The sequence below is a fragment of the Trichomycterus rosablanca genome, chromosome 5, assembly GCF_030014385.1.
Source record: "Trichomycterus rosablanca isolate fTriRos1 chromosome 5, fTriRos1.hap1, whole genome shotgun sequence".
In the NCBI taxonomy this organism is placed as follows: domain Eukaryota; kingdom Metazoa; phylum Chordata; class Actinopteri; order Siluriformes; family Trichomycteridae; genus Trichomycterus; species Trichomycterus rosablanca.
In genome coordinates this window covers 10,157,179-10,289,773 of record NC_085992.1, presented here as the reverse complement: position 1 = coordinate 10,289,773, position 132,595 = coordinate 10,157,179, and the positions used below count along the sequence as shown (strand labels likewise).

At 37.1% G+C, this 132,595-nt stretch overlaps 6 protein-coding genes and 1 long non-coding RNA gene across 9 annotated transcripts; 6 read left to right on the top strand and 1 right to left on the bottom strand.

The window, feature by feature from the left end:
- Positions 1 to 17,435: 17,435 nt before the first annotated feature.
- Positions 17,436 to 18,398, top strand: LOC134314290 (transmembrane protein 121). The gene has a single exon (XM_062994860.1). The coding sequence runs from the start codon at positions 17,436 to 17,438 to the stop codon at positions 18,396 to 18,398; it is 963 nt and encodes a 320-aa protein (XP_062850930.1).
- Positions 18,399 to 38,048: 19,650 nt separating this feature from the next.
- klhdc3 (kelch domain containing 3) lies at positions 38,049 to 63,122 on the top strand. Of its 3 annotated transcripts, none has more exons than XM_062995652.1 (11): positions 38,049 to 38,140; positions 38,830 to 39,089; positions 39,217 to 39,393; positions 40,400 to 40,515; positions 40,887 to 40,958; positions 41,056 to 41,269; positions 41,966 to 42,052; positions 45,400 to 45,508; positions 60,198 to 60,271; positions 60,813 to 60,891; positions 62,200 to 63,122. In XM_062995652.1, the coding sequence occupies exons 2-11, from the start codon at positions 38,936 to 38,938 to the stop codon at positions 62,264 to 62,266; spliced, it is 1,149 nt and encodes a 382-aa protein (XP_062851722.1). In that variant the 5' UTR covers positions 38,049 to 38,140; positions 38,830 to 38,935; the 3' UTR covers positions 62,267 to 63,122. The 3 variants fall into 3 exon arrangements, with proteins under 3 accessions (XP_062851722.1, XP_062851724.1, XP_062851723.1); XM_062995654.1 differs by lacking the exon at positions 62,200 to 63,122 and adding an exon at positions 61,497 to 62,190; XM_062995653.1 differs by lacking the exon at positions 38,049 to 38,140 and adding an exon at positions 38,459 to 38,518.
- Positions 63,123 to 63,409: 287 nt separating this feature from the next.
- npas4l (neuronal PAS domain protein 4 like) lies at positions 63,410 to 72,816 on the top strand. Its single transcript, XM_062995409.1, has 9 exons — positions 63,410 to 64,071; positions 69,708 to 69,871; positions 70,061 to 70,221; positions 70,347 to 70,472; positions 70,673 to 70,815; positions 70,912 to 71,021; positions 71,142 to 71,262; positions 71,622 to 72,625; positions 72,788 to 72,816. The coding sequence occupies exons 1-9, from the start codon at positions 64,055 to 64,057 to the stop codon at positions 72,814 to 72,816; spliced, it is 1,875 nt and encodes a 624-aa protein (XP_062851479.1). The 5' UTR covers positions 63,410 to 64,054.
- Positions 72,817 to 75,510: 2,694 nt separating this feature from the next.
- On the top strand, positions 75,511 to 81,903 carry tspan14 (tetraspanin 14). The gene is made up of 9 exons (XM_062994858.1): positions 75,511 to 75,564; positions 76,312 to 76,400; positions 76,902 to 76,952; positions 77,370 to 77,516; positions 77,657 to 77,827; positions 78,185 to 78,310; positions 78,406 to 78,459; positions 79,258 to 79,371; positions 80,493 to 81,903. The coding sequence occupies exons 2-9, from the start codon at positions 76,320 to 76,322 to the stop codon at positions 80,559 to 80,561; spliced, it is 813 nt and encodes a 270-aa protein (XP_062850928.1). The 5' UTR covers positions 75,511 to 75,564; positions 76,312 to 76,319; the 3' UTR covers positions 80,562 to 81,903.
- Positions 81,904 to 88,799: 6,896 nt separating this feature from the next.
- LOC134314864 (uncharacterized) lies at positions 88,800 to 94,230 on the top strand. The gene is made up of 3 exons (XR_010012429.1): positions 88,800 to 89,012; positions 89,489 to 89,683; positions 93,848 to 94,230. It is a non-coding gene; the product is annotated as an uncharacterized LOC134314864 (long non-coding RNA).
- Positions 89,882 to 113,557, bottom strand: cfap43 (cilia and flagella associated protein 43). Its single transcript, XM_062995650.1, has 38 exons — positions 113,498 to 113,557; positions 112,649 to 112,902; positions 112,150 to 112,246; positions 111,354 to 111,521; positions 111,099 to 111,249; positions 110,214 to 110,376; positions 110,023 to 110,105; positions 109,244 to 109,375; positions 108,723 to 108,839; positions 106,234 to 106,314; positions 105,975 to 106,123; positions 102,771 to 102,874; positions 102,524 to 102,688; positions 102,270 to 102,433; positions 102,018 to 102,185; positions 101,778 to 101,908; positions 101,407 to 101,578; positions 100,975 to 101,076; positions 100,539 to 100,616; positions 99,536 to 99,661; positions 98,623 to 98,727; positions 98,383 to 98,499; positions 98,095 to 98,295; positions 96,991 to 97,197; positions 96,701 to 96,790; positions 95,906 to 95,986; positions 95,682 to 95,807; positions 94,938 to 95,057; positions 94,689 to 94,796; positions 94,370 to 94,456; positions 94,191 to 94,279; positions 93,812 to 94,016; positions 93,440 to 93,552; positions 92,950 to 93,109; positions 92,151 to 92,315; positions 91,751 to 91,831; positions 91,472 to 91,625; positions 89,882 to 90,743 (listed from the first exon to the last, which is right to left on the bottom strand). Exons 1-38 carry the CDS (start codon positions 113,524 to 113,526, stop codon positions 90,586 to 90,588), a joined length of 5,001 nt encoding a protein of 1,666 aa, XP_062851720.1. The 5' UTR covers positions 113,527 to 113,557; the 3' UTR covers positions 89,882 to 90,585.
- An 815-nt stretch (positions 113,558 to 114,372) lies between these two features.
- erlin1 (ER lipid raft associated 1) lies at positions 114,373 to 127,120 on the top strand. Its single transcript, XM_062995649.1, has 12 exons — positions 114,373 to 114,484; positions 116,948 to 117,082; positions 117,198 to 117,279; positions 118,624 to 118,670; positions 118,816 to 118,877; positions 118,972 to 119,097; positions 119,297 to 119,370; positions 120,270 to 120,328; positions 120,447 to 120,538; positions 122,287 to 122,376; positions 122,465 to 122,544; positions 123,394 to 127,120. Exons 2-12 carry the CDS (start codon positions 116,970 to 116,972, stop codon positions 123,538 to 123,540), a joined length of 972 nt encoding a protein of 323 aa, XP_062851719.1. The 5' UTR covers positions 114,373 to 114,484; positions 116,948 to 116,969; the 3' UTR covers positions 123,541 to 127,120.
- The last annotated feature ends 5,475 nt before the right edge of the window (positions 127,121 to 132,595 follow it).

Sequence of the window (132,595 nt, the reverse complement as noted above, 5' to 3'; positions counted from 1 at the left end):
ATAGACTACTACAGCAGTATACAGTATGTGCTGAATGCAGTATGTAGCACTGGATCTGGATACGAGTAGCAGTGCAGCTCAACAGTAAAATCATTGTTAGCCGCAGTTTGTCATTCAGCCACCAGGAGGCGCTTTTTTTACACTACAGACTCATTCAAATCCTCCGTAACATTTGAACGCCATAACCAGTTACCAAAACTTCTTTTTTTTAATGTCCTGACGATAAAGTCAAATGTACAATTTAATGTTACAGAAAATTCCCAAACAACCATCTGATGTACCATAAATTACATGTATTTTATTTGATCTGCTATTATATAATACAGTTCAGTTTCTGAATCGGCTCAGTTTCACAGCACTATGCGTCCCATGTTTATCAAATATTTCACTTCACATTAAATATGATTGTGCTCGTTTGTTTGATGCGATGAATGAAAGAGCTTAGATTACTTAGCTTGCTAAAAACAAGTCATTCAGAGCAGTGGCGTAACTATGAGCCCATGGGCCCCAGTGCAAAAAAGAATTTAGGACCCCCTCAACAAATTTCATATGTACAAATTATATATATATATATATATATAGTTTCAGGACTGATATTCCATTTTCATATTCAGTTTTATTCCATATATATATATCAGAGTTTGCTATATACACTGATAGCCATGGGCCCCAGTGCACCTGCCCCCCCTGCCCCTCCTGTAGTTAACGCCACTGATTCAGAGCTTTAAAATGGAATCTTACTGACCAACACTATAGATTAGTTTGACGTTATGAAGAATTTGGACTCTTTGTGGGCTCTACTAATTCCATCAAACACTTTTTGATTAATCGTATCACATTACACGGTTTTACTCTTCGTCCATGTATGTATAAAACCCCGTAAGTCGTTATTTACAGTCTAAAACAGTAATAAATATGTAAACCCTTCTCACTGTTTCCTGTAGCTGCTGATCAGACATACACAACAGTGAGGAGGATTTACTGAATTGTTGATCACAGGCATGCAGTGTAGTAGATGATTTTAACATGATCTTGTTTAATATGTTGTCTTTTTTGTTATTTGTTCATTTGGTTCAAATGGTTGTGTGGAGACACAATATATATTTATAAATGTAAATCAAAGTTGAGAGGTTGATTTCTGAACGTAAAGTGTTTATTTAGTTCAGGTTCTCTGTTAAAATGCAGGTACTGTATTTAGTTGTGGGTAAAGGTTGGCCTGCTGTCTTCACCCTCCTGCTAAGCGCAAGCACAATATCTTTCTTTTTTTCTTATGTTCCAACATCTAAACTCTCGAGCAGCAGGAGAACAGCATGATCTGTGGCTGGAGGTGGTACAGAAGATGGGTTTGGGGTTATTCAGGTTATTTAGGTAGCTGTTGTGGTAGAAAGAGTGGGAGGTTTGATTCAGATTATCAGTTACTTTAGCCAAATGACTCAAACAAAAAATAAAAGGAAATAAAATAAATAACCAATTACCTGTAGAATCTGTCAGCTCTTGTACTTCCATATCACCTCCATAACAGCTACATCTCACCTTCATAGTACAGTACATTCACCTCACCTTTATTTAACAGTGTATCCATTCCACATCCATCTTACCTACATCTCATCTTATATTCACATACACTTTAACACAAATTTGTAAATGCTGCATCTAAAAGAATAAACTTTGTTTATTATTTACAATTTTATTTTTGTATTTAATAACCTTTATTTAACTTTACATTTAGTGAATCTGGGGACTTGTCAAGGGCCACAATGTGAGTTGTTATAGAAAATATCTGATCTAATCAAATGCAGTGACTAATAATAGAAGAACATGAATGTTTTTTCTAGTTTATTCAGAATTGACGTAAAAAGTGCTGCAGCATTGCTCACTAAGATCAAAGAGCTAAAACTTCCTCTGATTCTGGGTCTCAAATGAACAGAAGATAAAGAAGCTAAAAGAGGAAGCGTCTGACTACACATGGATTGAGGACAGAGGTGAGGGAGAGGGGGGCGAACCCAAAATGGAGACACATTTAGATCAAGACAAAAAAAACAAAAAAACAGGAAGAGGGAAAGTGGGTTTCAGTTCAAATGTTTTGTAAACAGATTTATCAGTTTAGTGCAGAAAATGTAAATGAATGAATCTGCCGGCAGGTTTATAATTAATTGTAGAGCAGATACAAACATGTAGAGATCACAAAGAAACACCATTTAACACCTACAGAATCCAACAGTTCTGCAATTTCTCTGTTGTACATTTAAATTATTTATATTTTAGTGTCTTTTTTTGACAGAAAATCTTGTGATCTAAGTTTTTCAACAATGTGTCAATCACCTCAATTCAAAAGGGTGTATTTCAACAAGAGGGAGAGATGAATGTAAACAGCTGATCTAGCAGTTAAAGGCATAAATTACCCCAACGTGGAGGTAAGTAATAAAATAAGGAAATATATTATGTCCTGAGATGGATTGGCACCTCATCCAACATGTAATTTCTACCCAGTGTTTCCTTGTAAGATCTGGACGCACTGTATTACTGACCATGCTGAATTGCTTACTAGAATTGTATTAATTATTGCAGTGTATATTATTGTGATACATAATGCAAATTATGACCCATAGTAAGGTGGTTTATTCTCAAACTGTTCTGTAAGGTGTATGATGGTTAAGAACTGAGCTAAAGATAGTGATCAGTTGTCATGGTAACCAGAAAAACTTTGTTATAATGGTTACTCTGTGTTCTTTTGCTATGTTCTCTATGTCCATGTGTTTTTTAATGATTTTCACCACCACTCCATCAAGTATGGTTTTTCTACCCTAGCTGTGCGAGCTGCGCACTGATTGGTCAGATAATGGAAAGGTATTTTTCCCTTTCTGCATTTTGCCAGTTTGGATACATTTAATTGCTCTATGGCACTCTTGCACCCCAGCTGGTCACAGAACACCCAGTCTGACAAAGGAGGACACTAGCCTAGGACACATTTCATCAAATTTAAAGTGTCTGGTTACTTAACCTATGGCGGTGTTCACGTTTATGCAAGATAAAAGGTTTCAGAGAGCATTTTCATAGATTGTCCTGACTACAATCTATTTAGTTACTGTAAAATTATTTTTATTTATTTACTTTTATTTAGTTTTTTTATTAAGCTTTCTACTATTTTTGCAGTAGCCCATTACTCTCATTGTGACGAGTAATGAAAGTTACATCAATTAAGAACAAATAATCATAATGTTGTTTTAATAATATAGTTTATAACCTAGTGGTTAAGGTACTGGACTAGTAATCAGAAAGTCGCTGGTTCAAGCCTCACAACTGCCAGGTTGCTGCTGTTGGGCCCTTGAGCAAGGCCCTTAACCCTCAATTGCTCAGACTGTATACTGTAACTGTAATGTAAGTCGCTTTGGATAAAAGCGTCTGCTAAATGCGGAAAATGTAACTGTATAACTAAACTATTGTGCTGATGTGATGGTATAGTATCATCACATTTTACTGGTATTCATACTGACTAGCAGATTGATGTTGTTGTAATACAGTGATTGTGGTGTCATATCAGATATAGTAGAGCAGATTCCTATTATATATTCAGGTAGAGCCTTGCAGCAGGTGGTTCCAACCATCAAGAACTATAATAAATAACAAACAAGCTAATTAGACCCCCCAATTACCCTTAACCCCCTCTTCCATATGGGAACACCATGTGTACTATTTACTACTTTATTTACTGTCGGCGAAAAAGAGAACAGATCATTAACAGGGGAATCGGCATCTGTTAGAGGAACAGAGGAACAACTTCAATGCAAGATTCATCACCACTCACAGACAGGGGTACATGTAAACACCTTCACCTGCTCAGAGAGAGGAACCTCAAAAACTTTTAATTAGTGATGTTTAATATTCAATTCTATTCAATTGGTCTTGTTTTTTTTATTGGTTTGTATTGTGAGCTTTGGTCTTGGTTGGTTTGGGTTTTGATCTTGGTTGGTGTGGGTTTTGATCCTGGCTATTTTAAGGTTTTTGTCTTGGTTTGTATGGGTTTTACTGTTGGGTGGTTTATGTTGTGTACCTAGTTAATATGAGTTTTGCTCTTGATTGGTTTGGGTTTTGTATCTGGTTGGTATGAGTTTTGCTCTTAGTTGATTTGGGTTTTGGTCTTGATTGATTTGGGTTTTGGTATTGGTTGATTTGGGTTTTGGTCTTGATTGATTTGGGTTTTGGTATTGGTTGATTTGGGTTTTGGTATTGGTTGATTTGGGTTTTGGTATTGGTTGATTTAGGTTTTGGTCTTAGTTGATTTGGGTTTTGGTCTTAGTTGATTTGGGTTTTGGTCTTAGTTGATTTGGGTTTTGGTATTGGTTGATTTGGGTTTTGGTATTGGTTGATTTGGGTTTTGGTATTGGTTGATTTGGGTTTTGGTATTGGTTGATTTGGGTTTTGATATTGGTTGATTTGGGTTTTAGTCTTGATTGATTTGGGTTTTGGTCTTGATTGATTTGGGTTGTGGTCTTAGTTGGTTTGGGTTTTGGTATTGGTTGATTTGGGTTTTGTTATTGGTTGATTTGGATTTTAGTCTTGATTGATTTGGGTTTTGGTCTTAGTTAATTTGGATATTGGTATTGGTTGATTTGGGTTTTGGGTTTTGGTATTGGTTGATTTGTTCTCTAGTGAAGGCAGCTCAGTGTTGATGGTTCTCTGAGCTGATTTGATGACCCTCTGAAGAGCCTTCTTGTCAGCCTCAGAGCAGCTGGCATACCACACCAGAATGCCATGGGTGAGTATGCTTTCCACAGTGCTGCGATAGAAGGACACCAATAGCTGCTTGGACTCTCTACTGTGTTTCCTCTGATGTATAAGGGAGTAGGTTCCTCTCTCTGTCTCCTGAAGCAGATGACCATCTCTTTTGTTTTAGAGTTGATTTGGGTTTTGGTATTGGTTGATTTGGGTTTTGGTATTGGTTGATTTGGCTTTTGATTCTGGGTGTTTTGGTCTTGGTTTGTATAGGTTTTACTCCTGGGTGGTTTGTGTTGTGTACTTGGTTGGTATGAGTTTTGCTCTTGGTTGGTTGGGTTTTGGTCTTGGTTGAAATTTGACATTACACTGCATTTTGTGTGGTAAGAAGCAGGTAAACAGAAATGCTGATTTGTATTGGTTTATTGTACGGAATATATTAACACTGTCTCAACATTTCAAATGAATGTATTAAACATGGCTGTATTTTGGAAATCATGTATCCTGTTGAGGAAACATGTGGCTGGTTCTCTTTAATAACCTCGTTCATTTTGCTGGGCTGTAATGGCTGGCGCTCACGGTCTGGATAATGTGATTTATTGCCTCTATTTCAGCTCGTATGCTTCATGTACAAACTGATATAAATTCAGCTTCCCCTCCCTGACGTGCTGACTCCAAAATCCCTCAGCAAAACGCCAGTAATATATTTATTTATTTTTATTAATAAATAATTCTGTGCTCCTCGGGACACCTGCAGATCCACATCAGGCTGCAAACAGAGGAGTTCATCTTCATTCCTCCTGGGTTAAATATTCATGCCTCAGCGATACGACGGCACATCTGATTTGTGGGCCAAATTTGCTCGTCAGTCATAATTTCACCCACGATGACATGATGAACAATCTATAAATTCCCATACCTGATTCACCAAAGAATTATTCACACGAATGAATACCCTCACGCTGGGGCTGTAGTAAATTAATAGTTGTGTACTGATGGGTGACAGAGGTGCCTGATATGGGATTAAAATTACCATTTTATTAACATTATGAATACTAACACTGGTTCTACCTGCTCATGCTCATCCCTGGATGTCCATCTGTTCCTTCTAGTCCCATCTCGCCTGTCTACCACACTTATTTTAAATGTGTAAAAACTCAAAAATAATTTGAACCCTGTGATTAAAATTAAATCACTGTGTTTAAGGGTCTTTTTTAAAGAATATTTTTTGTATTTAATATATTTTCATATATTTTTTAATCCTTAGGATTAAGTAGTATTGTTCTGACAAACACAGTCCCGATATTAAAATCATAAAGCTTTAGTGTTTAAGGAAAATATGAAGAAAACAGTAACATTTAGGTGTTAAAATTAGTAAATTTAGCAGAAAGACAAACATGTGATGCTAGTGGAGCTGTCAAAACCCTGGTGCATAGCCTCACACCTAATCTATATCCTAACCTGATTTCTAAACTCAAACTCTGGTCATCCTTAATCTAGATTCAACTCACAAACAGCTCAGTTCTAATCAAAAAAAGCTTTACCTCTCCAAGCCCTCCATTCCACTGTCATTTTTTAACAATATGCTCCAGGGTGGAACCAGATAAACCTGAGGGAACCTTTGAGGATTCAGACAGATGGAGGATTTCAGCCTCAAGTGTGATATAATTAACGAGACTCATTAACTCAGCAGATGCAGAATCGCGTGCTGAGTGTTTAATAAAGAAAATCCTGTAAAGCTTTAAGAAGCCATCATCTCTGAACACCTAAACCCATGGGCATGTCCCTGTGCTTCATTTTGTCTTGGAAGCTTTTCACTAGATTTTAGAACATGACTGTAAGCATTTGCTTTCACTCAGCCACTAGAGCTTTAGTGAGGTTGATTTTGGGCACCAATGATGTGCACTAACATTGAGGGATATTTCAGTTAATCTAAAAGGGGTTGGGTTGGGTTGAGGTTGGACTTCACAACAGAGTCAAGATGTTTTGCATCCAGCTCACCAAACCATGTCATTCTGGAGCTGCCTTGTGTCAGAACTGGGGAGTATATTCCCAAAAAGCTATTCCCAAAAAGATATTCCCACTCCACAAAAGGCACCATTTCAGTTAATAAGAATATTTAATAAAATAATGTAAGATGATTAATTACTTCTGAGCATATGTTCCACTGCTCCATAGTCCAATGGTGGTGAGCTCAATTGCACAACTTCTGTGCGATCTGTGCGAAACCTGATTCATGAAGCTCCTAATTAACAGTTCTTGTGCTGATGTTGCTTCTAGGGGCTGTTTGGAACTTTGTAGTGAGTTCTGTCAACAAGAACAGATTATTTTTTAATTTGTTACCTGCTTCGGCACTCAGCATTCTGAGTAAATTTTCTGCTGTTTCAAATTTTCTCTATTTGGAAATACTGTAATGTCTCAAACAGTGGTTTGGTGGAGTCCTAGGCCTTAGAAACAACTTTGAAGCCCAATCAAGCCCCATCTGTTCAATCAGCTAAACTGGCTAACCAGTTCAATTTGGTGAACTGGTTGATCAAGTTACTTAGGGGGCAGTTACTTTAGTCATTGTACTCCACAAAGTTATAGGAGAGGTGATGTTTGTTGCTTTAAAATTGATTTATCTGAAATGTTTAAGTATTGAATGATTTACATTCAAGTTAGGAAATACGTGGCACACATTACTGAAACAGCAAGGCATTATGGGAAGCTATAAATGACTAGGAGTGAATGAATGAATGCAGATTACTATTCTCCTACGGGAATTTCCACCCTTGAAATACAGCATGTGCCTAAATGTCGGATGCGATTTCTTTATACAGAAATAATAATAAAATATAATAAAAATAAAAAGTTCGAAGTGAGCATTCACTTTCCTCTGTACATCCTTCTTCCTTAATCACAGTCCCCCGTCTGAAGGTTCTCTACTATAAATAAGCTGTCAGTTTTAAAACGATTTCCTGCCTGAGGAAATCTCATTAGCGCTTAGCTTAGCGACCGTGTTCATCCACAGAGAGAGAAAATAAAAATAACTTTTCATAATCCGTCTGCAGCTCGACTTTAGTTAAGGTGAAAATATTTCTGCTGTTTGTGGCACTAGCGTTTGTCTAAAAGCTTTTATTCACACTTGATCTTAGGTATTTAGAATCTGGATGCAGGTTGACATTAGCACGCTTTAAACTCTCCATCGTCTTTAATAATCAGTGTGTTGTTATGGAAACATTTAGCTTTGAGCATCACTGAGCATCACTGAGCTTTGTTACTTTGGTGAGATTTGATCTTACATTAAACGTGTCCACTGCAGAGACCTGGGTTCAGATCTTGGTGCTACATGCCTGTTTGGGCGCTCTGTACAGACAGTTGGTCATGCATGATAGAGGCAAGGCTGGAACGGTAAATCACCCTCTTGCTGCTGCAACTCAGACTCCCCTGTTGTCTGGCTGGGGTGACATGGCCTTGTGCTTCCTAAATAGTGATTATGATTTACTACTATTGGTAATTTTTCTGTGCCTATATAAATATGGCTAGTTTGTCTGTACCCAATAAAACATAGAACAGTCTCTTTGCTAGGATAGAGCATTTTATGTACTTTAAGTGTAATTCCTAGGAATATTTAAGAATTTCCCTTTACTAAATATTTTTTTGTGGCAACAGGTTGGGGTAGGCCCTTTGAGCATGCACAAATCGAGTTTCATCAATACCTCACTTTGAATTTGATGAGGAAGAACTCAACCCCACTGAACACCGGATAAGCTGTAATGTAAATTGCGAGTCAGATCCAACATGGTTAAGTCGGCACAAAGTAGGAGAAACTCCATGGTCATGGGATGGTCACTTTTGGCCATATAGTGTCTGGTCACCTATAGCCTAACTTTTAATGTTGGGTAATAAAATAATGAATTTTACAGATTTGCTGTTACATTTAACACATTTTATAATTATTTTGAATCAGTGTTTGTAGCTCCAATCACCTAAACAGTAGCCAAACTATCAATTCTACTAACAAACAAAATGTACAATCCTCTTATGTTTACTAAAATTGGGTTCCAGATTGAATGAAACATTATTAGAATGTTGCTGGTTGGTTATATTTCTTTCATTAAAAGGATATAGAAGTTTATATTAGATGGTAACTTGTTGTTTAGACCTGAACCTAACAGAACCTATAATGTAAAGAACTGAACATTCCCTCACTTTACACCAACATATTTACAACCTTAATACACTGTTTTGTAGAGGTTGTCTGAATGTTGTGTGGAGGTTGTATGAATGTTATAAGGAGGTTGTGTTCGCTGTGTATTTAATTACATTGTGTCTTTTATAAGAATGTCTTTGATTTAATTATTTAAAATACTCAAGATTTTAATTCTTGTTTTTTTTTTAGGAAAATTAGTAAAGGACGTGAACAGCATGTTTTTGTGAAGTTATAATTTAGGTCAGCGCTGAGCGAGAACTGTTCTCGTTCTGCTTGTTGGTGTGCTGAATCTCATACTAATTACTGTAGGAAAGGAGAAATGTGACACATTCTGTAATGAGTTACAGCTTTGATTCTGATCTTCAGTTACAGTCTGTCTGAAGTCTGGCTTAATCTTAATGTCTGTTGCTTCCTTTTTAAAAATATTATAGTAAGGCTGCTCAGGTGGCGCAGCGGTAAAAACACATGCTGGAACCAGAGCTGGGCTCTCGAATACATCGTATCGGCTAAGGCTGAGCGGCCACATGAACAATGATTGGCCTGTTGTTCAGATATGGGTGGGACTAAGCCGGATGGGGTCTCTCTTCCATGACTGGTGCAATTACGACCTCTGCTGGCTGATTGATGGCGCCTGCACAGAGATGACAAAAGAGTGCTCTCAGGGTGTGTCCTCTCTGTACACAACGCTGAGATGCACTGCACTCGTCAAAGTGTAGGTGATAAAATGCATACGGAATGCTGCCCACGTGTCGGAGGGGGCGTGGGTTAGCTTCGTTCTCCTCAATCAGAGCAGGGATCGGCATTGGTGGAGAGGAAGCATGATGCAATAGGGAAACTAGATTCGCTAAAAGGGAGAAAAAGGGAGAAAATGCATAAACAAAAATATATATACTGTATATAAAAAATATATATTATAGTAAGTTGATTGGTTATGTAAATTATCAATAGATCTAGTTAAGTAAACGCCAAACTCATTACAAACTCAATAACTGAAGTCACTCAAGCTGTGCAGCATCAACCACACAACCTGCATAACTGTACTGTACAGACAAATGTTTGAACAGAGAATCAGTGACGGTTCTGTCAGAAAATCAATAAAATAATAAAAAATGAAATATATACAAGTAAATTAAATTAATCTGTTTTTATGATCAAAATGTCACCAATAATATGTGCCGTTGTGTTGAGTTCAGTTTCTGTGCTGCTGAATGGTGAATCAGTCAAACGTGAGATTAGTTTCTGAAGTGCCGCCGGTGCCCTTTAAAACCGGATGACTAAACACTAGAATCTGATATTAAAGTGGGTAGGTACGTGTCTTAGACTTTGGCAAATTCAGTTAATGAGTCGAGTTAAAAGTGTCATGTGATTCACAATAATACACACACTGGTTGGCTGATGGGTACTTTGGGAGGGAGTGGGTTCTGCTTGGCTATTTGGCCATTAATATCTAAACAGCAAACCGTATTTAACCTCTTTATTTTTTATTATTTAACCTTCCCATACAATAAATCCACTTTACATTTACACACATCACACCATTTAACTTACCTGTAAACATAAACCAAAAAACTATTTATAATTATTAACAAATTGATTGGTAAGGGATATTGAGACACCAAAATGAATAAATACTTGGTTGTTACAGCTTTTAGTTTGCCATAAATATTGGATCCATAAATATTTGAACACAATATGCCTCTGAACCATGAAGATTAGGACTTCCAAATGTCTGTACGGCATACTAATTTAGATACCTATATGCCCTGAGCAACTAAAATCCAGCCAAATGTCACATAGCCATAAGAATCTAGACACAAAATTGCTTCTAAGCCATAAGTACTGAGATACCCAAATATCCCAGAGCCATAAGTATTACACACAAAAGACCCTAAACCTAAAAACTGAAACAAATACTCCTCTGCTTTCATCACTTTCATGGCTCTTGTTAAACTATGAACTTCCAAAATTAAGCTGAAATGAAAAAATCTATCCAAATCATAAACGATTTCATCCAAATTTTGCAGCACCTGAGTTTGCATAACTGTTTAGAATAAATCACATGCTTTAATGTACAATGAAGTCATATTATGACCATATTCATTTACCCACTGCAGAAAAGCCGAATCTGTGAACCCAGAGACACTCTTCTATAGGTACAGGGGTTGGACAAAATAACTGAAACACCTGGTTTTAGACCACAATAATTTATTAGTATGGTGTAGGGCCTCCTTTTGCGGCCAATACAGCGTCAATTCGTCTTGGAAATGACATATACAAGTCCTGCACAGTGGTCAGAGGGATTTTAAGCCATTCTTCTTGCAGGATAGTGGCCAGGTCACTACGTGATGCTGGTGGAGGAAAACGTTTCCTGACTCGCTTCTCCAAAACACCCCAAAGTGGCTCAATGACATTTAGATCTGGTGACCATGGGAGATGTTCAACTTCACTTTCATGTTCATCAAACCAATCTTTCACCAGTCTTGCTGTCTGTATCGGTGCATTGTCATCCTGATACACGGCACCGCCATTGGATGCACATGGTCCTCCAGAATGGTACGGTAGTCCTCGGCAGTGACGCGCCCATCTAGCACAAGTATCGGGCCAAGGGAATGCCATGATATGGCAGCCCAAACCATCACTGATCCACCCCCATGCTTCACTCTGGGCATGCAACAGTCTGGGTGGTACGCTTCTTTGGGGCTTCTCCACACCGTAACTCTCCCGAATGTGGGGAAAACAGTAAAGGTGGACTCATCAGAGAACAATACATGTCTCACATTGTCCACAGCCCAAGATTTGCGCTCCTTGCACCATTGAAACCGACGTTTGGCATCGGCACGAGTGACCAAAGGTTTGGCTATAGCAGCCCGGCCGTGTATATCGACCCTGTGGAGCTCCCGACGGACAGTTCTGGTGGAAACAGGAGAGTCGAGGTGCACATTCAATTCTGCCGGGATTTGGGCAGCCGTGGTTTTATGTTTTTTGGATACAATCCGGGTTAGCACCCGAACATCCCTTTCGGACAGCTTCCTCTTGCGTCCACAGTTAATCCTGTCGGATGTGGTCTGTCCTTCTTGGTGGTATGCTGACATTACCCCGGATACCGTGGCTCTCCATACATCACAAAGACTTGCTGTCTTGGTCACAGATGCGCCAGCAAGACGTGCACCAACAATTTGTCCTCTTTTGAACTCTGGTATGTCACCCATAATGTTGTGTGCATTGCAATATTTTGAGCAAAACTGTGCTCTTACCCTGCTAATTGAACCTTCACACTCTGCTCTCACTGGTGCAATGTGCAATTAATGAAGATTGGCCACCAGACTGGTCCAATTTAGCCATGAAACCTCCCACACTAAAATGACAGGTGTTTCAGTTATTTTGTCCAACCCCTGTAAGTACAGGCATCACAAATTTGCTTCTTGTGTTAGACTTTTTATCAGTGGAATGTAGCTACAAATAAACATAACCAACATTTTCGTAATTCAGACCTTCATGATGTGTTAAGGGACGTTGTATTTCTCAAAACCTCAGCAGCTCTATTGATTTTACACCACCAAACCAACAAACATTTTAATTATATTTTCACTCACAGATAGGTGTGTGTTCAAAGGAGGGAAACAACAACACAACTATAATAACAGGATGAAATCTGTGGGTAGGTCTATGGGGTTTTGTCTGCCAGCCAGATCCTCTCTTGTCCTTTTTTTCCTCTGAGCATTGAGACCGTGTCTGTCACAAAATCAATAATAGACTCCATTAGAGACACCAACATCTCTCTCTATCTCTCTGGATTCCCTCTTCCACCCCTGTCCATATTCTGTCTATATTACTCGACCATCTCCATCTCATTCACTTTGAATGTCTGGATATTTTTGCTCTTCTAAACTTTCTCTACCCAGCTCTATATTAAAGGACAGAACAAAAAAGTAATAAAGGCACACGAAGAGACTTTTGCTACCTAATGGATTCAGCTATTTCAGTTTACAGATGCAGAAAATCAACCATGCAGCCATAGAATCTTCACAGACAAACACTGGCTGCAGAATGCATCATGCACTCACCATGAAATGAGAAAGTTCCACCTTCCTAACATTTCATTTCATTTTATCAAATGTGTTCCTGCTGGAGCTGCTCTGCTCTGCTCACCTGCTGGTAATGTGAAGTGGAAATTGCCCAGGTGCAACAACAGCTATATAAAACAGGACACTGAGTGCTAAAGTGTTTGTTACAATGGGCACTTTAAAGGGTCTGTACACTCACATATTCATGTAAATAACTGCACCTGAAAGTCTCACATTTACATTTCACACTTTAGTGGCTGTGAACCAATTCTGCAGCAGGCTGTAAGTTTGAAAAGTTTCCTAAAAGAGAACTTTGTTGATATTTGCACAAGCAACTAGATTAAATTAGGCTTTCATCATCAGAACATATGAATGGAAAATGAATATAATATATAAAATGAATGGTTTTATTTTTACCTCTAGTGTAATTATTACAGGAAAGCATTGTCTTTCACCCAAATACAGTTTGCATTTATGTTCTTCATGCATGTTCTGGAGATGGTTTAAATAACAATGAAGTTGGCTCTTCAGTTCATGTGCTTTAGGTAATTGTACAGACAGAGATTAGTAAAGTAGGTCTTGTTCTACTGCCAGTGTTTGTCTATGAAGATTGCACATCTGTATGCTTGGTCTTATGCTCCTGATTGTAACATCTGCATTCTTTTACATTTACATTCGTCTCCTGAGCATAAGTGACCGACATAGTCTCATAGTGGGTGGGGGCTGGTGTAACACACACACACACACACACGCAAACCAAGTGTTTCTTATGCAGCGCTGAGCTCGGAGGAAGAGCAGGAGACGGACGACAGACCAGTGCACGCTCACACACACACACACACACACACACACACACACACACACACATATTGGCACTGATACAGTGGCATGCATTTGCATTTGCTCTATCTGCTGGCACCCCACTGTCTACTTACACACACAGACGCTGGCACACAGATGCATAGATGCACTGTAACGTGCATTAGGAGCTCCGCATGTGTTCCTCACCCCTCGTGTGTACTGAACAGTGTGTGTGTGTACTAAATGGTTTGTGTACTGACCTGAATGTTTGTGTTGAAATGTGTGTGCGTGTGTGTGACTGAACATCAGCATCGTTTTGCACTGATGTGCTTCCTGCAGCGGCTGTACCGTGTAGGTCTTTGATGAAGGGACAGGGGGATGGAACCCCTGCATTCTGATGCTCTGCTTCTCAGTGGATTATCTACAGCACACTGGTGGATTTAATCAGTAGAAAGTTCAGGATTTAGGAGGTTCCTGGCTGAGGGACAGAATAAACACTCAAGGTTCTACATCTGTACTGGATGCTGATTGATCTGATGAATTTTTGGGATGTATTTGAAAAGGTCTGTGATCAACACCATGCAGAAATTTAAATGCCATATGGGGTAAGTTTAATTATTATATCAAATCCGACCAGAGTAAAAAATCTAATTAAACGATCTTATGAAATGACGGTTTATTCCAGAGCGACCTAGTTATTTTCAAAACATCAGAATAAACACAGCTTTTTATGTTCGAACGGAAAACAGTACTAATATAATTATTGAATTATCATGTTATCATATCAATATAACGTTACACTCTTATTAAAGATGGTAATGCAGGGCAGTATAATATAGCACGTGTAAATACTGAACCATATTGTTAATGGTATAGTTTAAAAACCTTACCTTTACCACTTTGACCCTGATCAGAATAAAGCAGTTACTTAAAATGAATAAATTACTCTTGATAAATAAAGATGAATAAAATTACTTAAAATGTAATGATCTTGGTTTGCTGTTGTATTAATAAACTGCATGGCCAAAAGTATGTGGACCCCTGACCATGAGCTTGTTGCAACTTTCAACTCAACCAACTGCCCCAGCCCCCACTTTGGAAAATATAACAGCCTCAACTCTCAAAAGTGCATTTGTGATGTAAAGTTCTGATGTTCAACAAATGACCTGGCTCGCAATCAACATTCCAATTCATCCCAAAAGTGTTCAGTGGGCTAAAACTAATAAATTATTACATACCTTCCCTTTATCTCAGAGGTATCTCAGACTCAGTACTTTGTAGATTTCTACATGTATAAATTGCAGAAATGTATGTTTCTGATATAAATGACATTAAAATACAACATTTCTACATAACCAAAAATACTATGGTAATGTGGAAAGTCCAAAATGTAATTTAACTTTATTTCATCAACTTCTACTAATCTCTCATTGCTTAATTGCAACATAATATATATATATATATATATATATATATATATATATACATATATATATATATATATATATATATATATATATATATATATATATATATATATATATATATATATATATATATTATATATATATAATAAAGATTTACTGTGAAGTTACTGTGGGTTAGCTATTTATCATGTGTTTCTAAACATCATCATAAGTGCTTTAGCTGAGAAACACAGGTTTGTAACCTTTGATCTACAGCATTAAAATATAGAACCAATCACATTAGAGAATTACAACAACCCTGAATTATTAACTAAAAGTTTTTTTACATATATAATTAAAGTCATATTAATGTAACAATTTGGTTTGATTTTTTTTGTCCAATTGTTGAATCTCACCTGTTGTTTATTACCACTTAGTCTGTTTAACCCCTCTGTTTCCACTGTATCTAAAAATATAAAAAGAAAAATAAGGAAACCCCAACAACTATATCACCCACCTAAAACTTTATAACATTATATTTAATTTACCAAATAAATACAATATAAATGCTATTTTTTACAATAAATACACTTAACTATAAAATACTTTACCTTGTACTGCTGTGCAGTGATTCATTACCTTATTCTGATATGCATTTAAACAAAAGCAAAACAAAGACAAAATATTTAGTGTTTCAAAAAGCTGATACATGCTGATACATGCAATAATGTTTATTAAAAAATCTGTAAAAAAAGAAACAAAACAGTACTGTAAAGCACTGTAAAGTTCTAAAGGCAGGATTTTGGAACAACATATGCTTCCAGAAAAGGTCTGTTATATTTCAACAGGATGACATCAAGCCACTCCTTCACATATTACATCATAACTGCAAAATCCGAGAGTGTTATTAGGTGCTAGACTGACCTGCCTGTAGTACTCTAGTTCTCCTGTTGAAAATGTGTGGTGTATTATAAATAACACAATAGAAAATAAAGTTGACTGTATTTAAACCTCCGACCAGTCTGTTTAGAAGTGTTTGTTAGAGGATGTTTATTAAGACTTAAGAATTCATTCTGCCGGCACAGTTAGCAATTCCATATACAATAAAGAGCAGTAAGACAGAACCAGAGGCAGATGTGCAGGCTCAAGCCATGAAATGCCTCCTTTAACTTCACAGATGCTTTGGTGAGCTTAGAATCATTTACAGATCCTCTAAGTTCCAGAAGGCTTCTTGCTCATCTTTATACTTCCTTATAAATTCCAGTCCATTGTTTTTGTTCTTGATGCTAAAATGTTTTGTAGTGTAGCCTTAGTTGTTTTTTTTTTACACTTTTTCTAAGAATAACGAATTCTGACACTTTGAATGTTGCACTCCATAGGCTGCTTTTTTGGATGTCATTTTTAGATGTTTTTTTTATATATGTTGTTATTTTTTCATTGAAAGCCCAGGAGTTCTGCTTTGGCTTTAAATAAATCTTGATTTTTACTGTAACATGAAGATGGTAGAGTGAGAAGTTGGTACATCCCAATTACACTTTAGCTTTAACCTTTGGACAGATGACTTTACATTCTTCTTAAGAATTTTCTAATAGAGATGAAGTTTTTCCTTCCCTTTAAGTAGTCTGGGTCCTGACACAGAAATATACCACTACACCATCACACTACCATCACCATGTTTCACTGTTGCTAAAATGTACATACTGTAAAATACTGGATGTGCCTTTCACTGCATATTATGAGTCCCTTGTTCATAATATGGAATTTAGACCATCACATTATTTATACAGTGTTAAATAGCACTGGTGTTTCTTTGGGATAGTAGTAATTTTCTTGTTGTTATTCTTCCTTGAATCTCATTTTTGTTATGTCTCTTTTACACTGAGCTAATTTAGGCTAGGAATTCTGCACTTCTTGAACATGAATTTTTAAAATCATTGGTAAATTAATGTAAAACGTTGTCACTGAGCCCTTAGAGGAAGTTCAGCAGGCTGGCCACTTCTGAGAAGATTCATCACTGTTCAAAGTTTTCCCAGTTAGAATACATTAAAGCTTAAGCTTTAGAAATGTTTCAGCTTGTTTCTCAGCTCTTCTGAAATTGTATTAAATCACGGCATAGTGTTCCTGTAGAAACTTTAATACTGAAGTTAATCTAATGCAATAAAAAAAACAATAATTTTAGTTTTTTTTCTTTATTTAGCAGCCATGCAAGGTGTAGCCTGAGAGAACAGAACTGACCAATCAGGAGGCTCCAGCGTGAGGATGGCCCCGCCACCTCCAACCAACGGTGCACATGTGTGTTTGTCATGTGTGGTGATCGTGAGCAGCATGGCACTGATGGATGCGTATTTGGTGGAACAGAACCACGGGCCCCGGAAGATCGGTGTGTTCATCATCGTTAGTGTGGGCGATGTGTGCTTCCTAATAGCACTGCGCTATGTTGCAGTATGGGTGGGCACTGAGCTCAGGACAGCTAAACGTGGCTACGCCATGATCCTTTGGTTCCTCTACATCTTCGTCCTGGAGATCAAGGTCTACTTTATCTATCAGAACTACAAATCAGACCGGAAGATTCTGGATGCTCTGACGCGTAAGGCTTTAACGTTGCTGTTGTCTGTGTGTGTGCCAGCGTTGTTTATTATTTTGGTTGCGGTGGATCACATGGAGTATGTAACAGCATTTCGGAAAAAGGAGGAGATCCGAAACCGGCTCTTCTGGGTGGTGGTGGACCTCCTGGACATTCTGGACATCCAGGCAAACCTGTGGGAACCTCAAAAGAAAGGCTTTCCATTGTGGGCCGAAGGTGTGATGTTCTTCTACTGCTACATCCTACTGCTGGTGCTGCCCTGCGTTAGCCTGAGTGAGATTAGCATGCAGGGCATCAACATCAGCCCACACAAGATGATGCTTTACCCCATCCTCAGCCTAATCACCATCAACGTGGTCACCATCTTTATACGTGGAGGGAACATGGTTCTGTACAAAGACAGCCGTGTCTCAGGGATCCTACTGGGAAAGAACATTCTTGCTATCGTGCTGAAGACATGCAGCTTTGTGCAGTATAGGAAGCAGTTGCAGAGCGCTAATGCTAGTCGAAACACTCCTCCTCCTCCAGTGCCGTTCAGTGTTGAGCTGCATAAGAACTCACTGCCTCCGAGTCGCGACATTATGGTACATTCAAACCAAACTCCCCTACCTGACCTCAACACACCCAAACAAACATGACATATTTATACCATGAACTGTGGATTTTTAACAAGACGGTGAAATGCGAGTGTTCACATGGAGTTGGCACATGTCGCTCTGAAAAAGTTAGGACCCAAAAAGCAAATGTCTTATTAATCACTTCAAAATAATGTTTAATTTACATTTACAAACAAAGAAAACATCACAAATGTGTCTGATACATTTATAATGAATAATATATACAGCTCAAGCAGTAATTTCCTGATGATCAGCAGTTCCCAATGTGATGTGTAATTGGCTGTTGGTGGTTATTAAATACACTAATTACATTTTTAAAAATTAAAAACTAAGTCCAAGATAAATGTCAAACATAAAACTTTCTTTTTGAAATTTTGTAGATCTTGATTTATTGTCACATTAATCTTTGTGGAATATTTCTGGAATTTAGGACGTAAAATTTGTACTCTAGCCAATCATTTCACAATCAAATGATCATTTCACAATAATCGAACAAGCAAAAAACAATGAAACTTTTACTACATTAAAATAAAATGCAGTAAAATGAAGAACGTGTGATTCTCTTGAATCTTTAACTGGTAAAACTAGACAAAAATATTTCAAATGTTTTCACTGATCAGCTTCATCGTATTTTGTAAATAGAAACAAATGTAGAATTTTATGCCTGCAACACGCACTCCCAAAAAAGTTGGGACAGTGGCAAAATAAGAGTAAAAAGTTTATAAAATATTTAAGTTACAGTGTTCCACAATAAGCAGGTGAATTGGTAACAGGTAATGGGTTCGTGATTGGGTATACAAGGAGGATCCACCAAAAGGCAACTTTGTGCCAAACTTCAGGAGGGAATTGCCTGTCGAATTAAAAAGAACATTTCTCAATGCAACATTGCAAATAATTAAGTCTTTTATCATCTACTGTCCTTATCTGGAGAGATCTCAGTCTGTGTAGGGCACCAGTGAACATTCATAACCTTTGAGCCATTAGACGGACGGCATTGTATGACAAAGCTCAGGAGTTTTTCAGAAAACAATTGGCCCTTAACATGTGTTAAACAGTGAAAACAGTAGATATATTTGTTCTACTTTTATCAGTTAAACAAAGATTCAAAAGAATTAACAAATCATAGATTCTTTGTTTTACTGCGTTTTAGAAAACGTCCCAACTTTTCTGGAAATAGGGTTTGTACTATTGTATATACTCTATTCTGTATATGTGGTCCATTAAGCCATGTTGCCACTGTTTGGTTCTTTATTTTCAATTTCCTGGATCATTTCCTGTAGCCTTGGATTAAAGCATCGACCAAATAACAGCATGTAGTGCACCTCTTAAACCCAAGGTCACCTCACAATGTGTAGGATTGCTGACTCGAGCACTTTGAGTTGTGTAATCATTTATGAACAAGTGAAACTGGAGTCTTGGTGTGGTGGTAATGTGGAGGTATAACCAATCTAATCAGCTTTAATACTCCAAACATTAATATAAGAACATTTTATATTTATGCAGCATCTTCCTTAAACACAGAATTCTAAATTACAGAGCTGAAAAATAAAAATTCTCCAGAGTCAAAAAGCAGATTTACACTATATGGCCAAAAATATGTGGATAATAAACCATGACTGCATTCATTTAAAGATGCCCTTTTATTGTTGCTTTAACAATCTCCTCTCCTCTGGGAAGGCTATTCACAAGATTTTGGAGTGTGTCTCTGGGAATGTGTGCCCATTCAGTCAAAAGAGCATTTGTGAGGTCAGACACAGATGCTGAACAGGAAGGTCTGGCTCACAACTGATTTGCCAGTGCATCTCTAAGGTGTTTATTGGATTTCCTTCACATCAAATGATGCAATTATGGACTTTGCTGTTTGCACAGAAGTATAGCCATGCTGGAACAGAAAAAAGCCTTCCCTAAACTCTTGCCACAAAGTTTGACGCATGACATATTTACCTTAACTGATTGTATACACCTGTAAGCAATTGGTGAAGCTAAAACACCTAAACTATTATTAAAAGGTGTATTTACATACTTTTGGCCATATAGAGTAGCATCAGCACCAGTTGGTTTCTGTATATTTTAAACCCAGCAGATTTTTAGAAAATCATCAATAAACTTAGAAAATAAATAAAATATATAGACAAAGAAGTTTGTGTTTCAATCATTCAGTCACAAGTTGCAAAAAAGTAATAAAACCACATGACTGCCAACAGATCATCATGTATGAATGTATGTGAACTACTGACTGTAATCAGATTACATGAAAATAATTAGAAATAATTGATTTGGTTAGATTATTGGTTAGTGCTGTTTTCACTGCTGAATGTAATTAATGTAAGAAATGTTTGAATCACTTCAGCATGGTTAGGTTCACACTGCAGGATTCAGAGCAGGATACAAATCAGATTTTCAGGGTAAATTCATTTTATTTTTCAGATTCATTACGTTATAATTATTGTGCTTGATCTGATCTAATCTGATCTCTGTCATAAACTGAGCTGCATGTAAAAAAACTTCACCAGAAATTCATCAAACACACTTTATTTATTTTATTATAGTTCTTACAAAAATACTTTTATATTTTTGCATTTTAAAAGTTCTACTTTCTGTCGTAGTATTTGTTTATTGTAAGGGCAGTAAATAAATTAATGTTTCATGCATGATTAATGTTTTTACTTTTTATTTCCTTTATTTATTCCTTGAAATGATAAAGATAATGAAAGTACCATGAGCTTAGTGGAGATGCTTTCTTTTTGAATTCTGTGCCTGTGTTAGCAAATCTTATTCCCATGGTACCCAAGTGAAGAAGAGACCATTTAAAATTGCGCAGATTGTTTTGTGAATAATCAAAGACAAATTTTTAATGAACTTTACTGTAAATAAAAACAAATAAAATATTAAACTCTATACTCTAAACTCTATAATACAAGTATAATTTGGTTTTAAAATTGTAGAACATTTAAATATGACTACAGATACATATTTTAGATATGTACATTACAACATTAGGTTTCGGTACTACAGATCAGATACGTATCAAACTTCAGTACCAGATATGAAAGTGAATCAGATTAGAATGAAATATATCAGACTATGTGATTTTTGCTATCCACACTGAAAGAAATAATTATCACATATGAGGAAAAATATCTGATTTAAATCACTTTTACCTCTTTTACCTGCAGTGTGAATGCAGCCTGTGTGTATGACTGAAAATTGCATTAGAATTAAATGTAATTAATACATTATGAATGTATCTGATCTGTAAAGAATACTGAGCAGCAGTTTCTCACAGTGCTGCATCGGTTTCAGGGTTATTATAGTTATTTATTATTTATGAGCTTTTAGATCTTTTTGATTTCACACTGACCTGGTTTAGAGATGAAACTTCACTCGGCTGAAGCAGATAAAAGAGCTTCATTGTTGTTTTTAAAGAGGATGAAGAATGAAATGTACCACAGAGCTTCTAAAGCTTAAACCTCGGAAGATTTCACTGGATTTAAAATTGGTTTATGAAGCTCCAGTGAAAACACAGAAACATTCACCAGAGAAAAAGGACTTTTTATAAACCACATTCCAGAAAGCAAGATTTATAAATCTATACGTCTATTTTTCAACTGTGTTTCAGACATTCAGATTGTTTTGTGATGTTTTTGTTTATTAATGTACAAAATCAGAACTGAAAAAATCTGAGAATAAAATCCACTGATAAATAATTTGTGTATATTTACTTATTAAAAACACTGTGTATAAAGTGTGTGTATTATTGTAAATTATTACATTTATTATTCACCTGTGATATTTATTTTTTTAATGACCTTTTGAAAATGTCAGTTAGTTTCTATTATTAAGTATAGATAAATTGTTTTTATTTATTCTACTTTAGTTTTAGTTCAAGTGATGTAGCTCCTTATTTATTAAAGTGTTTCACAAGCATGAACACACCAACAACTGCTAATTTTATTTAATCTGTTGTTTAATCTATTTTTGTCATCAGTAGTAAAATAAAATCATGTATTCAGTGGTAAATGAAATCCATACTCTGTGGATGTAGTGCACTGTGTGTTGGGATTGTGTGTATTGTATTGTGTGTATATCGGACAGTGTGTTTGTATTGTGTGTATATCGGACAGTGTGTTTGTATTGTGTGTATTGTACTGTGTGTATTGCACTGTGTGTTTGTACAGTGTATTGTACTGTGTGTACTGCACTGTGGGTTTGGATTGTGCGCTTTGCACTTTGTGTTTGAATTGTGTGCATTGTACTGTGTGTATATCGGACAGTGTGTTTATATTGTGTGTATTGCACTGTGTGTATATTGCACAGTGTGTTTGGATGGTGTGTACTGTACTGTGTGTATGTCAGACGTGTTTATATTGTGTGTATTGCACTGTGTGTATATTGCACAGTGTGTTTGGATGGTGTGTACTGTACTGTGTGTATGTCAGACGTGTTTATATTGTGTGTATTGCACTGTGTGTATATTGCACAGTGTGTTTGGATGGTGTGTACTGTACTGTGTGTATGTCAGACGTGTTTATATTGTGTGTATTGCACTGTGTGTATATTGCACAGTGTGTTTGGATGGTGTGTACTGTACTGTGTGTATGTCAGACGTGTTTATATTGTGTGTATTGCACTGTGTGTATATTGCACAGTGTGTTTGGATGGTGTGTACTGTACTGTGTGTATGTCAGACAGTGTGTTTATATTGTGTGTATTGCACTGTGTTTATATCGGACAGTGTGTTTGGATGGTGTGTACTGAACTGTGTGTATATCGGACAGTGTGTTTAGATTGTGTGTTTTGCACTTTGTGTTTGAATTGTGTGCATTGTACTGTGTGTATATCGGACAGTGTGTTTGGATGGTGTGTACAGTACTGTGTGTATATTGCACAGTGTGTTTGGATGGTGTGTACAGTACTGTGTGTATATTGCACAGTGTGTTTGGATGGTGTGTACAATACTGTGTGTATATTGCACAGTGTGTTTGGATGGTGTGTACAGTACTGTGTTTATATCGCACAGTGTGTTTGGATGGTGTGTACAGTACTGTGTGTACATTGCACAGTGTGTTTGGATGGTGTGTACAGTACTGTGTGTATATTGCACAGTGTGTTTGGATGGTGTGTACAGTACTATGTGTATATTGCACAGTGTGTTTGGATGGTGTGTACAGTGCTGTGTGTATATCGGACAGTGTGTTTGGATGGTGTGTACAGTACTGTGTGTATATTGCACAGTGTGTTTGGATGGTGTGTACAGTACTGTGTTTATATCGCACAGTGTGTTTGGATGGTGTGTACAGTACTGTGTGTATATTGCACAGTGTGTTTTGATGGTGTGTACAGTACTGTGTGTACATTGCACAGTGTGTTTGGATGGTGTGTACAGTACTGTGTGTATATTGCACAGTGTGTTTGGATGGTGTGTACAGTACTATGTGTATATTGCACAGTGTGTTTGGATGGTGTGTACAGTGCTGTGTGTATATCGGACAGTGTGTTTGGATGGTGTGTACAGTACTGTGTGTATATTGCACAGTGTGTTTGGATGGTGTGTACAATACTGTGTGTATATTGCACAGTGTGTTTGGATGGTGTGTACAGTACTGTGTGTATATTGCACAGTGTGTTTGGATGGTGTGTACAGTACTGTGTTTATATCGGACAGTGTGTTTGGATGGTGTGTACAGTACTGTGTGTATATTGCACAGTGTGTTTTGATGGTGTGTACAGTACTGTGTGTATATTGCACAGTGTGTTTGGATGGTGTGTACAGTACTGTGTTTATATCGCACAGTGTGTTTGGATGGTGTGTACAGTACTGTGTGTATATTGCACAGTGTGTTTTGATGGTGTGTACAGTACTGTGTGTACATTGCACAGTGTGTTTGGATGGTGTGTACAGTACTGTGTGTATATTGCACAGTGTGTTTGGATGGTGTGTACAGTACTATGTGTATATTGCACAGTGTGTTTGGATGGTGTGTACAGTGCTGTGTGTATATCGGACAGTGTGTTTGGATGGTGTGTACAGTACTATGTGTATATTGCACAGTGTGTTTGGATGGTGTGTACAGTACTGTGTTTATATCGCACAGTGTGTTTGGATGGTGTGTACAGTACTGTGTGTATATTGCACAGTGTGTTTGGATGGTGTGTACAGTACTGTGTGTATATTGCACAGTGTGTTTGGATGGTGTGTACAGTACTGTGTGTATATTGCACAGTGTGTTTGGATGGTGTGTACAGTGCTGTGTGTATATCGGACAGTGTGTTTGGATGGTGTGTACAGTACTGTGTGTATATTGCACAGTGTGTTTGGATGGTGTGTACAATACTGTGTGTATATTGCACAGTGTGTTTGGATGGTGTGTACAGTACTGTGTGTATATTGCACAGTGTGTTTGGATGGTGTGTACAGTACTGTGTGTATATCGGACAGTGTGTTTGGATGGTGTGTACAGTACTGTGTGTATATCGGACAGTGTGTTTAGATGGTGTGTACAGTACTGTTTGTATATCGGACAGTGTGTTTGGATGATGTGTACTGTACTGTGTGTATATCAGACAGTGTGTTTATATTGTGTGTATTGCACTGTGTTCATATCGAACAGTGTGTTTGGATGGTGTGTACAGTACTGTGTGTATATTGCACAGTGTGTTTGGATGGTGTGTACTGCACTGTGTGTATATCAGACAGTGTGTTTGGTTGGTGTGTACTGTGTGTATATCAGACAGTGTGTTTATATTGTGTGTATTGCACTGTGTTTATATCGAACAGTGTGTTTGGATGGTGTGTACTGTACTGTGTCTATATCAGACAGTGTTTGGATGGTGTGTACTGTGTGTATATCAGACAGTGTTTGGATGGTGTGTACCGTGTGTATATCAAACAGTGTGTTTATATTGTGTGTATTGCACTGTGTTTATATCGAACAGAGTGTTTGGATGGTGTGTACTGTACTGTGTGTAAATCAGACAGTGTTTGGATGGTGTGTACTGTGTTTATATCGAACAGTGTGTTTGGATGGTGTGTACTGTACTATGTGTATATCAGACAGTGTTTGGATGGTGTGTACTGTGTGTATATCAGACAGTGTATTTGGATGGTGTGTACCGTGTGTATATCGGACAGTGTGTTTGGATGGTGTGTACTGGACTGTGTGTGTTGCACGGTGTGTACTGGACAGTGTGTAGTGTGCAGTCACAGTGATTAGATTGTGATTGATTATGGCAGAATGGTGATCACAGTTTTACTGAGAGGTTTAAATTAAATGCAGTTAGAAAATGGAAGCGATCCAGCTATTTTGCTCTGATCTCCTGTTAAAGGCTAATTGCTAATCTGTTTCATTTCTGTTAAAGCCGTTCATCTCTGAAAGAGCTCGTTTAACTCCTGCTCCGTGTCTGTCTGGACTAATAGAACCAGCTGATGGAATTCACGTTGTGCTGTAAGTATTGCTATAATTCATGCTAAACTTCACACACTTCAAAGATTCATACTCTAAGTGATTCATTCTTCCAGAGTCAAGATAAATACAAATAGAAATATTTCTTTAATCATTATTGTATGGCCTACTATACTAAAATAAATACAATGTTAGGAAACTGCTACTAAAACATCCAAAGACATACAAAGATTCTGAAAGAAACCGCCAAAAAAAATAAGTTAGCTTTGTCAGCTAGCTAATGTTAAACAGGTCTTCTGGTGTAAAGCAAATATTTAGTTAAAGATTTATTATTCAATAATTAATTTCAAATTAGAGGTTTCTTGTTGCACTGGTTTATTGTTAGCCAACTGGCTCAGTCTATTCTTACTGTTCTTAGTGGGGTTTTTTTTTCTAAAAATCGACTTCAGCTACAAATCCATGTCTGTCAGTATTATTAGTAATAAAAACTGTAACCCTGTCCTGAATCACTCCACACTTCCCGCCCTGTATGTAAAGACCAGTTTGAGGATGACTGAGTGTTTTATAAATCTAATGTGAATGAGTGAGCAAGTTTTGATCGTGGTGAATAATGGAGGTAAATGAACCAGCTACACACTAACAATAAACAGTAGAATTGTGTGGATGTTGGTCTCAGAGAACCAGGTAACTGGACCAATCAGACTTATAGAATAAAAACACATTACTGGTCAGGATGTGGCTGACCAGAGAACCTGTGAAACCATGGAGAAGGAGGAGGAGGAGGAGAAGGAGGTCTGACTCTGGCAAGAAAAAGGGAAATCGATTACTTACAACAAAAATCAATCACTTACAAACAATTAGAAACAACTAATCAATCAGCTCTGTCCTTTCTCTTTACTACGAATACACATAAAATCACACACTGTGAATTCGGATAAGATAAAGGAAGCCAAACCAAACGTGAATTACATAATATGAGACAAAGCCACATTTATAAAGTTCAGCTCTTCACTTCTCTTCACTAGCAGCTAAGAGAAAATGTTAATTTACAGTACCGGTATTATAACATCCACACTAAATCACAAAATCAAGCCCAGAACTTCTGACTAACAGTGACCAACATGACCAACAATCTAACTAGATGTCTGTGATTTTGGAGCCACCATGCCATTAAAAATACAGATGTGAACACCTGGACAAAACCCCTTGGCATCTATATATACAGTGCAAGGTGGCATCAGGCATAAAACACGCAACATTCACCTACTCTTCAACACATTTAATATACCCTGATGACTGAGTGAACAGGTGAGTCAGGGAATAGTTGACTGACGCCCTTTGATGGATTGCAGTGTATTTGATGGCTTTAAACCTACTGCAATTCTAACCGGGATTAAATGGTTGCTAAAATAAATAAATGCATGAAAATGTAATTATAATCCAGTTTGTTTGATGTATACGTCCATGATGACCAACATTGAATTCATCCCAGTCAATACAATGACTTGAGGATCCCAATCTGTGGTTGTGACATTTTTAAAGTTGTATAAATGTTGACAGAACCTTTAACCAAAACACTTTGTAACTATGATGGTGTGCAATGTAGGTAATATAATAACCTTTCAGCAACATCTCTGTAACATTTTGATCTACTTGTTCAACATTTGTACTGCTTATTGTTTTGAGCTAAACATACATTTTTACTTTGTACATTTATTTAATGAAAATGTTTTGTAGCTGCTTCTTCACTTGAAATTCAAACATTTTAAGAGAAACAGCCAAACATAAAGATGAAGTAGAAGGAAACACTATCAGAATGTTGTTGGTTTGTTTCTTTCATTAAAAGGAATAGGAGTTTAAATGAAGCAGAAACTTGTTGTTCAAACCTGAACCTAACAAAACATATAATGTAAAAAAGTAAATGTTTACTCACTTTACCCCAACATATTCACAACCTAACTACAGTGTTTTGTGGAGGTTGTCTGAACATTGTGTGGAGGCTGTATGGATGTTGTGTGTGTGTGTGTGTGTGTGTGTGTGTGTGTGTGGGTGCACTGTAAAAAGGAGACTGAAATGTACAGTAACTTGCTGGCAGCAATTAGCCGGTAAGTTGCTGTAATATATTTTACAGTACGCATACTGCAAATTTAATTACAGTAACTATAAAATACTGTAATATTTATTACAGTAATAATCACAGTACTGTAGCTCTTTTTACAGTAATTTCACATTACTGTAACCTATTACAGCAGTAATCACTTTACTGTAATTGTTATCACAGTCTTTTAATTACAGCAAATATCAGACTACTTTAAAGGCATTACAGCATTTAACACTAAAATAATATTCAAAAAATAACTATACATTGTAAAAATTAAGACACTGCATTTGTAACAAAAAATCATTTATTGAATTTCAACATTTTAAAACATGTTTTTGAAAATACATAGATAATTAAATAAATAAATTCATATTTTTTTATAAACACAGCTGTTCTGAACAAAAACAAAAATGTGCAAGTGCTTTGTTTTACATTTGTGTTAGATATAATGCAAACTGTACTATTACCAAAGACGGATTATTGTTTAAACTGACAGAAAAAGAAAAATCCCGCTTAAACTTACCGTATTGTGATTCACAGCAGAAATATGCTTACTGTAGAATTCGCCCACCACTGAATCTTGATCATGATCCTTTGCAGATCTACAGTAAAATGCTGTGTACAGGTTCTACAGTAAGAATTTTATCATTCTACAGTAGTAATACTGTAAAAACTACAGAAATTTGTTACAGTGTGGACATTTAAATATCTTAAATGTCAATATAATAACAGCTGATGTGCTTAAAAATAAATCTTTTTACATTTTAAATGGTTTGTTTTGGACCCAGTGGTAAAACGCTTTCCCACATTACCACCACATATTCAGTAATCACATGCCAGAAGATTTATGGTAGAGGTAGAAGATGAAGGAACTTTAAACCCACCTGCTTTATCTTCAAACAAACTGATTCTAACCTGCTCTTTTTTACTGATGGGTTCCTTTAGATAAGCCTCATGGATTTTTTTATACTTTTTTAATTATTTGATTCACTGTGAGAGCTCAACCCTGTCTCAATCCTCCTACAAATCTCTGATCTCATAAACCCTTCATCCCTCCTTATTATCTTCCTCATTTATTCACTAAGAAAGAAAAAATGGCATATGTCATCTCAATTACCCACAATTCCACAGAGTTTGACACAACAGAATGTAAGTGGATTCGATAGGTTTGGGTAGTTAGATCAGATGTGTATACTATATAGCAGCACCTTTAGAATTTCTGACTGAATCTAAACACTTTCTATAATCAGGTCTGGTTTTTCATGTCACTCTGGGGGAATTTCACCTCCATCCATCTTCATCACAACTACTTCAGACACACTGATGCTTATTAGACATTAAGTGTTAGTTTTCTTAGGATGTGTCTGTGTTTAATAATAATAATAATCCATAACACAAGTAAAACCTGAAGTGGAGATCATAGTGGGCTGAAATGACAGAATCATGTCCATCTGCCTTGCCACTCGGCTCAGCACGAATGCAGCCACTTTGTATGGCAAATTTGACTCTCACTCTGCACTTCACATGGACTCATTGTTGCTGTTTAAATGTAAATCTGATATGGTGATTGTCATATTGATCTAGGGAGTGTGTTCATAAAAGCTGGTTTGTGAGTTATCCTGTCAAGGATATTCTTGATTTTATTCTGAGTATTCTTGATTTTAGTGCCGGCCATAGTTTGTTATAGTTATAGCCTAGCCTTGTCTGATCTCTGTTTGTCATTGTAAATTGTGCCCATTGTTCCTTTCTTGTCAAGTTTATTGTGTAGTCTCTTTTTAGCATAAGCATAGCGTAGCTGTTTACATAGGGGTTAGCATTTATGTCTCTCTTAGTTTAGTGTTTACAGTAGTTTAGTTTGGGGGCCTGTTAAATGTTTAACAATTTGTGTGAAATACGCCAGAAGAAAATTGGAAAGGCCTGCAGAGTTCTGGGACACAGTTCTGTAGAGTGATGAATCAGTCTTGGAACTGTTTGATCTGCACGCTCAAGCTTGGAGGTGGGTCAGGGTTGTTGCAATGTTTTTATGCTGCAGAAACTGACAGTCTTCACAGTGTGTCTGGCATCACGGATTCACAGAAATACCATCATTTTGTAGAATGTTCTGCCTCCTGTGGCAAAATAGAACCTTGGTGATAATTGGACTCAACTCAGAATGATGTGGGCTGATGTTCTCAAAACTGCTGGTCTGTGTCAGTAAATACCGAGACTGTGTTGTAGATTTTTATCTCGTTGTTTACACGGCACCATAATTGATTTTAAGGTTTGGAGAGGAGTGAATATTTCTCATTGCTACTGTAGCTGTTTATCCTTTTCTAATCAGGCTCACTGGGACTGTATGGTCTAATTACTGATCAGATTCAAAAATGCATGATTCACTTTTTGCTCTTCTACTGCTTCTAGATTCTTCTACTGCTACAGTAACTCAACACTTCAGTTGATAGTGCACTAATTAGACACACTATTTAGTGTGGGTTTGGTATGCAGCCAGTTTCAGTTATCAGTTTCAGTTTGAGCTCTGCCTTTATGAGAGAGTGATTGAACTATGAAAATGAAAACTGAACTTGGTCTTGACCTAATAAGACTTAGTTCTTAACCACATAGCTTTGATATTCTTAAAAGACTTTAAACCTCACTAGACAAGATGGCTATACCCACGAAAATGACCTGAGTAGTGGAGCAGAACGAAAACCACTGCACCTCCCTGAATATATCCAACAGTCTCAAAATACACTGAGGTGTACGTGAGTGTGTTTATGTGTGTTTGTTTGTCTCTTTGATATTGCACAGTTCATATTCTGAACATCAGCTATATGAGCTGAAGAATGTGTCAGTTCTCCAGGGATGCTGAGCACTTTCATCTAGTTTTTAAGGGTACGATTGCTCACCTCTCTATCTGGAACACACACACACACACACACACACACACACACACACACACATGAAGACACCCTCTGCACAAGAGAATGGCAGTATAATCAGAGTGTGTTGTTGGGTGCTAGATATGTATCCTGGACTCAGCTAATAACACATCCAAAACCACACTGAGCACTGGAGCTCCTCAGGGCTGTGTGCTCAGTCTATTACTGTTTACTTTGCAGCAATGCACAGCTCCAATCACATCAAGTTTGCCTATGACACATTAGTCTTATTAGCAATAACAAATCAGCATACAGAGAGGAGGTGTAACAGTTAACAGATTGGTGTAGTTAACAACCTGTCTCTGAATGTGGACAAAACCAAAAAGATGGTTGGTGACTTCAGAGTTCAGAAGGACACAGAGTGACCACTGTTTAATAACCATTGACGGCTCTTCTGTGGAGATCAAGACACAATATTTCTTGGTGTTCACCTGGCAGAGAACCTCACTTGGCCGCTAAATACCAGTTCCATAACCTAAAAAGCCCACCATCTCTTCTTTCTATGAAGGTTGAGGAAAGCTAATCTCCACCTCGCATCCTTACCACATTATACAGAGGAACTATATAGAGCATCCTGAGCAGCTGCTTCACTGCCTTCAATTAAAAAATTGATTCAAAAATCAAACTGTCTGCACTGTCCTGAATTGTCTTGCACACTTTTGCACACACACACTTCATGCAGTATTACTTCTATGTTGTCCACACAGCTCTGCGTTGTATGTAGCACCTGTAGGTCCTGAAGGAACACAGTTTTATTTCAGTATGTACAATAAATTACAATATAACCTACTTGACTAAAATTCTAAAACACTCGTGTGAAATATTCAACATTCAGTTTTGTCATTTATATGTAGTCTAGCAAGAATTAATGACATTAAATGCCAAATTATATTCTATTAGAATTTAATCTAGTCTATTTTTTTTTTTTTTAAACTGCTTGCTACAAAAGCATTTTCTACATTCTGGATGAAACATGGTTGTGTTTCTTCCTCACAAATGGTACATTAAAAATTGGTGGCTCCAAAGATCTGTGAAAAATGTATCAGATTTCTAGTCTGACATTGTGTTTGTTAAAACAGTTTCTTGCTGTTGTCACTAAAGCTGAGATGCTGCTCAGATGAAATAAATGGCTGTTGGTGAGTAAGGGCGGTGGTGAGAGGGTGAGAGGTGTGAGAGTAAGGGTGCAATCGGTGATGCTGTCAGGGGCAGCTATAAATTCAGTAGAAAAATATTTAACATCTTTACCTGGCTTGTTTTACTGTGATTCAGTTCCACATTTAACATCTCAGAGCCGACAGTTCAGTTTCATCTCACCAAGAATCTATAATAAAACCTCCATCTTCATCAGCATCACCGCTCCTCAAACACACCTCTACTTACGTACATTGGAGGATCATGAATCATGGTGTATGGATCTTTGTACATCATTTAGTAAAAGTGTGTGACTGAAAGTAAATGAGTCAGTAAGTGAGTGTATGAGTGAGTGAGTGAATGGATGAATGCGTAGGTGAGTGTGTAAGTAAATAAGTGAGTGTATGAATGAGTGAGTTAATGCGTGAGTGAATGTGTAAGTAAATAAGTGAGTGTATGAACGAGTGAGTTAATGTGTAAGTGAGTGAATGTGTAAGTAAATAAGTGAGTGTATGAGTGAGTGAATACGTGTATAAATGGGGCATTACTGAGAATGATTGAATGAGTGAGTGTGATTATTAGTGAATGTGTGTATGCGTGAGTGAATAAGTGTATAAATGGGGTATGACAGAGTGAGTGTATAAATGAGTGAGGGGTTCTGAGAGTGAATGAGTAAGTGTATGTTTGAGTAAATGAGTATATGAATGCATGAGTATGAGAGTGAATAAGTGAGTGTGTGTTTGCGTGAATGAGTGAGAGTGAATGAGTAAGTGAGTGTGTTTGAGTGAATGAGTGTATGAGTGAGTGAATGAGTGTATAAATAGGGCATTACTGAGAATGAGTGTATGAGTGAGTGTGTTTGAGTGAATGAGTGTATGAGTGAGTGTATAAATGGGGTATTACTGAGAGTGAGTATATGAATGAGTGAGTGTGTGTTTAAGTGAATGAGTATATGAATGAGTGAGAATGCGAGTGAATGGGTGAGTGAGTGTGTTTGAGTGAATGAGTGAGTATGAGAGTGACAGTGTGTTTGAGTGAATGAGTGTATGAATGAGTGAGTATGAGAGTGAATGAGTGAGTGAGTGTGTGTTAAGTGAATGAGTATAAATGAGTATGAGAGTGAATGAGGGAGTGTGTGTTTGAGTGAATGTGTATATATGAGTGAGTATGATAGTATGAGAGTAAATAAATGAATGAGTGTATGAATAAGTATGAGAGTGAATGAGTGAGTGTGTGTTTGAGTAAATGAGTGTATGAATGGGTGAGTGAGTATGAGAGTGAGTGAGTGAGTGTGTGTTCGAGTGAATGAGAATGAGAGTGAATAAGGGAGTGTGTGTTTGAGTGAATGTGTGTATGAATGAGTGAGTGAGTATGAGAGTGAATGAGTGAGTGAGTGTGTGTTTGAGTGAATGAGTGTATAAATGGGGTTTTACCGAGAGAGGATCCTGAGGGGAATCTTAGCAGGTCATATGTAAATGAGTGTTGCTAAGCGACAGAGCTAATGGTTCATTAATATTTATAAGCATGGGGGGTTCAGAGGGAACATTTTGCCCCTCCTAATGTTCTTAATATTCTTTATGTTTGGGTTCATTCTGCACCCCATACTTACGTACATGTTCATTTATTCATACAGTTACATCATTTATACACACCCTGTAGTGTTCATGTCTTCTATTAACCTTCCTAACCCCTAACCTTTCACTCCTCTCATGCCCCTCACCCTTTCACTCCTCTCACCTTTTTACTCCTCTCACCTTTTTACTCCTCTCATTCACCTCACCCTTTCACTCCTCTCACCCTTTTACTCCTCTCATTCACCTCACCCTTTCAATCCTCTCACCTATTACTCCTCTCATCTCTCACTCTTTCACCCTCTTCACCCCTTCACTCCTTTCATTTCCCTTACCCTTTTTCCTCCCCACCCTTTTTTTCCTCATCCCCTTACCCTTTCACCCCTTACCTTTCCCCCATTTACCCTTTCACTCCTCTCACTTTTCTCCTCACCCTTTCACACAGATCTGTCTAATTATGCACATCCGTCTGATCACACACTAATCTAATCATACACACTCATCAGGGCAGTAGTTTAGTGGTAAAGGTACTGGCCTAGCAGTCCAAAGATTGCTGGTTCAAGCCCCACCACCACCAGGTTGGGCCCCCACCTTTCTTTTTGCCATTGCGTAATCTTGATTGTGAGTTTTAAGGTGATCTGTATGAGAAATAATTAGATGTGATGCTTTAAACCTACATATGATTAAGAATGTGTAAATCATCTATCCGTACTAGTAGGTAATGCAGTAAAAAAATCAGTCTGTTAGCCAAAACATCACTTGTATGTGTGAGAAGGAGATGTTGTCCTCCAGCTAGGCAATGCAGGTGCAATTTGTGCATCAAAAGGGCAGAAAAACTTGTGGTTTGTAGATTATGAGATACAGACTGGGGTTTGATAAGTGCTTTAAGGTAGGTCTAGATTGGTTTATTGTTGTTTAAAATAAATGTGGGCAGCTACAGAATGCATCACCATGGCAATCACCTAGCAACAAATTAGCAACTACTTTAAATAACATAAACTTCTTAGCAACACAATGGAAAACCCCTATAAAACCACAACATCCCCTGCAACATCCTTGTAACCACTAGGCAACACCAAAGCAACCACTTAGCAACACAACAGAAATCACCTAGCAAAACCAAAACAACCATCTAGCGATAAATGACATTGCTTAAGTTGCACAATTTCTATGCATGTTAATTTTCTATGTGTTTTCAGGATACTATTTAATTATTTATTCTTTGATCTGAGCCCGAGATTCCTTGAGAAGCGTGACACTGGGCTTCAACCCTTGTAGCTTATTGGCTTAACTACTACTGAACCACCCTACTGAGACAGGATCCTGCATTTCATCCCACTCAACCCATCAAATTACATCAGCTAGACAACTTAAACATCTTCTGTAATGCTGTATCTGAATCTGGCCCACCAATCTTTACCCCAAACTAATATTTCTGTTAGAGTACTGTGGGGTATTTGGTGACATCTTTATTGAGCGTGGTTGGATTATTTATGTGGGATTGGGTCCAATGATCTTTCTTCTGTCAATAAACACATTAAAGTTTATTTAATAATCAATAGGGTTAGACAGACGCTTCAATGTTTATAACCTCATAACGTCACTGATTCACTAAATAATCCTGAACACATAGTGGTGCTGGTGCAATGACTCCCATAGTATTTGCATTAATAAGTTCAGTGTTTTGTTCTGGGTGTTCAGGTGTTTTAAGTCTCTGAACATCTTATATTTCAAATACCAAAAGACAAAAAGTGCAGATTTTTTTTACCACCTTTACTTTCACGTTTACCACCACCACCAGCCGAATGTTTACTATCTGTAATTCTAAAAGTTTCTTATTTCTAGTTGTAGTTTCCCTGTGAATTAATTTCTATTTGTTCAGTTCGTTTATCATTCCCCCTTTTATTCATTTCTATTTGTTAGGTTACATCATATTTTTTGTAACCCATACTGCCTTATTAAAGCCTTTATTGACTAGCAAAAATGTAAACTTGTAGGCATAGATTTTTGCACCCCAGGCTAAATGATTTTTGTTGATACTGTGTACTGTTCTATACACGTCAGAGTAAAGGTTATTCAGTGTGGGTTTACAGAGCCACCTCGTGTCTCATTTTATATTTAACTACAATGAATACTTTTCTTTTAGTTGGAAAGTATTTTCCACTCTGAAGTCTAATATGTTATAAAAATTTAAAAACTACTTACGTGTCAACAACAATAATAATGATGTTATAATAATAATAATAATAATACTTAGAGTTAGAGTTAAAATATTATTGGCACGACTCGAAGCGGAGTGCCTAAAACTTCTTTCCCGTGCTAAAATCATAGCAGTAACGCACGGTCTCGAGTGGCTTATTGCTTTTATAAAACGGCTGTCAACATAAAATACAATAAATACAACAATGTTTAATTCATAAATATATTTATTTATATATACAATCTAGTGCACTATGTAGGGAACATAAATCCACGATCTGATACACAATCTAGGGCACTGTGTAGGGAACATAAATCCACGATCTGATACACAATCTAGCGCACTATGTAGGGAACATAAATCCGCGATCTGATACACAATCTAGCGCACTATGTAGGGAACATAAATCCGCGATCTGATACACAATCTAGCGCACTATGTAGTGAACATAAATCCGCGATCTGATACACAATCTAGCGCACTATGTAGGGAACATAAATTCGCGATCTGATACACAATCTAGTGCACTATGTAGGGAACGTAAATCCGCGATCTGATACACAATCTAGTGCACTATGTAGGGAACATAAATCCGCAATCTGATACACAATCTAGCGCACTATGTAGGGAACGTAAATCCGCGATCTGATACACAATCTAGTGCACTATGTAGGGAACATAAATCCGCGATCTGATACACAATCTAGTGCACTGTGTAGGGAACATAAATCCGCGATCTGATACACAATCTAGCGCACTATGTAGGGAACATAAATCCGCGATCTGATACACAATCTAGTGCACTATGTAGGGAACGTAAATCCGCGATCTGATACACAATCTAGTGCACTATGTAGGGAACATAAATCCGCGATCTGATACACAATCTAGTGCACTGTGTAGGGAACATAAATCCGCGATCTGATACACAATCTAGCGCACTATGTAGGGAACATAAATCCGCGATCTGATACACAATCTAGCGCACTATGTAGGGAACATAAATCCGCGATCTGATACACAATCTAGCGCACTATGTAGGGAACATAAATCCGCGATCTGATACACAATCTAGCGCACTATGTAGTGAACATAAATCCGCGATCTGATACACAATCTAGCGCACCATGTAGTGAACATAAATCCGCGATCTGATACACAATCTAGCGCACTATGTAGGGAACATAAATTCGCGATCTGATACACAATCTAGTGCACTATGTAGGGAACGTAAATCCGCTATCTGATACACAATCTAGTGCACTATGTAGGGAACATAAATCCGCAATCTGATACACAATCTAGCGCACTATGTAGGGAACGTAAATCCGCGATCTGATACACAATCTAGTGCACTATGTAGGGAACATAAATCCGCGATCTGATACACAATCTAGTGCACTATGTAGGGAACATAAATCCGCAATCTGATACACAATCTAGCGCACTATGTAGGGAACGTAAATCCGCGATCTGATACACAATCTAGTGCACTATGTAGGGAACATAAATCCGCGATCTGATACACAATCTAGTGCACTATGTAGGGAACGTAAATCCGCGATCTGATACACAATCTAGTGCACTGTGTAGGGAACATAAATCCGCGATCTGATACACAATCTAGCGCACTATGTAGGGAACATAAATCCGCGATCTGATACACAATCTAGCGCACTATGTAGTGAACATAAATCCGCGATCTGATACACAATCTAGTGCACTATGTAGGGAACATTAATGTGTTTGTGACGCGAACAGTTAGCTTAATAGCCCAGTTAGCAGCTCCTAAGAGTTCTGTTATCATCCATAATCCTTTGGTGTGTGTGAGAGGTTTTTTATTTCTCTTTTCCCTTCGGAGGTTCTTGCCTTTTTCTTCTTGTTGTTCTTACCTCCCTAAAATGAGTTTTTGCAACTTGGGATATTCGCGATAACACACTCCCTCTCGTGTTCTATTGCTTAATTTTACAACGGCTTCGAACGCGGCTCAGCCAATCAGATTTTAGGACCGGAACTATCCGTTTTATAATGTGCCTTTTAAAAATTCGAATATTTAATCTTTATAGCTCAAATTCCTACAAGAGTTCTTATTAAATATCAATTCGTTTTATTACCTCAATCTCACCCACCTCACTTTACTTTACCTCACCCAAACACAGCTACGTGTGATTGTTTTTAATCTTGTATACGATTCACTTTGAAAAACCGACTCCAATTCAGAGTCGATTCGTTCGCTGTCTTTAAAGACTTGCAAAGCGAGCCAGAGCAGTCACGTGCCTAGAAGGAAGGAAGTGATCACGTGTTTATAGGAGAACCAATCGGATTTAAGAACTATGCTGTAGCCTGAGTGTGGTGGTGTATGAGGTGGAGTGTGTCGGTATATCGGGATTATTTTCGATAGATTTATCATCAGTTACTCACCATTCAGCTCAAAGAAGTGTGAGTAACGTTATTGACCATTAACCGAACCCACTGTCATCATCATTAATCACCTACAATCTTCTAGAATCACGTAGAACCTGCAGCACCGTGTAAAAATATACACACTGTACACTGGGTCCGATCTCACATGCGTGTGTCAACATTTTTAACTCTGTGCCTGTGTGTGCGTGTGTATGTGTCTCTCTGTGTGTTTGTGTGTGTGTGAAAATCTGAGGCTCTAAAATTAGAATATTAAATGTGAGTGATTATTTTCTAGCTAAACAGTGAGCAGCTAATGCTAACGCTAACGTGTGGTGATTGTAAACAAGTGAAATCAGACTGTGCAGTAGGTCAAACTGACAGCGTGTCTAATCTCATGTGCTGATACAGATGGAGGTTTGATTATATACATTGTTTATAATAAAGTGACTGGAAAGCGGTCTATATTTTAGGTGTGACTTTTTTATATTTACAGTTACACTTTTGTGTACTTGTTACACAAGTTTTGGACCCCCTCCCCCCCTAACCCTAACCCCAACCCTAACCCCAACCCCAACACCTAATTTCTGTTTGTAAACACTGCTATAGGGAACACACATTGACATACACTCAGACACTGATACACAAACACACGCAAACACTAACACACACACACACACACTTTGTATTATTAGTATTTTTCCATGTGTTTTTTTGTTTCTTTAAAGGTGTGACGCATGATGGTGGAAGTTCAGTTGCCATGGTGATGCAGTGGTGGAACGTGTGTGTGCACTGTGCTGCGTTGTCGTGGCGGTGACTGTGTGTGTGAGTGTGATGCTACGCTGGACAGTGTGTTTGGACGGTGGTCCACGCAGGGTGAACCATGCTGCTGTAGCAGTGGGTCATAAAGTGTACTCTTTTGGGGGGTACTGCTCCGGGGAGGACTATGAAACACTGCGGCAAATTGATGTGCACATCTTCAACACCGGTATTTTTTTTTCATTACTAATAAAAATAATTTCAGGTCACTTTTAAATATTGCTATATGTATAAACACACCTAAATCCGTTCTCCTGTTGTATTTCATTGTGTGTTTGTGTGTGTGTTTCTGTCAGTGTCCCTGCGATGGACAAAGCTTCCCCCGGTGAAGACCGGCGGTAGAGAACATTCTCCTGAAGTTCCCTACATGCGGTACGGACACACAGCCGTGCTGGTGGATGATACTATCTACATTTGGGGTGGGAGGAACGATACAGAGGGGGCGTGTAACGTCCTGTACGCCTTTGACATTAGTAAGTGTAAAATTCACACACACACTCACGATTACACACTATTACACAAACTTGAGGTATTGTGGACGATCCAACCCATCCATCACATGGACTTTTTACTCTGCTCCCGTCTGGGAGACGATACCGCAGCATCCGGACTAACACAACCAGACTGTGTAACAGTTTTTTCCCTCAGGCAATCAGACTCCTCAATTCAGTACTATAACAATTTCCTCCGGAAATTTTCTGCTGCCACACACTAAACTGTATTGACTATGTTACTTGCATTTTTTGCACACCTCCTGGAACTGTACAAGTAATTTCTGCACCTTACTTGTATTTTTGCACCTTATTTACTTTTTAGGCATTGCCAATTTTACGCTGCTAATGTACAACATGTCACTACCTCATGAACCATTGTACCATCTATTCACCATCATGTACTAACACTGTCTTTAGTCCTGTCTTCTAATTACTTGTTTAGATTAGGGATAATTAGGATTATCTTTTGTAGTTATTTATTATAGGATTTTTTGTATTTATTGTTGTATTTACACTGTTTTGTATTGTCTTGCACTTTTTGTACCGTGTTACACCGTGATCCTAGAGGAACGCTGTTTCGTTTCAATATGTACTTGTATGTAGCTAAAATGACAATAAAACCTCTCTGACTCTGACTCTGACTATAAACAAAATGCATAAAAGTCATTTTGAGGAAGAAATGCCTGAAGTGACATGCAGACAGACTGATAGGAAAGTCCACATAAAAGACATGGTGACTGGCAAATGAAACAGTTTGATGGGAAAACATACTAATCTACACAACGCTTACAGATAAATATGAAATATGAACAGCTGATAAAGAAACGGGCCAACTAACTGACCTTATGAAAAAAAAATTAAAGGACTGTTAAACACCGACCAATAGGCAAAGAAATTGTTACAGCTAAACGATTATTACTGTTATATATACGCACCAGTACTTACATCATACAGGAAATATAACTTGTGTGTGTGTGTGTGGTAGGTAGTCACCGGTGGTGGACACCAAGAGTATGTGGGACAGTCCCTGGTGCAAGAGACGGACACTCAGCCTGCATCATTAACAAAGACATGTACATATTTGGGGGTTATGAACAACTGGTAGGTCATTAACTTTACCTTTAATACAATCAGAAGCTGCATGTAGATTTTTACTGAACAGCAAAATTAATGGTTGTTAGTTGTCGTGTTCAGAGTCTGACTTCAGGCGCTGACAATATAAAAATCAACAGGATTCAAAATATTTAAATAGATTGTTTACATTGGATGATGATTATTTGTATATTGAAACTTTTTTGGGAACTTGGTTGTTGTTGGTTTATGGACTGTGAAGAAGGTTGATGGTCCTTTACCTTTGATTGCTTAGATTGTATTTGGTCACATTTGTAAGTTGCTTTACATTAAATGTTACAAGACATAACTGTAAATAAACAACTGTGTGTGTGTGTGGGTTTGTGTGTGTGTGATTGTAGGCTGACTGTTTCTCAAATGACATACACAAGCTGGACACAACCACCATGTGCTGGACATTAATTAAAGCTAAAGTGAGTAACAATTATCTGGCTGCATGTTAACCAAGCGCAGCTGGATGGCACTTAATGTATTGACTGTATCTCACATAACCTGTGTGTGTGTGTGTAGGGAACCCCCGCACGGTGGAGAGATTTCCACTCGGCGACAGTTATCGGTTCAAAGATGTTTGTGTTTGGTGGGCGAGCTGATCAGTTTGGTCCGTTTCACTCCAATAATGAGATTTACTGCAATAAGATCAAAGTGTTCGACACAGATACCAACAGCTGGCTCAACACACCAACCAATCAGATTCAACCTGAGGGTCGCCGCAGCCACTCAGCATGTGAGTTTGTCAACATGGTTTTACACACACCCACCATTGAATCTCATTTTTACATACAAGCCCAATTCCAAAAGAGTTGATACTGCAGGTTTCATTTAGATAAAAGCAGAAAGCAGTGATTTTGTATTTGTTGCCGGTATTTAGTTAAAAACAGCACAGGGAAGAAAAAAATGTATGTAGTTTTTACCTTTTTAACTTTATTTATTTTTGTATCTATAAACTAATTCCTAATTTGATGTCTGCAACAAATTCCAAAAACTTTTGGATGGGGACAAATTAAGACCGGGGAGCTAGGGTTTAATATAAAACATCTAAAACACAATTTTCCACATTCAATTTGAGGATTTTACTAACATTACTAAAAGATTCAGAGAATCCTGAAAAATCTCTGTGCCTGAATGACAAGGCCAAAAACCAATATTGATTGCCTTTTGACCTTCGACCCCTCAGGCGGCTCTGCATTAAAACCTGACATGTTATAGTGTAGAGTAGAACCACATGGACTCCCTCATCAGGATTACTTTTGATATAGTATTTTGTGAAGCATCTTGCTTATTGGGTTCATCCTTGCAAATCTCATGCAGGATTCTATTTGGTGCCCCATTAAATTTTTTTACAATAGTTGTGTGTAGTTTAAAACTTAACCTCAAGTAAAATGAATTAATATATTCATAGTTTTTTTTATTTTAATTTTAGTTGCGTATAATGGAGAGCTGTACATATTTGGAGGCTACAATGCTCGACTGGACCGTCACTTTAACGACTTGTGGAAGTTTAATCCAGGTAATACACACACAAACACACAAATACACACAATAATACACACAAACACACACAATAGTACACACAAACACACAAATACACTATAATACACACATGATGATACACATATACACAATAACACACTCTAACTCAAACGTAGCTTTATTGGCATGACAAAATATGGACATTCGTACTGCCAAAAAGTAATTAAAGTAACAGATATACATATAGAAATTTTAGAAAAACATTGCAGATAGTAACAACAATGTAACAGAAAAAAATTATAATATAAAAACAAAAAATATTTACAGTGACTAATAATAATAAATGTAAGCAGTAAAAACAAAAATGTGAGTGTGAGCGAGTGAGTGTGTGTGTGAGTGTGTGTGTGTGTGTGTGTGTGAGTGTGTGTGTGAGTGTGTGTGTGAGTGTGTGTGTGAGTGTGTGTGTGAGTGTGTATGTGAGTGTGCGAGTGAGTGTGCGAGTGTGTGTGTGTGACATGGTCACCCAATGTCCCTCACCTGGTGGCAGGTGTGTGTTAGTGATGCTAGTGTGCAGCTCTCTCTGATCTCCCCCAGTAGGTGGGGCAGTTTGTCGGTGTATGGGAGGGAGTTAATCTCGGGGATGATGATGTTAAATTTGGGGAAGAATTGGGACCAAATGTGGTGATATTTGGTGCATTAACACACACACACACACACATTCTGATACACACACACACACACACACACACTCAAACTCCAGCTCAAAGAAGCTTTATTGGCATGACAAATAAGGACATTCGTATTGCCAAAGCTCAGTTACAGTGAAATAATAAAAATAACAATAAGAACAAAAATATACATAATAGTTACAAGTACAGAAAATAAAATAGAATAAAATAATAATAAACACAGTGCAAATAACTAAAAAACGGTGACATTTCCATTAATTGGGTAGTAATAAACGTTTGTTGTGCACACAGACACACACACACATTCTGATACACTCACACGCACATTCTGATACACTCACACACAGTGTTGCAGTGTGTCAAGTATCCACTAGATGGCTGAATTAATCTGCTGTTGGAATAAAACACTGCTTTATTTCTGTGGTTTTGATGAGTAATATTTCCACTTCAAACTTTTCATTTTAGAATCGTTCATTTACTGAATTTAACAGGCACTTTTATTTGCAGTTACTCACAGTGACAGTAGCCTTGCTCATGCCCTGACAAGGCTTGAAAAATTTAATAATTACTAGTCTATTGTACCAGCATTGCTTACTGACAAAGTAATGACCTGATCGATATATAGAATAGTTAAAAATATCAACTGATACTGGGGTTTAATAAATGTATCAGCTTTTCTATCAAAATCAGACTGATTAAACGCCAATCACTCAATACAACTGATCACATTTATAAACTCTCAGCAGTTTAAATCTATGCTTTATGTTTAAACCTACACTTATCTATAATAATTATTAACTGCTCAAAAAAAAAAAATGGCAACCTTCTTTGTTTAATTACTGCATCTTTTAATGCTATAGTTACATAGTTAGGAAAGTGCGATCTGCTGCTGTAATGTCATCACCAGAGACCAAATTCAACCTTCTGCTAAACTGCCTCTGAACCTACAAAAACAATGTGAGGTTGTTACAAAGAAATGACATATGATGACCTCCTGATGACTGATAATGGAGATGAATCAGATTTGTACAGTATAATTATCAACATCGTTTTTCTCAGTTATATAAATTCTATATAAATGACCAAAAATGGACATAAGTGAATATATACACTCCTGATCAAAATCTTAAGACCAGTTAAAAAATTGCAAGAATTTGCATTTTGCACTACTGGATCTTAAGAAGGTTCTAAGTAGAGCTTCACAATGCTAAAAGAAGAAATGGGCACAAGAGACAAAAACTTTTGAGCAGGCAATTTATTGAAAACAACAATTTAACTGAAATAGGCTGTTCATCAGCTGATCAAAAGTTTAAGACCATAGCTCAAAAAAACCCGAAAACCCCCTCAAAACAGAAATCAAAGTGTCAAAAAAAGGACTCAGTAATGAGTAGGTCCACCATTCTTGTTGATCACTTCAAACAATCGTTTAGGCATGCTTGATGCAAGTGTTTTCAGGAGGCTAGTGGGAACGTTGCTCCAAGTGTTGAAGATGGCTTCACAAAGGGCATCCACTGTCTGGAACTGATGTCCATTTTTGTAAACTTACCTTGCCATCCATCCCCAAATGTTCTCAATCGGATTTAGATCAGGGGAACACGCAGGATGGTCCAAAAGAATGACGTTATTCTCCTGGAAGAAGTCCTTTGTCAGGCGGGCATTGTGAACTACAGCATTGTCCTGTTGAAAAACCCAGTCGTTACCACACAGACGAGGGCCCTCAGTCATGAGGGATGCCCGCTGCAACATCTCCACAAAGCCAGCTGCTGTTTGATGCCCCTGCACAACCTGAAGCTCCATTGTTCCATTGAAGGAAAAAGCACCCCAAATCATGATGGCGCCCCCCCACTGTGCCACGTAGAAAACATCTCAGGTGGGATCTCCTTGTCATGCCAGTAACGTTGGAAGCCATCAGGACCGTCAAGGTAAATTTTTTTCTCATCAGAGAATAAAACTTTCTTCCACCTTTCAATGTCCCATGTTTGGTGCTCCCTTGCAAAGTCCAAAGGGGCAATTTTGTGGCGTTGAAGAAGACCGTGGCCTTTGAAGAAGTTTTTTGTTTCTGAAGCCCTTCCCTCGCAGATGCCGTCTGATGGTTATTGAGCTGCAGTCAGCACCAGTAATGGCCTTAATTTGGGTCGAGGATCGTCCCGTGTCTTGACGGACAGCCAATCGGATCCTGCGGCTCAGCGCTGGTGAAATGTTTTTGGGTCTATCACTTGACTTTTTTGTTCCATAACCCTCAGGATCTTTTAATAAATGCAAAATGACTGTCTTACTGCATCCAATCTCAGCAGCGATGGCATGTTGTGAGAGGCCTTGCTTATGAAGCTCAACAATCCTACCAAGTTCAAAGTCAGTGAGCTTTTTTGCTTTTGCCTTCAGGAGGTCTTGACAGTGTAAATACTTGACAGAAAACGACATGGAATCCAAATTTTTTCGCACATTTTGGCTTTTAAAGGCTGTGGTCTTAAACTTTTGATCAGCTGAAAAAAGCATGTTTGAGTGTAAATGCAGTTTTCAATAAATTGGCTGCTTAAAAGTTATTGTCTCTTGCACCCATTTCTTCTTTTAGCATTGTGAAGCTCTACTTGGAACCTTCTTGAGATCCAATAGTGCAAAATGCAAATTCTTGCAATTTTTTAACTGGTCTTAAGATTTTGATCAGGAGCGTATGTGTGTGTGTGTGTTTGTGTAGAGGCGTTCTGCTGGAAGAAGGTGGAACCGAAGGGGAAGTTTCCGTGTCCACGTAGACGTCAGTGCTGTTGCATTGTGGGAGATCGGATCATCCTGTTTGGGGGAACCAGGTACCTTTATTATTTTATTGCTCATATAGAAAATATTTTTATAGACTTACAATTCTACAAGGCCTGACGATATAAATTTTATTATATCAACATGTTTCAGGGTTTATATTATTATGCTATTATCATTTTATTTTGGTGAAATCTGTGGTCTGGTTATTTATGGTGTATATAAACACATTGAATGTGTAAGTGAACTCTGTGTCTGACCAGTCTGATCTGGATTTTATGGAGGAAGTTTTTGATATTAGAGTGGATGGGGATTAGTGTGGGTTAAGAACTTCCACTGTGTGCATTAGAACAGGAAATCCTTCCTCACCCATCACTTCCTGTTATAAACACACATGCACACTCACTTTTATCCAAAGCGTTTGTAAAAACAATCTAGGCAATTACAGGTTAAGGGCCTTAGGGGCCCAACAATGGCAAGCTAGCTGCAATGGGACTTGAACTAGCAACCTTCTGATTACTGGTCTAGTACCTTATTTTCTATATTCCATCAAATGTTATGAATCTTTTATATAAATGCAGATTTTTATGGTTTAATTGATTTCCTTCTGGATGTGAACATGATTAATGAGCAGTCTCATTAGTGTTACAGTAATCACCAGGAGCTGCTTAATTAAAGTAACGTCCATTTTTGTTATAATGTAATAATTATTATAAAATTGAATGAATTACCATTGTCAGATCTGATTCATATTAAAAGTGTTGCACAGCTGTTAATCAAAAAGAAGGTTGCTGGTTCGAGTCCCACTACTGCTAAGTTGCTATAGTTGGGCCCCTGAGCAAGGGCCTTAATTGCTTTCACTATGTTTGGTGACGATTGTAAGTTTCTTTGGATAAAAGTGGCTCTAAACTCAGCAAACGTAAAAACAAACAGTTTAAAGAACAAACATCAATATGTTCAGTTTGTGAGTGTAAACAGAAACTACGCTGCATGACTCAGGATCAGTAAAGTTCTTTTAGTCTGTCTTTAATTCTTCCTGTTAAACTGTGTAGAGTTTAACATTCAACTTGAAAACATTCAACTCTAAAACCAATTTTGTTTCTCTTAAGTGGTGAAGCAGAACAACTGTTCCATCCCGTTATCTAAAATTTGAGCTACTTTTAGGATTTGTGTTGTTTTCCTTTTGACTTTGTTTATACCTTTAATTAGAGCCATAGATCTTAAATTAGGTCTAAATAGTATTGAACACACACACACGATGTGTTAATGGGGTGTGAGTGTGTGTTTATTCTCATTACTACACTCATTAGTATAATTATTTATGTTTTATTGTGAGACTCACAGATAATCCAACACATCAATCACTTTGTGTGTGTGTGTGTGTGTGTGTGTGTGTGTGTACTGGGGGGTGTGGGGAGGTCGGGTGAGGATGTGCTGTGTGTAATTGTGCTGTGAGAAAGTTCAGTGTGATACTAAACAGACGCCAGAAAATGAACACACACAAACACACTAACATGTTAATGATATTTACCTAGAGCAGCAACCTGAGAGTGATAATGAATTCCTACCGACACACCATAAACCTCTGTGTGTGTGTGTGTGTGTTTTTGTTTGTTTGTTTGTGTGCGCGTGAACATTTCCAGTTTTGTTGAGGTTGATGTGCAGCTTTAAGAACTCTCATTTAGTCAGAGGAAGTGTACCCCAGCCTGCTTAAATCCACTTTCAAACTGCAACATTTAAACTACACATTTTAAACTGCACTGTTTAAACTGCATCTTTCAAATTGAACTGCTTAAACTGCACTGCTCATAATAAGTAATAAGCAAACATTTATAGAAAAGTGAAACTTTTGTTCTCTTCTTGACAGTTGGATGTGATCTCTTGTCCTTCTGATAATGAGGGTTAGGGTCTGATTGCTGTAAACTCAGATCTGATCTGCTTATGAGGCTGGAAATCGAGTTGAATTGTTCTGTTACTTTTACTCTTAATAACATCATTAATTTCTGTACCAGTTTAACAGTCCTGTTAGTTAGTCCAGCCCTTTATATTTATTTATTACTAACTCACTCACACTGATCGTCTTTGTATTCATAATATTATTATTTAAGATGGAATCATAATTGTTGCACTGATATACTGACCCACCTTTAACACCTTCTGTAACGAGATGGAAGTGTTCGAACGTCTGGCATTCACATTAGTACTTCTTACTGCAGTGTGTGTGTGAGTTTGAGTGTGAGTGTAAACAGACCTGCTGAGTTGCAAAAAGGCGTGAAATTCTCCAAATTTATGAGCTTAACATCACACACACACACACACTGAACGACGTATGCTAAGTGTCGACTTACACACTACACACACTCATTTATACACCAACACATACACACTAATAAACACAATCTTACCAAAACACACACTTACTTACACACTATCTATTTGACTTCAGCTGATTTATAAGTAATGACGTTTTTAAAAGAACATTGTTCATTATTCTGTATTCAGACTGTCTTCATTAGAAGCTAAAACTGTGATTTATGAATTATTTCATTAAAAAGAAAGCTTCGTTTCAATTTTATATTAATGGTATTAAATAATACATCCAGCCTGTAATAATGTGTAAATAAAATCATATTTATCTTCCAAATACATGTTTTATTAGAAATACTCTAAACACTGGATTGCTGACTGCTGGTTTAAGTAAATTCATTTTAGCTCTGTGTTTAAATCTAGCAGATATTAAGTTTTTAAAAGTATTACTAAAAAATAATTATAAAATAAAAGTTTTTTGCTGGTCTGTGTCAGCAGTGCAGTAGTTAAAAAGACTGTGATTGGACTGCTAATATTCCCTTAAATATATAATTACAGTAATCTAACTGCAGAATCTACCAGCTTCAATCACAGACATAAGGTTTACCTTATTTATCTTATTTATTTATTAGGATTTCAACATCATGTTTTACACACTTTGATTACATTTATAACAGGACAGGTAGTTACTGGTTACACAAGATTCATCAGTTCCACTCTTTAATGTCAAACACGGTCATGGACAATTTTATATCTCCAATTCACCTCACTTGCATGTCTTTGGACTGTGGGAGGAAGCCGGAGCTCCCAGAGGAAACCCACATGGATATGGGGAGAACATACAAACTCCACACAAAAAGGACCTAGACAGCATTACTAGGAATCAACCATCATTCAGTTAAAATTTTTATATCAATGTTATATATATATATATATAGTGGATATGAGAGGAGGTGTAAAACCACCTCTGATTATTGTATTAATTTGGTCTGTTCAAGCACCTAAAACTCCTGAATAGACGAGTAATCACATTTTAAACCTGGAACCAATTACTGTATCTGTGTGAATTAATTTATTATTGTAGAAGGTATGAGTAACCATGCTGATCGAGTTGTGAAGACAAGTAGAATCTACAGTTTATTGGTCCATTTGTCAGAGCGCTGCATTAAAATTGAAAACATTGCCATACTCACATAATGTAATACTACATTAGCATTGCTAGCAGTAGTCGCTAAACAGTGTGAACTACACTGTAGTACCGTGGACTTACCTCCACTGATCTCTTCTCCAGGTGTGTGTGTGTCTTATCTGATGGTTGAGTGATTGCCACGTTAGAACACTACGGAAACGCCTGCACACTCCCCTCTGACCCACGCACACACACACACACACTCTGAGGCAGGATGGAGAAAGTCAACATGACCTTCTGAGTCTTGGCTGAACAACAAAGGAACAACAAACACACTTTTCATTCATTCATTTTTACCTCATCCTGGTCAGGATCACAGTGGGTCTGGCATCACAGAGAAACCCTGGGCACAAGGCAGAAGAACACCCTGCATAGGTAGCCAATTCAATAAAGGTCATCACACCTACAGGCTTACCTAGACATGTCATTTAGAGCAGCCACTTCACCTTCTGCATGTCTTAGGGGGTGGGAGAAAACCAAACTACCTAAAGGAAGACCATGCAGATGTGGGAAGAACATGGTAAGCTCCTAACAGCGAGTAACTACAGGGGGGATTTAAACCCATGATTTAATCTACAATACCATTCACTGTACTAGATCACAATGCCTTTTACTGTATTAGATCACCAGACCATTTACTGTATTAGATCACCAGACCATTCACTATATTAGATCACCATTTCCCCAAACCGTTCACTGTATTAGATCATCATATTCCCAGACCGTTAACTGTATTAGGTCTCTGTATTAGATCACCATTTTCCTAGACCATTCACTGTATTAGAACACTGTACTAGATCACAATACCTTTCACTGTATTAGATCCCCATCTCCCTATTCACTGTATTAGATCACCATTTCCCTAGACCATTCACTGTTTTAGATCTTCCTTTCCCCAGACTATTCACTGTATTAGATCACCATTTCCCTAGACCATTCACTGTATTAGATCACCATTTCCCTAGACCATTCACTGTATTAGATCACCATTTCCCTAGACCATTCACTGTATTAGATCACCATTTCCCTAGACCATTCACTGTTTTAGATCTTCCTTTCCCCAGACCATTCACTGTATTAGATCACCATCTCCCTAGACCATTCACTGTATTAGATCACCATTTCCCTAGACTATTCACTGTATTAGATCACCATTTCCCTAGACCATTCACTGTATTAGATCTTCATTTCCCCAGACCATTCACTGTATTAGATCACCATTTCTCTAGACCATTCACTGTATTAGATCTTCATTTCCCCAGACCATTCACTGTATTAGATCTTCCTTTCCCCAGACCATTCACTGTATTAGATCACCATCTCCCTAGACCATTCACTGTATTAGATCACCATTTCCCTAGACTATTCACTGTATTAGATCACCATTTCCCCAGACCATTCACTGTATTAGATCTTCATTTCCCCAGACCATTCACTGTATTAGATCACCATTTCCCTAGACTATTCACTGTATTAGATCTTCATTTCCCCAGACCATTCACTGTATTAGATCTTCATTTCCCCAGACCATTCACTGTATTAGATCTTCATTTCCCCAGACCATTCACTGTATTAGATCACCATTTCCCTAGACTATTCACTGTATTAGATCACCATTTCCCTAGACCATTCACTGTATTAGATCTTCATTTCCCTAGACCATTCACTGTATTAGATCACCATTTCCCTAGACCATTCACTGTATTAGATCTTCATTTCCCCAGACCATTCACTGTATTAGATCTTCATTTCCCCAGACCATTCACTGTATTAGATCTTCATTTCCCCAGACCATTCACTGTATTAGATCTTAATTTCCCTAGACCATTCACTGTATTAGATCTTCATTTCCCCAGACCATTTACTGTATTAGATCACCATTTCCCCAGACCATTCACTGTATTAGATCTTCATTTCCCTAGACCATTCACTGTATTAGATCTTCATTTCCCCAGACCATTCACTGTATTAGATCTTCATTTCCCTAGACCATTCACTGTATTAGATCTTCATTTCCCTAGACCATTCACTGTATTATATCACCATTTCCCTACACTATTCACTGTATTAGATCACCATTTCCCTAGACTATTCACTGTATTAGATCACCATTTCCCTAGACTATTCACTGTATTAGATCACCATTTCCCCAGACCATTTACTGTATTAGATCACCATTTCCCCAGACCATTTACTGTATTAGATCTTCATTTCCCCAGACCATTCACTGTATTAGATCTTCATTTTCCTAGACCATTCACTGTATTAGATAACTACACCATTCACTGTATTAGATCACTGTATTAGATAACCACACTAGTCACTGTATTAACACATACCTGCCTTTTGGAAGTCTTTCCACAAGATTATGGAGCGTAAGTGTTTGTGTGTTGGTATAAATGGTGTGTGTTTGTTCGAGTGGTTTGCCTGCGTGTGTGAGAGAGAGAGAGAGAGAGAGAGAGAGGGAGAGAGGGATCTGGATGGGGATGATAAGCTCTTCCTCAGGAAGTTATAGTGCATGATGATTTCCTGTTAAGGAAGAACTCACACTAATGAGCATGAAGTTAAACACTTTTCAGACCTTAACGTCTGTATCTGATAATCATCAGATCACATCTCACTGCTGAATTAAAATTAAACAGATTAATTTCTCTTTCCAACACTATCTGATACATTTCATTTTTATCTTGTTTGGTTTAAATTGTTCTGGGATGCAGACTGCACCATGTGTGAATGGGATTCTGAGGTCAAGAACCTGGTGATATGATTTTTGGAATATTTCAGTTTTGCAATTTTGCACTTCTTGGTGCTGCTGGTGTAAAAAAAAAAATTTGATCCAGTGGGTGAAATAAAGAATCAACAGCTTAATCAAAAACAAATCAATGGAATAAAAAAACCAGAAAAATAACATAATTTGTGTGAAGCTAAAATGAAGTTTTGCTCTGGGTTGATTTCAACTTTATTCAAAACAGATTTCGAAAGAATATTGACAGTATGATTTTTTTTTTCTGTGGCAGAACCAGATTATGTAACATGCTAATCCAAATAATAAGATTACATAAATCCAAATTTTTGCAGGGTAAAATTTCAGCCTGTAAACATAAAGAAAGCCGAAATTATGGTACAATACAGTTATGGTCAAAATACACTGTACTGGTCAAAATACAGTGTATGGTTTACATACACTGGCGCCATGGGCTTATTTTATAGCACTTTTAGAATTTCAGTGATTTCTGTAACTGCTCTTTTTATGGGACTGAATGGTTGGATCACAAACGTTCTTGTCTGGAGATGTTTCACAAATGGACCTTTACATCAGCTTGCGCGCAGAGGCTGCCGTGCAGGAAAGAAGCTCCTGTTTCACAAACTTGTGCTTGATGATGCAGAAGCTTCTTTCCTGCACAGCAGCCTCTAGTGTAAAGCTTGCTTGACTGTAAACTATGTCACCTGTGTTTCAGCATATCTTTCAATTATTCAGTCTCAGGAAATCACTAAAATCCCAAACCTACTATGAAATACATGTCCATTACAAGCGCATATCAACTTTTGGCTTTAACTGTCATTTTAGATCATGTAAAATGTAATAATTTAATACAAATTGAATTTATTGTTAATGGACTGAAGGAGGTGATTTGGAATTGAGGATTGTGATATTTGGTATCAGTGCTTTTAGTTCCATTATTAATACAATCTAAGCAAGGGATTAAGGGCCTTGCTCAGGGGCCCAACAGGGGCAACTTGGTGACTTTTCTAATACAAATCTAGTACCTTAAACAAGCACTAATTCCCACTTGTATTATGGCATAAAAGTTGGGTATTAAAACAATCCATGCACGTTTAACTACTCTATGGTAAAAGGATTCACTTTGAAGGGAGTGACTGTGGTTTTGGACGCGCCCAGACGATCACACAACACATTGCACATCATAAACACTGTGTGTGTATGCTTGTGTGAGCTTGGTTAACACAGCAGCAGAACAGCTGGAGATCTGGTTGTCCTACCGGCCCCGCTGTGTGTGCATGGGGGGTATCGAGGTGTGTATTGGGAGGGGGGGCATTGGGGTGTAAGTGGGCTGGGTCAGGGTTGTTTTTCACGGATACAGTGCAGATCATGTAACACTGACGAGTCTTGGCCTGGCGGGGGGCTTCATAAACTCACCCCGCAGGACTTCCCCCTGCCCGGCCGGCCACGACCACACGCCCCATTACACATCTAACGGTCTCCTGTACTGCCCCCTGTGTGTGTGTGTGTGTTTGTGTGTGTTTGCGGGAGACATTACTTCTGCGCTACTGCAGCTGATAAAGAGTTATCAGTCTAATCCACATTGATCTGATTATCAACGCTCTGATAAACCACCAGCGTGTGTCTGATGCCATCAGTGTTCCCTATGGCTTAAGAATCAGTGCTGCTGTACCAGTCTCCACCTCTTAATGTGGTAATGGTAAACATAACTACAGGACAAAATTCGGACAAAATTCTGGAGCTGAATGGGGTTACGGTCAGGACTTCAGCACAGTCAGCTCTTTTACACCAAACTTACTAAACCTTTTTGTAATTTAAATGAAACAGGAAAAGGTACTCCCCAAACTGTTACTCTAAAGTCAGAAGCACACAGTTCTGTAAAACCAACCAGACCACCCCCTCTTCCTCCCTTACCAAATTAGAGTTGACACCATGTAATTTAAAAGCAAGAGTTTTTGTCCGTCATACAGCTAGATAAATCAGTAATGTTCATCATAAAACATGTGATTTGTATGCTGTGATGTGTGCTTCAACACTCATACTGCATACTGTAACCTTGTCTGGTTTCACGACTGAGCTGTTGTTGCTCCCAGAAGATTCCAAATAAAATTACAGCACTTACAGTTGACCTGGACAGCATTATTATGAACTGTTCAGTTAGAAAGGATAATTCCAGTGCCAGTGTTGGCCTACAGAGATTACATGACTATATAATTGGTTTTACACACTTGGTAACATTAAGTATGACTTTTTTGCAAGGTCCTGGGTTCGATCCCCAGGTGGGGTGGTCTGGGTCCTTTTTGTGTGGAGTTTGCATGTTCTCCCCGTGTCAGTGTGGGTTTCCTCCGCGAGCTCCGGTTTCCTCCCACAGTCCAAAAACATGCAGTCAGGCTTATTGGAGACACTAAATTGCCCTGTAGGTGAATGGGTGTTTGTATGTGTATGTATGTTTGTGTGTCTGCTCTGCGATGGGCTAGCGCCTCATCCAGGCTGTTACTCTGTGTCTTGTGCCCATTGAAAAGCTTGGATAGGCTTCAGCACCCCCTGCGACCCTAATTGGATAAGCGGTGAAGTGAGTGAGTGACTATATATTTTTGCCACATATTGCATATTGTACAGTCAACAAATGACTGTAATTGCTGTATGATTGATTGCTGCATTATAGAAGTAAAGAATGTGCTTGTGTATAATGGGATGGGACTGAGACACTTTGCATCATGAATGGAAGCAGGTAGTGGTGGTGGGTAAGATGGAGGTTTAGAAGTACCGTTGATTAAAAAGTGTATGTTGCAGCAGTAAATATCACTGGCTGTTTGTTTTGACTGATCAGTTTCCTTCGAAATTTGGCATGTTGATCGATGGGTCTGAGGTTTGTCCTCTTGGCTGAGCACCAGTTTTTGAAATTGCACTGTGCTAGTACACACGCTTTTCGTTTGGCAGCATGGCTTTTGTCTTTCATAGCTACCAGTTTCACAAATCTTACTTAGCAATTTCTCAGCAAGTCCTCCTTTATTCTATTTTCTCTGGAAATTCATCAAATAATCTTACACAGTTTATAACATTTAAGCAGAAACAAGTTATTCATAAAAAGTAATTAAAGCTCTGTCCTCAGTGGTAAATATCATGTTACAATATTGTCATCTGCTGTTGTTGAGGGGAAACACAAATGGTTGTCATGGTAACCAATATTTAAAATAAGTACAACAACCTTCTTGTTGTGTCCAACAGTAAAAGAATTTTAAAAGTTTGGCCAAAATTATGAGCAAAAGTACAAAGGTCCTTTTTTGACTCAAAGAGAATTACAGAATAACCTTTTGTGTCTTCATATTTTACTATTTAATCTAAAATATTTATAATACAAGTAAAGTAGTAATATAAATGGCTGATAAGGGTAAAACGATCTTGAAGACTTTATTTTAATACATTTATGTACAGAGCTGCTGTTTATATTTCAAATTAATTTTCTGCCCCTTTGTGGCTCCGAAGATCTTAAGAGGTTAAGATGAATGCAGCTTTTTAAGGACCTCTGGACCCCCGAATCACACAAACACAAGTTCAGAGGTTAAGAGGATTTAAAATAAGACACTGCACTTAAAGAAACTCGGTGTGAGCTAGAGCTGAACGAGCAGGAATAAATAAACACACCCTCTGTAGCAGCGCTAGTGAATTATAAAGTGTTTAACAGTGTTTCATCTGATCAGCATTGTTCAGGTTTACAAGAATTATTTAACGCTTTAAAAATTCTAGTACAGTAATTTATTGCATTTATAAATTTAAAGAAATCCATAGAATTAAAAATAAACACCTTACAATCTGTACCTTTCACTCAGCTTTACATTATAAACATTTGCAATTAATATATAACAATATCATTGGTAAGGTCACATTTTTATGAAGTTATATTTTGAACACCGTGAAAATGTCTTGCATCAAACAAACTAAATCTCAGGATTAAAATTGTACAGTTACAGTTTCTCCAGTTTTATACACAAAAATGGAACTATGCACACAATTCTGAGAACAAAGTGACACCAGACTGCTGAACTCTAATCACAATTCCATTTGTTCTTAATCAAATATTTTTTTAAATCACAGTTTTGCAAATCTCTGAACACAAACTGCATCATTTAGAACACTGGTCACCTGGAAACACTGACCTTCAAAATGCCACACACTGATTACTTTCACTCATGCTTCACCTGTGCAAACTATCATTTATCAGAGTATAAAAGAGTGTTGGTGTCGTTGCACCTTCACTTGGTCAGAGTTGTGCAGAAATGAAAAACTATAGACCTGTTTCATTCGCTGCTGGTGTTCAAGACATGACATACCTGTCATTCTGTTCCACGGCTGGTATGTTGTAGTGCTGCACCTTCTACCGTATTCCCCATTTCTAAATCCAGCGATGGAAAGATCCCACAAATGTATGGCACTACTTCAGGCAATGGAGAAGGCATGTGATAACCAAGCATGTTTAGCTGAACAAGTAACAAATATTCCTGTTGTAATCTTGTTGTGTATTTTCTATTTTGGGACATAAATCCTTACACTTGTATTTCCACACACCTGTATGCATTTGATTATGTAACATGGCCTCATGAAGCCAAAGCATACATGAACACTTGTGATGTTGGTGTTTTGAATTGATCAGATCACATCAGTGTTTATTTGAAGAGAGAACATGGTTTTCAGTGCTGTGTTTCATTTTGCAAGAGACTTCTGGAGTTTGACTCTGTGTGTGTGTGTTTGGGGGGGGGGGGGGGCACACAACCACTGTCAGACTTTTTTAGCCCCCCATTCTGCCTCTTGACTGCACCCCCATGTGTTTGTGTACGAGGTTGTAGGTTTAACACTAATAATTTAGTTAGTTAGAACAGACAGAAACACAGACAGATGAGTTGGTAAACAGGTGAAGAAAATCTGTTGGTTTGATCTGTGCTTGTTCAGTTGATCAGTGAAATGATTATTATGTTTAAGATTGAACTCTCGCTTGTTCTGTTTCTGACTAAATTATTAGAACATTTTTAAGAGATTTCATGAAGTTTTCAGAACTGTATTGTGCTTTCTGAAAATCTGTGGCATCGAAAATATACAGACAGAAACTCTGATCACGTTTGTTAATGCCACAAGTAATTTTCGTATGTAGATCACATAAATGTTCTCTAAAGTAATTTTTTTTATAAGCAGTTTCAAGTCCCATTATGGTCTGTACAAACAACTATCTGTAAATACAAAGTACATGGAACAGTGGTCACTTTATCTATACCTGGTAGAAAAGTTAGCCCTGAACATAGATGATGGGTTTAACAGTGCAAGAAAAATCTCAAGCTCCCAAATGACCACCTTAAAACTGATCACATGGACAAAGAAAAATCTTCTGGAAAAGTTTTGTGGTCTGATTTATTTGATTTATTGATATATTTATAAGACTTTCAAGCCCAACAACACTGTACTTTTTATAAAGTGTGGTGGTGTTCCAGCAGAACTCCAAATATTCAGTCACAGAAGAAGAAAAGTTGCAGAAATTATACTCTTTAGGCGTTTCTAAACGTTTCACCTCCACTGTATGTAGGATAAGAGTTTATTTATTAGAATATTTTTGATATACAGCTTATTACATACAGGGTGGCTCAGTGAGTAGTACTGTCACCTCACAGCAAGAAGGTCCTGGGTTCGATCCCCAGGTGGGGCGGTCTGGGTCCTTTCTGTGTGGAGTTTGCATGTTCTCCCCATGTTTGTGTGGGGTTTCCTCTGGGAGCTCTGGTTTCCTCCCACAGTCCAAAGACGTGCAGTGAGGTGAATTGGAGATACAAAATTGTCCATGACTGTGTTTGACATTAAACTTGAGAACTGATGAATCTTGTGTAATGAGTAACTACCGTTTCTGTCACAGTGTGTAAGAAGTGTGTAAAACATGATGTTAAAATCCTAATAAATAAATAAATAAATAATACTTACAAAAATAATCTAGGCAAAAAACAACAGAAAAGTAATTTAAATAAAAATGTGTATTAAACAAAATTAAATATGGGAAAGAAATGAATTAATCTTAGATGTTTTTAAAAATGTTTTAGATTTTTATTTTTTAGATTTTTATTTTTAGAATTTTATTACTTCAGCAATGTTTTATTTTACAATTAAATATTTCATTAGTGATTCTTTGTGTTAATAATATTTGTATTATTATTGTTACACTCTAAGCTCAACTGCATCTTACTGAATGTACTATAAAAATCTGCAGCATAATTTATTACAATATCCCAAAACATTTGACTTTACAAAACACACAGTAGCAGGTGTCATTTTAGAGGAAATGTTTTTATTAGTCATGTGTAGATTATTTACAACTTTTTCTGTATATACACTACATGAACTAGTCACTGTTTTTTTAAGAGATCAAAAAAATTTCAAAAAATAATTTTTATTAATTGTTTTACCATTTTCATGTTTATAGTGTTTATTAGTATAAGATAATTTAACATCCATGTATGATTAGAGTTTACTGTATATTAGTAGACTGTAAAATGTGTTGAAATGTAGAAAGGAGTTAAAATCCTGAGCGGTTACTATCTGAAGGATTAAGATTAAAGTTAAGATTAGTAAAGAATGTAGATGATTTATCTGAACTCATATCAACAGTTTAAATCCCTCCAACTATCCCTGTATAAACACACTGCTATGAACTCGGGTTTAATCTAGTTTATACCAGAACTGCACAGTTAATTTCAGTTTTATGATGATTACAGCCTGGCTTTTGTAATCAAGGAACCATAATAAATAACGTTTCATATTTATGCATGGTTTTAATACCTCCTGGGCACAAATCCAGATTATTATTATGAATACTTATTGTGATACATTGACAGCAGAGCCAAATTTAAGCAGATGTAAACTAGGTAGGTGATTTTGGGTTTGATCACAATAAGTGAGCACAGACATATTTAAATCACTTTAATAATTAATAATAATAATTCATGTAATTTATTGCACTGTTTTTTCTGTGTTTAGCTGTCAGTATTTATGTGTTCTATAATAAGCTTTTATAATACAACTGTTCAAATGCTGATCAGTGTTTTAATGATGTCTAATCATTTAATCTGACGTGCATTGAATTTAAAGATCTGTGTTGTGTCTAGTTATGTATTTGAAAGACATATGCTTGGGATGTCGGCTCTTTCTGTTTAGACTTGGTAGAGAAAGTGAAAATCCTTTCTGATATTAAAAATAGTCAAATAGGATTCATAGGATCCATTTTAACTACGGACTGAAGTGTGATGTTGATCACATGGACGAAGGAACCAGGAGATTCCAAAGTTATCGTTACATTCACGTGTAGAGTAAAATAAAATCCCTTTCTTCAAATATTCCTGCTTGTTTAAAAGCCAGGGCCATAGCACAGGGTCAGCTACAATACAGCCCCCTTGAAGTGTAAAGGGTAACAGTGGCTGCTCAGCAGAGCCTGGATTCAAACCCTCAATCGATTGATAGCCCAAAGCCCTAACTACTGAACTACCCAACAGTACTGGAAGCTGCATCCCAAATCCAATCACTAAATGTTTAAAATAGTCACTTCAAGTTTAGGTGCAAAGCAAAAACGAACTCTGGAGCTTCCATAATATTTGAAATCAGATTTTAAATGTGCAATATGTTGTAAAGATTTGTGTGTGCGTCTTTTTCTGAGGCAGGAAACAGTGGTAACCGTCCAAAGTGCTGTATCTTCACTTCCTGTGCATGGTTGCCACTGATAACAACTACAGCTCTCTCTCTCTCTCTCTCTCTCTCTCTCTCTCTCTCTGTGTGTGTGTGTGAGTGTGAGTGTGTGAGAGTGTGTGTGAGAGAGTGTGTGTGTGTGAGAGTGAGTCTTTACTGTTCGATTACAATGTTGTTGCATCACAGACTACAGCAGTGAGTGTAGTTGTGTTCTGAACTCTCCATTATCAGACCTGATAAACATCAGATGTACCAACATGATCCGTTTCAGTAGCACAATTTGTTTAAACTAAGCAATAATTCACTGTTTAATAATTAGTTATCTGTGATATTTACACATTAATGTTCTGATTCAAATTTCACAATTCTGAACTCACTACTGATGTATAGCAGCAGTGGTAGCAGGGCGTTTATGATACTGAACTGATGATCAGAAGACTGTTGGTCATGTCACCCACTCATGTATTTAGTGTCTGCCAACTGTCTTAAATACACACAAATACACATTAATCATTTTCTGGATCTGAGCTTGGTGTGGATTTAGTGTGATGATGGAAAATCTAGTATCTGAACTATTAAATTATTTTTAACGATTGAGTGAGGTCCCACCCCCATCACCGCTACTGTTGGACCCTTAAGCAGAAAACTTCACCTTTATTTTACCTTTACATCACTTCAATTTTATTTTTCATTTTTTACTTAGATTTTATTGTATTTTTTTGTTTTTAAAGCTCAGTCTTAAGAAGTGGATGTCAATCTACTGACCCGGTGATGTTTGTGTGTTTATTTTCAGTCCTTGTACAGAACAGGGTTTGGGTGATGAATTTAACCTGATGGATCACTCAGACCTTTACATCCTTGACTTCTGTAAGTGCACAATACAGTCAGTCCACTGTCAATACAATTCCTCACTCTCTCTGTTACTGTCTTACTCTCACTGTTACTGTCTCACTATCATTGTTACTGTCTTCCTCTCACTTTTCCTGTCTCACTCTCACTGTTACTGTCTCACTATCATTGTTACTGTCTTCCTCTCACTTTTCCTGTCTCACTCTCACTGTTACTGTCTTACATTCATCGTTACTGTCTCACTGTTACTGTCTTACATTCACCATTACTGTCTCACTATCATTGTTCCTGTATTACTCTCACTTTTACTGTCTCACTCTCACTGTTACCCTCTCACTATCATTGTTACTGTCTCACTATTACTGCTACTGTCTTACTTTTCCTGTTACTGTCTTACTATCATTGTTCCTGTATTACTCTCTGTTACTGTCTCACTACAATTGTTTCTGTATTACTCTTATTGTTACTGTCTCACTCTTACTATGGTAAGATTGTTGTAAATATACAATAAAAAATGAAAATTCAATATAAATATAATGTAATTGTCGATGTGTTTCAGGTCCAAATCTAAAGACTTTATGTAAATTAGCTGTAATTCAGTTCAGTCTGGAACAATCAGGACTACCACATGACATCAGGTAACGCATACATACACACACACACACACACACACACACACACACACACACACACACACACAAATACACACATCATGCACACTTTTACACACACATTACTACACAATATGAATTGGCTGGAGTAATTAAAATTGCATTGGAGTGGTTCAGTGATCTAGTCCATCTGAGTAATGCTCTTGGCCAGACGGGCGTCCACACAGACATGAAGCCCTGTGTTGGATTGTTGCCCTGTCCAGGGTATACCTGCCTTGTGCCTAGTGTTGTGGGTGAAACCAGACTTGCCACAAACCCTGTCCAGGATAAAGAGGTTGATGCACTTTGCTAACCTAGCGCTAACTAAATGTCACCTAAACGGAACCCAGAACCTAATGCTACCAGTGTCTTAAAGCAGCTTTACAGATTCCAAAAATCCCAGTAAGCAGCTGAAAGTGGCAGGAAAAACTTGTTATATCATTTAAATAGCTGTTTTCTATTTAATCTAGTAACGCTGAGTAATATTATTGTGATAAATCAAACATCAGACTGTATAGTAAATCATATATTTCTGCCTTCAACTATCATTATTACCTTCATATTCTTCATGTTCATCTTTGTGTCTCTGTCAGAGTGTTGGAGGTGTGTGTGTGTGAGTGTGTGTGTGTGTGTAAGCTGATCTGTTGAAATGATGGTAGGTCAGGGGTTGGAGGTTCAGATTGTTATCTTTGGCTCTCATTACACACACACACACACACACACACACACAATAACACCACTAACCCACACTTACCCCCTTGATGAGGTGGTACAAGGCGCTTTGGGGGGCAACAGAACTCACTCAGACCCCCTGACCTCTAACACTTACACACTTACCCCTAACACCCCTTTCACAAAACCCTTTATAAATACCAGTTTGGCTTTATTGCTTATGTTCTGACTCTGATCATCTATGCATGAATGATGTGGTACACAGTACACATGTAATGTACATCAGTGTGGTATAGATACTTGCTGCATTTCTATTTAAAAAGCTTGTTTATTACAATTTATTAAACAGTCACTTGTGAATATTTTTTAATTGCAGACTGACGGAACTTTAATTTCTAAATCATTTACATTAACAGGATTCAGGCATTAATTATTTATTACCATGGTAACATTTTACCATTTTAAGATCTGATATTGTTCATTTTTTGACTGATATCTGCTTATAAATGCAATTAACCAGTGTTAAACGTGATGTTAATTTGGGGTAATGTGAGGCTTCTGGGTACAGGGTGCATTTAACACTGCATTCAGTTTTACACCTGTTTTTGAATTTTTTTCCTGTAGGTGGGAGCTGGTGGCCATGACGACCAACAGCAACATCAGCCGCCCCATCTTCTCTTCTCATGGATAATAAATGCCTGCATTGTTACACACACACACACACACAAACACACACACACACACACACACACACACACACACATTTGTATTACTATTTTTGTGAGGTTCTTTTCATTGTGTTTAACTGTAAGCTAAAAACTCTGCACCTATACCTAACCCTTACCTAAACCCCACACCTCACCACGACTCCACACCTCACCTACATCTAATTTTAACCTCACACCTACAGCATAACCACTCTACCACCTCACCCAATTTTACCCAGATTCTTCACCTCAACCAAACTTAATCCACAAACCTACCCCTATACCTAACCCAGAACCGAACCCTACTGCAAACCTAACCCTAACATTACCCTTAAACTAGCTAAAATACACTTATGTTGGGAGAACATTTTTATTTACTGGTATCAATGTGGGGACGTTTAATTTTCACAAATGTAGTAATACACACACACACACACACACACACACACAATCACTCATATACGTATGTACACACACTGTACGTTGTTGCACTGTGTGCATGTGTGATTACAGTTTTCCCCCGCTGACTGAAAGTAGAGCGTTCCCATGAAACTTTTAGTACCTGTGATTTCTATGGGAATAATTGAACCAGAACAAATCAAATAACTTATTAAATCTGAAAATAAACTTAGTAACAGCAGGAGGAATCTGATGAATTCACAGCCGATCTAAAGTAGAAATAATGTTGTTGGAATGCTTGCTGCAAAACAAATGCTGAACTCTATTTTTAAAAATCGTCTTTTGATTTTATTCTGTAAGTTCAAATGTAAGTAAAAGCGGGGGATAGCTGTATTTATCTGTATTCCGTCAGCTCTTGGTATTAAATGACTTTGTTCATCATGTGTGTTCATGCCTTCATTCACTAAGTGATAATGATTGAGAGTAAATGAATGACGATGTGTAATCAGTGTACATTTGAAAATGTGTTTGTAGTGTGTTAATAAGTAAATGTTTTTTTCTGTGCAGTCCTGCACTGATGTTTGTTTCAACCAGGCATATTCAAAGTCCCACTGTGGCTTCTCTCTTGTAATTTAAAGCAGTCCACAGTTCTTACGCACTATGTTTCTGTAAAACAACCAAAAGCTGCTCAGTTTATTAACAAAACTAACACACGTGTAAGTGTGTATGTGCATGTGTATGATTGTGACAAACTCCACCTGTTGAGCTGATTTTTCTGCAACCTTAAACTTCAGCACTATGCATCACTCATTCACTCACTCACTCTCTCACTCACCCATATCCATTATAGCTCTCTGCATCTCCTGGGAGAAACCCTCAGCTTGGTAATGAGATGTTCAGGGCAAGTGAAGCTTGTTTTGACTTGCTAATGTTGAAAGAAGATGATTTATTCATTTCCCACTTCAGCATTTTAACTTCTAACAGCACCACAGTAACAATTACTATAATAATTAATAATGATCATAATAAGCTTGGTAAATTATGCTAGCCCACTACCAGTGGAATCCCGGGTTCGAATCAACAGTGCTACTGGCTGGATGGGCATCTACATACAGATGTGATTGGCTAAGTTTGTGAGGGAGGGGTTGGTGGTAGCTGAGGCCCCACAATGGATTGCCGTCCTGTCAGGGTGTTACTGCATTGTGCCCAGTAATTCCAGGAAAACCACCACAACCATGACCAGGATAAAGCCAGGGGGAAAAACTATGAATAAAAATCGTAATAACCACAAATATTGAATATGGGGTCCATGCACCAGTAAAAAAAACAAGAACAAAACAAGACCATTGTTGATCAACATAACAGAAACGATCATGATGGTCACATGCAGGTCTCCCAGCTTGTGCACTGCCAAAATTTACCAGGAAATATAAAACACAGGTGGTGAACAGAATACTAGAAAGAAAATACAGGTAACTCTTTTAGCTTATTTATAATTAACAGCATGTATAAAAAAAAATGAAGATGCTCAGAATTAACATGTTAATTAACAGTTTCAAAATGGGCAGAATCTGGACACTTGGAGTTACAAAGAAAATACAAACCCTGTTTTCGTAAAAGTTGGGACATGTAAAATGCAAAAAATTTATAATCTGTGATTTGGTAACTTTATTTAACTTGATTTAAGTAAAAAGAAAAGATTTCCAGTGTTTTTACTGTTCAACTTCAATGTATTTTGTAAATATAAACACATTTTGAACTGGTTGCCTGTAACAACAAATGTTGGGACAGGGATAAAACAAGAGAACAGTTAATAAAATATTTATTTTTCACAATAAGCAGGTGAAATGCGTAACAGGTGACTCAGTCATGATTGGGTTTAAAAAGAGGATCGGCCAAAGGTCTCAATGCAGAATTGCAAATAATTTAGGTCTTTTACCATCTGTTATATATAATACTGCATGGGGAAAGATTCAGTTAATAGAGACAATCTGTGTAGGGCAAGGCCAAAAACCACTGTTGATTGTGAGTTGAATGAGTTCTCAGACTGCATTGCATGAGAAACCGTCATGCTACTGTAATTAATACAGCCACAAAACTGTCGTCACTTAACACAGTCCACCACTGCATCAAGAAATGCAACCTGAAAGTTGCTTACAAAAACAGAAAGCCAAACATTAATTCTATGCAGAATTAACTTTAAGATGACAAGGCACAATCTCAGATGAAATAAAAGAAACAACATGCCATAATCCATGTTTTAGCTTCTGTGCCAAAAATGAAAAGGACCATCCAGACTGTTATCAATAAAATGTGCGAAAGCCAACTTCTGTTATGGTGTGGGGTGCATCAGTGCCCACGGCTTGGGTGACTTGCATTTGTGTAAAGGTAACACTGATGCTGAGATGTATATTGGGATTTAAGAGAGAAACATGCTGCCATCAGGGGGACCATGCTTATTTGAGCAACACAATGCCAGTCCTAATTTTGCACAAGCCACAACAGAGGCTTCGTAGACAAAGAGTGTGTGTGCTGAACTGGTCTGCCTGCAGTCAAGCATGAATTGATAAAAAGTTGATCAGTGAAAACATTGGAAATCTTTCTGCTTTTGTCAGTTAAATTGGGGGGAAAAAGTGAAGCATATTTTATGTTCTTAGAGACTAAAGTACAACCTGAAATGGATTTCCACCACAAACCATCCAGGGCTTGGATAAGTTCAGCGTGTGTATCTGCAGTAATAAATCATATTTATCTATAAGTTTGTTTCCTCTCTGTGTAATCAGTCTGTCAGTGCTGCACCACTATAAACCACTGACTCTGTGTGTGTCTGTATATGTGTGTGTGTGTGTGTGTGTGTGTGTGTGTGTGTGTGTGTGTGTGTGTGTTATCTGGATAAGTGCTGGCTGCAGACGCTCCGTATGAGCCGGCGACTACCAAGAGACGTCCAAGTCCCTCAGGAGACACAGGAAACACACACTAAGACATACACACTTATACACTAGCATGCACACACACTTCATGTAGAAGCGCTAATGAATCTTGTGAATTTTGAGAAATGCATAGACTAGACAGCAATACAGATCAGATAATGTGCTGTCTATAACAGCAGGGCATGTCAGAAGGTGTCCTGATTTACTGAAGTTAATTTGGAATCTTATTTCATTTGGGATTTCTTTCATTTATGTCATGACTATAAAAAAACATAACTTTAACTTAGTACACCGTAGAAATGTGCATGTCAGTGTATATTCAGTACCACTGGTGCAGGTGAGGATGAGTGATCTATTAAATGATGAGCTGATGGTAATTCCTCGTAGTTCATATGTTGAAAGCAGCAGGTCTGATCAGCATAAAGTCCTGAGGGACTTTGATAAGAGCCAAATCGTTATAGCCAGACGACTGGGTTGAAGTATCTTGAAACAGCAAGGGGCACTCACAGTGGTCTGAGTATGGACAAGCCATGAACCACCATGGACATGAAGGCTTTGGTGTCTGGTACGTACCAATAAAAAAAGCTACTGTGGCTCCAAAAGCATATCATTTTATTCCTGGTGATAAGGGGAAAATTTACTAAGGGGATAAGGGGAAAGATATTTTGTTAATGCTGCCACATACACATATAATATTGCTGATCTTAAAACCTGCTGCTTGTCTGTATGACCTAAAGTTGGGTTACAACATTATTAAACCATTGGAAACTTAATAGCAACCCTTAATTTGCTTTAGCTGTGATGTGTTATTTAAACACCACCCAGAGATTCAGGTGTTCAAGGTGTGTTGCAAACATGCTGAAAACCTAAAAGTTCTTATAAAAACTGAGAGTGGAGATTATTTACCCTATGAACCCTAAGGGCAATCGGTAGAAGAAGATTTCCAAGACCTTAAACACTTCTCCAGACACTATAAGGAGTATTGTCATGTCAAGTTCCAAAATGATCATGTAGCAGCAAACCTGTTTGACCTATGGATGATGAAGAAAAACCCCTGCATTGCTGCAAGGGACTTACAGGATGATGTAATGAAGACTGGGACAAACGTGTCAGTTGTAACCATAAGAAGGTCACAACAATTAAGGGTTTCACAACCGGCTCCATGATGCTCCCGCCACTTTTGACCAAGAAACACAGGAACTGGGAATGCACCAGAAGGATTTGGATAGGGGTACAGTTCTAAGGAGTAAAAAAAAATGGAATCGATTGGTCTTATGGTTCAGCAGAGCTTTCTTGTCTGATGCAATAAAGGAGATGCTTATGACCCAAAGAAGACGAACCCCATGCTTAAGCATAGAGGTAATTTATTGATGAGGGGATTTTATTCTACTGCAGGAACTGGCAATCTTGACTGTGTGACTGGCATCATGGATTCACAGAAATACGAAGGATTTTGGTGAGGACTGTTATGTGTTATGTGGTGAAATAGAATCTTGGTGATAAGTGGACTTTTCAGCTAAACATTGATCCCAGGCACAGAGTTGCCTTCTTAGTCTCCAGATTTAAATTCCGTAGAAAATCTTTAGTGTGATTTAAATAAAGCTGTTGCAGCACAAAAGCCATCTAGTCTCAATAAGTTCAGTAAGATGTGTTTCATTTAAACTCCAAGTGATGAGGACAGATGTTTTTAAAATTGGTACATATTCTAGTGTGTGTTACAGTAGCTGTGTTGTGATAATAATCTGTGTTTACAGGACTTAATCACTGATAGGTGTCCACACTTGCCTGATAACACACAGACACACACACACACAGTTGCTTCAGATTCTCCACTTGAAATGCATCAACAGTTTAAATAAACACACACACACACACACACACACACACAAACAGTGTGACTGTATTTAAGCGGTTATTCCTCACATTACTATAGTTAACAGACTGTACAAATCCAAACCTAAACCTCAGTAACATGCAGTTTCTATATGAAAGCACTTTTGTGAGAACCAGTAAAATGTTCTCACTATTAAAACAGTTATTGCTATTATTCTAAAGACATCTGCTGTACATGCTATTGTTGTATTGTTTTGAATACAGGTAGGAAAGGCCAATTTCTACATTTAGGGTGAATAATTAAAAAAATCCAATTAACTGGAAGTATGACAAACTTGCCCGAATGAGGGCAAAAAGCCTTTCCTGTCATCTAACCACAAAACACTACACATTTACTAAATGCTGACTGGAACCATGTTCTGTGGTCAGATTAAACAAAAATTGTGCTTATTGCAGCAAACACTCAAGGTGGGTTTGACAAAGACACTATGTTTAGTGGAGGGTCTGTAATGTTGTGGAAGCCTTATTCGAAGTACATGACATCATGGACTACATGAAATGCCAGGACATTTTAACATCTTTCTCTGCCAAGAAACTAAAAATGAGTTGGATCGTCCAGTAGGACCAACGTTCAAAACACATGTCCATATCAACACAAAAATGAACACAAAATCAAGCTTTTACTATAGCCACCTCATTTCCCCGATCTAAACCCCATAGAAAACCTGGTTTGTGAGCTAAAGGAGGGAAGGAGGAACTGGGACCCTGTATGTTCTGGAAAGATTCTGTAAAGAGGAATAATCCCAAATTCCCTGTTCTCCAAACTGATGTAAGTGAAAAGAATACAAAAAGAAGGTTATGTGTTGTTTTATTAACAGTGGTTGTACAAATTAAATGCAGGGGCACCAATAATTGCACATGTGGTTTTGTTAAATATAATTACCATTATTTTTATTTTCTTAATATTAGTGTAATTTTTTTTTATTAAAATGTGATTTATTTATTTTTTGTCAGTGTTAAGATTAACCAAAAGGTAATTTTTCTATAGCCCTTTTCACTCATGTTTACCATAGATAATAATAATTGTACGTGGGTGTGTGTGTGTGTGTGTGTGTGTGGGGGGGGGGGGGTTATTGTATACAATTGTGTATTATTGAACCCAATTACAGTACAGTTAAGTTTTTAAAAATACATTTTGTTTCAATGTATTTAATTAAATTATGTTTAGTGATCAAATGGTTGATTATAGTATTTATTATACTATATATTATTTATATATAATATCGTTTAATATTGTATGTTATAATAAGAAGCTGTATGCAAATATATGAGTTCTTATCTGGCCATTTATCTGTCGTGAAGCCACGCCCACATCTAAAGTCTTATGGATTTATCCCCGCCCCCTGCAGCCTCCTGCAACTAAAAATAGACACACCTTATTACGACATTAGGGGCGTGTCTTCTACAGAAGGCGTGGTTTAGTTAGTCCGGGGACTTTAAAAGCACCACTAAACACACAGACTTCAAACACACACCCACTAGGGTAGAGCACACATATGCGCACATACACTCACACTGCTGGACTACAGTAGGTGTAATTCATGAATTTGTAATTGTTTGAATTAGATTTATGATTTTTAAGGATTGTGTTCACGTGAGCAGAAGTGGATCAGGTAAAATGACTCTCGGAGGAGATTCGTCATCCTATTTTTTACCCTGCTCACCTTCATCATCACCTTTACAATCTTCAGCATCCTCTCCACTCTTGCATCGTCCTGGCAGGATGAGCCGCAGGTTTCGGTAAGTAAAAAAAACATATCATTTGTTTTTATTTAGTAAAAATAAGTTAGACGGTTTGCAGTTGTATTCATGTATTTAAATAAGTAAAATATAATGCACCTTTTGGCCGGTCGGGTATCAACAAAGACATGATTGGCTCAGTGATGGATTGGATTGGACGGGACGTCCAGTGTGTTACTGCACTGTGCCCAGTGATTCAATGGGAACTGGACCCACCGCGACCTTGACCAGGACAAAACAATGGTGAAACATGAAAATGGTTTATAATACAGCACTGTATGGAACACTGTTAGATGTTTCTGTACACATTTAAAGCTGGTGAATTGGATACACTCATAATTTTCTGTCATTAAAAATCAGAACAGACTAGAAAATAAATAAATTTTATACATGCTCATCTGAATGAAGTAATAAATGTAGATTTTGGGTATTTATGTATCTTAATCTGATGCTGGCTTCACAGGTCCACTAAAAGTGCATCAAAGGCTCGACGAGATCTAATAAACAGTGAAATACAGAAGCTGAGGGCGCTGTTGCCTATCCGATCAGAGGAACGTGAACGTCTGTCCTACCTGCATGCCATGTCCATCATCTGCACCTTCATTCGAAAATCTGCTCTCCTCCACAGTAAGAACCTTCACATCATTTTGAATAATAGAAAATTATTATTATTTTAAAATCTGATAATTTCTTTGGAAAACATTGATTCTCTGCACATAGTGATGATCAACCAGTTTAGCTGTGCTTGTGTATTTAAGCTGATATGTTATATATTTAGATTTATTTATATTAGTTTGTGTATTTCCTTGTATAAAGCTGGTGGCCTGAATGATGCTGATTATGCCAGTGGTGCTGATCCGGTTCCACTCAGTGAAGATCTGCTGAAGATTCTAAATGGATTTATCGTAGCCATGACCAGTGAAGGAAAATTAGTCTACGTTTCTGAGAATGTCTCTCAGTATCTCGGCCTCTCAATGGTGAGAACTGATGTCTTGTATTTTAGCATTATAAACAATAATTTTCCAATAGTAATTTAATACGTAGTTCTACCTGTAATTATATTTAGCATTTCTAACATTACTTAATTACTTAATGTTTTTAGGTAGACATTCTGCAAGGAGACACCTTCTACAGCATGATCCATAATGATGATCATGAAAATGTCAGGACCAGCCTACAGAACAACACCATTAATACAGGTACCACACACCTCTACACACATTACACAGTCACACACTGAATGTACATTACAAATAGTTTGTTGATGCACTGGCCCCCTTTATAAGAATATTGACAGCATGTTGTATTTACTACAGATAAATAAATAAAAGAATATTGTTCATATTGGATTTCTAATCACCTCACGTGTGTGTGTGTGTGTGTCTGCCAGGTGTTAGCAGTGTGTGTATGTTCAGGTGTAATAAACAGTGGCTCCCTCTGTTGGTCACCCTCCGCATGTTCGACCCTCAGAACCAACTCATCATCGCCCTGTGTTCACCCACACCGAGCCAGAGTACCAGCTTCATCACTACACACACTCTGGATATGAGATACACAAACACAGAAGACAGGTAATTATACACACATAAAATCACACACACACAACACTACAGACATGATGAAATGTGATGGATATGATGAATGATTTATATGTTTGGTATCTGCAGTGTGGTGTTACAGCTTGGTTATAATGCAGAGGAGCTGATTGGTCGATCTTGGTACAGCATTATCCATCCCGACGACCTGATGCACAGTGTCAGAGCACACACACAACTTAGTGAGTCTAATAAACACATTCACACTATCACAATGATTATCATGGTTGTAAACATTGTTTACTTCATTAATTTATACAGACAGTATTTTAATTAATTGATTTGTGTGTGTTTGTCTAAAGTACATGGTAATAGGGTAGAGATGGTGGTGCGTCTGCAGAATAAACAGATGAACTGGGTTTGGAATTATATCATCGCCTTCAAAGAAGCTCACACCATCGTCTGCACCAACTACATCATCAGGTAATTTATTACTTACCCCACAATCACCCCAAATCACTCTATAGCTCACCCACCATCACCCCAAGATCACGTTCTAACTCATCCAACATCATCTGCACCAACGATCATTAGGTATTTAATTCATACCATTAACATCACATCAAATCATCTGTAATTCTAACAGTACAGGTGAGTTGAGAATAGATTGTTTGGTGCTGAAACACTGAATAATGATGGAACTTAATTTTGCATTTGGTCAGAAAAAAAATGCACCCATGCAGTACATACTTATTATAAAATGTTTTATTATAATTTCTTATCTAACTAAATCAAATAAATAATTAACTAAAGAAAAACTATGTATTGTTTTTATTTTGTAGCAACGTGGAGGCAGAGTATCTGAGAGAGAAACTCTGCAGTTCCACGATTTCACCATCATCATCATCATCGCCGCCGTTGTCACAATCATTACCACCAACACCACCACCATCTTCAGCTGTACTCTACCGTACCTGCAACTTCCCAAACCCACCAATAGGGGGCACTACTCATGAGGAAAGAGGAACTAACACATTATACGCTTCTTGTCCACCATACAGCCCCACTTTCTCTCTTTCTCCTACAACACAGGATGTCAACGCCTTGCACATCCTGCCCCATTCTTCATCATTCTGCACACCTCAGTCCTTTACCTATCACACATTCAGCCCAGACTCTGCTCATCCAACATCACCAACATCAGACTCTTCTCATCCAACATCACCAACATTAGATCCTGCTTCACTATCATCAGACTTTGCCTATCAGTCATCAAACTCAGCACCTCTGTCATCAGGTTCTACTTATCACTCGCCACACCCAGCTTCTTTTTCTCCGGATTCCACCCTTATGTCCCCTTCTTCGTATTATTACCTGAGTGACCACTCCCACTCACCCCATGTCCCTGACATCCATGCTGAACTTCCTGTTAGCTCATCTGACTGCCTTTTTCATCAGGACATTACCATGTCTCCAACAGGAAGCGACGCGGTGCATTATGGGTTATCAGACGTTTTGACAGTGCCCCCTGCGCCCATACAGGGCTACAGTGAGAGGGAAAAAGAAGTAATTAGCGTCCTTGCAAGGCAGATCTCCTCACTTGCAAACAGCTTCAGTTCATACTGCACTAAAAGCTCTGCTCATCACCCGGGACACACCTTGATCTGTCAGTCACATGATACAGAGGCATTCCTACTGGACGAGCAAGTGATTAACAGTGTTTTGCAGGTTTCCCAGTCTTCGTCTGAGGTTCAGGCTTTGGACTCCCTGCTGGATTTTGAGATGTGTTCTTCAGAGGAACATCAGACTCAGCCTGCCTTTAATCTACATCCACACTACCTGCAAGGTAACACACACACACACACAGACACACACACACACACACGCACACATTTTTTGACTATGAATATTGAAAAAAGCCCAGTGAATGTACTTAGAGTTCAACAGTTTTCAATTCAGGTAAATTATGACATGTGGTAATATGATCTGTATGTTTTCTATGTTTCAGATGGATTCACTGACCAATCAATGTATTGAAGATAAAATGTGAGTTTTAACTTCAGCCTCCTTGATTGCTACACCCGACCATTATGCTGTTGTCATGGGAACCAATAAACTTTCTGTGTGTAACAATAATAACTGAAAGAGTAAAATGGTACGAATAGAAGACTGTGAATGTTTTAAAAGTGTTTATTTCAGTACACTGATTTACGAGCAGCTAATGAGCACTTCCTGTGTGTGGAAAATATATGATTGTCCAAACATTTTATATCATACTTAACAGTAAAAGTGCTCTTATCATTCCTTATTATTACTTATTACTGAACTCTGGAATGCAATGAATGTTTTTTTTGGTACGAAACTAGTAAAAAATGGAATGTGTGTATACCATTTTAATTATTTGTGTGTACTAAATGCTATGTGATAATTCTCAGAATACATTCATACTAATAATACAAAGCCAACATGATTAAATTTATTTATATTTACACTGTTTTAACTGTTTTAACTAAGATTAAGTTTAGTAATGAAAATGAAATGAATGTAATTGCAAGTCTACCTCAGCCCTGATTTTACACTCCTCACTGTTTTTTTTACTATATCATAAATAATTTAATCTTTGAATGGCAGCTGTTTTCATTATTTATGTTCATGTTGTATCTGTATTGTACAATTCATATTTTAATGTAAATAATTGACTTTATATTTTTAAAACAACAATAAATATAAAAAATATAACATGTGTAAATGCTATAATTGAAACCGAATGCTTGGTTCTGGGGGTATTTTAGGGGCTGCACTCAGGGCCGGCGCTAGGGGGGGGGGGGGGGGGGGGGCTGAGGGGGGCATTGCCCCCCCAAATTGTGTCTTTGCCCCCCCAAGCACAATGCAAGCAACGGCTATTTTTAAAATTATCTCTGAACCAATCACAAAAATGCATTTTGTTTTACAGTGTGAAGATATTTCCTTGCTTATTCCTGATTGGCTCTTTGAGTCATATAAAAATCGGCAGACTGCCCCAAACAGTTCAGTTCGGCAGTATATGTTCTGTTAGTGTGAGCGAGAGGCAGGTATACTGGTAAACACTTTTTTTTTACAGAATTAGTATTCTTTTGTTTTCTTTATATTTTAATTTCCCAATAATATAAATATTCTCACTCATTCCTATTTCCACGTTTGAATATTCTCAGTCTGTGTGTAGGTACATTTGTCAGCTTTGACTTAAATTTGTATTAAAGCCTTTCAAGAAATAGAGTTGTTCTATTAGTAATGGCAATTTAATTAAGGGGGCGTATTAAAATGAAATACAATTAGATAATCTTTTTTCTCCATTTACATAATCAACATGTATTTTTTAATCATTGGGTTTTAAGTTTAAGTTCGAAAACATGCATTTTTATTTCTTTACCTCATACATCACTTTAAGCCAGTATCAATAGCTTGGCTGTCATCATTCATGCACAAATCAAGCCTTGAATATATTTCTGGCTTCAAAAACATGACTATCAACATGCCCCCTCATTAGGTTTTACTGCCCCCCCAAGCAAAGCAGTCCAGAACCGGGGCTGGCTGCACTACATTTAGGGTGTTTAGTAATGACCATGTGCTTGCACCCACTATTTACACATAAAACTAGTTATTTCATTCTTTTATTCTTTCACTCATTTATTTATCTAAACTAAAGACCTTTTTGCTGATTAGGGTGGTGGTTGGTCCAGAGCCTATCCCAAAAACTCTCTCTATATAATGGGTAAGTGTGTAATATCCTGCCATCAACCAGTGCCCTGGCCTGTACAGGGAGCATGCTATACTCTCACTGGGTGGCGCTAGACCCATCACAACTATCATCAGATTATTGTGATGACTGAAAGTAAATGAATAATGAAGTAACATAATGTTCTGTGACGGTTATTGCTTATAGACTGTTCACATGTTAACATGGTGCTGAAGTTCTAAATCAACTTTAAGAGGTGATGCGAGCTTCAGCACCATGAACCTCCAGAGCAATGCAGATTATCAGTCTAATTTAAAAAGTTCGTTTTATAGGAAAAATAACTGGAACAGGGCAAGAGGAGAATCTAATGATTAAACGAAGTCGAAGAACCGACTCAAAGACTTGGGTATAAGAACCGCCTGAAAGAACCGAATACAAGAGGCTGTTCCATGTACACAGAGTTGCCAGGTTTATTAAAATTGAAGAATTGGTGAAAAGTTCTTTAAAGCTTTGACGCTCTCATTACAAACAGCTCTGATGAAAATGAATATCTACTCAGCACTTAGAAGCTGTTTAGAAGAAAAAAGACTGTAAATAGTTTTAATTAAAACTCAATTAAAAAAGAAGAGAGAGAAAAGGAGTTTGAAAAGGAGTCCTGAAAAGTCATGACAGAAGAAGAGAAGAAAACAGAACAGAAAATAGAAGATGTATGCTTCAGCTGAAGTGACAGTAGAACGCAAATGGGAAGGACTGTCCTGAATAATCAGAAAATATTATTATTATTAACATTACTAATAAAATAATGATAAAATAACTATTCTAATAACAATACCATTGTAAACAAAACGCAAAAAGTACACATTGGAATATAAAATTTTAAACAAACATTAACAAAAGATTTAAAGAGTAGTACACTGGTAGTCCTTTTGCCATTTATATCCTGTTTTCTTAGATTTTGGGATAGTTGCAGCTTTTGAAGAGCAGGTTTTAGACAGATTTTGTTGTTGGACCTGGCAACCCTGAGTTTCGCTTTACTACCCCAAAGACGAACAGAAAGCGGAAAAACGTCGGTAAGTTTTGATCCGCTTACTAATCGTAAATAACTGTCTATTGCTGTTTATTACAAACTGGCCCTAATCTAAACATCAAGTATTAAATTGATAAAAGTTAAGTTTTTACTTGGTCTGTGATTTATACTCGACACAGTTTGTTATTGTTAGTTAGCATTGTTAGCTGTTCGCTTCGTGTGCTGTTTGTTTATGCTAATAGCTAATTAAACAGTAATAGTGGTAGTTTAGTAGTTTAATAGTAGTTTAATAGTAGTTTAATAATTTACTATTAAAATTCTTGATTTTAAACACCATGCTTAGCAGGAAATATTCATGGTGTTTACATTAGCACTTGTGGCTAATTCGGTTATTTAATAATAGTAGTAGTAGTATTAATAATAAGGATAAATTAATGTACATGGTATACGTTTATACTAAAAGTAATAAAACATACATATATAAGGCTAGATGTGTTTATTACAGCAGGAAAAAACAAGTATTAATACAAAATTAATTAAGATAAAATCCACTTTACCCTGTATAACATTAATTCAATAAAATACTAAAAATATTTTAAGAATTAAAAAGGAAAATACAGCTTTTACTACAAATTAGTAATGACATATTTCAACGTTTACTCGGTTAACATGTAATTTAGATTTAGTTTATTTATGGGGACACTACAAACACAATAGCGCTTTTGAAATATTATAAGAAATTGCTAAATGTTGTTCAATTTATTGTATGTATATAATGTGTGTGTTACAGGAAGTAAGATGTATTATTACAGATATGAAAATGCAGAGGTCAGCTGCTGTTACAAATATCTCATGTTCAGCTATAACATTATCTTTTGGGTAAGATACACACACCAACAATACAGATATGCACATTTTTACCGTTGATACTTGTACCCTAATTCCTACTCATTGTAATCATGTGTGAAGATACTGTACTTACTTTCATCTCTGCACACACTATTATTCTGCTGTAGGGGAAACAACACACACTTCCTTCCTTTTCTAAACTCTCTGCTGACTGTGTTATTTCCTCTGGTACTGTCAACAGGACATGAAGAATTGTGTGTTTGAATTAGAAGTCTGTAAATAAGAATCAGGGAGTCAGTGAATCAGAATTAAGAAAGCTGTTAATTAGTTAGCCATTAAATAAAAATTTAGAATCAGGTTATCTTTACAGGATAACGTAATCTCCTTGCTTATTTACCTTGATCCATGTCTTCGCTTTGAGGATGCAAAAAAGGGAGCAAGGAAATGACGAAAAATTATGTTACCAGCTGTGTTGTATCCAGATGTGTAGGTAGAAGAAAAGTGTATTAAATGCGTACATGTGCGTTTCAGTTGGCTGGAGCAGCGTTTATAGCGATTGGTTTTTGGGCCTGGAGTGAAAAGGTAAGAAACTATAATATTTGTAATGATTAATGATAAATATTACAGAGGTTCAGTAAATTTACTTGAGTGTTAATTACCTGAGTTTATTTCTCTAATGTGGATAGTCACTGATTACAAGTGTAAAATGTAATTACTCATCTGTTCAGGAGTTTTGGTACAGACCAAATTAAAACAATCATCAGTCAAGGCATCCATGTCTTCCCACTTTGTAGCTTGAACATTTGGAAGTGGTAAAAAACATACTATGTTAGATTTTTGCATCAGACCATGAGTAAAAGGATCAACATGGCAAAGTTGGGTAAATTATGTAAACGTAAAGCTAAATGATTCAAAGTAAATAGATTACTAGTAAAATTAACCCAGTATTTATACTGGATTTGAGAATGAAGCTGGCTGTGGGTGTGTATCTCTGTGTAGGGGGTATTGTTGGACCTGACTCAAGTGACCCGTCTCCATGGATTTGACCCAGTCTGGTTGGTTCTGTTGGTTGGAGCTGTAACATTTATTTTGGGATTTGCTGGCTGTGTAGGAGCACTGAGAGAAAACATCTGCCTACTGCGCTTCGTGAGATTATATTTTATTTTAAAATAAAATCAATACAATTCAGTATTTAGTAGTTGTCATGTAAATACTACATGTAATTTTTTTCCAAGCAAAAAACATTATAAAAGAGTAAATTACTTATCTCTCTTCTCTGTCTGTAGTTTTCAGGTGTGATTGGGTTTATTTTCTTCCTGGAGCTGACAGCGGCTGTGTTAGCATTGGTTTTTCAGGAACCACTCAAAGGCTGGATTAGTGATTTCTTTATTGCCAATGTTAAAGGATACAGAGATGATATTGATCTACAGAACCTGATTGATTCCTTACAGAGACTGGTACATATATACACAATCACATATGCACACACTAGCACAGTAATATGCAGACTTTCACACACTTACAGTGGTACACTTACATTAAAATATTTTTAATACTGTGCTCTCTGAATCTAATTAGTTTATAAAACTTGGTTGATATTGTTAAAAAGTTCCCATTTGTCAGTTTCATCATAAAATCATTATTGGAATTCAGTGTAAATACTTTTGTAATTTGTCATACTCAATAGCGTTGCTGCTTTAGACCCTTTAAACAAGTCTTCTAACCCTCAATAGCTTGCAATGTGTTTGGTCATAAGTGTCATTTCAGATGAAAGCTTCTGCAAAATGCTGTAAGTGTGTATGTGTGTGTTGCAGAATAATTGCTGTGGAGCTAAGGATCCAGATGACTGGAACCAGAATGTTTATTTTAACTGTTCAGTAACAAATCCAAGCAGAGAGCGCTGTGGAGTTCCATTCTCTTGCTGTATCAGTGACCCTGCGGTACTAATACTTAAACGGTTACACACACACACAAATACTGTGTACTACTGTATGAAGCGTTATTTTTTTATTTTTTTTTTTATGTGTGTGTGTAGGACACTGTGGTGAATACACAATGTGGGTATGATATCAGAGCACCGGAATCAGTGGTAAGAAATGTTCATTACTTCATTCACCTACACCCGAAACAACAATAATGCATTCATCATCATCATCATCAATATTTATGACAAATGCTTTATATTATATAGCATTAGGGGATTCCTAGCCAGCCATAAATAGGGTCTTGTGCTGTTATGGTAGTGTGTATTTACTGCCAGGTGGGGCATAAATATTGTTTTAGATAATACTGTTTTAAAGCAGGAATATGATATTCTTTATTTTTGTTAAAAAAATCATTGTAAGCCTGTACCCCTTTAGTATTTTAATTTCAAATTAGTAACTAATAACGACTGTCTACAAACTAAAACATTTATTAAAGTAAAATCACATTAATATTCTTGTTAACATTCCTGTTATCTATACAAGACAGGAATTCTGAAGCATTATAATACTAAGCACATTCACATAACCAATGTTTGTTCCTCACATCCTTTGGACAGTCCTGGTGCAAAATCCAACATTTAACTTTGTCATTTTTGCACCATGAATATTTATCCAACTGTTTTACACAGAAATCTCAAGTCTGTTTAGCATTATTCTCTTTTCTGTGAGTTTTTCCCCCCCTAATATTAATTAAATGTAAATTATATCCTGTCTAGCATCCTGTCTGGGCTGCATCTACTTAAATTATTACTTTCTGTTTTTAAACAAATTTTATTTGATTATATACTTCTGCACCAAAAAATTTAAATTGTTTTTTTTCCCTTTATTTTTAATTTACATCTTGTTGGTTTATTGGTTAATTATGTGTTTGTGTGTGTGTGTGCACGCGGGTGTGTGTGTAGAGTAAGCTGCCCAGTGTGATCTTTAAAAGAGGTTGTGTCAATGCACTGGAGGAGTGGCTGCCACGCAACATCTACATTGTAGCGGGAGTGTTTATAGTTATTTCACTGTTACAGGTAAAGAACACACACACACACACTTACATTTGTTAAAGACACACACAGGTGTTACATTTACACCCACATTCATAACTGTTATAGGTAAGCAGGTGTTCTGGTAAAGTGTTGGTGTTCTGGGTAATGGCATTGTGGGGGGTTTTATGGGGTGTTAAGAATGTAAATGATGTAGAGGGTATTGGGAGTCATAGGGGTTAGTTAGCAGTAACGTTGCATGGGTAATGCTGACAGTCTAAAATATACTTGCAAAATGACAGAACTCAGTCTTCGAAAGTCCCAAGTTAACGTCTAAATGTTAACAGTTTGTCTCTTTTCAGTCATGTTGACTCAGCTGTAGTCTCTGATCATATTAAAATCATCTTCTTGACCATGTTAAACACCTCCTGTTCTCTTGACCCTGCTCCTATGGCTGTTCTTAAATTCTGTATTAATCAGTGTCTTTCCACAGGCTCTGTACCATCATCTCCTAAAGTGGCTGCTATTACACCCATTTAAAAAAGCCTGAGTTACATTTTTACAGTTCCCCATTTACAGAGCTATTTCCAACCATCCTTTCTTAGCTAAAGGAAGAGTTGTGGCCTGTCAACTTCAGGACTTCTATAGCAAAAACAAGTTGTATGAACCCTTCCAGTCTGCCACTCCAAACATGCACAGTTGAAAGAGCTCTTTGAAAGACCAGGTTGTTGACAAACTCCTTCTTTCTACTTAAGCTGGATTTATGTCCCAACCCTTCTCTTAGATCTTCTGGTTCTGGCCTTCTAGCTGTCTTCTATATTAGACCTGTGTATGTTGGTGGCAGGTATTTTAGTTCCACAGCCCCTAGTTTCTGTAACTCTCCTCCACATGCTCTTCATAGCTTTTTCTCCAGCTCTTCCTTCAACAGTCAACTATAAACTTTTCTTTTCACTGCTCATACTTCTCATTCTTCTTTCTCTATGTCCTAGTTTTGTTGTGTTTTTTTCTCTAGTATTTCCTTTTCTAAAGCACCCTTGGGTATGTGAAAGGTGCTATATAAGTTGAACGTATTATTATATAAATCTAATAATAATATAATTAATAGTTTACATCAACACACACACAAAGAACTGAATAAAGTCATTTGTTGTGTTTGTGTTTTTTAGATGGTTGGAATCTTCCTGGCCCGAACTCTCATCAGCGATATTGAAAAAGTGAACAATAATTATTACTGAGTTTAGTGTCTGTGTGTGTCTGTGTGTGTCTGTGTGTCTCTGTGTGTGTGTGTGTGAGTGTGTGTGTGTGTGTGTGTGAGTGTGTGAGTGTGAGTGTGTAAGTGTGTGAGTGTGTGTGTGTGTGTGTGTGTGTGTGTGAGAGAGAGAGAGAGAGAGATATATTGTGTGTGTGTGTGTGTGTGTGTGTGTGTGTGAGAGAGAGAGATATAGTGTGTGTGTGTGTGTGTGTGTGTGTGTGAGGATATAGTGTGTGTGTGTGTGTGTGAGTGAGATATAGTGTGTGTGTGTGTGAATCCTCATTATAAAAGTTTAGTGTTTGGCGTGCCTTTATGAGTCTAAAACCTCTCAGGTCTTTATTACTAAACATAAAACTTCATTTATTAGTAATACTGTTATTATTATGCGACAATTATAATATCAATATTATTATGCTATAATAAACTATAACTCTTTAAACATCACAATTTATTAATGCCATTCAACCACAATGTACTTTATCACTGCAAATTCACCATAATGCCTGTTTTTTCTGGCAATGTTTTAGCTTTGTATTATTCACATGTACAGTTTTGAGCAGTAATTTAACAGAATTGACCATTAACTCATTACTCACACAAATATTTAGCCTAATCTGCCTATTTACACTTACATAGTGTAATAAAATATTAGTTATAATATTTAATATTTCAGTTAACTTAAATAAAACAAATAACAAAACAGTAGTAAATTTATATTATTAAAAACAATATATTATTAACATGAATGTTAACAGCAATTGTGATGTTATTCAAACATATATTACATGTAAAAATACAAACTTTTCTGCTGTTTACGTACAGGTTTCTGTTTACTACCCACTGAGTGCCTTTATTAACATTTATAGGGGCGTTTGTTTATCTCTTAATAAAGCCAAGTGTCCTCATAGTAACAGAACATTTTCATCATTTTGACATTGTGGACACTTTGGTCTGTTCAATTAAAGAAGAAATTCTGCAGCTTTTATGTAAATAGAAGCTTAATATTTTCTTCATGTTAAGAGTGTAGGTGTAATGCTATTATTGGTTTTTGTTTCAGTAATACATGTGTGCATGCGTGCGTGTGTGTTTCTGGTTAAACACTGCAGTCTTCCTCTTTTTCTACTGGTTAGCTTAGAATCTTAAAGTTTTGTTTTTTTTTCAAATAAAAAAATACATTTATGATTTTTTTTTTACTTTTACTAGAAATTAAAGGTTTTTACTCCTTGTAACTTTCTAATTTTGTGTTACTGTTTTCCTGTTCCACTTCTATTTTTATGGAGCAGATTTTTTGTATTAAAAATAAAATATTTTTGTATTTGAATACATTAATTGCTGTTTTTATTGCTCCTTTTATTATTTTAATGTAATAATCTTTGATGTTTTTATAGTATCAAACTGCTCAACACGGTTAATTTTTTTTTTATTTTCAACACCCAGCTTGTTCTTCAGGGTTGGATGCTAACTGATGCAACTACGACCTCTGCTGGCTGATTAAAGGGATCTGAATCAGGGGCGATGGATAATGGAAATTAGTGTGTGACTATGTGTAGGAGACTGAACCCCATATGAACTCGCCTCGTAGGTAAAAAGATGCGTGTCGAAGGGGGCGTGTGATGGTCACAGCTCTCCTTGGTCATGAGTGGAGGTTAGCAGCAGTAAAGAGAAAGCTAATTGGACATGAACAGATTGGGGGGAAAATGTAAAAAAAAAAAAAAAAAGTAATAAATGCAATGCACCTTAATTTAGACTGTTGCCACTACTGTGTACTACAACAGTATGCATTATGTCAGGTGTTCTCAAATGCTGCTGGTGTATTCTGAGGTCTTTACACTCTGTAGTAAGGCATCTGAATGGGAAGAAAATAGTAGCTATTTTGATCACACTTGCAATTTCGTGTTTGAAATATAAAGGTCATAATTTGATATTATTAGAGTAAAACTCCAACGAGGATGTGGGGCCTAAAACCCGAAGTGTACATCAGTTTATCTTAAGAGATGCAACAAAAGGTCCAAAGCTTGTTGATGACTATCAAAATCAATTCTTCTAGAAGCTAAGAAGCAGTTACCTAAATATTAGGTGTGTTGTGTGTATATTTTTGACCCAGCTGATCTTGTTACACCTCTCACAAACTTAGTCACAGAAAAGGAAACATTTCAAAAATCACTGACTGCCATGGCATAGGCTACATTATATAAATGTATCTAAACTTTTTTCATGGTACCTGATAAAATTTTCCAATTAGGTGAACCTGAGTATCTTTTCCATGTTTGATTTGGTTCCTCTGGTGCTCCTTCATCTGATCGGTGTTCGGTTTTACTGTTTGGGGTTTTAGATGGTGGAGTTCTCTGAAGCTGTTTGCCAACAGGTACCGTGTTTCCCCGAAAATAAGACCTAGTAGAGGTTTTGCTGAATTGCTAAATTTAAGGCCTCCCCCGAAAGTAAGACCTAGCCAAGTTTTTGTTTGGACCGTACGCTGTCCCTGCTGTGCTGTACGAGTGTGCTGTGGTGAGCTCCCCCTGGTGTCCGGAAGCTGCAAGATTCAAGATTTACTTTATTGTCATTTTACTGTACACCGAAGTGTACAGAAAAAACAAGATTACGTGCATTGGTTCACGTTAAAAACACCACAGGTTTAAAAAATAAGAAATATATATAGAATAGTAATAGAATAGTAAAGTTAAATAATACTACTACTAATAATACTGACATTACGAAAATTGCACATTGTAGTTAAAGTATTGCACATGCAGAAAAATTCACAGTGGTTATACATAATGATAATTATTGCACATTTTGTTATTGCACATTTTGTTACTGCTTGTTAAGATTTAAGGATATTGCACATGTTATACCCATAGATGAAAATATTTATCAGATTTGGGTTAATTTGTTCTGTTCAGAAGTCTGATGGCAGTTGGGTAGAAACTTCTTCTGAACCGGTCCGTGTTGCAGCGTAGACTACTGTACCTTTTACCCGAGGGCAGAAGGGTGAACAGTCTGTGACAGGGGTGAGTGGAGTCACTAATGATGCTCCTGGCTTTTGACAAGAGGTGCTTTTGAGCCACCGTCCCTGCAATGCAATACCGTCCCTGCCGTACAAGTGGCTCAGTATGTATATATATATATATATACATACAGTATATAATAAATGTTCTTTTTTTTTGTTCAACAATAAATGTGAATTCTTCTTCATGGAAAAATAAGACATCCCCTGAAAATAAGACCTAGTGCATCTTTGGGAGCAAAAATTTATATAAGACACTGTCTTATTTTCGGGGAAACAGGGTATTATATTAAGTGCAGACGGTAAGATAGTTATCAGATTTAATCGAACTTCTCAGTGAACTCATGATGGTGGCAAAATAATTAAAAACGAGTCTAGCGTTGTAGTTTGGAAATGCGCATGCGCAGATCTCTTATTCGCTACCAGCCACTAATGTAGCGTTGTGTTGACCAGAATGTGGAAAAGCCGCACAATAAAATACTACTACTATTTCATTAAAATAACTTATAATCAGATATTTGTCTTAATAAATTATTCTTTTATTTATTTATGGGTAATGACATACATTTGTCACGCAAATGTGACATATTTGTTTATATAAATATAATAAACAATAAGTAGAATGCTGTACATACGACTGTTGTCCACAAGATGGCGATATTAAGCAGCAGTGGTATTTAAGAGCGGCTTTACGTTTGGAAAAAGAATATACTGTATACTGTTTATATACTGTAAATGTATTTACCAACCGATTTACGAACCTGACAGTTCGAATTTGCGTAGGGTGCGCAAAGTGCGTTCGTACTTTACGTACATATAATTTACACTATAATTTCCATTATATTTCCAAATTGCCCTTATTTCTGTATGTGCAATGCAAAGTATTCAGAAACTTACACTCTTCTGTCAGAAATGAAAGAACAAAAACAATAATAATTAGATTTAAGATAAAGATTAATCAGGGAGATAAATATACACTTCTGCTAGCTTTGAAGTGTCATCAAGGACACAAAACCATGGACCAACATTAAATGTGGTTTGCATTTTTTCTTTTTCTGACAATAATTAGGACTACATATTGTATGTAATTATAGGCCTATATGCCAGCGTAAATAGCTGTGAACAGCTGTGATTTCTGACTGACTGACTTGATGCACTTTTCTTAATCAAATAATAAAACGGACAAATACATTTCGTGGCAACATTTCTCCTGCAACTACCCACTTTTTCAGATCAGTCGTATTTTCGAATTTAAGACCCATTTTTATAAAGCAAAGAAGCCTTTAAGCATGCAAATGAACCATCGTCTCGACTAAAGAACCATTGTTTTTCAGAGTGTAAACAAATCAGAACAGTAAAATGTATATGTACTTTATTAAATAGACACAGACAAAAAACTAAGAACTATTTGTGCAACATAAGCAGCATGAACAGTACAAACATTTACCACTACAAGCTCAACATGCTCGCCACCAACTTAGCTTATCAATGCTGTTAACAGATGATATTTATCCAAATAACGATCCCTGGCATCCTGAGTTCGTCTCGGTATGGTTTCCTCTCATTTCGCGTCTGCTTCTCCAGCTTTCACTGATACGAAAGAGTAAAGAATTAATGCAAGTGTCTTTGCTGATACAGTGTATCACAAAAGTGAGTACACCCCTCACATTTCTGCAGATATTTAAGTATATCTTTTCATGGGACAACACTGACAAAATGACACTTTGACACAATGAAAAGTAGTCTGTGTGCAGCTTATATAACAGTGTAAATTTATTCTTCCCTCAAAATAACTCAAAATACAGCCATTAATGTCTAAACCACCGGCAACAAAAGTGAGTACACCCCTAAGAGACTACACCCCTAAATGTCCAAATTGAGCACTGCTTGTCATTTTCCCTCCAAAATGTCATGTGACTCGTTAGTGTTACTAGGTCTCAGGTGTGCATAGGGAGCAGGTGTGTTCAATTTAGTAGTACAGCTCTCACACTCTCTCATACTGGTCACTGAAAGTTCCAACATGGCACCTCATGGCAAAGAACTCTCTGAGGATCTTAAAAGACGAATTGTTACGCTACATGAAGATGGCCAAGGCTACAAGAATATTGCCAACACCCTGAAACTGAGCTGCAGCACAGTGGCCAAGATCATCCAGCGTTTTAAAAGAGCAGAGTCCACTCAGAACAGACCTCGCGTTGGTCGTCCAAAGAAGCTGAGTGCACGTGCTCAGCGTCACATCCAACTGCTGTCTTTGAAAGATAGGCGCAGGAGTGCTGTCAGCATTGCTGCAGAGATTGAAAAGGTGGGGGGTCAGCCTGTCAGTGCTCAGACCATACGCCGCACACTACATCAAATTGGTCTGCATGGCTGTCACCCCAGAAGGAAGCCTCTTCTGAAGTCTCTACACAAGAAAGCCCGCAAACAGTTTGCTGAAGACATGTCAACAAAGGACATGGATTACTGGAACCATGTCCTATGGTCTGATGAGACCAAGATTAATTTGTTTGGTTCAGATGGTCTCAAGCATGTGTGGCGGCAATCAGGTGAGGAGTACAAAGATAAGTGTGTCATGCCTACAGTCAAGCATGGTGGTGGGAATGCCATGGTCTGGGGCTGCATGAGTGCAGCAGGTGTTGGGGAGTTACATTTCATTGAGGGACACATGAACTCCAATATGTACTGTGAAATACTGAAGCAGAGCATGATCCCCTCCCTCCGGAAACTGGGTCGCAGGGCAGTGTTCCAGCATGATAATGACCCCAAACACACCTCTAAGACGACCACTGCTTTATTGAAGAGGCTGAGGGTAAAGGTGATGGACTGGCCAAGCATGTCTCCAGACCTAAACCCATTAGAACATCTTTGGGGCATCCTCAAGCGGAAGGTGGAGGAGCGCAAAGTCTCGAATATCCGCCAGCTCCGTGATGTCGTCATGGAGGAGTGGAAAAGCATTCCAGTGGCAACCTGTGAAGCTCTGGTAAACTCCATGCCCAGGAGAGTTAAGGCAGTTCTGGGAAATAATGGTGGCCACACAAAATATTGACACTTCAGGAACTTTCACTAAGGGGTGTACTCACTTTTGTTGCCGGTTGTTTAGACATTAATGGCTGTATATTGAGTTATTTTGAGGGAAGAATAAATTTACACTGTTATATAAGCTGCACACAGACTACTTTTCATTGTGTCAAAGTGTCATTTTGTCAGTGTTGTCCCATGAAAAGATATACTTAAATATCTGCAGAAATGTGAGGGGTGTACTCACTTTTGTGATACACTGTACATCCACAATGGCACATCGGTGACGCCACGGGCACTCAACACATGTGACTGACAAAACCTATGAGCAACTAGTAATAAACTACCGAATCAGTAATCCAACTCAGGATGCACTTCATTCATTTTAATGCATATTATAATATTGCTTATTTAATTTTAAATGAAATAATTTATTGCAGTTCTATAGACAATTATAATTTGTACTCATTATGTATGCCAGTTTTGATAATAACTGGATAATAACTTTGACCAAATAAACTGTTTTGTCAGAATGTTTGTGGTGTTTCTGCGCCATCATGTGGATCTTTGCTGAGGTAACTTGTCCAGTTACTACACTTCACAGATGTTACCCAGTTGATGCTAGATAGATTTAGTCGATGTATTACCATCTCTGATCGGTGTGTCTTTTGGAAAAGCTTTAGTGAGTCGATTGATCACTTATTCATTATTGATTGTGTAAATACCTTTTCCTTTTGGGTGGATGTGTTCTGGGATTTGGGTAAAAAAAATTGGTAGACATTCCAATTAAAAGCCAATATATTTTGTATATATCTGATAACCCTCTCTTTCAGCCAATTGAATCTTATTTATAATTAACCTAATTATATTACTAGCTAAATATTATATTCATAAACCAAAAATGCTTTTTATTTCTTTTATAAATTTAGATTTGAATACATATTTGTAAACAGTAAATTCCTTGACCCCCTCTTTAAACAAGAAAGTATGTTGATTGTTAACGGTCTTAAAGTACTTAAGATTTATATAAAAATAACGCATTTCTAATGAGGATTTTATTTTATTGTCTTTTTTATTTTATATGTTATGCTATTGGAACAAGATTCCTTAAATAATGTGTAATTCCTCTGGCTTAATACTGGTTATTGTTGTATTAATGTTAAAGAATATTTTGGTAATATGTTCATAAGTGTACTGTTATGTTTACTGTATACTGTTAAATAATAATAAAAAACTTGTCCAAATGCTAGCTTGGGTTTAGTTTATCTTCTGGGGAGATTTACTATGTAAAGAAAAGTAAATAAACATTAAACAAAGTGGCTGCACAGCAACAGCGTGTGAAGGTGTCAATCAATACCAGCCTAGCCAACTAGTTCACAGCTAGATACTGACTAAAACCCAAATAACTCATACACCATTATTACTATTATTATTATGAAAGATATACAATAAAGACTTGTGCACTGTGTGCAGTACACTAACTATACGACAGACATTACAGCTGTGAGTTAATATCCCAGCTCAACAACACCGGAAGCTTAGTCACTAGTGTTAGCTGCTATGCTAATTGCAGTGATCTTTAAAAGCACTCTGTAAATATAACTCTATCTTATTAATATTGTAGCTCTCAGTATGGTTGTGGATAAATTCAGATGTTTAAAGCGGCCAGATTTCTTGTTTCTGGGTGCTTTACTTTCTCATCACTTCTGAGGTAAACTGTTATCATCATGGCGTATCACCACCAAGCGGTGAATAAATATGTAATTTTTTAATAGTGACCGAATATATGTGTCCTTGTTATTTTAAAATAAAAATAGACAAATATGTTTACACAAATAAGCACAAAGTCAAAGGAAAAGAGCACTTATTCATCATAACACACACAAAATGAGTCTCACTACGCATGCGCCGATTCACGAACCTGACCGATGTCTTACGGTGGTTCGTGAATTTGCGTAGGGTGCGCAAAGTGCGTTCGTACTTTACGTAGATATAATTTTACACTACCATTTCCATAAATTGCCCCCATTTCTGTATGTGCAAAGCAAAGTATTCAAAAGTATTGCATTCTCTCACTCACCGCTACGTGTTCGGTCTCTCAGTCCCGCTCTGTCACGTGACGGTACCACAACACAGCACAGCAGAGCAGGAGGGGAGGGGCGAGATGAGCATGTGAGAGGTGAGAGGAGCTGCTACTGTCTGTACACACATGATCTCTACTCTCTTATAAAACAAGAGAAACCTGCTGAATGTAGCGGAGAAAAAGTTAAACTTAAGTATCGATCCCATCACGCTAGTATCGATTCGATTCCAATACCAAGCTTGGTATCGATATTTGAATCTAAACGCCCACCCCCAGCATAATGCAGCTCGACGGTTATTTACTCTTAGAAATGTAGTGGAGGAGAAACTGAGGTAAGACAGTTTTATTTGTTTATGTATTTACGTCGGTTTAATCTAAAACGTTTTATATTTATTATGTGTTATATTTATTATAATAAAACTTTCTGTAGAATATAAATATATGTTTAGGTTGTTTTAGTAAACACTATGTACAAAAAATGTATCTTCAACTGAATGAACTTGTTAGAGGTGTTAATGCAACAGGTGAAGAAAATGTTGTATTTTTTTTTTCATGCCATGTTGTGTTTTTAAAAAGTGCTAAAAGGGTTAAAATCCAGTTGTGTCTTTTTAAGAGATGTGTTAATTTACAGTGTATAGCATATATAGTACACATTGATTATTGAACAGTCTGTCCTTATACAGATTGTCAAGTATTATCTAGTAATCCGGTAATATTGCAAGTTCTATAACAGTGCCATCGTTTATGATTTACACTTGTAGACATTACAGCATTCTTCTGCATGATCAAATTTTTTAAAATTTCCTAGCATACGAGTTCTGCAATACAGGAGAGATTAAAATTATCATGGCAACCCTTTACTTTTCCTCTCCGTGTGGTAAAACGACTTAAAACCGATGAGGATAAGTTACCACAAACTTTGAAGATTGGAACCAGGGTGACCAGGCTAAGGTTGATGTCAACAGAAATGAGACCACAAGAGGAAAGAGACCACTCTGTGCAGGTTAGTGTCCTTTCAGCCCTCTCAACGTGACCACCTGCAGCTTCGAGATAAATTGAAGACAGACATTAAGGAGAAATCAAAGCCTCTATGAAGATTGTACCGGTCAAAGGTAAACCTATTTTTAATAGTGGGCAAACCCAGTTCCAAGTGAGACGAAAAATACAAATGAACACAGAAAGCAGTGATATGTAAACAGAGTTAATATTTAACATATTTATAAATAATATAAACATTGTTTATTGTTTATTTTTAAAAGTATATGTAATTTTTAATTTAATGCCTGCAACATACTGTGATGGAACTTTGCACAGGTAAACAGCTGAATATGTAACAATTAAAAGACTAAGATGTTTACCAGCAAGAATAAGTATAGGTTTAACAAAACTCCAGAGAAACTTCTGTGTTTAAAAAGACAAGTCAAAAATCAATTTTAATTGACTAATTGTGGATCCTTCATGACATCCTAATAAAAGAAATATTTTAAATGTAAAATAATGAGCTATTTAATGCTTTACCCTAACAAATGTATTGATATTTAGAAAAACACAATTTCTAGTGTTATGCCTAGTGTTAATAAAGACTTGTTAAAAGGAAACAGTACTAAACATGTCCCTGTCCTAACTTTTTAAGAAGTGTTGCAGCCATCAAATTTATTAGTTTAAATATTAATTGTCTTGCTTTTGTCCCTTAAATTATTAAATATTAATTGTACTTTTGTCCCTTAAATTAAATACAGAATAGGTTTGCAAGTCATTACCTGCTGTTTTTCTAGAAATACTTTTTATTAAAAAGTGCATAACCATTAATTGTACTGTTTTGCTTATTTCACTAGTTTATATTTTTGGGTTTGTGTTGTTTTTAATGGCTTTAGTTAAAATGCACTTGGGAATAAAAATGCTGTATCAAAGAGCAGGGAATGTCTTCTTCCGCATACGGTCCAACTCAGCGGTCAGTGTGACTAGCTCCCTAGTTTGAGCTTTTGCCAAATCCATGAGCTTCTTTCTCTCTAGGATTTCTTGGTAGTGTTCTCTAACATCATGCTCTTGATCCTCCTCCATTGCTGAAAAATACAAGAAAATTTGCTAAATTGATGTAACTTAGATTTGTCTTAGAGAAATCCGCTACATTTGTAATGTATGGCCTATTACTACAGTTATCTCAACACATGTCTTTGTAAAGACAACAAACTTTAATATGATTATATATCTTGAGACAAACAGATTTTAACATGAATGTAATGTGATTTTTCATTGTCTGTGTCATGCTTAGATCTGTATTGAATTACGTATTTATTTTACTATTACAGCTTGTCATGTGCCAATCCATTGTAGGCAGCTTATATACCAGCCAATTTGTAAAAAGCCAATCAATCCACCTTTTGCATGTTTTTGGAAGGTGGGTTAACGGAAATTCCAAACGAACATTGTCAGTGACTGGAGGCAAGATTTCAACTCATGGTGCTGTGTGGCATCCACCTTTCCTGTTAGACCACCATACTGCTATTAAATAGCAATGTTAATTAATTATAACTTTTCACTTACTGCTTTATCCTAGTCAGGATCAGGGGTGTAATACAGTGCAAAAAGAGGTATGACATTTATATTACTATTTAAGCAATATAAATTCTTCCATCTTTTGACTAACTGAAATATTTAAGGCTTTTTATATTATATTATATAATTTTTATAGGCTTTTTGGTAACCTCACACCAACACCTTATCTTGCATATTTGTAAATACGTGTTTCTATATATCAAATCTTGGATATTAAACATGTTATATAAAATACCTGTGGCCTCATAGATGTTTTTTCTTTCTGCAACAGCCACTTGCATGCTGGTCAGCTGCAGGTCTAGAGCTGCAGTTTTGTCTCTCTTCAGTTCAGCCTGTCTATTTAGCTGCTTTATAAGTTTTTTATAGTTTTCTATATGTTTCTCATGAGTCTTATTAGAAAGAAAATCACACAACATTAATTTCAGTAAGGATAATGCAGTATTAAAAACAATTTCAGTAAGAATAATGCAGTATTTAAAACATGACACTTATTTGAAGGAACCGCTCTTTTTACCTGCTCCTGTAAAGATAATGTTTTCTCTAGAGAGGATACCTTCCTCGACATCCTGTTGTCATGGTCTGTCTCACTCAGGTACTAGAAAAAGAAGATAAAGAACGCTTAGGGTTTATATATTAATTTGTTATATACTGTATATATTCTATATATTGTTAGAAAGTAAAATTTATTGTTCATTCAATTATAGCATGTAGGCCCTGAAGCAGCAAAGTATTCCTATCACTGCATGTACACCACCATGTTTAACTGTAGGGAAAATGTTCTTACTGTATGAGGCTGTGTTAGCTTTACACTAGATGTAGCAGAACTTATATGTTGTCCATGAAGTGTAATAAATATGCTAAACTAAAAAAGAATACTTTTTTACAGCACTGTATAAATGTAATCCTGACTGTACCTCTTGAAGTTCCTGAGATACATGCAGCATCTGTATATCTCTGGCTTTGCTGTGGAGATCCTTAATCTGCATACTCATTCTTTTATGCCCCCATTCCTGCTGTATAATTCCTTTACGGAAGTCTTTGCACTCCTCCATAATGGCAATCTTCTGTTCTCCTAAAGTCTATACATGTTGCATTATTTTAAATCATTTTAACTGTAATGCACCATATAGTGTCTTAAAAAAAGACATGGCAATATTTAATGACACCAAAAATTTGTGGACACCCAACAGCCAAATGTCATGTTCACATTCATGAGAGGATAATAAAAACATAATATATTGATGCCATAACAACCTCCACTCTTCAAAAAAGGCTTTTCACCAAATTTGAAACTAAATTAGATGAAGAAATTAACAAAGATGGAACCACACAATTCTGTATTTGTATGAAGTAGATTTTTCTTTCTGGAATCATTGGACCAACCCAAACCATCATTAACATCATTCCTCTTTCACTAAGCATCATAACTGGGACTAAGTTAGTGAAATGTATTGTTCTCACTGCATCCACCAAAATTTGTCTGTCAGTCTGATTGCCAGATAGTTCAGTTTAGACATTTCCACTGCTTCATGGTCAATTGGCTGTATTATTTACTGTATACAACCCCAGCCAATGCATGGCATGAGGAATAGTGATCTAAAATTGTGTGTTACTGCTACACAAAAACCCCAATTTATTCATTTTACAGAATCAGGGCTGGCATTTGGCCATGTAGTAAAGATAATTAATTAATTAATCAATTAGTTTAAGTACCCTGATAGTGTTGTTAAGGTCTTCTACAACACTGCGGTGGACCAACAGTGACTCTGAGTAGTCTGTGATTAAGTCTTCAGTTTCCACCTCAACCTGCCCCTGCTTTATCAGAATTTGCACCATAGTGTCCAAACAGAATCTTGTCTTCTCTTCTCGCAGGCTAAAGAAAAATAAAAAGCCATGTAAGAAACTACAAGTTAAACATAAATGTAAGCATTATGTTTAACAAAATGTTTAACAATAGCTATACAGAAAATATCTGTATTACTTTGCTATTTTATATTTGTATGAAACTCTACAGCACAAGGACAAAGTATTGTTATTACGAAGCACACCTAGGGGCGACTGTTCCATTAATGGGGAAACATCGACCAACATGTGAGTATAAGATTGAATCAGGTGGTTATAAGCCAGGATTCATATGTTTATTTAAAATTTTCCCTGGCTCTTCATATAACACAAATACCGTAGAGACCTTACGTCTTCTTACCCGTTAAGTTCATCCATGAGATGTTTCATTTCCATTTGTGCATTCTCATTCTCATCCATTCTCTTCTGCAGAAAAGCTTGCATCTCTGCTAAAGTCAGTGCCTTTATTTTTACCTACAACCAAAAGGAAAACCTTTTCAAAACATGAGCTGGGCAAGGTTATATAAAATATGTACATACTGAAACTCACTTCAGTGTTTAATTAATTTGGTAAATAATTAAGGAATATGTCATTTGAAGTGGGTAGAGTTACAAACATTTGTTTTTCTTCCTAAGGTTCTGGACATCTTGTTATAATACATGACCTGTATTTGTTGTAGAATTCAAGGGGTTTTGAAAGATGTGTGCTTTGTAAGGGTTTCTTTTCTCGCACCTGCTGCTCACTTTCCACTTTAATTCTTCTGGCCAGGCAGAATCGATCCCAGACGTCTTGGTCCACACCCTCTGGCATGTTCTCTGGAGCATCTAACTCCTCCATGGCCTTCATCATCTGTGAGAGTCCTTCTGCTGCTGCTCGTCCCAACACAGGCTCAGTAGATGGACTTATGTAATCTGTCTGGGTCCTTATTCTTTGCACCCTAAAAACAACACCCAGACTTGTGACTCTGGATTTAATCAGTTAGGCTACTGTAGGTCAAAAAATAATACAATAAATATATACAATCTGAAGTGACGTCACACAAGACCAAAAAGCTTGTAATGTAGAAGTTCTATTAAAATACTTTACAATGATTTAAGATATTTTAGAGTACCTGGGTCTACGCTTGTAAAGCTTGTACAGTTGGTCAACAATATGCCCAGAAACATCAAAGAAATCTTTGCGAAATCCTTTGTCTAAAAGCTTAAAAAAGAAAAAAAAATTAACATGGTACCAGACACACTGCAGTAAGTTACAGCATTATGGTTGTTGTAGTAGCATTGATAAACATACTTTATCCTCAGCTACTGTGTTATCATACATTTCTCGAAATGCCTCAACATCATCTTTGTGTTTTTTCACAGCATCACCAGCTTTATTCTGCCAACAGAAAACATTCTTTAGGACATGTTAACATTTTTTAGGGCCTACCTAATTACCGTTGTGCATGAACAAACACAGGTTTGTTCATGCACAATTTTTCTTTCCTCAGCAGTACAACAAATACTCAAAGCTATGAGGATTACACATCTTGCACTTCATGGCCCACATCATTTAACAGAACTGAAAAATTACAAACAAGAAACACTAACAACGATATCCGAACCAGTACCTTCCGGGTTCTTGCCTTCTCCAGTCTGTAGTTGAGTTCTTTTTCTCTGTTTACAATGTCCTCCTCAATTATTAAGGAATAAGCAAGATTTGTAATCTTTAACTCTTCCTAAGGTGAAACGTATAATTAAATGTTACTATCCATTAGTTTAACCAATTAGAAATTGTAGGCCGTATAAAACTGATATGAATGATTAATTAAAAATATTAGTGTTATATAATAAGCAAAAGTAAACTTTTATTAACTTACCTGGTATATAACCATCTCTGTTTTCACCTTTCGTTCAAACAGTTTATTAAGTGTTTCATCAAAGGTCTGGGTGGCATCTTTAATAGATGTATAAAGTTTTTTCATCTCTGCTTCCAGCGTCTGGACATAAAAGACAAACAGTCAAATATAACAACATTTTTATACATGCACATTTATTTATATGAGGACACCACATTTGTATGGCCATAAAGAATTCTGCCCATTAAAAAAGGATTTCATTTAATTTTGATTATTCACTGTATCCTGGTCAGGGTTGCAGCAGGGCACAAAGAAAAGAGTGAGCACAAGACAGCAATACCTTGAACAGGGTGCCAATCCATTGCAGGGTTTTGGCCATCACCCTTCTTTCAGACATAGGCAATTATGTCTGTGTAAATTTTGTGATGATGATGATAGCATAAAAAAAAAGAAGATGCCCTTGTCTGTGTGCTCCTAGTGCTGGTCCCAACCAGGATAGGGCATCCGACATAAAACTCGATTAAAATTAGTCATGCAGACCGGAATGAGTCACTGCGGCAAATCCTGAAAATATGAGAGCAGCTGAAAAAATTAAAATGTCTCTTCAGATGTATTGTATAAAAATTGTATCTAGTTTTGTCATTTATGATCTTTATATCATAGTGGATGACAACAAAAATTACATTAAAAAATTTAAAAAATGAATACTGGATAAATAAATAAATAAATAGTTGATTATGGGTCCTAGTGTTGTGCCCTTTGCACCTTTATATATTTATCTTTTTCTTCACTGAGCTCCTTTGCTTTTTTCTCATACTCTTGGTAGCTTCTTCTCTCCTCGTCAGTCCACTGCAGCTCAGGCTTGATCATAAATTCAGGCAATGGCACTTCCTTTAAGTAAAAGCAATGCACAAGTCAAGTGATGTATTAAACAATGCTGGATAAATGCATTGTTAATGTTTTGTATTAAATGAACTGGAGAACTATACCATTCTTAGGATGTCCTCTTTTTTGACCACAAGTACTCCATTCATCATATCATCCAGAGCTCTCTCTCTGATATTGTCACCCTAGAGACAAAATAAAAGCCATCAAAACATATTGAATGAGACACAAACATCAACACAAGCCAAACAGTGCTGTCATGTGTAAAATACAAGGGTGGACAAAAAATGGAAACAACACAAGCAAGACACTTAACTCTGAAGTGAATTAATAAATCATCATTAGAAACACAGCTACACAGGTGAGGTTTATAAGGTTTGCCAATTAACAAGGTGTAAAAGAGCCTAGAAAAACATAAGAGGTTTGACAGTTTGCATGTTCAATTGTAAGATTTTAAAGTAAACAAGGCAATAAACCGACTAGACATGGTAGCACAGTGGGTAGTGCTGTCTCCTCACAGCAAGAAGGACCTGAGTTCTATTCTGTGGCTGAGTGGCCAGGGTTCTTTCTATGTGGAGTTTGTATGTTCTCCCAGTGTCCATGTGGGTTTCCCGCGGATACTCCGATTTCCTCTGTCCAAAGACATGCAGTCAGGCCAACTGGAGCTACTAAAACTAAAAAAGTGTGAGTGTCCCTGTGATCGACTGGTGACCTACCCAGGGGTTTTTTTGCCTTTCACCCAATAAATCTCCCTTTAAAGATCTAAAAGATTTATCTCTTAAAAATGGTCCTAACAAACTATACAAGACTTGTATGAGATGGTTTGCTTCACACTAGGGGAAACATGTGAAATACTATGAATAAAAGACATGATATGGTGTAATTAGGTTACTTTATACCTTGGCTGCAAGACGCTTCTGCTCCTCTGTGTTTCTCTGCTCTTCCTCTATATGTCTTTGCTCAGGTGTCAAGTATTTCTGTGCAGTGATCTGAAACACATATAAACTGTGTCAGGACATAAAGAAAAAATGAAGTCTTCAAGTATCACTTACACTAGTACTTCCAAATTTCCCACCCCTAATAAAACATGCTTCCCCATCCATAAATTAAGAACTACTTTAAGAACCTTGGTGCAAATAAGCTTTTGTTGTAGTTAGGAAGCTAAGATACTACTAGCTTGTGTTGTTACCTCTAAATCCATAACGGTAAGGGCTCGTTCTGGTCTCTCACTGTCTGTTAAACTGGGCTCCCACAGTTTCTCTTGCATCTCCAGCTCTGTTAAAATCTCTGTGATGCGCTTGTTCTTGTCCCTCACACGGCTGATCTCTTGTTCCTTCTGCTTGTACACAGTCTCAAACCCGGAGTTGAAAGCTGTTTTTACTTTGTAGATAACATCCTAGAAATTCATTTAAAGCCATTCAAGTTAAAACAGCATATTATCTAAAACAGGACAGTGACAAAGTGTCTTGAATAAGGTCCAGTCAGAGCGATTGAGGTGGTCCTGAAGCTGTTCAGATGCTCACCTGGCCACACTTGTATAACGATGACTTTGGCTGGGTTTATAATGTGGAGGAGGAGATACGTTAAACCCATGATTAATGTCACTATAAACATGGTCAAGAATGTTTTTTTCTCTTGTGAGGCACTGGATAGATATTTAGACTGATAGAATTTGGGATGGACAGTCTTTGGGCTTGCTTTGTTAAAATCGCCTTCTATTACAAACACTTCATTCTTGTGGGCACTGGTTACTAAACATCACAGGTTGTCGCAGGATTATCGGTTAAGCCATGTCTTCATAATAGTCAGTCTTGGACACAGCAGTCTTGGATGTTTTTCTGTGTGGACACAGAAGGCTCCAGCTCTTTAATTTTGTTGGACAGTGATCCTACATTTAAGACAAAAAAAACCTGGCAGTGGGAGTTTGTGAGGGGTATGTAGACTCAGTAAACCCTGCTCGTAGTAAGCAAACTCCAGGTTAAAAATCAGTTTAAATGTTGTCTGTTTTCGATACCCTCTTTTGTTTTCAGTCTGTGTGAATAAACTGACTACTGTGTCCTCTTTGCTGGCTGACATTGACTTGCTACACTAATATTTTGGATCGTTGTCTTGTTGCTGAAAACACCCAAATTCCTAGAATTCCTTTTTGTCACAGATAAACTGTAAATAATATATGTTCCTTTTTCCATTAAACAACATTATGGGACAAACTTTTGAACTCAACTGTATCCTTTGATTAAAATGTTAAATTATTTTAACTTGTCCATAAATGCAGACCTAGTAAGCGTATCACCTGTAGCAGGATGATTTGGTTAATCTTCTGCTCTCTCGCATGCAGGTTGAACTGGCTGTATAAGTACAAGTTGGAACCTCCAGTTTGAGCACTCAGACTTCCTGATAAGGATACGCTTTCTGCCTCATGTCCCTCCTCATCCTCCTCTCTCTCCCTCTCTAATGGTGCTTTGCTTCTATTCTCCAAAATGCCTTTCTGGAGCTTGCATACAGCAGAATAAAGAAAATAAATGATAAACTGTATGATAAAAGGCAAATCAGCAAATTGTAACTGTTTGTGTTAACTTACACTAGAGTTGGCCAGTTCAATCTTTCGATTGGTCTCCACCCTGTGAAGCTCATCTAGTTCCTCTGCAGTGCGTTCCTTCATAGGGTAGTTATGCACTTCATAATCTGAGTGAAAGGCCTGAAAGGCAGGAAATATTAACACACTTAACCATTCACTCACTTAAATACAGTCCTGGGCAGTAATGGAGCACTTTTTGCATGTCTTAGGAGGAAGAAGTTTAGAAGGTAGAAGTTTATTTACCTTGATGGCTTTTTCTTTGACTTTCATGGAATCCCAACACTCTTTCCTAAGAATGTCCCGCAGATAGCATTTGGCCAGATTCTCCATCTCAATCTCATTTCGCACCTTATATATTTAATATGTTTTAATACATTTTAATACATGAAATACATTTTACAGATACCAATTCCTCCACAATTACTGGCACCTCTAGTAAAGATGAGTAAAAAGGGTAATAAATAATTAGCTTAATCACACACTAAAAAAGAACAATCCAAATATTAACACAAATTTATTGTGGGGAAAAATCTGTCATCAAAAAATAATTACTTATAACTATGAGGTGACAGAAGTTAAATTCTCTTAGTCATTCTCGAACATGGAAAATACCAGAGAGCACAAAAAGCAATTGATTTTGGATTGAAAAAAAATTGGATTGACCTTATTTTCCCCTGAAATATAACAATTAGGGTAATCATGACAAACTTTACTGGGCAAGGCCACAAGTTTGTTCTGCCCCAACTTACACTGTGGCTAATAGTAAAACAGGCAAACAAAATCCTCAAGGATAACTGTTGGAAAATTACCAATCTCCAGAACTCCTTTTAGAAGCCATCTCCATGCCACAGATTATTTGGAAGGCTTGCCAGGAAAAAAAGCCTTTCCTGTCATCTAACCACCAACGTACATGTATGTAGTTTGCTAAACAATATTGTGACTTGTGTTTTAATTTAACATACATTTAAGGTATGTGTAAAAAGATAAGAACCTGGTGGCCAAATTATGGAGGAGGATTTGTCATGCTGTGTGGCTGTTTTATCATCTAGGCAACATGAAATTCATGAAATCACAGAACACAATTGTTTTTAGAATATAAATGAGCTGACAGTCCACGAAGAATATTAATAATCATGTTTAAACTTTCACTTGTTACCCTTGTGATCTCCTGCTGCCCCTCAGCTTGTAGTCTCTGCTGCTCCTCTGTGTCCAGATTAAACTCCTGCTGCTCCAGCTTCTCGATCTCTGGCAGGTTCTCATTCTCCTGCATCATAGTCTGAATCTGGTAACAGGGAGAGATGAGATATGATTTATGAATCTATTTTAGAAGTTAGTACATGTCACGACAGCTGAAACATTTGTTTAATACAAATAGCATATGAATTTATTTTCAATATTAAAACCAGATTCAGAATCAACAGATTTTTACAGGCCTGTTAACACCAACTGGCAAATGTATTATTTTTAAAATTGGTCGACTTGCCAAATGCATATTTTATTATATTTATCATTTTACTTAATTAGGCAAGTGATTTCATGAAAAACAATAGACACTTTGGCCTAATAAAAGCAAATATTGTTCTCTATATCTATCTATTGTCCATCTATTAATTTACTCAAACATTCATCTTCAGTAACCAATTCCTTCTGAGCTGGTTACCGAGTGATCCAAAGCCTATCCTGAAACACTGGGTGTATGTCAGTAATACACCCTGAATAGGGCAGTAATCCATCACAGGGCACCACATCTCATGCTATCACTTACTCCAACCCACCTTCTGCATGTTTTTTTGCAATGTGGAAGTACAGTACCCAGAAGCACGCCATGCAAACTTAGAAGAAACATACCCAACTCCTTACAGATAGGAGGCGAGGTTCAAACCCCAGTCACCAGAATCCTGGTGCTGTGCATCCTCCAAAAATCTAATAAAAACTGGACAAAAAAATTACCTGTGCACTAATTGGTATGAAAATATATGATCAGTGGGGTTCTACTAATAAGGTATAAAAATCTGAAAGATATTTATGAATGGATAATCATAATCATAATGAGAATGCCAGTGTTTTCTCAGTTACACTTCATCATAATATCATCCAGGTAATTATATTCAAGTATTTATAGCAATAGCATTGCTGTATACTCTGTATATAATTCTTACTGTGTCAGTCAGTTGTTTCAGGCTCTCCTTAATGCTCTTCCGGGTCTCTGCAAACTGCTGGCTCTCCTGTTTGAGTACCTGTGAAAAAAGCAACGTTGTGGGTAAGGCAAAAACAAAGTCATTCTGGTATTACCTGCATTTATGTAAATAGATAACATGAGGAAATCTTAAATGCAATTGATGAATTGCCCTCTCTGGTTATGATCTGAGAGAAATTTTTATTATTAATGGGGCAATTTATTAATAAGGGTTTTTATATGAGTATTCATTCACATGTTTGATGTCAAGTTTTGTTTTACAAAATGTGATTTACTCAAGTTTCTTTTGCATATAATCATGCTTTATTTAATGATCTAATTTAGAGAAACAAATATTCAGAAACAAAGGGATTTTACAGCATTATACTTTTAATTAACTTTGAACAGCAGAAACTTACTTCCTCTAGCTTATGATCCAGCCATGTGGAACAGCATTGAGTTGCAGGAAGCAGGCTGGTGTCGCTCTTATCCTTGTCAGGCATGTTATTTATTTCACTGATCTGCATTTAAAAATAGTTCAGTGCCAAAAAAGTCAACTAATACTACAGTGGGATTAAGAAGCAAGTGTATGGTGCAGCACGAAGTGAAGAATCAGACAATGGTGACCACAGACTGTTGAGCAGCTGAAGTCACATATTAAGTTACTTTAGTCTTGGCAGTAAGAATATCTTAGCAAGGAACAATAATCAATTGTCACCATCATTGTTTAAAGAGAACAATAGTTGTCATGTCATGAACAATTATTAATGAAATGACTAACATGAACATGAAGTATTGACAATCTCTCAGTCAGTGATTATACAAAAATCAATCCCAGTGTAATAAAGTACCTCTTCTTTGTGTGACAGTGCCGATTCCACTGGTGACTTTGCTTGTGGTTTCCAGTCAGTCATGTTACTGAGGACTGAATTCTCATAAGATGTTATGGCCTCAAGGGAGGCCACCAAAGACAGGCTACTCTCAGTAGCTGTGTTCACTATGTCATGTCCACCTGTTTTTAACCTGTTGAAATAATAGATTGCACTGTTGATGGAAAATAGTTTATATAATTTATCATTCATTGTGTTTTGGAAACAATGCAAGATATGAAATTAAGATCTAACATCAGTCTGGAGATTAAGTAGGATACATTTCACTTACAGGACCTCATACAATGACAACTTTGGATATGGCCTATAAAGGAAAACAGAAAAATGTCTACCTGAGTCTACTACAGACCAAAGAGCCATCTTGCAGGCCTGTGGTGATGAGTGTCTGACTGTCAGGAGTAAAAGACACAGAGCGAACTCCTCCCAACCAGCAAGAGTGGCACTGCATTTGCACACATCTCTCCTGTATAAATCAGATCAGCACAAGATAACCAGCACTAGTTTAGCTCACTGCATTTAGTACCATCCTGAACAACGTAAATACTTTTTAAATTAAATTTAAATCACGTTACCATTGTGGAAATATTACGTATACGAAGTAGCCCGTCTCTGCCTACAGAAGCCAGCCAGGACTGATTGAGTGAGAGAAGCACTGATGCAGGACCAAGAGAATGACCCTCTACCTCTTTGTCTAGACTCAGTAGAACTGCTTCCTCTATGCTGTGTGATTTATCCACAGTCTGCAAATCAGATGATAAATGTTTGTGTTAACCTCAAGTGTTTGTTTTTTTCCAAAAGGCTTAAGAGATGCTATACATACACACCTCTGGAAGTTGAAATCTCTGCAGAACTTTCCTCTCGTGACAATAACCAAATATATTTTTGGTTCCCAGAACACATGAAGAAAGTACATGTGGCAGCTTATAAACGCAGGTTTGAACGATATATTTGTGTAGACAGCCACGATGGTCAACAAAATCTCTAGTACCTAAAAATATAACACATTCAGTATGACAAAACCTGCAGCACAAATATCCAACACAAATTTTTCAGCTTCAAATTCAGACTTTTTATTTACCTAAGATCTGATGTACAGACAGTGAGAGCAGCACAAGCAGATTTTCTTTTTTGAGTTTTCCCTCTTTCCCATGATCCTTCTCAGTATTACAGAGCACTAGAACCTTTATCTGCTCCTTCTCTTTCTCAAACTGAGTGGACAGACTCACAGTGGTGCCCAATACCTCTGAAATAAATGACCAATTATTTATAGCAGTGATAGACTAACACTGGCAAGATCACTTCATTGATGCAATTGTAACTGTTACCTGTGTAACCAATAACCTCAAATGCTTTGGAAGGTCTTGCATGCAAAACAAATATCTGATACTCGGATGCTCCTGTGATCAAAAAATTGCCCCCTTGATCAAAACTGTTGAAAAAGAAAAGAAAATATATAAATTGATACAGTAAATATAAATCGGCCAATCAGACACTGTTGGCCCCTTGATCAATATACACTGCCTGGCCAAAAAAAAGGTCACACTCGTTGGACCGCCTTTAGCTTTATTTACGGCACGCATTCGCTGTGACATCGTTTCCACAAGCTTCTGCAATGTCACAACATTTATTTCTGTCCAAAGTTGCATTAATTTTTCCCCAAGAAAAATTGTATTGATCTTGTATTGATGATGTGAGATTTGGACCACTGCGCAAAGTCTTCTCCAGCACATCCCAAAGATTCTCAATGGGGTTCAGGTCTGGACTCTGTGGTGGCCAATCCATGTGTGAAAATGATGTCTCATGCTCCCTGAAGCACTCTTTCACAATTTGAGCCCAATGAATCCTGGCATTGTCATCTTGGAATATGTCCGTGCCATCAGGGAAGAAAAAATCCATTGATGGAATAACCTGGTCGTTCAGTATATTCAGGTAGTCAGCTGACCTCATTCTTTGAGCACATAACGTTGCTGAACCTAAACCTGACCAACTGCAGCAACCCCAGATCATAGCACGGCCCCCACAGGCTTGTACGGTAGGCACTAGGCATGATGGGTGCATCACTTCAGCCGCCTCTCTTCTTACCCTGATGCACCCATCACTCTGGAACAGGGTAAATCTGGACTCATCAGACCACATGACCTTCTTCCATTGCTCCAGAGTCCAATCTTTATGCTCCCTAGCAAATTGAAGCCATTTTTGCTGGTTAGCCTCACTGACAAGTGGTTTTCTTAAGGCTACACAGCTGTTTAGTCCCAATCCCTTGAATGCTCTTACTTTCACTATTAAACATATCCCTGAGTTCTACTGTAGTTTATCTACCATTTGATTTCACCAAACGTTTAAGTGATCGCCGATCATGATCATTCAAGATTTTTTTCCGACCACATTCCTTCCTCGAAGATGATGTTACCCCACTGTCCTTCCACTTTTTAATAATGTGTTGGACAGTTCTTAACCCGATTTTAGTAGTTTCAGCAATCTCCTTAGATGTTTTCTCTGCTTGATGCATGCCAATAAATTGACCCTTCTGAAACAGATTAACATCTTTTCCACGACCACAGGATGTGTCTTTCGACATGGTTGTTTAACAAATGAGAAGCTACTCACTGCATCAGTTAGGGTTAAATAACTTGTTGCCAGCTGAAACATAAACCCCCATGCAGTAATTATCCAATGGGAGGCTCTTACCTATTTGCTTAGTTAAATCCAGGTGGTGACCTTTTTTTTGGCCAGGCAGTGTATGTGTGTGTATATATATATATACAGTGTATCACAAAAGTGAGTACACCCCTCACATTTCTGCAGATATTTAAGTATATCTTTTCATGGGACAACACTGACAAAATGACACTTTGACACAATGAAAAGTAGTCTGTGTGCAGCTTATATAACAGTGTAAATTTATTCTTCCCTCAAAATAACTCAATATACAGCCATTAATGTCTAAACCACCGGCAACAAAAGTGAGTACACCCCATAGTGAAAGTTCCTGAAGTGTCAATATTTTGTGTGGCCACCATTATTTCCCAGAACTGCCTTAACTCTCCTGGGCATGGAGTTTACCAGAGCTTCACAGGTTGCCACTGGAATGCTTTTCCACTCCTCCATGACGACATCACGGAGCTGGCGGATATTCGAGACTTTGCGCTCCTCCACCTTCCGCTTGAGGATGCCCCAAAGATGTTCTATTGGGTTTAGGTCTGGAGACATGCTTGGCCAGTCCATCACCTTTACCCTCAGCCTCTTCAATAAAGCAGTGGTCGTCTTAGAGGTGTGTTTGGGGTCATTATCATGCTGGAACACTGCCCTGCGACCCAGTTTCCGGAGGGAGGGGATCATGCTCTGCTTCAGTATTTCACAGTACATATTGGAGTTCATGTGTCCCTCAATGAAATTTAACTCCCCAACACCTGCTGCACTCATGCAGCCCCAGACCATGGCATTCCCACCACCATGCTTGACTGTAGGCATGACACACTTATCTTTGTACTCCTCACCTGATTGCCGCCACACATGCTTGAGACCGTCTGAACCAAACAAATTAATCTTGGTCTCATCAGACCATAGGACATGGTTCCAGTAATCCATGTCCTTTGTTGACATGTCTTCAGCAAACTGTTTGCGGGCTTTCTTGTGTAGAGACTTCAGAAGAGGCTTCCTTCTGGGGTGACAGCCATGCAGACCAATTTGATGTAGTGTGCGGCGTATGGTCTGAGCACTGACAGGCTGACCCCCCACCTTTTCAATCTCTGCAGCAATGCTGACAGCACTCCTGCACCTATCTTTCAAAGACAGCAGTTGGATGTGACGCTGAGCACGTGCACTCAGCTTCTTTGGACGACCAACGCAAGGTCTGTTCTGAGTGGACCCTGCTCTTTTAAAACGCTGGATGATCTTGGCCACTGTGCTGCAGCTCAGTTTCAGGGTGTTGGCAATCTTCTTGTAGCCTTGGCCATCTTCATGTAGCGCAACAATTCGTCTTTTAAGATCCTCAGAGAGTTCTTTGCCATGAGGTGCCATGTTGGAACTTTCAGTGACCAGTATGAGAGAGTGTGAGAGCTGTACTACTAAATTGAACACACCTGCTCCCTATGCACACCTGAGACCTAGTAACACTAACAAATCACATGACATTTTGGAGGAACAATGACAAGCAGTGCTCAATTTGGACATTTAGGGGTGTAGTCTCTTAGGGGTGTACTCACTTTTGTTGCCGGTGGTTTAGACATTAATGGCTGTATATTGAGTTATTTTGAGGGAAGAATAAATTTACACTGTTATATAAGCTGCACACAGACTACTTTTCATTGTGTCAAAGTGTCATTTTGTCAGTGTTGTCCCATGAAAAGATATACTTAAATATCTGCAGAAATGTGAGGGGTGTACTCACTTTTGTGATACACTGTATATATATATATATATATATATATATATATATATATATATATATATATATATATATAATGTGTAACTAATCCATACAGTGTTAGTTATACTACAATAATAAGTCTACTATAATTACCACTCACGCTAAATGATCAACAGGTACATGGTACAGATGGACTTTGTGAACCAGTCGAGGTTGCTCCACCCTGCTCAGATCCACAAACAGAACATGACCCGTGACTGTACCCACAGCTACGTATTGAGCAATAGGGCAACACACCATGCTGCTCACCTGCATAAACATTAAAACAAATTGAAGCAAAATCCCACACTGAACACTACTATAATGACAGAGCGTAAACACAAATAGTAAAAATGGCAAAGACTAAAAACGTTACTTACTTTTGTCTTTAAAGTGATTGATGCAACACACAATCCCTCATCCAGAGACCATATCTGCAGCTCTCCAGACTCTCTGATTGACTAGAATCACACAAAGACAAACAGTAAACGTAAGCCCTAATTCCTAAGGGTTCCATGTGCAAAAACATAAAAAATGTAACACATGCAAAGGCTGATTCACCTACGACTTCTAAAGTCTTTAAATAAGCAAAACACATTGGAAAATACGTTAGTGAATCTAGAATGTAGTTTTGTGCAAATAAATGCTTAAAATAGATTCATTTTGCATCTGTAAAAGAGTATGATTGAACAGCAAGTAGTAATCTAATGCTTGTTAAGGTAAAAATGATACTTATTTAAGCAGTAGAACACGAGAGGGAGTGTGTTATCGCGAATAACATCACGGCTGTGATTTGGTCGCAGGCACGAGCCAAAGGCGAGTGCCGTAGATCATCACAGCCATGATGTTATTCGTGATAACACACGACCTCGAGTGTTCTATTGCTTTTATACAACAGTTTTTACAAAATAAAGAAGGAAAATAAATCAAAGAAGCCCTGAATTTCATAATAAATATGCTTTAATATTGACAATACGTTCCGCCAAAAAGTAGTTCCACAATGAATATAAAGTTTAACACTACAAAGCAGACATCCCAAAAGTTGCAAAAACTCATTTCAGGGAGGCAAGAACCTCAGAAGGGAAAAAATAAATACACACACCAAAGGATATGGGTGATAACAGAACTTTTAAGAGCTGCTAACTGGGCTATTAAGCTAACTTCGCGTTACAAACACATTAATGTTCCCTACATAGTGCACTAGATTATGTATCAGATCACAGATTTATGTTCCCTACATACACTCTAAAAAATAATATACTGGATCTACTTAAAAAAATTATGGTAACAATTTGCATGCATTTTTCTATGTAATCTCAACTAGAATGTTTTAAGTAAATGCAACAAGCCTCTCGCTGTTAAACTAACTTAACTAAATTAGGTCATATCAACATGAAAATCTTTATAACCATCACGCAAAATTAATCTGAACCTACTTAATTTTAATTTCATTGTTTTGTTCCACAAACACAAATAAATTAGGTTCCGCTGATATGAATATGCTGAATATTATTGTAATGTCGACACAATAGGAATCAGCTCTTTTACTGAATCATTGGACAGACACTTATTCATACACATATACATTCACACCACAAATGCACATGCTGATCCATTTCTCAGCATATCAACAAAGTTGAGTCAGTTTATCTGGACACAAGTTTGTTGTAGAGAACAACAAACTCTACAACAAACTTGTGTCCAGATGAACTGACTCAACTTGGTGAATTTGTGTACCCGGATTATCGAGCATACATCAAAGCATTTTTCAGCGTAGCCACACTGTTCCCAATGCTGGGCTGCACGGTCACGGTAGGTCTGGATACCACTGCCGCAAGTCCTTCTGGGTAAAGCTCCGCCCCTTCCCAGTATTTAAACATAATACATTCAGGCAACTCAGATATTTTAGTTGGCTCAACTCAAAATTGGTATGATGATGTACTAAAGCAAAATAATGCGTTGAAAAAGGTAAAAATTTTGAGTAATGTCTTTTTAAATTGCCCGAACTTAAAATTTTTAACAAATGTAACAAACTTATTTTTTTATGTTGAACTGACTTGTTATATTACGTTTAATTTACTAATGTGCTGAATAATTTTTTAGAGTGTAGTGCACTAGATAGTGAATTAGACAATTGGTTATGTTCCCCACACAGTGCGCTAGATTGTATATCAGATAACGCATTCATGTTCACTACATAGTGCACTAGACAATATATTAAACAATTGATTTATGTTCCCTACACAGTGCGCTAGATTGTATATCAGATAACGGATTTAAAACGCGATCGGGAAAAAAGTCTGTGTCGCCTGCGTGCGCTTTTGTGTGCATGAAGCTTGTCGTTACTGGCAACGCGTCAGCGGAGTAATACAGTTGTGGTGTGAAAAGACCGTGCTGTTATCACGAATATCAGCATGGTTAGAACGCTTCTCAACCAATCAGATTGTAAGGTCGGAACTAACTGTTGTATAATGTTCAATATTAACACATAACTATTGTTAAAAAGAGAAAAAGATTTGTGGTGTATTAGTTCTCATCTGTAAAATTACTTTGCTACTGATACTGGTTCAAATAGCACTGCCAATCTACCACTGACCGTAACCCTCAGTATCTTAGACTGTATCCTGTCTTAATTATAATTCACTTTGGATAAAACCACCCGCCAAATATCTAAATGTTTTTACAGTATTTCTCACAGTTAAGTGAGAATAAATAGCACAAAACTTAAATACAATTAAACAAAACACAAGTTACTCAATTAAACAACCAAATTAGTACTCATTATTTATGACCGTAGGCCGTCAAGAAAGGCAGCATAATGTCTCTAAAAATGTCAAGCATTATGTATAAAAAATTATGTATACTTTACCACACAGAGGTTGTTGTCTGTGTGTAGTGGAGCAGCAGTGACAAAGTCTCCACACAGCATGTCCATGATTTTAACAACCTTATCTGTGAGCCCTGGTTTATATTTGTATATGCTTCCCTACAAAATAACAAAAAAACATAGAACAGGCTTTAAAAATCCAATCTAACTTTATATTAAATGAATCAATGATGACATACAAAGCACATACAAGAACTGTTTATCCAAACTGATATTACATTTACATTTTCAGCATTTAGCAGACGCCTTTATCCAAAGCGACTTAGAGTACTATTACAGTGTACAATCTGAGCATTTGAGGGTTAAGGGCCTTGCTGAGGGGCCTAACAGCAGCAACCTGGCAGTGGTGGGGCTTGAACCAGCGACCTTATGGTTACTAGTCCAGTACCCTAACCACTAGGCTACGGCTTGCTGTATGATGGTTTCAAATAATCTGGCACATAAATTAGATGTATGATGGGGTTTGCAAGGATACAACGATGCTGAAAACATCCAACACTTACACTGGTAGAGAACAGCAGCAGGGTTTCTCTGTCAGGTGAACAGCACAATGTAGAAACTGGTTTCTCTAAAGCCAAAGTCTCAACCACTTCAACTTGGTTTCCTTTAATTTGTAGGTGTCGTAAAACACCATCCTGTAACAAAATAACATGAACAAGAAAAAAAAAATTGATCAGGAATGTGTTGAGTGCCCTTCTTTGTTACAGTATTATTTATGTAAAGTACATTTAGAGGTCCTAACTGTCACAGTCAAAAGAACTGGAATAAATAAAATAAACATGTTAGAAACTGTAGACCTTGTTGATCTCTGATGAGGTAATAATTTCACCATTAGAATTTTATTATATTATTATTGTTATCAGGGTCGTGATGGGTCTGGCATCACCTGGAAACACTGATTGCAAGACAGAAATACACCCTGGACAAGGCATCAGGGCACTGCATAGCACAACACACTCACCTGTTTCCTAATTCACACCCAGCGCTATTTTAGAGCATCAAATTTACCATCTGCATGCTTTTGGGTGGTCAGGAGAGGATGAAGTCAAATTCCTCTAGCTCCTAGATAGTGACTGGAGGTGAGGAGTGAACCTGGGCACTCAGGATTCTTTTGCTTTTGGCCACCTACCCTACGTGCTGTGCCACTGTGCTGCTTTGTGTCAAATTTAGAACAACAAATCAAGCACATTCTGTCTTTTGAATTTAACTGAAGATGTATGATAATAAGAGTCTGTAGTAAACTATGTGTAACACAGGTTGACAGTAAATTAGATAGTCATACGGTTCCTGTAGCAAACACTCCATTATTGTGCAGTGCCAAGCTCTGAAAGCTGCCCTCCCTCATCGCCAGGTGCTCTTTGTCATCTGTAAGACATGAGCAAAACCAACTTGGGTTTTTACATATGCTTAAAAAACTATAACAATGAAAATTAAAAATAGTTCTAGCTTATTTAAAACAAACATGCTTATTACCAGAGAGAGAGTCTTTATTCTGAGGATTGTACAGAACTGTGACAAGCATTGTTTCAGGGTTTACTGACAGTAAAAATCCTTCCCTGCTTCCTATATACAGGTCAGATGAAACTGACCAGCAGATGGCACATGGGCGCAGTCGTGGCTTCACACTCTTCTGAGGCTGGTAAAGCAGAAAATGGGTGTGGCACAGGTAGACAAAGTGTAAGCATTAACAGTTATATTTACAGCATTTAGCCAGACAATTTTATCTAAAGTGGTTTATTACTGTAACCAAATATAATCCAAGCCAGTTAGGGCTAAGGACCTTGTTTAAGGGCCCAGCAGTGGCCATGGCAGTGGCTGATTACTAGTTCAGTGCCTTAACTGTTGAGCATATTACTGCTCTTATGCAGCTTATCTAAGAAACAGATGGGGTCAAAATTGTACATACACTTGTCAGAGACATATCCAATAACAGTCTATTGATATCAAAGATGTAGTTTTTATTAGCAACTATAAATGACTACAGATAATGACTTCTTTGTGCCCATGTAAATAGAGCTAGTCTGACTGAACCATTAGAATAAAACACAGTCAATACATTGGTAAAGTTTAGGAAGCTTTGTAAAACTTGGATCAAAGACGGATTTTAGCGGTGGTGTGCCAGCGTGATATATAAGGCTTGACATACTGTATGTTCCTGCCTAAACTGTACATGATTAGTCAACGTGCTCATTGTTTGTGCTTTATTACACTACATTATAAGTAATTGATACTGATATCTTGTATGTATAATAAAGGAGAATGATTTTCAGAGCAGACACCCACTTATTAAGATACATTCAGAAAAAGAATACTACAGTTAATATGAAAGACATGTTTATAAGTAGTGATATTTAGTACCAGAAAGTTATCTGCTCTGTCATCAACCAGCCCTGCAATAGCTGAAGTGGGCATCTGAGGGCCATAGTACGTTAGCTTCCCATTGGTTACGTGAGAAGGGATGACCTCACGCTCCAAAATAGAGCCATCACTAACAGGGAGATCAATTACACTGCCGAAGAAATACAACAAAATACAAATACTTGGATTAATTACATAAATACTTTAAATAAAACAAATATGAATGGCATCTGCCTGTCCATAGACAACATGTACCTGGGTTTCATCAGATGGAAATCATTGCTTCTTTCAATATTCCAAACTGTGAGTGATTTTGCATTTATGGCACAGATTTGCTGCCAATTTGTTGAACTGAAAGCCAGGGTTATAATATCATCTTCAGCAAGAGGATGGCTGCAAACTGCTGCCCCAGTTTCCCAGTTCCTATAGGAGTACACAATAGCATAAAAACAAAAGGAAGTAAGTTATTAGTACTACATGTTTCTTCTTTTATAAATTTTTAAGATCTTCCTTTAAAGTCCCACGTGTCTAACCAATCAGATAAACTGTATTGGTTGCAGAGCTAATACTTCTTTAAAATCTATTTATATAAAAATACGTTCAAAATTCTAAAAAATATCTAATTTATTAACTAAAACATTTACACTGTGATTTAGGTACTTAAAATAAAAAATGGTAATTATGGTAACAGTTACATTAATCCCATCTTTGTGGAGTTTGCATAGATTTTGTTTAGCTGGGTCCTAAAAGTGCCCATTTAATTATGTGTTAATGTTTGAGGCATCAAAGTATCCAGCTACATCTGTCAGTGAGCTTCCACTTAAGAACACTGTTTCTCTTTTCTAATACTGTTTATCGCTGTTTACACTGTGATCATTTTTGAAAAAAGTTCTCCAGTGTTTGAGTATTTTGCGTCTTTGCAATACTGTTATTGCCTCAGGTTGCACTGAAATCACACACATCAAAATTGCCAGAGCTCTTTAATACATGATTATTAAATAGTAACATACCTGAATAAATATAGCATACATACAAACAACAGTTTTCTTACCATACTGTGATGGTGTAATCAGGTAAAGAGGAGCAACAAGCTAAATAAGGGCCAGCATTGCTCAGTGCCAGGGATGTGTATGCCAGTTTAGCTGTACCTGTCAAATAAACAATAAAGTGAAACCAACAAAAAAATTGATTTCTGTTAATAGTATTATGTATACAATTAAATAGATACAGTAATATAGTAACTATGAATAATTATCCAATCTTTGCAAAATATGCAATAATTATTGTTCATTAAGTTACAACATGTAATAGCCATAAAGTATATTACACAATTACTAAATATTAACAATATGATACACTATTTAGTTAGAACTGTTAGGTGTCAGTGCTTTAACAGCACAAGTAACTAGTTGAAGAAGTTGTTTTAAAACTGTGCCAAATATTTTACTTTCACTTAATTAAAATTGGTAGATTATAACTTGGAGTAGTAACAGAGTTAACTCAGTAATCCAGATTCAGACTGATTGCATTGAAACAAAAATAATGTGCACCTTTGAGCTCAGATCTCAGGGTAAGTTCAGGGTAGCTGTACACAAATATAGAGGGGGAAAGTTTCTGATCAGAAAAGGCAAGAGTTTTGCTGTGCCCGTTGGCTGTGAAGACCCCAATTCCACGACCAGGACCCTGAAGCACATCTCTCATTTTCGTTTCCACATTAAGAAAAATGATGTAATTTCCACAGGTGTAGCAGGCTGTTTTCTTATCCACAAACTCCACACTGCTGCTTGTGAAGCCTTGCACCCACCTTGTGTGATAAAAGAACAAAGAATAAATGAATAAATAAACGAATACACATCAAACCACTGACAACATAGAATTTTCATTTTAGTATTTATAAAAATACAAGTTTATCATGTCAGGATCTCACACCAGGATGTTGCCAATCATTTACTAATTCACCTGTTTATTGTGGGACACTAACTTGAATACTCACTCTTATTTTATTTTTATTTTTTGTAAGAGTGAATATTTTGCCCCTGTCCCAACTTTTTGGAGAGTGTTGCATCTGTCATATTCTAAATATGCTTCTATTTACAAAATATGATAAAGCTGATCAGTAAAAAATGGAAATTGTTTCTTTCTATTTTTGTCATTCAAAATAAAGATTCAGTACAATTAACAAATCACACATTATATTTACGTTGTACAAAACGTCTCAACTGTCCTGAAATTTGGGTTTTTATTGAACTGTATGAAACTGTGATGTTTCTTGTTTAGCTAGACATAAATTAATCCTTTAAAGTTAGCTGATTATCATTGCTGCAACAATTCAAACGTTTATCAACTAAAAATAACAAGGTGAGAACCCAGGAAAAAAGCTGGTGTTTTTAGTCACTTACTTTACTTCCAAACTATCCAAAACATCCATCGCCTAAACAAAGTCGCGTCCTACAGTGCGCACTATCTGGTTGTATGATTCCATGGCAACCGTAAGCCCACCTCCATTGTCACGTGGTGTTATTGTTTTATTTATTATTGTTACTATTCGACGCACAAAAATGTATTTTATATGATATAACTTGTAGTTGAACACATATGAAATAATGGTTCGTCAATTTGCGCAATTACTTAACAGATAAGTTTGCTCAATTCTACAAAATACGGAGTCGAAACCGATTCTGATTCATGGTGATTCAGTTGAAGAAATTGATTCTTGGAATCAATTGCAACAAATGCATTATTTATAAAACTAAAACCTATAACAGGAAATGTGTTTTGTTTAAAAAGCAATAACTGCTATATTAATACATATAATAATACATTTTATAATGTGTTTATTTTCACTTGTTTCTCTGGCACATAAAATTAGTATATGGCAGCATCAGATGTTAAAAGTTCGCTGCGTGTTTTTAAGGAAAGCTGAAAGAAAATGTAAACATTGAAGTGGTATGATGAGCAGAAACTGATATTTCTGGCTCAATTCATAAAAAAAAAAAAACGAATACATTAAGTCCGGCAATAACTAGCTCCTCAAATGAAACGATGTTTAAAAAAATTACTATACTATCGAAGCGAGTGTATATAGTTTTAATAAGTGATGTGCACCCATTGTAGCACCACTGTAAATGGTAATAGCAAAATAATAATAATAACAACAAAGTAATAATATTAGAATGAAATAAAAATTGTAAACCCGTTCTCAACAGCAACAAATGGGACTTTTAATTTAGCGGCTGAGCGTTACTGAACTGGGCGATTGTGTTGATGTGGTTTCACGGCAGTGGGGGAGAGAGGCGCGGGCGGAGTGACAGGTGGACATGTATCCAGTTCTCATTCAGGGAAAGTGAAATAAAAATCTCAAATGCTGTGTGAATAACGAATGACAGGTAATTATTTTATCTTGGTTTTACAGTTGTGTATCGCTCAAATGAAAAATGTTTAGTGCTGGCGTCAAAATAGTCATTTTACAGTTCAATTAGCCTAGCTAGCGTTCGGCTAGTGGTCGCTTACACCAGGCTAGCTGTTCGTTTTACCTCGTTCTTCACTGTTAGTGTGTTATAATTAAGGGTTTGTGCTGAAACTAGGTAACATGACTTTACACTTCAATTAGAGTTTTTGTTGTATTTTAGCATGTCGACAGTTACCACTTAAGCTACGACACTTCATCCTAAAACCACGTTCCTGTTAAGGGCACCAGGAAAATGCATTTTGAATAACAAATACGGGTGGGTTAACAGGCTATAGCTGCAGGAGAAGCTAGCTTACTCCCCCGCAGCACAGTAGTCCATGTATAGCGGGGGAGTAAGCTAGCTTCTCCTGCAGCTATAGCCTGTTAATCCACCCGTTTTTGTTATTCAAAATGCATTTACTGCATTTGCCACAGGTAAACAGGACCCGCTAGTAAACCAGCATACTGCACACATAGTGAAACAATATTAGAGATAGGACAGAATAACCTCAATGTACAAAATTTGTTAATATATAACAGCTTTTATTATTCTTGGAAGCTGTCACACAATTCCTGGGTGCTTTGTGGTAGGGAAGTTAGATTATATTGCTGAGGGTTTTCCAGTTTCCACGCCTTGGTCTTGAACACAGCGATACAATACTGGTACGAATTCCAGCTTTACATTTTAAAGTCTACGGTTTTTTTTTTGGAAATGTGGTTTTTGGCGTGTTCATTTAGTTCTGCGATTATCTATTTCATATAGCTTTGACCATTGCGACCACTGTTTCTTTGTGCTGTTCGACTTACACTGCCACGGCTGTTTAAACAGTTCTCCTTTCGCATCACTTTACTGATTTATCTGCGATGTAAGGTACCCACTATAAACGTCTCTGAGTTGTCCTGTTGCTTTGTTGTTGCACGTTATAGTGCTATTTGTAGACTTATATTATAGCTCATACATGCTGAATAACAATCAGTCTCATCTCATTTATTTTGTACAGCTGTGTTTGTAATTGTAATATAGTTCTTTGACAGTTAAGCTCATTGTAATGTGCTGTTGTCTTACAGTCTAAGCCTTTGACGTTTTGCATAGCTGGTTTGCAGAGCATGGTCTTGATTACTGTCTGGATAGTCTCATTAAATCTGTGATGCAGTACACATAGATTATACTGCCAATACAAGTAGTATTTTGGATCTGGGAAAGATGATTACGTTTTTCCTTGTTTTATGAACATAGTTTCATGTGCTGTTTTGTTGATGGTGCTTTTTAGTCTTCCAATGAATGCTGTCTCACTTCTCTGTCATGCAACAAAGTATGAATTTACCGTTTGTTCACTAGTTTACTATGTTTAAGCAACAGATAGTATTCACTGAATGTATGCTAGAATTATGGAGTAGCGAGTGGCATAAACATATTAAAGCGTTGATTTATGAAATGAAACTATTAGTGTAAAAAAACCTTAGTAAGGTTTGTTGACCTGTTTAATGCTACTTTAGTTAGAATTTAACTCTGCTTTTTGCACTGTGAAAAATAGAACAAAAGAAACCAGAGGCATGCTGTAATGGCTTACAAATAAACTTGGATCAGGGAAGAAAGGAATGTATTGATACTGTACACCAGTATTTCTATTTATGTTAGTAAAGGTTTTTTATCTTCTATCTAATCTTTATTGCTGAAACTGGCAGGCTTATCTCTCACTCTTTTAACCTGCACACACATAGCAGACCAACCCACACAAGAGCAACAGATAGTAACTAAACTGATGAATAAATACATATGTTAAGCTGATCACAGAACCACTTGTAGAAATGTTAGTAGTTTATTTTGTAAGAGCCGATGAACTGAAGTACAAACACACTGACTTACAGTGTCCAATCTCGTCATGCATTTGGGAAAGGCATAAAGCTGAATCCACAGTTCTGTACATAAATATTAGACAACAGCCTCTAGTGTTTAAGATGTACGAAAATAAATCTTTGTTGTTTTTGCCCATGTTGCATTCTAGACAATACAAGTACCTTTAAATGCAGCTAGCAAGCATGCCAAACCTCTTAGTTCATAAATAAAAATTTGATTCAGTTGGACAAGCAACCTCAAAAACAAACAGAAAATACCTCTCAATAATTATAATGTACAACACCTTGCACCAGCAAATTCTCTGCATGTTTAAATGAAAGTGTAAATGCTTTGTATTTATAGTTAAACAGCCTGTATAGGTGCACTGTATGTAGCCTTTCCATGGTTCTCTTTGGCGTGATTAATCTAAACACCCACTTTATGTATTAGGGACAATTCTAAAGTGTTTTTCAGCTTTAAAGTTAAAAAAGCTAAGCTAATACAGCTGCTCTGCAACCACATTATAAGTCTTATAGCTTGAAATACTATTTTTTTGTCTTTCAGTGGGCAAGTGCTGGGCAGAAGGATGACAATGGCGCACGTAGGGGCAGTGATTGCTGCGATCACTGTGATGATGGCTATTTTGCTTCATTCCTCTATACACAAGATTGAAGAAGGTCATTTAGCAGTTTATTACAGGTAAGTGTTAATAATACTAACAAAGTTAATTGTTTGATTTGATCTCAGAGATCAAAGTTCATTAAAAACTGCAGAGCGTGACTTGACTTCATTTTATGTTGTCTGTCTTTTGCAGAGGTGGAGCTTTACTTACCACACCAAATGGTCCAGGCTATCACATCATGCTGCCTTTTATCACCACCTACAGATCAGTGCAGGTGGGAGTTTTTCTCTTTCAGTTTATTTTTTATCAGTTCATTCTTGTATGAAATGAAAGATCTGCTTGAATTTATGTACAGAGATGTTACCTTTAAAATAAGAGATTTCACTACAAATCCATCCCCCGCTTCTCCTCACACTATAAACAGTTGTACAGCCTGCATTACCCAAGTCCAGGTGGAGAATGAACTACATAAATGTAAATGTTAGTATTACAATTCTAATTATATAAAATTGTGCACTTTTTAGTGGCCAGAAAGATGTACATACTGCTTATTGTTTAATAAAAAGTGCTGTACCACATTAAGATGATCTGTAATTTGAAACACATTTAAGAAATCACATCAGGTGTGTGGAATGCACATATTCAACACAGATCACTTTATATGGTATGCCATAATTACTCTAATTTCGATAAAACATGCCCACATACAACATTTGTGCATATTTCTACCTTTTACTGTTTCTCTGTTTTTTGCACCACCCCCATGCTGATCAAGAGGGGGTGTGAACTTGTCACTAGTCAGTGAAGTCACTGAGGGAAAAATTTTTTTGTAGCTTGGACCTGATGGTCCCTCCCTTAGATAGACCGTCCCTCTCTTAGACATGACTAATTGTGGGCTAATGTCTTAGACTGCTGTGCCTCCCAAACACCTCTCAAAGCTGAGATTTTAATACAGTGCAAAAAGCAAATAAATACTTCACAGTATTACAGTTGTGAGTGATCTGTGTTATGACAGTTTTTGATGATTACCATTTTAATTTTTTTATGTGTTTATGAAGCTCATTAATCCCAGCATGCATACAATTGATGCACTGTAGTGTGTACATGTGTGAACAAGAGCTCATATTCAAATCACTTTGCTCCCTTTCTTTAGCGTACATGGAATGAGTCACGGTTCTACCTGCTTATTACACGCAGTGAAATAGTAAAAAATGGCTCATGGTGTACAAGAAATGTAAAATGTTTCAGAAAAAAGAAGCATGAAAGATTTTGTGTAAAGACTACACAGCACAGTGAAAAACACATGAAACTCCATTCTTCAAATAAGGAAGTTAAACTGTGTGCAAGTGTTAGCCTAGTGGTATAGGTACAGGACTACCGATCATAAGGTCACTGATTTAAGGTCACTTGTGCAGAGCTGCCATTGTTGTGCTCTTGAGCAAGGCCCTTAACCAATAATTGCTTGTATTATATCTAGTCACAATTTACTTTGAATAAAAGCATCCACTAAATGCTGTCAATGTAGTGTGAAAATTAACCCCGGAAGCATTTTCTGGTGTTTAAACATGGTTTGTCTAGTTAGTTAACACTTGCTTTTCTGATCTTCTCATTGTTGTAGACGACCCTGCAAACTGATGAAATAAAAAACGTGCCTTGTGGAACAAGGTAAATGTTTAACCGCTGATAAGCACCAATGTGTTGAGTAATATTTACAACAGTATTGAACTTAATCTAGGTCAGCTTTTAAATATAAAGATATATTGGAATGTATGTTAAGTATTTGTAATGTGCAGATTATTTTTGCCTGCAGTGGGGGTGTCATGATCTATTTTGATAGAATCGAGGTGGTCAATATGCTGGTGCCATCAGCAGGTAGGGACAATATGAAGTAAGACTTCATTAAATGAAGTAGACAAAGTAATTTAAAACAAAAGCATTACATTAATCCTGACCTTTATATTTTCAGTGGTGGACATTGTCAGAAACTACACTGCAGATTATGACAAGACACTAATATTTAACAAAATTCACCATGAACTCAACCAGTTCTGCAGCGTCCACACACTACAGGAGGTCTATATTGAGCTGTTTGGTAAGTTGCTGTAATGACAAACAGCTTATCAGTTAAACAGTTTATCTTAACGCCTGCTTGCAGGCTAAATGTTTACATGACAGAACTACAAATCATACTGTGTGTACTCTGAGTGAATTTAAATTATGTGACCTGGCTTCATTGCTATTTTTCTGTGTGAAGGGTTTGCTAAGACTTTTTTTTTTTTAATGTGTTTTAGATATTATTGATGAGAACCTCAAGACTGCACTGCAAAAAGATCTCAATTCGATGGCTCCTGGTCTCACTATTCAGGTGAAAGTTTGCTTTGAATTGTTTGTAGTTTTTGTTATGTTTCTATATGCACTCCCATTACTTTCCCTAAGAAATATTATACAATTTAAGCACAAACACAAAGGTTCTCTGCGGGGATTCATTAAAGAGGTCAATAACAATGAATAGGAATATTGTATTACTAATGTGTGGTGGGGTAATACTGTGCACAATAATTGAATATATAAGTTTGTAAAATATATTAACTGCACATGTTGATCACAGTACCAGCATTGCCTGAATAATCAAGCCAGCAATGACCACCAGTGCAAACAAATACTGTGTTAGTGCTGTACTGGAAACGCAAAATGTTGTCTTACATTTTTCTGCTTAGTCTGGAGACTGTTCACATATTTCTTCAAGCTACAAGATTGGATGATGTTCAGTTGAATGAACTTTCTGCTCTGCCAGGTTTCCATCATCACTCACATTAAAATAATAAAACAAAGCTGTACTAGACAGTCAGTTTGAGATTAAACAGCTTTGTGTGTTACACTTTACAGCACTACTCTAACTCTTTTGTCTATACTACTGTATAAACAGTAGAGTCAGGTGCCTGGTAGACATAATTCTATTGTCAGATAGTATATGTCATCAAGCAGTACATAGAGTGTAATGCAAAAGTTTGGACTGGTGTGGTTTTTGTAATTTTTTAAAGAAAAAAACTAACACATTTTTAAGGGTAATGTCATTTGAGTTTTTGTTCAAAGAGTCTTGACTGCTTTTCACTTAGTACATTAGCAAAACTGACACCAGAGTGTCTATACTTTTGCATAAGACTGTGTACGGTTAGACCTTGCATGAAAGTTGGGGCTGATAAAATGGCTAGTAAATGCAACAAGTGTAAAACTATGTTAAAAACACTACTATGTGATTCACAGGCTGTTCGTGTCACCAAGCCTAAAATTCCTGAGGCAATCAGAAGAAACTATGAACTAATGTGAGTTTTTTTTTGTAGGATACAAATTAGATGCTAGTTGTCTGTCTACATATTTCTTATACCACTTACATGCAATATACATAAACTAATGTAAAAATCATGTGTCCTCCTACTACAGGGAAGCAGAAAAGACCAGGCTGCTCATCACAGCTCAGACCCAGAAAGTGGTGGAGAAAGAGGCAGAGACTGAGAGAAAGAAAGCCATCATTGGTGAGCAACACAAAGATTAAAGCTTTGTTCATCCTAAGCTGGTGCTACACTCTCCAATAAACTGACCAATTTTGCTGTCACAGACAAAATTTCTCATTGTGAGTGTATGGATCAGTGACCTTGGAACATACACCGTGGCATTGTCACCTGTGACCCATTTAATTGTGATGTAACCAAAGACAACCAAGTTATGTTAATAACAAACATGTCGAATTTAAAGCCAGATCCCTGCAATGGATTTGCCAGGGTATTCCTGCCTTGCATTCAGTGTTTTCTGGTTGAATTGGACCCCCTGTGACCTTAACCAGGATAAATTAAACAAATAAAAAAAATACATTATTACACAAATTTTAGCCTAACCTACCCTCTTTACAGTAGAACACAGTAAACCCTACAATAGCACAGCAGATTACAGGGGCTAAAGGGTATAGAAAATATATGTTATTTTATGTTACTTTTGAAAAAACTTTCTTTTTTTTTGTCAAAAATGGTTGTTTTATCTTGTATTTCAATTGGAATTACAGCAAACGTCTAAACTTTGTTGCTAAAAAATCTTATTATATCTGAAAGAATCTAATCTGACAATGTGAATAAAAAAAACATGTGACATTGCACAGTATGTTATGAAACTGGACAAAGTATTTTTAAATAATCTCATATCGTGACGAGCAATAACCTTATTGGGCTTCACCCAGTGACTGTCTTCTTTGGTGTGTAACGTGTACTGACATCTAAATGGCATGCTTTTTAAGCTGATTTTACCTTGCATGTAAGTGATGTGACGTGACCTGTATTTCATCCAGCACAAACAGCAAAGCGTAAAATGCTCTCATACGGTCTCGTCCATGAGTTATGCATCTCCTGCATGCAGAAAACTTCCCGCACTTCCCTGAGGAACATGCACTGCGCTTTATTGTTTCATCAGCAGCTGAACAGTTTATTAATTTTCATCAATCAATTTATCAATTTTGAACATTTTATATATTTCTTTTGTTTAAACTGCCCAAGTGTGTGTATAGGAGTAAGAACTGAAACTGTTGATTCATATTTTGGTTTGTGCTGCTATGTGAGGAATTTGACTCAATCTAGCGTGACAAGATTTAGAATATAAGCAAAAACTATGACTTCTAATACCTTTGAAGTCAAACATTTACATACACTTATTTACAAGATGTGTATATTATGGCTTGGAAGTGTAGTGATTTTGGCAACTGCTCTTTTTCTGTGACTAAATGTTTGGAACATGGATGTCTTTGTCCATAAAAAGGAAAAATACACATTTTTTGGCTTGGGTTTGACATTTTATTGCAGTTCAGATATTATCACTAAAGTTAAGGTCAGGACTGAAGATTTGGTTGTGCTGCTGCACTAGCTGTATTTATAGAGCCACATTTGTAGTCAGTCATAGTGATTCCAGGCTGCTGAAAAACGGGGTGTTGTGGAAATGACATTTTTAAAACTCCTGTCTTACTTCAGACTATGACATTTTATTGAACAACAGTTGTATTTATTAGTTTGTCCTGTTAAATTTTGCAAGCATGACTTCAGCCAGACAGATAGATAAAGGCTGCATAATCTCTACATGTTGAACTTTTTTTGCTTCACTGGTTCTTCTCCCTTTATGTTGCCAGTATATGCTTCACCTCCTGTTGCACTAAACTGCAAAAGCGTACTTTGACTTATTTCATTGCTGCTGGTGTAAAAGCATAGTCGTAGTAATTCCCTGTGTATGTACCTGTGTAACCCAGAGGCCCAAAAAGTGGCTCAAGTTTCTGAGATCCAGTTTAAGCAGAAAATCATGGAAAAGGAGACTGAGAAGAAGATATCTGAAATAGAAGGTAAAAACATGTCTACATATATTTAACAGCTCCTGTTTTTTTTCTTTTAATTCAAGAATTAAATCTCAACATGTCTAACTGTCGACAGATGCTGCGTTCATTGCTAGAGAAAAAGCTAAAGCAGATGCAGAGTACTACACAGCCGCAAAGTTTGCTGAAGCTAACCGGGTACAATATTTTACTATTTTTGTTTACGCTCCAAAGCAGTTGTTGCACATGTCAGCATAATTATACATTTAAGCAGAGACTAGCCACTAGACATTTCCTATATTGAGTACTAGTCCTTTTTTTTTTTTAAAGAAAATTGAAATTTAATAGGCAGGGTTGAGAAACGATGTTTGAGCACCAAAGTGGTTAGGTTTTTTCAGAGAAGTGCAAGGTTATTTTCCATTTAAGTACTTAGAAAAACGGTGACTCAGATGTTTGAACAGACAGGGGAAGTTCAATTCACCACCTGAGTGTTAGTACACAAAGAATACCTGTCTTCCTCAAGTTCTGATTAATGGATGAAGATGAGCAAACTTATGGCTTGTAGTTTGCATGGTACAGAACTGAGTTTGATATGATCTCTAGGTAGGTCAGGGCTTTTCCGTTTTTGGCTTTGTAGACAAGCATCATTTTAAAATGAAATGCATGCGGCTGCATTTTAAACCTGCTGTAGAAGTCTGATGGGGAACCACTGAATATTTGGAGTTTGGATAAATAAATACTATGCATGCTCAAGTATGCATGCAGACCAAACAGTGCACATAACAAACAACTTTTTCCCACTTTACCATTTTTAATTGTTCTGGTGAGGGCTAAATAATAAAAAAAAAACTTGTGTGCTACAGATACATTTTGATACATTCTCTAAGGTAGGTCAGGGCTGCTCCGTTTTAGTTTACTGTTACTTCACTGTTGATTTCAATGTTGCAGTTGGATTACCATGTGCTTTACAACTAGATGCTAATGATGCCAGGCTTACAACAGAACTTTTGTTCATGTAAATAACCCAACGTCTTTTTTATCTTTTAGTTGAAGCTGACACCAGAGTATCTGGAGCTCATGAAATACCAGTCCATAGCTGCCAACAGCAAGATCTACTTTGGACAGGACATTCCCAACATGTTTGTAGACAACAGTGCCTCTCCTTCACCCAAAGTGGCTGACTCATCTGAGTAGCTGGAGTTCCTAACTGGAGCAGAGAAGTCTAGGAAAGCTGGTGGGGTGAAAGCAGACAGAGAGGGCCACTGAACGGCTTAGGGCTTCTCTTATTTCTCCCTCTGTCTCTTTGGGGCTGGGAATGCTTGCGTGGCATGCTTGCATAGATACTTTTCTGTGAGGGTACTGGGTGCTTAACAAACTGTGCAGTGATGAGTAATCCTGCGTGAGGGTAGTAAATGGGAAAACAGCTGTGTTTTAGTTCTGCAGCCATGTGGTTTACAGCTTCAATTTAAATGTCTTAAGACAGGGGTGAGATTTACAAAGCATGTAAATGAATAAATGAATGATGCTGCTGAAAACAATACAACTGATAAAACTAATGACAGCTGTACCCTGTAAAATGTCTTATTGCTCACATGTTTTTTTAATTAGTTTTTTTATAGCAATTGGTGACAATATAGCTTATGCTGAAATGTTGCTGGTGTACTCAACTGGAATTATAAAGCTTTGGACAGTTGATTATACAATAACAAGATTTTAATTTTCGCCAGATTTAGAACTTGCCGTGTGACTACATGTACATGTGTGCAGACAGCCTTTATGCAAGTAGTGTTGACAAACAATCTGCCCACATACACTGGTCAAAAGTATGTGAACACCTGACTACAAGCTTGGTAGACTTCCTTTTTCAAAACTATGGGTGTTCATGTGGAGTCAGTTTTCCCATTGCAGTTATAACAGCCTCTACTTTTCTGAGATGGTTGTTTCAAGATCTTGGAGTGTATTAAAGTTTGTCCCTATTCAGTTAAAAGAGCTTTGTGGAGCTTTATGACAAAGCCTGACTTGTAGTTCATCCCAGAGGTGATCATTTTTGTTTAGTTCAGGGCTCTATACTCCTCAAACTTTTTTTATTTTAGAAACTCACTTTGTGCAAAAGGGCACATCCATGCTGGAACAAATTTTTTGCCAAAAATTTAAAGCACATGTTTTTTATTTTATACCTGAGCATATTTTTATTTGCTCGTAATTAGCGTGGTTTAACTCAAATTTAACAAGCCTACATACAGTACATTTGACCGTATGATGTATGAACTGAACAACTGGAACATTAAAAGATTTACCCACTAGGGGGCAGAACAGAGCTAAAATACCCCCAACTACACCAGCATTTCAAACCATTTTTCCTATTTGAGGCGAGGAAGCTTAGTGTATTTCCAGTACTAATACTGATTTAATATTTAAATTTAAAATTTAATAGAACTGAGCCGACTGTATACAAACACATCATGCAAATGTCAAAGGTAACGATGGGATTCTTAAGTGCTCTGACCTGTGCTCATGTGAATGAAAAGTCAAAATCACACACAGGAAATGTCAATGTACTCTATTGGAAAATGAGTTCGAACCAGGTATAGGCTCTTAAGTTTTTTGTATTAAATTAAATTTTTGTCATTTAGCGGACGCTTTTATCCAAAGCGACTTACAATTATGACCGAATATTGGGGATAAAGGGTCTTGCTTAGGGGTCCAGTGGCAACTTGGCGGTGATGGGGCTTGAACCAGCAACCTTCTGATTAATAATCCACTACCTTAACTGCTAAGCTACTGCTGACCATAACTTACAACACATCCATTGTTGGTTAAGTCTGATGCGGGTGCCTTCTTGTTGTTCTATACTGCATTCACTGTTTAATCATGAATCCAAGCAAGACATACAGAGTAAATATTTAAGGATGTGCAAAATAACATCAAATGAACATGCAAGGCATCAGTCTTATGAACATAAACAAGTCGTTAATAGCAAATATACTTCTGGCTTGAGCTTGTGTCTGTTTAAAGCTTCTGTTAGTTTACAGATGAATCTTACATCACATTCAGCATGAACATTTTATTGATTTCAGTCAAAAACTGAACACTGTTTGAATCAGTTGAAGTTGGTACCAGTGAGTTGAAGTGGGGTTATAAGCACATGCACTGTTTACAATGGATCTAGTTTTACTCGTGCACAGATGGGTGTGATTGTAGCATGCTGGTTTGTTTTTGTGACAGTTGATTTGTGGGTGATGGTAAAGTTGTGAATGTGGTTTTGTTGTGAATCTTGCATTTATTATGTTTTAATAGTTATTTGATTTAAGAAGGGACATTATGGGCTTAGTTATTTAAATGGCACATGCTACCATTTAGGCCTGCCTGCTGATTGCTGGTTTATAGAATGAGTTGCTTTCTTAGCCTTTAGCTGGTAACATGCTCAACGCCAACACATGCTTTCGCCATGCAAAATTGATTTCTACTGTCATTGCATTTTGTAATGTGTCTACACCATTTTAAACTCGACAGTCTTTGCTTTGAGCTTTACATATAGTGGCAGTGTAGTAGCTGTATGTATCTTTTCTAAGTTGGATTCTGACTGTGTTCATTGCTAAATATATTGTAACAATTCTAAAACACTTAATCTGTTCTACATTTTTATTGTAACAAGAAAACTGTGAAGTGAAAGTAGAGGCTGTTTTTGGACTAATTTTGTCTGTTCATTAATAACCTTTAGTGTGTATACACCAAGCCTCAGTGTATTGGTAAAAAAAAACAAACATTAAAATAAGGGCTTTTACTTAAAAACAATAAAAAAAGCTACTAATGTAAGGGCTATGGAGTTAATATTAAGCAAATTGAAGCAGCACAGGTAGAGGAAAATACTGGACAACTGTTCATATTAATTCAGGCCATAAAGTTTAGAGCTGTTAATATTAAACTATGTCATCTACCCCTAATTTGCATAAAAAGAACTTTTTTCATTAGGATATAACCACTAGAGGGAGTACAGGTTCTTATTATTGCTTCTACACTCGGAATGCAATGTCAATTGACCCTGAAATGCCAAAAAAAACCTTTGTTGGGCTTATCTGTAAAAGGTTAGGTTTAGTCTCTAATGTCTATGCTAAGAATTCCTGTACATTTTATTAAACATTTAGAGTTATTACGTCTATACCTGGCTCTTTGTCCAGGTACTAACTCTCAGGAAGGGGATACAGTTATCTTTATTAGAAATCCTTGTATCTATTTCATTACTACTGTTTTTTCCCCAGAAATGAGTCTTAATTCAAAAGCTACTGCTCTTAGGTAATTTGACCACATGTAAATGTTAATGCTATTTTCTGCTCTTGGTTACATACTGCAGCTGCATTTAACATGTAACCCTGTTTCCTCTGTCTGAGTGAGCTAGATCAAAGTCATGAGCGTTCATCCAGTCACCACAATCATCTGTACCACAAGTGTTTTCCAGCAATGTGGGCTTCCTTCCCTGCTGTTTAACATTTGTTCTGTGTGACTTTATAATAAATTCTCTGTTAAGCTGAGGAAAACAGACCGACTGAATTTAAGTACATTATCTAACCAATGTAAACTGATCTTTCAGAAATCAGTTTTTGTGTCATTAGTGCTGGTGGTGGATCTGATTATTTAAAATGGGTGGATAGCTATTTGTGAACATTATTTTATACATATGCATAATTTGAACTTTTGATTTCCCAATGTTTATATGCAATTTGTAACATTTTGACAATTTGATTCTCTTAAATAAAATTTATTTTATTATCACTAATTATAAGTGTTTTTCTATTCATATGACAGTTTTTTCAGAATTTAAAAGTACGTTTTTATGACACAAGACCCAGCCTCGATTTATAATACATGGTTCACTAACAATTAATTTAATTAAAAAAACTTTTTATTTATATGCATTAAAATCCGTACATTTCCACTTGGTGTCAAAGTGCAAACATATCCACTTTCTCCTTTACTGCAATCTGCCATTTCGCTTCTGTTACAAAGTGGACAAATAGTCAGAATAATAAGAAATAAAACCACTCCATGTTTACATGACCTACAGCTGTAATCAGAATTTTTTTTAAATATATAAAAAAAAGTTGAATGATACAGCAAATTGACTTAAATGATGTAGTATTTGAGTAGCAGGATATTTTAGTATTGTCATGTAACAATTATTCAACCCCTACATAATATTGTTGATCTTAAAACCTACTGCTAGTCTGTATGACCTAAAGTTGGGTTACAACATGATTAAACTATTGGGAATCTAACAATGACCCTTAATTCACTTCAGCAGTAATGTTTTAAATAAACACCAACCAGACAAGGTTCAACAAGCAACTTATGTTGTAACCATGATGAAAACTGAAAAGCAGTTACAAAAGCTGAGAGGAGAGAGTATGAGAAAGCCCAAAATTTCATCTAGAGGCCTTAGCAAACTCATCCGGACAATGAAGAAAAAAAAACCCTGTGTTATTACAAAATACTCACAAAAGGACATAATGAATGCTGGGTACAAATGTGCCAAAAAGATCATTTAACAACCAAGGACATTCTGGTGGACAGAAAGTCATACACCACTTTTGACAGAAGGAATTTGCGTAGTTCTCGGACACAATTAATTATTTTTCTTTGTTTAGCTGCTTCTGTATTTAGGCATCACTGGAACAGATCTGGTCTGCATACCAGACTTGGCAAAGTTTTGCCCTTCCTGAGGCATCATTCCTATTTGGATCTGTGCTTGGGACCGGGACTGAGAGCACACTGAAAAATGGCTAGGCTATTTCAGCCACCCAGGACATTAGCCAATTATGTCCATGCAGATGCCCAACCAGCCAATAGAACTGCTAAGATTCAAACCTGTATCTCAGCGCACCACCCAAGCACTTTTCTGGGACGTAGTTCTGTTGGAGATAATTAAATAATTTCCTGAAGGACAATGATTCTAAGCACATTTTCAAGCCAACCTAAATTTGGTCAAAAAATCAGTCCTGGAATATCCTGGACTGGCTGTCTCCAGATTTCCATAAACAATTTTTGGTGGTATTTAATGAAAGCAGTTGCTACATGAAAGCTATTAAGAATGTGTGAAGATTTCATGAGAGAGGTGTCAGAAGCTTGTCAGCACCTACCGAAATGCTTATTATAGGTTATCAATATAAAAGGATGTCCCACCAAGTACTGAGATCATGCACATGGACATTTGTCAAGAGATCTTGATGTTTCTTTATTTAAACTAAAATTATATGTATCAATTATTATTCTTTGTTTACTGAGACTTCTAGCTGTATATTGTCATTCAATTCTGTACACAACATCATAATACCTTTTAAGGGTGAGCTGAATATTTAATTTCAACTGTATATATCAATGTTTGCTTTGGAATTAAACTTCAACCCAGATGGTTTGTCTAAAGCCAGGAAATGTCAGTGACTCTTAAACCAGATTAATAAATAAAGCCTTGACTTTTTCAGTGTGGTATTTAACCAGTGGCACAAGAGGTGAAGAATGTAAAAGGAAGGAAGTGGTCGGTCAAGGCAGTGAACAGAAAGGTTGGTACTCCTACTGACCTTTATAGGAGACAAAGTGTCTGGGTCGTGGCTGGGTTCCCAAAATCTTAAAAACAACGAACAACTATTTGCATATTATTACTACATGAATAGCAAACTAATGGATGTATGCAGCCTGTGAGACTTGTTGACAGCCTATACTATAGTAGTTGACTAAACTAACCAATTAAGTTCTTATTCTTTAATTTAAAATCCCCAAAATTAAAGTTCCTTGATTAATAAATATGTGAATTAAAATGTACTTGTTTCATACAGAATCTCATTGGCATATTTAGGCTGAGGGTTTTTGTGAATTTCAAGTAAATACTTTTAAGTAAACATGATGATAATGGTAATCGAGTCAGTGAGGTTTCTTCTCGGACCGTGCGTCTTGCTGACCTCACTGCTCTTCTTCCAGGATGTGGCACTACATTTCCTTTTTGCAACATTCACAGGAAATCTGTAGCATGCAGTTCCACCCAGAAAGAGAGAGAGAGAACCTGGCACAAACTCTTATAATAAATGCTTTAAAGCTAACAGTTTATTCAGCTGATATTACATTTTTCTGAGAAATATTAGAAATAACGTCATAAAACAAATTATCAAATCTGCAAAAGTGTTAAAAGGCGTAAAAGATTCATACTGGACTTTATTAGGATGTAAAAACAGTTCATATTTACTGAAGTGAAACTATTAATGACTCTCTGATGACAATACAGGATGCATTACTCACAATTTATGTGGTCACTTACTCACAAAGTGAGTTCAAGTTCCTGAACTGAAGTTTCAGTGAGTCTCTAGATCCATTACAAATATGTTAACAAACATCTGCATAAATTCTTACATTGTAGATGAATCTACTGTATTTTTAATTAGAAGAATGTTAAACAGGGTTCCTTTCCTGCCTTGCCCTATACCCAGTGTTTCCAACGGACCTGCCGCAACCATGATTAGGATAAAGCAGTTGATAAAGCAGAAAAAAATGAAAAAGAATTTGTCTATCATGCAGCATTAATAGTTTCAGTTGAATCTAAAATCATAAATTGGCAGCCTTCAAGTTCATGTCTTGTAAAGCTTGGTGGATTTTGGATAGTCACCCCCTGGTGACCCACGCCCCTCTGGATGGGCTTTCTACAATAATTTGAGGTCTGTCTTTGGGAGTTTGTACCCATTCAGTAAAAAAAAAAAAAAACACATTTGTAAGGTCAGGCACTACAGTTGGTTGAGAGGGCCTGGCTCACCACTGACCCTTGTATTTAACCAAAAATTTAGAGGTCAGGGTTTCATCAAACCTGTCCAAAAATTATTGTTTTTTACACCCATTAGTGCATTTGAGTGGTGTAATGGTAGGAGCCATAATACTGGTAACAGCAGAGCCTGATTTCTTGAGGTTCGAATTTCAGACTGGGCTCACAAAGGAGGCAATGTCTTTATATTAATTTATTTTGTTGTTGCTCTTCCAATCACTTTTTCACTTACAGTAAATGAACAGCTGCAAAAATGACTGAATTTCCAGTACTAGGAAACTAATTTGCATTGTTAGCAACAGTGCTGGGACATCCACACTGTTGAATCTTACAGTGGGTGGCATGGTGGTCTGTTGAGTGCAACAACAGAGTAACATGAGTCCTGGGGACCTGGGTTTGTTATTGTTTGTGTATTCCACCAAAACTGTGGAAAATAAACTTACTCTGTTTAATTATTTCTTAAAGTGAGTAAATTACTTAAATATTAAGTGTGTGATGAATCGGATTGACACGTTGTCCAGGGGTATTTCTGCCTTGTGTTACAGGATGCAATTGAACGAATAACAAACAGTAATTCCCCCATATATAAACAGCTGTCTGATCTCATCTGTCCTTAAACTTACAGGGTTCATCTTGATTTTTTCCCTCCTGACTGTCTGTGACACCCCTTTACACCCTGCCCACTGTGGCATCAGGATGAGCGCTAACCTGCTTCCAGTCACAGACAAACTAAAAGTCACATAATCAGATTTACAAATTGCTGGTGGAGGATGGAACAACTGTGTGCTTTGTTCAATATGGCTCATCGTCCCCCGTCCCATCCCCCAGAGCATTGTGCTGCAAGAATCCAGCAGGGAGTCATGGGATAGATGCACCCTGTCTGCATTAAAATGATATATGGCTAGTCTGCCCTTTTCCAATCAGCCTTTGATAGTGCTGTGTAGCAATCCTGTCCAAGCAGCATTATGCAGCACATGTGCCGCGATTACAGAGAAATGTTTACATAATGTTTCCATATTTTTTCCATTTCATAAGCCACATATTTGATTGGTCATCAATCAAACTGATTAATTTAATTGTTTATGAATAAATCATGCAAGTCAATACACTGTAAAAATAAATCATAAATTAAGAAAAGGCAAATAAATATAAATAAATATAAGCTTGTGTGGTGTAATGGTAAGAGCCACTGAGTTCCATGGGTTCGAATTCTGGGCAGGGGTTACAAACACAGAAGGCACATGGTGTTACATGAACCTAGCCATTAGGGGACACACATTAGTGCACCCTTAGAGCAGGTCCCAAGCCCAAATAAATCGAGGGGACGGGTGTCAGAAAAAACATCCGATGTAAAAACTGTGCCAAATCAGATACTAATGATTCGCTTTGGTGACCCCTAACCAGAGCATTCAAAAGAAATAATTTGTTCATTTTTATTATCCATCAGGGTCATGGTGGTTTTTATTCATGGTGGAATATCCTGAACAGGGCACCAATCCATTGCATGGATGCTAGATCTGACTGAATGTGTGCAATGCGCTGCTATGGGTTGGCGTCCTATTTAGAGTTTATTCCTGAGTGAATGCATGTTGTTAATACTTATAGATCTAAAACTGTTCTTTTTAAGATGTGACTTACAGACACACCCTGTCAGGTACTTCACAATGAAGTGCCTCATCATTCGAGAAAGATGCTTGTGTTTGTGACTATTACTGAGGTTAGGGAGGAAGAGGCACAGATAAAAAGTTTATCACTCCAACATTCACTCCCTCATCCTGGCTGATAGGACAGTATTTGGTGAGTGTGTGCATTTTTCAGGTTTTTTTTTTTTCACTTTATCTTTACTACAGGTATCGTTTACTGATAACTCTCCTCTGATAGTGACTCAAAAAGGTCTTTGAGTTAGGCTGAGTCATCTACATCTTTACATTTACATTTTAAGCATTTAGCAGACGCTTTTATCCAAAGCGACTTACACAATGAGCGGAACACGATGAGCAATTGAGGGTTAAGGGCCTTGCTCAGGGACCCAACAGTGGCAACTATAGGTGGTGGCGGGGCTTGAACCGGCAACCTTCTGTTTACTAGTCCAGTACCTTAACCTCTGAGCTATCACTGGCCCTCTTTACTCTTATACAATCTGAAAGCCCCATGTTCTTCTGCTATCCTTTAATACAGGGGTTTGTAATTTATTATTTGTTTGTTGGTTGATTTTAAGGTGCTTTAGCAATGAAAGATTACCAAATGTTCATGCGCTACTTTAAAATTAAAAAGTATTCATTGTTCAATGTCTTTAAAATGTTGCAACATTCTCATAAACCCGCTGCAATGCCACAACAAACTTATAGTTCACAAACGCTTAGAAGAAATCCTGCCTTAATAGTAGGCCAATTAGCTAACAACTGTTAGTTTGCCTTTATCATAGGTAAACATCTGTGGGATTTTATTATT

Excerpts from the sequence above, each read along its gene's own strand:
- LOC134314290 (XM_062994860.1), top strand. The coding sequence starts at position 17,436 with ATGGCCCCGCCACCTCCAACCAACGGTGCACATGTGTGTTTGTCATGT.
- klhdc3 (XM_062995652.1), top strand. The coding sequence starts at position 38,936 with ATGCTACGCTGGACAGTGTGTTTGGACGGTGGTCCACGCAGGGTGAAC. Across the intron at positions 40,959-41,055 it reads GGACATTAATTAAAGCTAAA|GGAACCCCCGCACGGTGGAG; the intron begins GTGAGTAACAAT and ends GTGTGTGTGTAG. Across the intron at positions 60,892-62,199 it reads GGACTACCACATGACATCAG|GTGGGAGCTGGTGGCCATGA; the intron begins GTAACGCATACA and ends TTTTTCCTGTAG.
- npas4l (XM_062995409.1), top strand. Across the intron at positions 70,222-70,346 it reads AGTATCTCGGCCTCTCAATG|GTAGACATTCTGCAAGGAGA; the intron begins GTGAGAACTGAT and ends TAATGTTTTTAG. Across the intron at positions 70,816-70,911 it reads TACACAAACACAGAAGACAG|TGTGGTGTTACAGCTTGGTT; the intron begins GTAATTATACAC and ends TGGTATCTGCAG.
- tspan14 (XM_062994858.1), top strand. The coding sequence starts at position 76,320 with ATGTATTATTACAGATATGAAAATGCAGAGGTCAGCTGCTGTTACAAA. Across the intron at positions 76,953-77,369 it reads TTTGGGCCTGGAGTGAAAAG|GGGGTATTGTTGGACCTGAC; the intron begins GTAAGAAACTAT and ends ATCTCTGTGTAG. Across the intron at positions 77,517-77,656 it reads ACATCTGCCTACTGCGCTTC|TTTTCAGGTGTGATTGGGTT; the intron begins GTGAGATTATAT and ends CTCTGTCTGTAG.
- cfap43 (XM_062995650.1), bottom strand. The coding sequence starts at position 113,526 with ATGGATGTTTTGGATAGTTTGGAAGTAAA. Across the intron at positions 110,377-111,098 it reads ACAGAGCAGATAACTTTCTG|CCTCAGAAGAGTGTGAAGCC; the intron begins GTACTAAATATC and ends CTGCTTTACCAG. Across the intron at positions 95,058-95,681 it reads AAAAAGATAAATATATAAAG|ACGCTGGAAGCAGAGATGAA; the intron begins GTGCAAAGGGCA and ends TTTTATGTCCAG.
- erlin1 (XM_062995649.1), top strand. The coding sequence starts at position 116,970 with ATGACAATGGCGCACGTAGGGGCAGTGATTGCTGCGATCACTGTGATG. Across the intron at positions 117,083-117,197 it reads CATTTAGCAGTTTATTACAG|AGGTGGAGCTTTACTTACCA; the intron begins GTAAGTGTTAAT and ends TGTCTTTTGCAG. Across the intron at positions 118,878-118,971 it reads TATGCTGGTGCCATCAGCAG|TGGTGGACATTGTCAGAAAC; the intron begins GTAGGGACAATA and ends TTATATTTTCAG.